This window comes from Apodemus sylvaticus, chromosome 6, assembly GCF_947179515.1.
Source record: "Apodemus sylvaticus chromosome 6, mApoSyl1.1, whole genome shotgun sequence".
NCBI classification, from domain to species: domain Eukaryota; kingdom Metazoa; phylum Chordata; class Mammalia; order Rodentia; family Muridae; genus Apodemus; species Apodemus sylvaticus.
Genome location: NC_067477.1, coordinates 136,808,763 through 136,952,941, shown reverse-complemented (window position 1 = coordinate 136,952,941; position 144,179 = coordinate 136,808,763). Strand labels below are relative to the sequence as shown.

The 144,179-nt window shown below is 42.4% G+C and overlaps 1 protein-coding gene across 3 annotated transcripts; it reads left to right on the top strand.

Annotated features, from left to right (window-relative positions):
* Positions 1 to 69,277: 69,277 nt before the first annotated feature.
* Positions 69,278 to 122,630, top strand: Lhcgr (luteinizing hormone/choriogonadotropin receptor). 3 transcript variants are annotated; one of them, XM_052186590.1, is made up of 11 exons: positions 69,278 to 69,499; positions 89,944 to 90,015; positions 92,044 to 92,118; positions 94,608 to 94,682; positions 96,921 to 96,995; positions 97,084 to 97,161; positions 103,942 to 104,010; positions 106,623 to 106,697; positions 108,579 to 108,764; positions 112,004 to 112,084; positions 117,717 to 122,630. In XM_052186590.1, the coding sequence occupies exons 1-11, from the start codon at positions 69,327 to 69,329 to the stop codon at positions 118,858 to 118,860; spliced, it is 2,103 nt and encodes a 700-aa protein (XP_052042550.1). In that variant the 5' UTR covers positions 69,278 to 69,326; the 3' UTR covers positions 118,861 to 122,630. The 3 variants fall into 3 exon arrangements, with proteins under 3 accessions (XP_052042550.1, XP_052042551.1, XP_052042552.1); XM_052186591.1 differs by having other exon boundaries at positions 118,145 to 118,512; XM_052186592.1 differs by having other exon boundaries at positions 117,983 to 118,512.
* Positions 122,631 to 144,179: the final 21,549 nt, after the last annotated feature.

Sequence of the window (144,179 nt, the reverse complement as noted above, 5' to 3'; positions counted from 1 at the left end):
AAGAACGAGGCCGTGCAGGGTCCGCTCTGCTCCCCACCCTGCACACACCCTGCTCTTTCTGATGGGAACTGCTGATGATGAGTTGCCTCCAGCTTACTTGTTTTACAATCACATATGGGCATTGCACACTTTTCTGCATTAGTCACATCACTAAACATAACTTTTGTGGCTTTTCTCACTTAACGGAATTTCTCACCGATCTGACCATGCCTGTTTTTTTAAATATTTAATTACCTTAGGGCATTCCAGTGTGGACACACTAACTGTATTTAATCTCCTTTAGAGGAACTTATAGGCAAAGTGATTTTTTTACATCTAAGAAAAATCAGGTCTCTGTGAAGATGCACACGAGTGCCTTTAGAAGTACTAGAGATTCCAGATCGGCCATGAGTGTGATTCCATTTTTAAATGAGAAGAATATTTTGAGACATCACCTTTAGATAAATATAAGCTTCTACTACCATAGGCAGTCATTCTATTAGTAACTCTTACCAGATGGTAATTACGAGGTTTTTCCAACAGAAATATCAAGATCATTTAACAGAAATTTTCATAGTATCAGTTGCCTAAAATGTTCTGTGGCCTGAAGTCAGGAAGTTTTCTGGTTAGTGTAGTTTGCTATGTAAGCCATAAAAAGGAGCAGCTTTGTGATCAAGTAACAAGGCCTGGAACACAGCTGGGAGTACAACTCAGTGTAGTTGGTTGATGAAGAACATTCTGAGCATGCGTACGGCTAAGCTTCAATGCCCAGCACTGGGAGGAGGCAGAAGCCAAGGACCTCACTTCAGAGAAAAGATACTGTGCAAGCGTTTACCCTGCAAATGGCTATAGGGATCCTTAATATGCAACCAAAGGGACCTGCAGATACTGTGTTATGACCCTCCATATACAGTACAGATCTTATCACTCTATGAGGCCCATTCACAAGATCATGGCTGCCCTTGACAATCCCTAGTCACCCAAGGAAGGTAACCACGTTAGGAAAAACCAGGCTTTCATGCCAATGAAGCCTTAAGCTTAGTTAAAACTTCAAGTTACTCTTTTAAAGTGACACATCTCTCATTTTTCTTGAAGCAAGTCTGATTTTCCTGGGGCATCTAGAACTTGTACAAATAAAGGAAGAAAAATCTGTAGTAAGATAATGTATAGATGTTAACAGCAATATAAATATAAAATTATAGTATTTTATGCACACTTGGAAGCAGTGTTATAAGTCAACCTAAACAGTGAACATCAGACCCATTTTGAAAATATCCATCACAACAAGAGCAAGTCTCCCGATGAGCTGCTACCCAGAAAACTTTGCCAGATTGCCTTCTCTCAGTCCTCTGATCCATGTCTGGGCTTCCAAATGTCTTCTTCCCAGTCATGCAAGAGTTCTCTGGCAAACAGAATGATGTGTCTCTGTGTAAAGCAGTGTTCAGAACATCACCACCTACCATGCCTGCCTCCAGACACAAGTCCAGTTATTTGCCCACTGTTTCTGCTCCCTCAAAAAAACATGAGATAAATTAGAGATCAGTAATGATGCCTGATAGTATTGGGAAAAGACCGGCTCACTCATGAAGTTTGCTTTAAGAGGGACTTTCACCCTGAATTCTGCCTTGTACCCAGTAACATTTATAAACACACACGAAATAAATAACATTCCTTAAATATTAAAGAATCAAATCTTCAAAGTTCACAATTTAGCAAGTACTACTTCACAAATGATAAATCAATGCCTGCCTTAACAAATTAGACTTTCCTAGACATCCTGACATTGAATGCATACTTTTTAATTTAAATCTCTTAACCACATAATTACAATTACAAATTTAGTGTCAGAGTCTTATAAATTCACCGAACACTTCAAGAAGTAGATGAAACCCTTATAAATTATCCCAAAGAATAAAAAACGTATCAGACTTAAATACTTCTGTGCTAGTGACACCAATTTAATACTTATGACTTTCTAAAGTTGTAGTAGCTAGACATATAAGACCCACCTACACCATCAAATCTTAAATTGTTTGCAGGGTCTGAGGCAGTGGTCCAATGGCCTTCTGCTTTAGCTGCTTGGTTGGTTGGTCAATTCATCTGGTTAAGCCATGGGGCTAAAGTTCCCTTATTATGTCAGGAGACTATAAAATCATACATTCCGCTTTGAAGTTTGATAAGTTTCCCTTTGCCAGCAGGAATCATTGTCTTACTGTTACACCTCAGTGGCCCAGCTTGTCACCATTATCAGGAAATCTCATATTCCTAATTACTACATTATGATTAGCAAATCTATCCAGGGGTTCTGTTGCCTAGGAGATGAGAGATTGAGTTGGTAAAATTGCCTCTTCTCCATAGGACACTGGGACAATTAAAAATCTTTCCTACACCCTGATATCCTCTCCTTCTACTCAGTTACAGTGATCATTGTGCCAATTAAACCTTGGCACCTCATGCAGGTCACTTTTATGGGAGACAGTGGGCACTGATCAGCTATCCTGGGTTTCATCATTTCTGCTATATTACTCACTGTTATTTGGGGACATATGTTGAATTATCACCATGTCTTTACAATGCAAGAACAGACATAATCTTCATAAAGTCAACAAAATACTCTCCTGGTGAGGAAAATGCACTTAAATTCATGTATTCCCTTTATTATCATAACTAGGTTTGGAGTGCATACTAAGTCTTTGCCTTTAGAGTACAGTTCTAGACTCAGGAGCTTTCAGAACTGACTTTCTCTAAACAAATGTCATTTGAGATTCAGACAGTTACTTCTTTTAGCCTGAGCTCTGGTTCCATGCAAAGTCACTTGATCCCTTGGAAATTTACTTTTTCCAAGAGCCACAGAGATTCTCTTGCTCGACTGTGGCAGGACATCAAACCCCATTACCTCTAGAAATCTTTGGTTCCCACTAAGGGCTGATACCATGAAGCTGGGATTGGTGCATCCAAGCCAGAAATTTCTAAGAGAACCATGCTCTGAACCACCTAAGGGGCTAATAGAGTTGAAAAAAAAATTCTTCTCAAGGTTATGAGTTCAAAATATTTTTTTCCTAAATTAACACATTATCTTAATCACTGTTCTATTTCTGTGAAGAGACACCATGATCAAAGAAATTCTTATAAAGGAAAACATTTAGTTGGGGCTGGATTACAGTTCACAGGTTTAGCCCATTATCAGCTTGGTGGGAAGCATGGCACATGCAGGCAGACACGATGCTGGAGAGGTAACTGAGAGTTCTACATCTGGATCTGTAGACAGAAGGAATAGAGAAGGAGAAACTGGGACTGGTTTGGGTTTTTGAAAGCCCAAAGTCCACACTAGAGTGACATACTTCCTCCAGAAAGGCCACACCTCCTAATCCTTCTCAAGTAGTGCCTTTCTCTGATGATCAAGCATTAAAATATATAAGCCTGTTCCTTGGCCTCCCCAAAGACTTCTACCAAGATAATATCATAATGCAAATAAAAAAAGGTATTTAGTGTTCAGTCCAACTTTCAATGTCCTTATAGTCTCTCAATGTCAAGACTGCTTCAAAACTCAAAGTTTCTTCTGAGACTCAAGGAAATCTCTTAACTATAGCCTCCTGTAAAATCAAAATCAAAAAGCAGATCACAATGGCACAGAGTGTTCATTACCACTTCAAAGGGTAAGAAAGGGAGCACAGTGAGGAAATTCTTGACCATAGCAAGATAGAAAACCAGCTGGGCAAATTCCCCAATCTGCATCTCCATGTCTAATGTCAAAAAGCTCTTCAGATCTCCAATTCCTGTCAGCTTTATTGACTGTAACACACTTTCTCTCTTGGACTGGTTCCCTACACTGTTAGATGCTCTCCTTAGCAGGTCTCTCACAGCTCTGGCATCTCTAGCGTTGTGTGGTCTCCCAGATAATCAAGGCATTGCACAATAGCCTCTCTAGGCCTCCATGCAGGGACCCCATGCCCAACCGCAGCAGCTTTCCTTTGTCCTGGAGGGAGAGTCCATGACCCCCTTCTTGCATCCTTGATAGTAAAGCCAGAGCCAGTAGCTGAAGCTGCTTAGTTTTGCTTGCTGTGGATGAAAGTTGGTCCCTTGCTGACACACTTTTTCACCTGCTTTCTGACTTAAATGGTCACTGCTTAAGCTTGTCTTTAATTCTTTTTCACAGTTGGAAGCTTAGCTGGGTGGAGTCCTTTGCTGGGGTCACCACTCCATTATTCCATTTAGCACAAGGCTTTTGACCATGGACTTAGCCACCACACTTCCTGGGGCTCCTCTCTTCAAGCATTTTGTAGTTTTCCTTACTCAACTTTTTCCTTTTCATATGGATGTGCATAAGAGTGGCCACTAAAAACCTAATGACACAGTTGACACTACGCTGTCTTACAATCTCCTCTACTAATTAATAATGCTCTTAATTTAAAACTTCAATTTAACCTCAGGCAGAAGTTTAGACAAGGGCAGAGAGCAGCCACATTCTTTGACAAAATATTACATAACAGACTTTTGGCCACCTACTAATATTCTTCTCTCCGAAAGCTCTTGAGCTGGGCCATCATAACTTACATTGCTCTCAGTACCATTGTCTTTATGCTCCTTCTAGGATGGCCCACTAAATCCTGCTTAAAGTGTTCAACTGTGTTCCTAATCAGCAGTCTCAAAGTCCACATTCTGCCAGCAGGTAGCATGATCAGGCCTGGCACAGCAATGCCTCCTTCACTGGTACCAACTTTTCTCTTGGTCACTGTTCTGTTGCTGTGAAGGGACACCATGACCAAGGCAACTCTTAGAAAGACAACATTTAGTTGGAGCTGGCTTACTTTCAAGTAGTGCTTTTCCCTGGTGACCAATCATTTGAATATGATCCTGTGGGTCCATTCTTATTCAAAGCACCACACATGTTATACTAATACCCCTTAGCATGTCTTAGGTATGATGCTTTATAGCCTTGAACATAGATCACCCTCCATTGTCTATTGAGATGTTTGTTCCACAATGTGTTCCACACATTGAATTTTAAAATGTTCTGATTCCAAGTGATTTTTTTTCTCATCATCCCATTACCATGATACAATAAGATGACTCACTTGACTGTCACTTGATTGCTGTCAACACACATCCACCAACCCAACCTCTATCACTTGTTCCTCACAGTTTACAGGCAGAGGGAAGCATTTCTTCAGATAGCGATCTTCCTCTAGGTGTGTTGTCAGCACCTACACAGACCATGCTCCTCTCCCTGCCTGGACTCATTCCTTTTTGTCTTCATATTACCTCTAAGACAGTCAAACTCAGAGAGAGGACAGGGTTGTTTAGACCCCACACCACTAGCCTTCCTCCTTTCTCATGAAAATATATTGCCTTGGTTTCGTTTTGGATTTCAGTTTGGATTTTTTGGTGTGGTGGGTCTTTTGGGTTGCTTGGGTGATTGTTGTTGCTTTGGTTGTGGTTGGGTTTTTTTTTGTCTGTGTTTGTTTGTTTGGGTTTCTTGTACTTCTATAGGTAGCAACACAAAAGAAAAGTACTTCTGAATACTTATTACTCCGGGACTGGTGGTATCAGGACCCTTTGTCTCTTCAATTTCAGCCCGAGAGAGCTAGGAGACTACCAACCTGGTGTTTGAAAGCCATGTGAATTCTCAAATGCCACAATCCTCAAACGCTTACATTGAGAACAGAAGACTGGGGGGGAAATGAGGAGAGGCCCATTTCTTTGCAGCCTGTATTTATTTCTCATTGCTGAGTCAAAATGTCTGATGAAAGCAGTTTAACGAAACTGGCTCAGTCTGCGAGTCCACTGTGGTGGGAGCATCATGGACACAGAGGCATGGGTCAGCTGCTTGCCTTGCATCTGCAGCCCAGGACCCCAGCTCAGCAAACACCATGGCCCACATTCAGAAACAGGTCTTGCTTTCTCTCCTCAGTTAGTCCTGTCTCATAGAAACACTCAGAGATGTGTTTCCATGGTGATGCTAAATCCAGCCAAGTTGACAGTGAAGATGAAGTTTCACACATTTATGGAAGAATTCTTTTGTTGCTGTTGTTTGTTATTGTTACTGTTGGGATGATTTGGTTTCGTTTGCTTTTTTTCCAAACAGGGTCTCAGGGTTTCTCTGTGTAACCAACTCTAGCTGTCCTGGGCTGGCCTTAAACTCACAGAGTTCCATCTGCCTCCGCCTTCTGAGCATTGGGATTAAAGATGTGAGCCACCACTGCCCAGATTTATGGGAGAATTCTTATGCAGTGCACAGACGTGTCAACTCCTTTCCTAAGAAGAGCATCGTATTATTAATCAGGTTGTATTTTAGAAATGTCACTTGGAGGACATTGTGAGGAGTGGGACTATATGAGTATAATCTGGACCAGACACAGTAGATGAACAAATGGTGGAAATAGGAAGAGAGAGGAGGAGTTCCAACAAGATCTAAGATGGAAGGCGAGAGCCAGGGATGGCTAGGATCCAGAGAAGCAGCAGGCGATAGGAAGGCTAAGGCATTGCTCAGCTCATATGAGAACCACTTGAGGCATGGCCCTAAAGACTACACTGAAAACACTGGAAGAGGTTTAGAAATGAAACAAATACCTGGATTTACAGTTAGTCTTCTTAGGTGATGGAACCTGCAGGCTTGTCACAGAGCAGAAACCAGGTTCTAGAATCAGGATGTGGGATCACATGCAGGGTTAGGTGTCACGAGGTGGCTGCTGGTAGCGTAGGACAGGGATGAGGTGTCCCAGGGAGGAGAGTGAATCTAGTTAATCCCAGAGGACATAGGAGGATATGAACCCCAGATAGCAAGGCCAGAAGTTACGGTGTGAGCGAGAAATAACAGCATTCTAGTCAGTAGAAAAAAAAATCACTGGGTTTCATATTTGCCATTTTTACTAGTTTCCTTACATTCTACCTCATTCTTACTAAGAAGGTTTAAAAGATTTTACAGCTTACAAGATAATTTCATAAGACCCAAATTGATAGGAGAAGAAGCACAAAGAAGAAAATAAGTCATTTCAGGTTTTGAAACTGTGAGCAAAATGAGCGTGCTAAGCATGGCCACTGGGTGTTCACATACAGAGTCCTGGGGCGGTGAGCTTTGCATACCGGCAAGCTCAGGCTTAGAACCCTAAAGACCTGGCAGGTGACTATCACCTACAAGGGACAGCAGGTATTCGGCCACGCCCCTTAGGCCCCTGGCTCCTGTCGCAGCTACAGCCTCCCACAGCCCACCCCCACCCCTGCAGAGAGATCTGTGGCCATCAGTCAAGTTGGAGCAGCACCAAGTCCTTCCACGTGTAAATAAGGTTTCCTCAAGCTCTCAGACCAAGCCAATGAGAAGTACCTGCTGTCAGACCCTGGACCACCCCAAAGCTGTATATAAGAATCCTATCCAGAAGGATTAGCTGTGTGCCTGAGAGCTTCGGTCATAAGCTCTGTAACACTTGGGAAGAGGTCTGCTCTCCGGAAGCACTGCCTGAAGCTGCCCGCACTCCTCCCTGACTAGTCGGCATCTCCTCGGCCCAGCCGCGCCTGACTCAGCACAGGGCAACAGAGAAAGCACTGCTGAGACAGAGGCGAGCCAACTGCAGTGGCTGAAGCAGCAGAAACACCTCCCCGGCCCAGCTCGCACTCGTCCGCTTTGCGTGAACTCTCGCACCAGGCCGGGACAGAGATCTCCATGGAAAGCCTCCCTCCGGTACACAGGCCCACACAGAGTGAGCACGCTAAGCACAGGCACTGGGTTTACACAGGCATGCACCGCGTCCCAAACTCTCCTCAAAGCACTGAGGCAGCCAAAGCTAAAAGGAAAATGTTAGGGATTACAGGAATCTCAATGAAAGCAGAATGTTCAAATTCCAGGCTAGGGTGTAGTTAAAGCGCTTGCTTGCCCCGCCCGCCCGCGTGTGTAAGTCCTGGTTTCCATGGCCAGCCCTCCCAGAGCAAAAGAAAAGGAGCAACCGTAGTTCAAGTGTTGGGAGAAAGGCAGATTTCCTTGTTATTTCAACCTAAATGGAATATTTCCCAAAGGCATGGCAGACTGGAGTTGGCAACACCTTGGTGCTGCTCTTTCAAAAGCACAATAAACTACTTTCAGCTTCCGCACCACTTCTCACACATCCGTGTGGCTGAACCTCTCCATTCCTCTCAGTGGGAGCAGGGAAAGGGACGAAATGGTGTGGGGCTGAGTTCGCGGTTCTATGAGGCTCTGGGTTAATCCAGGGCTGGATTTGGAGCTACTTGGAGGACCTGACATCCTTTCAGCAATCGCCTAGGAAATACCACAACAGAGCTTCCTGTAAGAACCAAAGAGCAAAGCTCAACGTCATAGCACCTGGCCACAACCCAGAGTAGGAAACCTGGGGTCATATCTATAATAAATAAATGTTGTATCTGTGTATACATATATGTGTGTATGCATACATGTGTGTGTGTGTGTGTGTGTCTGAATGTGTATATCAATCTGCTAAAAAGGAACATTCTCTTCACAGATCTTTTCTTCTGAACACTGGAGACTGAGTGCCCTGCACCTGACAGGAGGACCTTTGTGGTCCTGCCTGTGAAGCCTAGCTCCTGCCTCCGCAAGTGAGTCTGCAGATTCTGCACAAAATTAATGGCTAATAAAGCCTCCCCCTCCAGGCTCGCCACGTTTCGCTGGAGCTGGGATTCTAGGAGCCTTACCTTCAGGGTGACTACTTGCTCTGTGCCCTTGCGACCCTACATAAAGAAGGAACACAGGGAAAACTGAGTCTAATGGCAGTGAAAGGAAACTCCTACAAATAAGCCATTTATATACTGAAGTATATTTAATAGTGAAAAGATAGTTTAAACGTGTCAGGGGGCAGGGTTATCCAGATTGTCCCTGAAACCAGAGAGCAGAAAAGCCTCACCTAATTCAGCCTGATCATGCAGAATTATCTTCTCCTTACTGCTGCCAACCATATAGTCTCCTGGAGAGGAGTCCTTGCATGGTGGTCCTGCTCCTTGGGGCTGGCTCAAGCCAGATGGAGACCAAAAGGAAGCTCAGCAGGTTCTGTTAGACAAAATGCAAGATGCCAGATGCACCCATAATACTATTTTACAAATAAAACTTAATCATTCCAAAGAATCTAATGAGTCACTAGCTGGCCCCTAAATACTCCGATGTAGGATGGGGAGAGGAAGCTCTTTCCTCTTCTTCACTGAGAGTGGCAGGACATGGCTGAGGGGAAGAGGGACTAATTGAGCAGCCGCTGACTGCTGCCCTCTGGGTCAAGGAGGAGCACATGTTAGAGCATGCTATAACACGAGAGAAGGGGTGAAGGTGTCTGATGTCTCCTCTCCTCCAACTGTAGCTCCATCGACTAAGCTGTCAGTTCTGTTAGGCCTGGCAATGGTCTGCTTGCTTTCAGTGACTGTTGCCAATTTAGACAGGAAATCCTGGAGCACATCAGGAAGCTCATTTGATGCAGGGAAGAGCCAATGCTGGTGCAATAGAGTGCTTCTAGTCAGTCCCAAGTGTAACCAGGTTAGTAGGAGCCATACCGATTACAGCCAAAGCACGGGTTACATCCCATGTCACATGTGTGGCCTAGTAGACCACTGCACTCTCAGTGAGAATAGCCTTCTTCCATTCCTGCAGGTCTCAGTCTGCCAGAAACTTATCTCCATAATCACCAGAACTAACAGAGTAGCCCAAGCCAAAGGATCAAAAGCTTGTGATCCAAAGCTACTGATCTTTCAGGGGAAAAATAGTCTTGTGTTTTTTCACTTTTGTGTTTAAGAGTAGATGTGGGTGTTTGTTTGTGGTGTTGTAAGACCCCAAAAACCGAGGGTGCCCCAGCACCCCACACCCCGGAAGGTGACACCCAAATCACTAGCGAGAAACGGTCTCAATGCAATAGCATGAGGATTTCTTTATTCCAGAATTCTGGGTTCCATAGCTGTGCACCACACAGGGTCAGAGGACTATGGACCCCGAGTGCCGAATTGCGACAGCTTTTATAAGTTTACGACAAAGCCCGCAAATCACAAACCAATTATTTCTTAGCATGGAGAACCCGCGAAATGCAAGCCAATTGATTTGCACCACTCCATAGTTTTTAGGCCAATCAGTTTAAATTATCGGAGCCCGCGCTCAGTGGACCAATTAGTTTTTTATAATGTCTACAGCTGCATGAACTCCTGCTTAGGGGTAATGGCGTAAGTTTACAGAAGATAAGCTTAGCCCATTTCTAGTTACCCTATGGGGCCAGGATCACCTATTCAAGGCCTTTCTGCTAGGTCTAAACAAAGGGCGGGCTCTGGAATGTGACCTTTTACCTAGTTTCTAACAAAGCGAGATAGCATTTTAAACTCCTGATTTCTTGGGGTCATTAGAGTTAGGCTGTATTATTTTCTATCCTTTCAGTGTGTGTGTGTATGTGTGTGTGTGTGTGTTGCCTTGGGTGTAAACACATGCAAATACCCATGCAAATAGTGTGCGTGCAAATGGAAATAAGAAAGCAACATTATATATCTTCTTCAATCACCGTCCACTTTTGTTGCTTGAATCTCTGAATCTCTGGCTGAACTTGAGCCTCTAGACTGGGAGCTTCAGGGCCCACCTGTCTGCCTCTCCAGCATAGGCTCGCATGGACATGCCACTGCACGTGGTTTTTCATGAACATTCTGGGATTGGAACTTGGGTCTTCAAGCCTCTTAAGCAGATGAATGGTCACACTCATCTTAGACCAAGTATCAGCAGGGCACCTAGAGAGCTGCCTTAGTTTGGTTTCAAGCAACAGAAATCTACTTTCTGAATTTAAATGATAACTTAGGTAAAAGAAAACATTTAGAAGTCTATTAGACTTCCCATAAGTTGAAAACTGGGTCATTTTATTATTGTTTATTTAATGCATTAATGACCACTTGCCCTGATGGCTGCCCAAAAGCGAGACTGCTTGGTGACAGGAATGTCACAGCAGGGTACCATTAGCAAAACAAAAGGAATACATTCCCATCCTGTCTTAAGGGCTGTTAGTCCTCTGGGTATTTTCACACATGACCTTGTGTTCTTGTGTCTCAAGACCCAACTGCCTCACACTCACCTCCACAGCTGAACATTTGGTGATTGCACCAAGCTGCGTATAGTGAGATGGTTAACTGTTGTTCAACTGTTGCTTCCTTTATACAGTATTTCTTTCATATTCTAGTTACTTCAGCCTGCTTGGTGTTCTGACAAAGCCAACTCCACACAGAGGAAACTTACTGCATCACCAGGAGTTTCACAATAGGAGCACCTATTCCAGATTCCAATGCAGTGATGGGAGGAACTCTTGAATCCAAGACTACATAGAGACAATGTCCCCAGCTGTAAAATAAGAATCAACTCCTAGGAAGCTTGGAGATGGTTCACTGGGCCAAGAAAATACAGAGGAGCAGCGTTTGGATCATTAGCATCTAGATGAATACTAGACAGGCATGGCAGCCCACGTATAATTCCAATGTATGAGCGGTGGACATGGGGGAATCACCAAAGCAAGGTAACTAGTGACACTAACCAAAGTGGCAAGCACTGGGCTCAAGTGAGAGAACTTGCCTTACTATGCAAAGTTGTCACCAAACACAATACATGAATGCATATCACATACACAAGCAAATAGTTTTATCTTTTAAAATAAAAAATCGAATCTATAGTGATACTTTATTTTCCTATACCAAATTAATCTTGTTCTATCCAGTGAGAAGGAGTTCAAGCCTCGTCATTTTTACTTAGAATCAACGCTAGAAGGCTTATCAAGTGGCACATAAACTGTTGCTCATGGCATTGACTTTCCTTTAGCTCTCGTACTTGAGGCCAGTATCCTGACAGGACTGCAGAAGGCTGGAGAAGTCAGCTTTCCCACCTTCCTGCTGACACATTTTATACCACTGGTAAGTGGTGTCGTGCGATTTTGATGTTAAGGCTTTACTGCACACATATAACAAGATCATGGTTTCCTCTAGCAACGTTGCTCCTGCTGGGGTGAAATACATCACCATTTTATGCCAGTCCATAAAGACCATGGTGTAAGCAAAGAGCCCCAGTTTGTCCAGAGGCTCAGTCGGCCAGATTGAGGCGCACTGCTCCTGGCTGCCTGTAACGTACAGAACACCTTCGCTTGCACATCCTCTTGCAGCTGTTCTTTCTGTTTGGTCTCTTAATCTTAATCTTGACCCTACACTGTGTCACTCATAGCCATCATCATTCCTTCTTATAGTCCTCTCTACCAGAAAATGTGAGGGGAATAGAGGGAAGATTGTGGCTTAGGATATTTGGTAAACTTAATAAACTCAGGTTTCTTTAACTAATATTAAGGCTGTAGATTCATTATTCAGAAATCAGTTCCAAGTGTGTGTGTTCATATATGTGTGTGTTTCTGTGTCTGTATGTGTTTATGTGTGTGTGTGCATGTGTATGTGTGTGTGTATGTGTGTTTGTTAAGCTGAACAATCTAAATTTGAAAATGTGTCATCCTTATACATTATCAGATACTTGATTATCTTTACTAGAAAACTTATCTTTCCTGTTATAATGAGAAACAAGAATTAATTATAAATAATCTCCAAAGAAAGAAGAGGTATTACTATTTGATCTAAAGTGAGAAAAATGTAGGTTTTTTTTTGTTTTTGTTTTTTATGCAGGATGCAGTCTGGGACAGAAATGGTGATGTAGAAAAATGTAAAGAGACTTGGAAAGAGGTAAAGGAAGATGGGTGTGTCCACTGTCTTCACAGTTCTGCCAAGATCTTGTGCTTCACAGGCCTCTGCAGAATGGCTTCTCCAGGCTCTAAAGTGGATGAAGAAAGAAGGATTCACTGGGTCCCTGTTTATATTCTATTCAACTGATCAAAGCAACTCGCACTAAGTCACAGACAACCCCGAGAGGTAGAAAGTAGCTTGGACCTCTGGAAGGAGCTTAGTTGTTGGGAGGAGCACAGAATGTGCACAAAAAACAAATATTAAGCACTGATCTTCAGTAGGAGACAAGAGAACTGAGCGACCATCTGTGGAGAGGAGAACAGGGGTGGAATTTCCAGGATCAGTTAGACCAGTTCAGGAAAGTCCATGAAGATTTAAGGATTTCGGGCTTGCTCTTGAGCAACTATTCTTAATTGAAGGCGAGTGTTCTGTTATCAAGTCCATTAGTGGAGATCTAGGGATCACTGAACCCTTTGGACCTGTATTTACTGCGATGAGTTTTCATGGCCATCACCAGACATTTAGTGGATAACTGGAAAGGTGAACAGTCCCCACTTTACAAGCAATTGCATAAACAGTAAGAAAAAATTATAAAGAGGGGCCAGTAAATAGCATGTTGAGGAAATGAACAAAACTTGTTTAAACAGCAGGAGTGGCCGCATATGCATCTAGGCAGTGGTAAGTGACTGACCTGGGAAAACAGAAGGGCTGGAGAAAAGAGTTAACTACCAACATTGTCCTGTGTACTATGTTCAAGGCTCTCACTCAGCATCCTGGGCTTTAAGATGATCGAACTCCTCCTCAGTGCAAGAGATAAGGTTAGTGAGCCTGAAGTCCAAAGAAGCCCTTCAGCTCGGGATGAGGCCAAGAAAGCCAGCTGAGCCTGCGGATGTAGCCAGGGAGTAAATAGAACTGGACCGGAAGTACTTCAGGGAAAACGGCTCAAATGTACCTGTAAAAGGCAGTGTCTGGGATACAGATGGAGAGGTGGAACCAAGAACAACTGAGAGGCCCTGGTCTGCATGACTGGCAGTGTGACAAATTATTTGTAGAAATAAGGAACTATGAAAAGCCTTTTGCTCCAATGTTGGCACGCACGTGCTGTGCCCAAGCAGAGACATCCACAGTGCTCTTTGCACCCAGCATCCTCTGTCCTAGATAACCGATCTCGTCTAACGTCTCGGGGTACTCTGCACCTTCAGCTAACTGGAGGCTGTATCACTTTTGTTTGATATTAGCAATCTCTCTCTGAATGACGTTACTGAGCTGTGATAAGGAGACAAGCAAGGACATAAACATTCCAGAGAGATAAAGGCAGCCCCGCCCTCCCTCCCAGTGCCCACAGCACTTCAGCTTCCTTAGGCCACGCGGTGTTTCTTTAGAGCCAATGTCATCTACGCTTTTATGTTCACTTCAAGGCTATTTGTTTTGACAAAGGATTTTAAGAAAAGGCACTCAGAACTTTCTGGATTTTATTTTAACTTTATAAACATCTAATTTACTCCCCCAGTAAGGAGATAACTAAGCATCCCTGTTACATTGCTAGAACCTTCCTGACATAATTTTGAAATACAACATAAGATTCCACAAGGAGGAAAATTAGTGTCAATGAAATGCTGACCCAGCTGTCTAGCTTTGACGCCAGGGTTTAAGGCCTCCACACTTTCTTCTTTATCAACACACACATGTTCTCTAACAGCAAAGGATGCTTTCTATTCACATGTTGGTGCTTTTCCAAGAAAGCGTAACTGACCCTACTACATCTGGGGTAAATGAAATGAGCTCCCCAGAGCCAACAGTCAGGAGTAACCATGGCTAACAAGGTGTGGGGTGACTCAGAGGTATTGAAGAACAAGGGTGTGTTTTGAAGATTTGTCTTCAGGCTGAGCTCAGTGGTGAAGGCCTTCAATCCCTGCACTTGGTAGGCAAGAAGCAGGTAGATCTCTCTCGTAGTTTGAAGTCAGCTTGGTCTACCTAATGACTTCCAGGACAGCCAAATCTGCATAGTAAGACCCTGCCTTCAGAGAGAAAGAGAGAAACTGAGAGACAGAGAAAGTCAGAGAGAAAGAGACAGAGACAGAGACAGAGAGACAGAGAGATGTGTCTTGTTTTTTCCCAAAGATTTGATTTGACTGTATTTGATTGAGAAAGATCACTGTCTGATTTAGCACCTCATAATTCAAGCTGGTGTGAAAACTGTTCAGTCTAAAAGACTTGTTCATTATTATTCTCTGCTAGGGAGAATTTCCTCCCTATCTGTGCAAGTAGAGCAGATCACAGAGCAACTTAAACCACACCTGGCCCCCGGGCTTCCTCCCATTTATCTCAGTCTCTTGCATCCTCTCTTCTTCTCCCATCCAAGCAACAATAGCAGCCAACACCACCTCCACCCACCCCACCTGAAGACACACAAGTCGTTTTGACTTGCTCTTCATCTGCCCCTCTGACAGCCTGGCCATCTGATGCAGCATGGTGGCATGTTTTCCTCTTTCTCACAGCTTGGCCCCGGTTCTTGGGCAGGGTGTCAGTGAATGTTTCTAATGTAAAAATGTGCCCAGTGTGTTCTGAAGGAAAGGAAGAAGTGAAAGTATTCTTAGACAAATTCAGAACCATCCCACCACCACCACCACCACCACCACTGGAGCTAGAACAATGCAGGTTCGTGGTTGTTTGTTTTGGTTTAGCATTTTTAGCAGAAGGAACAGAACTGACCTGGTACCATATTGCATGTCCACAGTTTCAGCACTCCAGTACTTTGAGGCTCCACTCAGTTACATAGCAAGACCTTTTGATAAATTAGATAGATAGATAGATAGATAGATAGATAGATAGATAGATAGATAGATAGGTGAGATATGATAAAGGAAACACTTCAATGGCCATGCACTGGAAAATGTCTACAATACAACGACTGAGCAATGTGCTTGGGTGGTTTAATGAAGAGGAAAGTGGGTGGAAGTAATGTTCACTTCCATCTCAGAGGTCTTGCTCTCGTAAGGCTGTGTGCTGTGTGCAGGTTGCACTTGGACAGGAATACTGGCTCATTCATCTTATCTATGACAGAAGCTTGCCTGTGCTTCCAAAAAAGCCCTGCAATTAATATACTCTAAAATCCAGATCCAGTAATTAAACTTCTCAGGACATCCTCTGGACACAAAGCTTGAACTACTTGGGGGTGAGGGAATTTCTATCATAATCAAGTATAGATAGATGATGGATGGATAGATAGATCCAGGGTGTGTGTGTGTGTGTGTGTGTGTGTGTGTGTGTGTGTGTGTGTGTGTGTAGCTTTGAGGCAGGGGAGAAGCATGATGGAGAATCTTTGTGTTTAGTGGAGGCTTTTGTTTCTGTTTCATTTCCTGACCATGAAGTCACAGGCCCTATACTTTCTTTCCCAATACAGACTCAATAGAGTCATATTTATTGGCTTGCTTATTTATTTATTTATTATTTATTTATTTATTTATTCATTTATCATGGCTTCAAAGTAGCTCATATTGACCTCTAGAAAGCAGTAAATATCCACCTGAATTGCTAGTTTTCTCACAAGCATATGGCAAGTTTTGTGGGCCTCTTAACTATTGATTTTCCATATCAAATGCATTTTCTATTTAAATCTTTTATTTATAATACTTTTGAGAAAATCTAAAGCAACCGAATATACTCTGAAGCAGAAATTTTAACAGAGAAATGAAGCTCCTTTTCAGTTGTTATGTTCCTAGCATGGCTATTTTAATACAAGGGAGAGGGGGCAGAAAAATTAACGAAATTGTGTATGGACTCAGAGGGAAAAAAGAAGAGAAGAGAAGAGAGGAGAGGAGAGGAGAGGAGAGGAAAGGAGAGAAGAGGAGAAGAGAAGAAGGAAGGGAAGGGAAGGGAAGGGAAGGGAAGAGCAGAGCATTTAGTTAAGTAGCCACAAAAGAAAAATTTCCTCAAACATATTGTTCTCCCAGAACAGATCATGCTCTGAAATAGAAGACTCTGAAATGGTTGCTGAGAAATTTATCTTTGGTTTCAGTTCTAAGAAGCCACTGGTATTTCAGTGACAAGGTACAGACAATGAGGAAAATGTCCTCCACACACATTCCTGTGGGATCTAAAACAATACACTCTTGGAGCTGAATATCAGAGTTGTCATGCATTACGTGAAATGGACAGTATTCTAGTTTCATTTCTGTTGCTATGGTAAAAAAAAAAAACTGACAAAAATCAGTGTAAGCAGAAAGAGATATTTGCCTCACACTTTCAGGCTACAGTCCATCCTTGTCAGGAAAACAAGGTGGTGGGGACTTAAAATAGCTCATCACATTGTACCCACTGTCAAAGCAGAGAAGACATTCACACGTACCTTCTCTACACAAATCCAAGGACCCCCCCCCCCCCACACACACACACACACCTAGGAAATGGTGCTGCCTAGAGCAGGCTGGATTTTTCCACATCAGTTAACAGTAAAGACAATCCCCCTCAGACATGACCACAGGTGAGTATGTCTGATCTACATAACCTCTCATCGACACTGTCTTCCAAGATGATTCTATGTTCTGCCAAGGTAATAATTAAAACTAGACACCACAGACACATTTATTGATAACCTGACAATATAAGCAAACTATGACTTCTCTGAACTTCAGGTACAGTGAAGATATAAAAACAGCAACCTCTCAGCACTTCAGTCAGGACTAGAAAATAGAAAATACCACATGATGTTCTAGAATAGTATCTGGCTGTCTGACATACTGTGGAAGCTCAATGAATGATGATATTTTTTCTCTTTCTATCTTGAGAACAATTTATCTATTTTGTAGAACAAAACTACTAAAAAACTGAAGCAGACATTCAGATCTATCTTAAAATAATATTTTACTAGGAACATCTTTGAGACTAGTGCTTTGTCTTGGTTATTTTTCTACTGCTGTGATAAAACACCATGACCAAGGCAACTTATTTTAAAAACCATATAATTGGGTTACAGTCCCCAGGGGTTAAAGTCCATGATGACAGATGAAGGCACAGCTGAGAGCTCACATCTTAATCACAAGTGAGAGACTAGGCACTTTGAAACCTCTAAGCCCATCCCAAGGTACACACCTCAGGGAGCAGGACCACACCTGCTACTCTTTCCAAAACTGTTCACCAACTGGGAGCTAGGTGTTCAAACATGACTAAAGGAGAACAATTTTTATTTAAACCTCCACATTCTCCATATCTGTTTGCATATATGCAAAATGGGAATTATATAGCTTACCTTACCTATTTTATAAGGTGCTGTGTCATCTTAGAAAAATGACTGTACAAAGAGAAAAATGTCAGTATGACTGGAAAATCCTGACTGATGTTTAAAAGATGATTCTAGTCATGTGACTTTTGTCAAGCTCCTAGGCTTCCCAGCTCATTATTTCCCTTACAGTTAATATAATCAATGACAATCACGTTACTTCCTAAGTGTATTTAAATGTTGTTAACAGAGTATCAATTATATAGGGATGTGGTACAACCTGCACCCTCTCTCCCATTATCTCTCTTAACTCTCATATTTATAAACTATAAGGTTTTGGTTCCTCCATCTATCACATAGACCTCATTAAAGGGTGCTAGAGAAATTGACTGACATAGTGCCTTGTAATGAATAGAAGGCAGTCTATGCTTTTAGAATCCATGCAAGAAACTGTCAGCAACAGAGATCTCTGTGTAGAAGGTAAGAACACAATGAACATTTGCAATCACAGAGTTTAAAAAGCACTGACGAGGTTCAGCAAAGTTGAATCTCCCACCCTTGCCCATTGTCAATTCTGTCCCCTGTATTAATGTTGTGACATAATGAGCTAAGGGCTCAACCTAAAAAATGGAAGTTTCCACCAAAACAGAGCACTACCTCCATCCATTTCTATGTTAATGGTTGAGTCCTTGTAATGAAAGAGAAACATCATAACTTACGCCAACTTATGTAAAAGATGTTTCATATCACATGGAAGCTTCAGAAATGAAAACATGGTGAATCTCTGTACCAAGCTTGAAGAGGTCATGGAGAATTGTGGAGAGAGATAACTGAACCAGGCAGTCATGATTAACCAGTTATACCCAGAAAGGCCTTAGCCACACTTGTTTGTTCAGAGTCTTCTCTACCATAGATCAGAGATAAAGATTCCTTGAGTGTAGGATAGATGCCTCTCCTATTAGGGTCTCATGAAGTGCAGAGAAAGGCAAAAAACATCATGACCTGCCACAGAAGATGGAAGGAAAGATCAGAGATACCTGCCTGCCTCTGATCTTTCCTCAAATGCAGAGGTGTCATACTTCCAAATCACACACACACATACATTCAAATGTGCACATAATCACACACACACACACACACACACACACACACATACACACACAGACACATCCCAAAATTTATAGTAGAACCTTATGTAAGCATAGAGACATTAAAAAGGCTGAGGCAGAAGGATAACTGCAAGTTAGAGGTAAGTCCAAACTCCATCTGGAGTTCTGCATCAGTTTGGACTGGAGTATGAACTCCCATCTCACAAAAACACATAAAAGAAGCAGAGAAACAGAAGCATGGACACAAGCACATCCACCCCTTGCCTCTGGCCACCCTAGGTTCCCCAGTAGCTTATTAGTTCAGGGGACTCCCATGAGCAGTAGAAAATGATAGGAATATTACAATGAAAAATAACTGATGAGCCTTCTATTTAAACATCACAGACTAAGAAGCACATTTCTTTCCGCATCTCCTCAAGTCCTATTAAAATGGCAGACATGCTTAAATTGTGGGAAGTGAGAGGTAGATGGCCGGTGACAAATGACCAGAAAAAGCTAAACCTTAAACTGACAGGAAAGGTGAATGTGTCACTGCCTCTGGAAAACTTTGAGAAATGGAGTCATAAGCTAGGTGCATGCCTGTAGTCCAAGCACTCAGAACTGTGACAAAGTGACAAAGACCTTTTTGTGATTCTGCAAACAGGAAGTGCCATCCTAAAGCCTGGGATCCTCCTGTCTGGCTTCAGCTTGAGACTGAGGAAATCACAAATCCCTTCAAAATCCTGCTACGGAGAGTGGTTTGAGAACCACTTATTAACTTACTAACAGTCTTTTCTTTTAAAATTTACCTATCTATCTATCTATCTATCTATCTATCTATCTATCTATCTATCTATCTAAGTATCTATCTATCTATCATTCATCGATCTTTTTTCATTTATTGATTTTCTGAGACAGATTTTCTCTGTGTAGGTCTGACTGTTCTAGAATTCACTCTGTAGACCAGGCTGGCTTCACACTCAGAGATCTGCCTGCATCTGCCTATGAACGCTGGAATAAAGAGTGCCATCACTGCCCAGAACTAGCAGTCTTTTCAAAGCCAGCTCAAAGGAGCAGAGCGTCCCCTTCAACAGTATGGAGACACCACCAGATGTAGCATAAAGGTTGTCAGGCACTCAGCCTGGAAAGCAGCGTCCACACAGAAGCCTCGCAGGACTCTATATCAGCTGCTCAAACTCAAATGAGATCTGAAACTACACTTTCCACGCCTGATCTTAGGTCAAAGGAAATGACAATATCCTTGTCAAATGAATGGCCTATGGCTGCTCCTTTCTCCTTATGTGACCTTATTTAGGAAAAATAGGGTTTTTGAAACAATTATTTTGATCATCTGGATTTCATTATCTGACATAAATGTTTTTGCTTCTTTTCAGGTTTTCTTTTCTTGGCTTTTTTTCCCCAATGCTGGGATCCAGCCTAAGTCCTTGACCATGTTATGCTAGGCAAATCTTCTACATCTGAGCCACAGCCACATCTGTTAGATACACAGATTTATAGATGTGTGTGTGTGTGTGTGTGTGTGTGTGTGTGTGTGTGTGTATTCAATTCCTATGAAGAGACAGCATGACCAAGCCAAGACAATTGATAAAAGGAATCACTTAATTGGGGTTTGCTTACTGTTTCAGAATGTTAGTCCATGAGCATCACTGTAGGGAAGATGGTGGCATGCAGACAGACATAGCACTGGAACAATAGCTGAGAGTTCATATCTGGTAGGCAAGTTGCAGGTAGTGAGAAAAAGATCAAGATTGGTCTTGGTACAAGCTTTTCAAATTTCAAAGCCCACCCCCCAGTCTCCCACTTCCTCCAACAGACCACATCTGCTTTGACAAGGCCATACCTCCTAAGCTTCCCCAGACAGTCCACTAACTGGGAACTAAATATTCAAATATATGAGCCAGTTGGGCCATTTTTATTCAAACCACCACAGGGTCAAAGCTAACCTACATTTCCCAAGTTCTGAGATTAGAGATAGGTACCACCACACCAGGAATTTTTTGTTCCTTGCAGTCTATGTCTAAAGACCTATGTCACTGCAGACACCAGTTCAAGCATGAAGGTACCTAAGGCCACCCTCATGTAAAACACCAATATTCACCATCATCCTTGTGTTCCACAGAGTCTCAAACATGCCACAGAACCCTGGAAAGCTCTTATAACCACTATTATGCTAACAGGACCCTAATTAGAGTTGGCTAGAGAGCAGAAAGCATAGTCTGGCAGGGTTCTGTGTGCAAAGTTCTGATCTCCAGGGACTCAAAACCCTAGCCACCCAGCATAGATGTATCAATTCAGCAGATTTCTGTGAGCAGGGATGATGGCCCAACTTTCAGTGTCCAGAGGTTTGGAGGATTCACCATGCTAAACTGACTGCATCAGGGAATTGCATAGCTCAAAACTATCCATCCACATGCCTGTCTTTCTGAACTGACAGGCCCCCATCTTGTGTCTTCTCATTAGCATGAAGTATCAGGTCATGTGTGGACAGAGTAGACCACCAGCAACAGCAACAGCAAAGATATTCCCTCCAAGGCAGGAACAGAGACAACAACGAGATCCTTCTTTAAGTGAATGCTGATTCTCACTCTAGCGCATGCTTAAAAGACACAGGTCATTGGCAGCACGCACGCACATATTTACACAGGCATTGGGCTTCACACCATGGCGTGATGAACAGCAGATGTGTAGTCAGACAAAGTGAAGGGTTCCACTTCTTATGCAGGGACTGGGAAAGGAAAGGCAAATTGCTTAAGCAAATTATAAACTAGACTTTTAAAAACTGTGTCAAAGCTAATCTTTCAGTATCAATCTAACAGTTAGTGAGAAGGATGAGTATAGCAAAAGAAGTATTGTCTCCTTGGAACCAGCGATTGGAGGTGATATAACTAAGCATGAATTTAAAAAAATAAAAAATAAAAAGACTCTTCTAAAATAGCCAAGGACATCATCTTCCATACCTGGGGCCAGAGGGGACTCAAAAAGTATGAAGTATGAAAAATCTAATTGTTCATCCTGTGTGGAGGCTGAAAAAAGATACTGAAATGTGCAATTTCACAGCTCAACCTCTGCCCAGACAGGGGTCAGGCTCCCCGAAGGGCCATCTAAAATATCCTATGCCATACAGCCCTTCCCCATCTGATGATTCTACAGAGGGACAGTGGAAGTTCTTAGCATGACAGATCCTCAACTTAGACATAGAATTGTTTTGTAAGAAAGTGGAGCAGCTCTGAGAAGTGTTCCTCTAAAGATTTCAAAAAGCATAACTGTGTGTAGATATGTATTCAGAGTGTATATATATATATGTGTGTGTGTGTGTGTGTGTGTGTGTGTGTGCATGAGTGTGCATGTGTGTGTGCAGATGTGTTCATGAGCATGTGTGTGTATATGTGCGCACATGTGTGCACACACAAGAGAGACAGAGAGACAGAGAGACAGAGAAACAGAGAGACAGAGAGACAGAGAGGGAGAGGGAGAGGGAGAGGGAGAGAGAGAGGGAGAGAGAGAGAGAGAGAGAGAGAGCATTTGAAAAGAAAAATTATGATGCATTGCCCTGCTTCCTTTGCCTTTCTCTGATTTTTCTGAAATGTCAACTCAACTAAATCAATATGATCTATCTGGAACTTTAAGAGAAGAATGAGGAAGGACTTTCATATGACAAAAAATCCTGGACTCCTTCTCTCAGTTTACAATCCATATCGCAATATTGTTTTAAAGTTGGTAAAAGAATGAGTATCTTAAGAATCTAAGGTGAATGGAAACTGGGACTCAACTGAAACTAGAGAAAGGATGTGAAATTTAAACTGAGTTAAAGAAAAAAATTTGTAGTAACTTTAGCCCATAGAGAATGGTAGATGGAGAGACATCTTAGGGACAGAGCTCATAGTAAGGAAGGCTCACATGTAAGGAGGTTTGTGGAGTGGAAGGATAGCAGAGAGAGGAGTACTAGTCGATTTCATGTTACAATGATGAAAGGCTTGAGAGAGGCTATAAAAAAATGAAACTTGATTTCATGGTTTGGGAGGTTGAGAGACTGTGGTAAGGGTTGTCTTTCTGGCAGAGTCTCACAGCAGTGTAAAGAATAGAATGGCAATGACTGCAGCCAAGGGCCTTATGCTGGAAGTGTATCTATCTGGTCTCTCTCCCTCTAGGACAAGGAGGATTAAATTAAAAAACAAAAACAAAACAAAAACAAACAAACAAACAAACAAAACCTCTTCTATGATCCAAAGCTAAGCACTTTACAAAGTTCATATCTCCAAACACTACAGGCAGACTAAGTGACCACTGTCACAAAGAGGATTGAAGTTCAGTATATGATGCCTTGCAGACAACACAAATTATGTCCCAACCACAGTAAGTACAAAGCAAGGTCTGTGCCTCTGAGAGCATTTCCACAGCAAGTATGAACCATTGCCCCTGCATAGATGTCACAGATTTTTTTTATTTCTTTCTTTCTTTTTTTTTTTTTTTTTTATTTGAGACAGGGTTTCTCTGTGTAGCCCTTGCTGTCCTGAAACTCACTCTGTAGATCAAGCTGGCCTCAAACTCAGAAATCCACCTGCCTCTGCCTCCCTGAGTGCTGGGATTACAGCACCACCACCACCTGGCTAGATGTCACAGATTTTAAAACTGTTCAGATAGAATCTGAAGAGAATCCTTTTAACAACTGTCTGGATTCTGCAGGGAGGGAGTGAGTTGATGCACAGCTTTGGAGGTCAGGCTGCCGACAGCTTCTCTCTGGTGACCTAGCAGCAGGTACAGAAGGAGGCAGGGACCAAGAGCAGCAGAACAGCTGGGTCCATCCGGGCTCCACCTGCACCCAGGGGCTGGGTGTCTCCAAGGTCCTCTGTGCACCGATCATGCCAGGGGAGAACCATTTTGCCGGGAGTGAATGAGTTGACTTCAGGCTTTGGAGGTCAGGCTGCCTCCAGCTTCTCTCCTGCGACTGAGCAGGCAGGTACAGCCAGGAAGCAAGGACCAGGAGGGGCAGAACAGCTGGAACAGAGTCAGTCCAAGATCCACCTGCACCCAAGAGCTGGGCAGTGCCACAACACTCTGTGCCAGAGGAAATCCAGTAACCCAAGGGTGCAGAGACAGGCTTAAAGGCCCACAGGAGGGCCAAGCACCTGCCAGAGACAGCAGGACCAACTAATACCAGAGATAACCAGATGGCAAAAGGCAAACGTAGGAATGTTACCAACAGAAATCAAGGCAAAATACCAGCATCTGAATCCATTTCTTCCATAACAGCAAGTTCTGGATACCCCCAACATATGCGAAAAGCAAGATTTGGATTTAAAATCACAACTCATGATACTGATAGAGGACTTTAAGAAGGATATAAATAACTCACTTAAAGAAATACAGGAGAACACAAGTAAACAGGGAGAAGTCCTTAAAGAACTACAGGAAAATACAACAAAACAGGTGAAGGAATTGAACAAAACCATCCAGAATCTAAAAATGGAGGTAGAGACCATGAAGAAATCATAAAGGGAAACAACTCTGGACATAGAAAACCTCGGAAAGAAGTCAGGAGTCATGGATACAAGTATCAACAACAGAATACAAGAGATAGAAGAGAGAATCTCAGATGCAGAAGATATCATAGAAAGCATTGACACAACAGTCAAAGAAAATGAAAAATGTAAAAAGCACCTAACCCCGAATATCCAGGAAATCCAGGACAAGATGATAAGACCAAACCTAAGGATTATAGGTATAGAAGAGAGTGAAGATTTCCAACTTAAAGGGCCAGTAAATGTCTTCAACAAAATTATAGAAGAAAATTTCCCTAACCTAAAGAAAGAGATACACATGAACATACAAGAAGCCTACAGAACTCCAAATAGTTTGGACTAGAAAAGAAATTCTTCCCATTACATAATAATTAAAACACCAAATGTACTAAACAATGAAAGAATTTTAAAAGCAGTAACAGAAAAAGGTCAAATAACTTATAACGGAAGACCTACCAGAATTATGCCAGACTTCACACCAGAGACTTTCACAGCAGAGACTATGAAAGCCAGAAGATCATGGGTAGATGTCATATAGACCTTAAGGGAACACAAATGCCAACCCAGACTGCTATACCCAGCAAAACTCTCAATTACCATAGAAGGAGAAACCAAGGTATTCCACCAAAAAACAAATTTACACAGTATCTTTGCACAAATCCAGCCCTATGAAGGATAATGAATGGAAAACTCAAAAAAAAGTGAGGGAAACTACACACTAGAAAAACCTAGAAATTAATCGTCTTTTAACAAAACAAAAAGAAGATAGACACACAAACATAACTCCACCTCTAATAACAAAAGTAACAGGAAGCAACAATCACTTCTCCTTAATATCTCTTAATATCAATTGACTCAATTCTCCAATAAAAAGACATAAACTAACAGACTGGATACATAAGCAGGATCCAGCATTTTACTGCATACAGGAAACTCACCTCAGGCATAAAAATAAATACTACCTCAGAGTAAAAGGCTGGAAAACAACTTCCAAGAAAATAGTTGCAAGAAATAAACTGGTGTAGCCATTCCAATACCAAATAAAATTGATTTTCAACCTAAAGTAATCAAAAAAGATAAGGAAGGACACTTCATACTCATCAAAAGAAAAATCTACCAAGACGAACTTTCAATTCTGAACATATATGCTCCAAATACAAGAGCGCCCGCATTCATAAAGAAACTTTACTAAAGCTCTAAGTATACATTGCACACCACACAATAATAGTGGGAGACTACAATACCCCATTCCCATCAATAGAGAGATCAGGGAAACACAAATTAAACAGAAAAACACTGGAAATAACAGAAGTTATGAAGCAAATGTATTTGGCAGACATCTATAGAACATTTTATCCTAAAACAAAAGAATGTAGCTTCTTCTCAGTACCTCATGGTACCTTCTCCAAAACTGACCTCAGCAGATATAAGAAGACTGAAATAATTCCATGCACCCTATCAGATCACTACAGTCTAAGGCTGGTCTTCAATAGCATACACATGGAAACTAAACAATATTCTACTCAATGATAACTTCATCAAGGAAGAAACAAAGAAAGAAATTAAAGAGTTCTTAGAATTTAATGAAAACAAAGATACAACAAACCAAAACTTATGGGACACAAGGAAAGCAGTGCTAAGAGGAAAACTCATAGCTCAGAGTGCCTCCAAAAGGAAACTGGAAAGAGCATATACTAACAGCTTAACAGCACAGCTAAAGGCTCTAGAACAAAAAGAAACAAACATATCCAAGAGGAGTAGACTCAGGGCTGAAATCAACCAAGTACAAACAAAAAGAACTATACAAAGAATCAACCAAACCAGGAGCTGGTTCTTTGAAAAAACCAACAAGATGGATAAACCCTTAGCCAAACTAACCAGGGGGCAGAGAGAGCGTATCCAAGTCAGCAAAATCAGAAATGAAAAGGGAAGCATAATCATAGATACTGAGGAAATCCAAAAAATCATCAGATCCTACTACAAAAGCCTATAGTCAACAAAAATGGAAAATCTAGAGGAAATGGACAATTTTCTAGACAGATATCCAGTACCAAAGTTAAATCAGGATCAGATAAATGATCTAAACAATCCCATAACCCCTAAAGAAATAGAAGCAGTCATTAATAATCTACCAAACAAAAAATGCCCAGGACAAGATGGATTCATGCAGAGTTCTAAGACCTTCAAAGAAGACCTAATACCAATACTTTTCAAACTATTCCACAAAATAGAAACATATGGAACACTAGCCAATTCATTTTACAAAGTTACAATTACTCTGATACCCAAACCACAGGAAGACCTAACAAAGAAAGAGACCTTTAGACTAATCTTATGAATTTTGATGCAAAAATACTCAGTAAAATTCTTGCCAACCAAATCCAAGAACACATAAAAACAATCATCCACCATGATGAAGGAGGCTTCATCCCAGGGATGCAGAGATGGTTCAATATAAGGAAATCCATCAATGTAATCCACTATATAAATAAGCTCAAAGAAAAAAAATACACATGATCATTTCATTAGATGCTGAGTAAGCATTTGACAAAATCCAACATCTCTTTATGATAAGTGTTGGAAATATCAGGAATTCAAGACCCATACCTAAACATAGTAAACATAATATACATCAATCCAGTAGCCAACAGCAAACTAAATGGAGAGAAACTTGAAGCAATCCCACTGAAATCAGGGACTAGACAAGGCTGTCCACTCTCTCCCTACCTGTTCAATATAGTGCTCAAAGTCCTAGCTAGAGCAATTAGACAACAAAAGAAGTTCAAAGGGATTAAAATTGGAAAGGAAGAAGTCAAAGTATCACTATTTGCAGATGATATGATAGTATACTTAAGTGACCCCAAAAATTCCACCTGAGAACTTCTAAACCTGATAAATACCCAATAAAGTGGCTGGATATAAAATTAACTCAAACAAATCAGTAGCCTTCCTATACTCAAAGGATAAGCAGGCTGAGAAAGAAATCAGGGAAATGACACCCTTCACAATAGCCACAAATAATATAAAATACCTTGGTGTGACTTTAACCAAGCAAGTGAAAGATCTGTATGATAAGAACTTCAAGTCTCTGAAGAAAGAAGTTGAAGAAGATCTCAGAAGATGGAAAGATCTCCCATGCTCATGGATTGGCAGGGTTAATATAGTAAAAATGGCCATCTTACTGAAAGCAATCTACAGATTCAATGCAATCCCCATCAAAATTCCAATTAAATTCTTCATAGAGTTAGAAAAAGCAATTCCCAAATTTATCTGGAATAACAAAAAAACCAGGATAGTGAAAACTATTCTCAAAAATAAAAGAACTTCTGGTGTAATAACCACCCCTGACCTCAAGCTCTAGTACAGAGCAATAGGGATTAAAACTGTATGGTATTGGTACAGAGACAGGCAGGAAGATCAATGGAATCGAATCAAAGACCCAGAAATGAACCCACACACCTATGGTCACTTGATCTTTGACAAAGGAGTTAAAACTATCCTGTAGAAAAAAGACAGCATTTTCAACAAATGGTGCTGGGTCAACTGGCGGTCATCATGTAGAAGGATGCAAATTGATCCATTCTTATCTCCCTGTACAATACTTAAGTCCAAGTGGATCAAGGACCTCCACATAAAACCAGATACACTGAATCTAAGATCAAATGGGATCTCATAAAATTGCAAAGCTTCTGTAAGGCAAAGGGCACTGTCAATAGGACAAAACGGCAACCAACAGACTGGGAAAGGATCTTTACCAATCCTACATCAGATAGAGGGCTATTATCCAATATATATAAAGAACTCAAGAAATTAGACTCCAGAATACCAAATAACCCTATTAAAAATGGGGTACAGAACTAAACAAAGAATTTTCAACTGAGGAATACCCAATGACTGAGACACACCTACAGAAACGTTAACATCCTTAATCATAAGGGAAATGCAAATCAAAACAACCCTGAGACTCCACCTCACACCAGTCAGAATGGCCAGGATTGAAAATTCAGGGGACAGCAAATGTTGGATAGGATGTAAAGAAAGAGGAGCACTCCTCCATTGCTGGTGGGATTGCAAAAATTGGACATAGCACTACCTGAGGGCCCAGCTATACCACTCCTGGGAATAAACCCAGAAGATGCTCCAACATGCAATAAGGACATATGCTCCACTATGTTCATAGCAGCCTTATTTATAATAGCCAGAAGTTGGAAAGAAACCAGATGTCCCTCAACAGAGAAATGGATACAGAACATGTGGTACATTTCCACAATGGTGTACTACTCAGCTATTAAAAACAATTAATTCATGAAATTCTTAGACAAATGGATGGAGCTAGAAACTATCATGCTGAGTGAGGTAACCCAATCACAAAAGAACACAGGGTTTGCAATCGGTGATAAGTGGATATTAGCCCAAAAGCTTGTAATACCAAAGATACAACTCACAGATCACATGAAGCTCAAGATGAAGGAAGACCAAAGTATGGATACTTTGATCCTTATTGGAAAGTGGATCAAAACACCCATGGCTCACAGCCAACCAATAGAATGAAAATAGTGTTCCCAGTGGAGCAGCTAGAGAGCTGAAGAGGTTTGCAACTCCACAGGAAGAACAATAATATGGACCAACCAGTACCCCCAGAGATCCCAAGGACTAAACAACCAAACAAAGAGTACACATGGAGGGACCCACGGCTCCAGCTACATATGTAGCAGAAGATGACCATTTCAGACATCAATGAGAGGAGAGGCCATTGGTCTTATGAAGGCTCAATTCCCTTGAATAGGGAATGCAAGTCAGGAAATTAGGAGGTTGAGCAAGGGGAGGGGGGATGTAATAGGGGGTTTTCAGTGGGGGTAACATGGAAGGGGGTTAACATTTGAAATATTAATAAAGCAAACATCCAATAAAAAAAGAGTTGTCTGGTTTCTAATGACAACTTCAAATGTTTGGATTATAGAGAAACAGAGAGCAAATATAGAGTAGATATCTAAATAGGACTGTGGCCTCTATTCTAAGATGAACAAAGTATTATTTCTTAGAGAAACAATATTACTTAATTATGTGGTAGCTCAGAGGGTACTTTTCTGACCCCATTTTTTTCTGTGATCCATATTTCTGGATGAAATTCAAACACATAAGCAGACTCACAGGGAAACACTATGAGAGGCAAAACAGCCTGAAGAAAGAATTCAAGTCTATCAAATGCTAAAATTCAATTCTAACAAATGGAATTCTTCAAATTCCAGCCACACTGGGTACAGGCTGATAATTCAAACTAACTTTATTGTAATGTCACAAATCTAAGAGGACTAAAGAATTCACTGGATAGACAGAATTGGTATTCACAGCAGAATATAAGATTACATGATAGTTACAAACTAAACAGATGTATTTAAACAAGAATAAGCCCAGTGTTCCAGTGTAAGGTGTACATAAGTAGAAAGAACTAGAAATCACAAATGTCTTTCCCCCACATAGAATAAAAACAGATTTGGGCTGTGTTTAAAGAGGTCACTGTCCACAGGTAGAGTAGGAAAAGTCAGGTCTGTTCTACCCAGACAACATCCTGTGGTCTCACCATACACTCTAGATAAGAATTTAGACTTCCAAAAGTGGATAGGAGGACTCAATAGAAAAACATCAGTTTAGGGACATAATGGTTGACTTTGGGATCTGGATGTCTCACCAAACAAAGGGATTATGCTGCATGTAATTTTAAATCCATGCTAGTTCCTGTTAGGCTCCGGGACTAGCAGCAGCCCGCCAGCTAGTCAGCCCCCACACTAGGCTGGCCAAGCTGCCCCGGTCTCTGTTTGTTCCTCCTGAGGACACCTAGAGCTACTGCTTGCATTCCTCAGACTGACCGCCCAGGTTGACCACCCCTGCCAATGACCATTCTGCAGTTTGCCCTCTCTCTTATCTACCTAAATCATCACAAATGGAAAACACCAGATAATCTTTATATTTAATACCAACCACATTTGTATTGGCAAATCTCCAACCCCAGTATGTCCATAAAAAGAACACACAGCACAATTATAATATTTATAAGCTACAAGCCTAGCTTGGACATTACTCTTTTCTGAGCTGTGAGACCCCTGGCTACTTGTGGCTCCTCCAGGCCATGTGGTTCTGCTCCATCTTCCACCTCCTCTTCCTCCATCTTCTTCCCTCCCCTCTCTAAAACTTCTAGTCCCACCTTTTTCTTCTACTGCCCAATCACAGGCTCTAGTCTTTATTTAACCAGTTAAAATGGGGAGCAAGTTCACATGAAATCACCTGAGTATGTGATCTGCTCCTTGTCAGGGCAAGGAGTGGAGGGGTGGGGCTGCCGCATCAAATACAAACAACACCAAGGCAATCCACAAAAGAATTGGATTAATTTTATACTTTGTAACTCCCAAACTTTCCAAATCCCAGAACACAAGATGTGACAAGAGTTTTTATGCCATTTCCAAGTACACGAGGCAACCTATAGTACGTGGTTTGAATACGTAAAGTTTCAGGACTCTAAGAAACTTACAAGATAATGTTTGAAATCCAATATGATGTTGGAAATCTGGGTCTTAAATTAATAGAATGTAATAAAGACAAATAAGTAGAAATGTGGGGATGATAACTTCCAACTCTATGTGTGTATATATATATATATATATATATATATATATATATATATATATATATATTCAAAAAAAAAGAACAGAAGTTAGCCACAGAACAAATGCTAGTCCATGCTCTGCCTATCAATATTAAATAGACATTTTTGCAATGCTTACATGAATCTGATGTCTAACAACTACTACTCAACCATCAAGTCACTTGGAACATAAAGTAGAAGACAAGAAAGAGAACTGTATAATACCCAGGGTCAGAACGAAAATGTTTGATAGAAGTAATAAAAGTTTAAACTCAGAGTCTAGAGAGGAGATGGTACAGAGAGTGACACTTTTTGTTTTTCTCGGGATTGATTGCAGTAGAAGCAATGAGAGTCACCTGGAATAAGAAATACAAGTAGTGGAGGCACTGACAAAATAAAAGAAGGATGTTGTAGTGGTCTAAGTCAGAAAAAAAGTAATAATAATAATAAATAATAATAATAAAATAGGGTGGATTTAACAGTCATTGTTAATAATGTCAGAATAAACAAAACTTAGATTTCTGAATACCTAAGACTGTTGTTGGTGATAGTTGGATTTCCTTGACAGATGGAAGCTGTATTTATTTGGAGAAAACACAATTTTGTTAAAGATTAATTTGATCCTAGACAGGAATTTAAAGAATGTGAAGAATATCACATGGAGAAATCAAGAAGGCAGCTGGATCTGATTTACAGTTTCAGAGGTTTAGTCCATTATCAAGATGGCAGGAAGCATGTAGTCTACAGGTAGACATGATGCTGGAGAAGGGGCTGAGAGTTCTACATCTGGATTAGCAGGCATCAGAAAGAGACTGAGAGGCCATTTGCACCAAGGAGCTGGGCGACTCCACAGCCTTCTGTGTATCCTTCTGATCACCAGGAGAGAGTGATCTCCAAGCAGTGCTTTCTGAGCATGGAGGTGAGATCTCCACCTTCTCTCTGGAGGGGAACATCCAGGAGAGCATAGGGCAATCAGTGGAGCAGTTGGTATAGCAGTCTTCAGGCTGCCATTTGCACCAGGGAGCCAGGTGCACAGCCTTCTGTGCACAGACCCTGACAAAAGAGAGTTGGTCTCCCAAGAGTACAGACACAGGTTTACAAGTCCACAGAAGGGACAAGCTCCAGCCAGAGACAGCTAGACCAACTAGCACCAGAGATAACCAGATGGCAAAAGGCAAGCACAGGAATCCTACCAACAGAAACCAAGGCTATTTGGCAACATCTGAACCCAGTTCTCCTACCACAGCAAGTCCTGGAAACCCCAACACACCAGAAAAGCAAGAGTTGGATTTAAAATCGTATCTCATGGTGCTATAGAGGGCTTCCAGAAGGACTTAAATAACTCCCTTAAAGAAATACAGGAGAACATGGGTCAATAGGCAGAAGCCCTTAAAGAGGAAACACAAAAATAATCCCTTAAAAATTACAGGAAAACACAAACAATCAAGTGAAGGAACTGAACAAAACCATCCAGGATCTAAAATTAGAAGTAGAAACAATGAAGAAGTCACAAAGTGAGACATTTCTGGAGATAGAAAACCTTGTAAACAATTCAGGAGTCACAGATGCAAGCATCAACAACAGAATACAAGAGATAGAAGAAGGAATCTCAGGTGCTGAAGATACCATAAAAACATTGACTCAATAGTCAAAGAAAATGCAAAATGCATAAAGCTTGTAACCCAAAACAACCAGGAACACCAGGACACAATGAGAAGACCAAACCTAAAGATTATAGGTATAGAAGAGAACAAAGATTTCCAACTTAAAGGGCCAGTAAATATATTCAACAAAATTATAGAAGAAAACTTCCCTAATCTAAAGAAAGAGATGCCAATGAACATGCAAGAAGCCTTCAGAACTCCAAACAGACTAGAACAGACCAGAAAGTTCTCCCGGCACATAATAATCAAAACACCAAATTCACTAAACAAAGAAAGAATATTAAAAGCAGTAAGGGGAAAAGGCCAAGTAACACAAAGGCAGACCTATCAGAATTACACCAGACTTCTCACCAGAGACTATGAAAGCTAGAAGATTCTGGGCAGATCTCATACAGACCATAAGAGAACACAAATGCCAGCCCAGACTACTATACCCAGGAAAACTCTCAATCACCATAGATGGAGAAACCAAGATATTCCATGATAAAACCAAATATACATAATATCTTCCCACAAATCCAGCCCTACAAAGGATAATAGCTGGAAATGCCAACACAAGAAGGGAAACTACACCCTAGAAAAAGCAAGAAAGTAATCTTCTTCCAACAAACCCAAAAGAAGATACCCACACAAACATAAAATAACATCAAAAATAACAGAAAGCAACAACCACTATTCCTTAATATCTCTTAACATTAATGGACTCAATTTCCCAATAAAAAGACATAGACAAACAGAAATATTTGTCATGTAAATCTTCAATTTTATCAAAAATGTTTGTAATTCCTCTTTCAAGTAATTTAGTAATGTTTTATGTCTGCCATTTTATCTGCATTATTTCTCACAATAATCTTCAATTTTAACATGTTTTCCTATATATTTCTATTTTATCAGAAATGTTTTCCATGTAAATCTCTGATTTTATTGCAAAATGTTTTTAATTTTAGCTTCAATTAATTTAGAAAGTTTTTTCTATCTACCATTTTATCTGTATAATTTTCCATGAAATAGTCAATTTTAACATGTTTGTCTGTATAATTCTTGAATTTTATCAGAAATATTTCCCATGTAAATCTTCATTTTTACCTGAAAATGCTTAGAATTCCACTTTCAATCAACTTAGAATTATTTTTATGCCTACCATTTTATCTGAATAATTTCCATGATAAGCTTCAATTTTAACTATGTTAAAACTGATTAAAACACTAATGTTTTTCTATTTATTTCTTCAGTTTTTATCAGAAATATTTTCCATGTAAATTTTCAGCTTTATCAGAAAATATTTATAATTCAACTTTCAATCAACTTAAGAATACTTTTATGCCTACCATTAGTATATCTATATAAAATTTTCCATGATAATCTTCAATTTTAACAAGCTTTTCTACATTTTCTACAATTTTATCAGAAATATTTTCCACATAAATCTTCAATTCTATCAGAAAATGTTTCTATTTCATTTTTTCAATTAATTTAGCAATGTTTTTTATTATGTCTATCACTTTACTCTTTAATTTTCCATGAAAATTGTCAATTTTAATGTGTTTTTCTTTATGTCTTTTCTATTCTATCAGAAATATTTTTCATGTTAATTTTCGATTTTATCATAAAATGCTTACTTCCTTTTTTCAATAAAAGAACATGCTAAAAAAAGGAAGAAGAAGAAGAAAGATACTGAGATACAGTTCCTCCAACATTGCCACACCTATCAAACAAGGCTACACCTAATATTAGGGTCACTCCCTATGGGCCTATGGGTACCATTTTTATTCAAACCACTACAATGACCAAAAACTTAATTTGCATCATGACCTGAGTTTTAAGAATTCTGAAAATAAAGAAAAGATCCTTTAAAAGACAAATATTAAAGAATTGGAAAAATAGCAAGAAATTTTTTAACAGCAACATTGTTCACTGTAAGGCAGGCAGGTAAGACTATAGTCTCCTCTTGTGAAATTATGACCAATTTGTAATTTTATATGAAGTCAAACTATGAATGGGGAATAAAGGTAGATGTCCTGGTGAGATGGAGGACTAGGTGCTACCTACGTATAACAAACTAAAGTGTCAAAATAAGAAATAAAAAGTGGACTTCGTTACAAAGAAAAAAGAAACCCTCAGAGATCCAGGAAATGGGTGGTAGGTCAGCTGAAAATTGCAGAGAAACAGAAAAATGAAAAGCAACAAAAAGAGGAAAGGCAAACCAGGCACAACTCCACCAGGGTGCCTGGAAACAGAAGCCTCATCTAAAAGAAAACCCTGGTGACAAGAAGCTGGCTTTGCTATCCACAGGACAAGCCCATAGCCTCTCAAAGAGTTAGAGCCGTCTGCAGTCTCACTGAGCAGACTGTTGCAGCCAGTCATGCATCAGCAGTAGAGAGATGTTTCCTCAGCCCTGAGGGTAACTACCAGGCACCATCTTGAAAGAGAGCCTGCTATTTAACGAGGAGCTACCCTAGGGGTCTGAAAACCAGGAACATTGAATTGCTAGAGCCAGAATTCATCCTCCCAAAGCCCAGGTTGGGAAACTGCCTTAAGAAATAAAAGAAGCTGGAAGCTGACAAGCCAGAGTACAGGAAGCAGAAGATGTGTCCCAGACAACAATGTCTAGACAAAGTTGGGCCTACCTCTGGTGCCTGGGGACAATAGTCATCAACTGGGAGTAGTTCAACAATTCAATAGCCTTGAGCCTGAAATCAACGCCTGTATCAGCCTCTGGACTCAACTACCAGTCACAAAACTCACTGCTGTGGAGTCCATAAACTTGGAGCCTCCACAGGAGCCTCTCTCTACTGGCCTTCAGTCAGTTTAAAAGTTCATAGGCATGTCCAGATCTTAGTACTGTGGTTGTTTTCCCAACCCCTGCTAGAACACTGGCCACGTTAGAGGCTGCAACCAGGGAAAATGAGAGAGTCTGTGTACTCTACAGAGAAGAAAACTAAGTTTAGCCAGTGGTGGTTCCCATTATTAGAAAAGGGATGGGGGAGAATCTACTAAAGATAAACATCAGACACTTGTCCAGTTCAGTACAGGTTAATCGGGAGGAGCTTTAAACATTACATACAAAAGAAATCAATATTCTCCAGGTCCTTGTAAGATGGCTCCAAGGTCATAGGGACGTGTGTTGCCAACCTGGTACCCTGGGTTTGATCCCTGGGACTCATGCAGTGGTGGGAGCAGAGAACTTGCTTCCCAGTGTTATCTTCTGACCTCCACACACAGGCTATGGCATGCATGCTTACAGACAGAGAGATGAGTGTGATAATAAATTCTTAAAAATGTTTAAAACCATTGTTGATAAATGGGCTAAGGAATTAACTAGATAGGTGCTGAAGGAAAAATATGTGAACAGCTAATAATTATTTGGAAAGTTATTCAACCTCCTACCCATAAGAGAAAAGCAAATGAGATCTATTTTGGAATTCTATCAGCCTAGTCAGAATCGCTAGCAGCAAGAGAACAGAAGACCGCAAACACTGGTGGTAACATGGGGAAGAAAACTGCTCATACACCGCTGGTGGATATGGAAAGCAGGGCAGTCAGTACGGAGATCACTCAGTAATCTACACCTGGAAAAGCTCCAGGGCACAGTCACACTGCCTCTGAGTATTCACCCTCAAGGGTCTCTGTCAGCACACACAAAAGACGCTCACCTGCCCGTTGTAGTACTCTTCATAACAGCTGAGACACAGAACCAACCAACACACAATGGCATATAGGTGTGTAAAGAGAATGCGGAACATATATACAATGGACTTGATTCATCTGTAAAGAAAGTCAAATTACAACCTTTACAGGAAAGAGGCTGAAACTGGAGATCATTCTGCTAAACACAGAAAGTTGGACTCAGAAAAACAAATATTTTTTTCTCCTATATAACATATGGATGAAAATTATGTATGTTTATATATTTCATGACATCTATGACAGGAAAGTAGAAAGGATGTTTCAAGAAAAAAGAAAAATCTAAAGGGGAGGATATGGAATATATACACTAGAAGAACATACAGGGGTTAGTACTGAGGAGGAGAACAAGGGGAGGGGAGGGGAGAGGAGGGAGAGAGAGGAGAGAGGAGTGGAGGGGGGAGAAGGGGCAGGGAGTGAATATGAACAACAGAGAATGATATATGTGTGGAACTGTCACAGTGAGACCCATTCCTTTGTACACTAACAAAAAATGATGTAAAACAAAGAAAAAGACAGTTTATTATATGCAAACATTTTTTTAAATTATATTTCCCATGTTTGCTTTCTCAGGAAACTTCTGGAAGATAAGCTTCTGCAAAAAAAAAAAAAAACAAGTTACTGAAAATGAAAAGAGAGGCATAGGAGGCATTTAACAGGAGACTTGGGGCAAGAGAGTTAAAAAGGACTCAGGATACAAGAAAAGAGTGTGTCTCTGAACAATAACTGGCAGCCGTTCTATAAGGCCACCATTCGAGGTTTAAACAGGAGCAAAAGGCTCTAATACAGAGGGTTCCAGAAGAAAACAAAAGTGATAGATCGTATGACGGACTCACAGTGAGGAGGAATGGACTGTGAGACATTTTACAGAGTTATAAAGGAAGTAGAAAAACTTAGCAAGAGATTGGAAGAAAACTAAACACAATGTGTAAAGAGGCAAAAGAAACTTCTGGAAAACCAAAAGGGCACAGTAGGGGAAACATAATGTAGTTCTCAGCTCTGCATCCAACTAGTGTCAACATAGTTACTAACTATGGAAAGAATGAATATGCATACTATCAAAGGCATGACAGAGATGCAAGGGGTGAAACGTGTGTGATCGCATGTCATATCACAGATCTATTTCTGTAGCACACCTCTCCCAAACCGTGCATTGATCGACGGTAATCGGAGCTGGAGAGATGGCTCAGCGGCTAAAAGCACTGACTGCTCATCCAAAGGTCCTGAGTTCAAATCCCAGCAACCACATGGTAGCTCGCAACCATCCGTGATGGGATCAGATGCCCTCTTCTGGAGTGTCTGAAGACAGCTACAGTACAGTGTACTAACATATAAATAAATAAATCTTTAAGAAAGAAAAAAGAAAAAAGAAAGAAAGAAAGAAAGAAAGAAAGAAAGAAAGAAAGAAAGAAAGAAAGAAAGAAAGAAAGAAAGAAAGAAAGAAAGAAAGAAAGAAAGAAAGAAAGAAAGAAAGATGGTGGTCTTACCTTCACACAGCTTAGCCATTTAGACTGGCCTCAGATAGACCTTCAGTTATGGCTGCTATAACCTAGGGGACTTGATAAAGAGAAACTGGATAGAATGGTTTCACGCTCACAGTGAGGACTGACTGGCTGGTGACTGACGGGACTAAAGACCTCATCGAGGACCTTCAGCGTCTGCATTTTGTGTGGGCTACCAAACTCCCAGGGATGAGCCCGAGCTTATCTACGAGAAAGCCTCAGGACAAGGGCAAGGGCAAAGGTGAAGGTTCTCTCCATCTAGTTTTGGAAGTGTCATTGCCAGAATATCCTATTACTCATAGCAAGTCATAGGCCCTGCCAATGTCAAATGGAAGAGAAATAAATCATATCTCTTGATCAGGGCTGTTACAAGCATGGACAGGAGGGTTTATTGTAGGCTTATGTCAAGCCCTCTACTATAACGGCAGATAAGACTGTATACTCTATAGTGAGAAAGCAGTGTATTTGAAACATAAAATGAAAAATCAGTAAATAATCATTTAGAAAGCAAATAGCTAGGGAGTCTAAGGCCCTGACTTTGAAGAGAGGGTAGAGTAGAGAGAGGTGGAGGAGGACCTGCTGTCGGGTAAGTCACATACAACAGTCTGACATTTAAAACTGTGCATGTGATTACTGTAAAACACAGACACGAACATTAGGTTAGCTGAAGTAACCATTCCAAGTATGGCCTATATTCCAAACAATTGAAAATAGTGTCTTGAACAGGCAGATATATCAATTTTCATTTATCTCATTATTAGTCAAAGTAGTCAAAGGCAGAAACCAAAGTATCCCAAATGAAACAAAGTGAACTATATATGTACTGTGGAATAGGAAGTAAATCCTGACTGGTTCTACAGCACAGATGACTACTGAAGACATTCTGCTGAGATAACTCAGTCCCAGAAGACCACTACGTCATGAGTACACTTTCATCCAAACCATCGAGGGTAGTCAAATTCATATGAATGAGAAAAAGAAAGGTAGTTACCAGGTGCTGGGATGGGAGAAAGAAGGAGTTACTATTTCATAACTTTAATAAATATGGGTTTTGGGTTTGGAAAACTTTTTAGAAATTGAAAATAGCTGCTGGTAAAGGTTACATGATAATACAAAGACACATAATGCCACTGAAGCACGTGCTCAGATGTTTTTATATATTTATTACAACAGAAAATAGAGATGTGATCCTGCTCCTTTTCTCCAAAATTGGTTTGTCCATGAAAGGATGGGAACGTCTGTCTCAGTCAGGGTTTCTAGTGCTGCAATGAAACATCATGAACAAAAAGCAAGTTGGGGAGGAAAGAGTCTATTTGGGTTACACTTCCACATTGCTGTTCAACATTGAAGGAAGTCAGTACATGAACTCACTCACACAGGGCGGGAACCTGGAGGCAGGGCTGGTGCAGAGGCCATGGAGAGCGCTGCTTACTGGCTTGTTCCCATGGCTTGCTCAGCCTGCTTTCTTATAGAACACAGGAGCCCAGCCCAGACCTTCACAATGGGCTGGGCTCTCCCATCAATCACTAGTTAAGACAATTCACGACCAGCTTGCCTACAGCCTGACCTTTAGTTGAGTTTCCTTTCTCCAAATGACTTCAGCTTGTGTCTGATGACATAAAACTAGCCAGCACAGACTCTTCCAGGGAGGTGTAATTCCGAAGACTATTTGTTCCCCCTTGCTCTTTTTTCTTTTCTCCTTTTCCCTTTAGGAAGAGAAGACTTGAATATACTCAAAATCTGAGGTAACAAGTCAGGACCTGAAGGTCCTCGAGGCTGAGAGGAAAAGTATGGAGGTGAGTGTCTGCTAAAGACCTATGAAGTGTAGTGAAGGCTTCTCCCACAGGATGTGATAAAGACAGCAGGCTGAGTCCCGCTCATCATGGCATTGCCACAGATGACAGCAACATTTCCCTCCATCCCTAAAAAGTCCCTGTAAAGTCATACATGTCTCAAAAACTCCTATGAGGAAATACATCAACTGACAGGAGCATTTACCAAGCTCTATTCTATTTACCGCTCACTCTCTATGACTGGTGAACTAGTCAGGGGAAAGGGAATTTTTTACACTGAATATCAGAATCAAAATTCCTGCATATTGTCAGTTGTGTTTCTCTAAGGGCGAAATCTCTTGACATCACAGAAGAATGAGTCTCTTGGATAATGTGATTCATGGTAGTCAGGGTCATCTGAGTCTAGTAAGAATGAATAACAGGAGACCGAGACTCATTCTGTTTCTTACCTGGGTGTTAAAACAGTAGAGCAAGCTGTGGAGAGAGGAATACCCCAGAACACCCACAAGAGCGAAGATTCTGCCTGTCTTGTTTAGGGTTTCTGCTATTGTGAAGAGACACCATGACTATGGCAACTAATATGAGGGGGGAAAATAACTGGGGCCGGCTTATAGTCCAGAGGTTTAGTCCATTATCATCACAGGAAGCGTGGCAGCATGCAAGCGGATAGAGTCCTGGAGAAGGTGGTGAGAATCAGGTCAGCAGGCAGGAGAAGAGAAAGCTACACTTGAGCATCTGAGACTTCAAAGCCCACACCCTAGTAACACCTCCTCCAATAAAGCCACAGGTACTCTAACAAGGCCACACCTCCTAATTGTGCCACTCCACTTGGACCTATGGGGGCCGATTTCTTTCAAGCCACCACATTCCACTCCTGGCCCCCACAGTCTTGTAGCCACAACATAGTGCAAAATGCATTTAGTCCAACTTCAAATGTTCCCCAATGGTCTATAACAGTTGGAAACTTGTTTAAAAGTTCAAAGTCTCTTCTGAGACTCATTCAATTTCTTAACTGTAACTCCCTGAAAAATCAAAATCAGAAGCAGATCACATACTTGATATATACATTACCCTGACACAACTGGCCACAGTGGCTTTTCTTGGTCTCAGAGGGAGATTCTACAATCATATTCTTCTATCCTTACCTCTAAAACCAGAGCTATGTAGCCGAAGCTGCCAAGTTCTGCAGAGCTTGCAGGGGCTGGAACATGACCTGGTTCAATTATATCTTCACCAGCCTTTTGGCTTTGATGACTTTCTTCACTGGCTAAACTTAGCCACTGGAACTTAATCTGTTGACTAGGCCGGCCTTTAACGAGGAGATCCACCTGCCTCTGCTTCTGAAGTGCTGGGATTAAAGGCATTCACCACCATCCCTGGCTCTGAGTTTTTCCTTAATTTCTTTTCACAAGTTGGCAGCATCGCTGGTGGCATCTTGCCATGGGGTCACCATTCCCTTTATTCCGATTAGTGTCAGGATTCTCTTTAATCTATGTATCTCCTTGAACACAGACAGCATTTTCCTCCATCCCACTTCCTGGCGCCTCTTTTATCTTGGAACTGCACATTTTGTATCTTTACTTGCTCATCTTGCTCCTTCTCATCATAGATCTGCATAAGTGTGGCCACTAATAGCCACACAACAGAGTCAACGCTAGGCTGGCTCGATAGTTCCTCTGCCGATGCAACTAATCCAAACCTCTTTAGCCTCAGGTAGACTTAAGCAAAAAGCAGTATACTCTTTTCCAAAATATCACAAGAATGATCAGTAGGTCACATGTTAATCTCTTTCTTCTCAGAAAGCTTTGGCTCCTACAGTTCAAATAACCCTCAGCACCACTGTCTTACATGTTCCTACCAGGATGGCTGATTAAGCCCCAATTAAAATGTCCAATTTCTTTTCTAGTGTAAAGTCCCAAATGGTTCCATATTCCTCCCAACAAAAGTATGGTCAATCCTATTACAGCAATACTATACTCCTGGTACCAGAATCACCCTATAAAAAAGGTCAATGGTCTTATTGTATCTTGTTTACCTAATAGGCTTATACCCCAACCCCTGCAGGATGGTATACAGTCTCCAAGAAGGGTGCCTTCAAGAGGGAGAAGAAGCCCCCACAATCAGAGAGGAAAAGAGTGTCCTGGAGATGTCCTCTGAGACAGACTGGACACCCTGCCACTCAAGCTGAAATACTGGAATAATCTGTAGTGAACTCATTAAAATTTGATGAACTATACAAAAGTGCAGTATTAGTAATTTGGAAAGAAAATGAAAAGAAGGTACTGGCATCCATATAACCACCTACGGCAAGGAAAGAGCTCTGGGGCAGCACCCTTCCTTAGCCTGAGCTTTTCCTTCTTTGAAAATAACAGCTCACCACATCTAACGTGGAGGCTTGGCAACGTTTCTTCCAGCCGTGACCATTCCTCAAAGACGTGAACTTTGTCAATTTATAAGTAAAGGACAGTACTAAAACACTTCAGCTCTTCTCATTTCCCAAGCCTCTGCAGTGACAGCTACACTCATCTCTCTTTCTACAGAAGATGTGGTAAGACTGAAAGAGAAGCACCGGCTCCGTACACACAGTCCCTCCAGTCTCTCGCGTGCACACTAAGCCAAACTGCAAAACACTTTCCTTCCCCCAGAGCTCCTCACCCTGAAATTCCAGGACCAGCCTTAGCTTCTGATCCATCCAAGGTCTGATCTTACATCATTTCAGCAGAAGTTGGGTTTTGGAATTTGTGTGTTTCCATGACAACTGTGCCCCATTATAGAATCTGCCTCTTCAGGCAGCATTTTAAAGATGCTTTCTGGAGGAACTGGGAGCAGGCGAAGAGGGGGTGGGGATAGAGAAAGGGGAAAAGAGACAGGGGAGAAGATGAGGAAAATTAAGAGAAAAGGGGTGTGTGTGGGAAGGAATTGTCCCTAGAGAGTGAGCTAGTGAACCTCACAGCCTAAGGATAGAATCAGTGTTACACTGCTCAGGGTCTGAAAGACACTGGAATCTTTCTAGTGGGATTTACAACGTTTCTCTGTCTCTTCATCTTTCTTCTTCCCTTCTTCCCTCTCTCCTTCCCTCCTTCCATCTCTCCCTCCCTCCTTCCCTCTCTCCCCACTCCTTCCCTGTCTCCTTCATTCCCTCCCCCTTCCCTCTCTCCCCCTGATGCTGAAACTCCTGGTACCACCCTAGCCTCTCTCAATGTGTTTATCTGCGTGAATGCTTATTCCTTTTGGAATTTTGATCAATAGGCTCTCTGAAATTATCTCCCGTCTCTTTTGAACGTTTAATACACAAAAGTGAGTAGGAGGTCAGCTTCAGTGGTGAAGTCACTATTCATGACAACACTTAAATTGCAGTCGCCTCACATAAAGAAAATTGATTTTTTTTTTACCATGGCCAAATGACTGTATGAGGTAGACCCAGGGCCTCACTATGAAGGGGAGCACTGAAAGCTACCATACCACAAGTTTCCAACAATTTTTACAAAATTCATGAAGCTACAGTGAGTCTAAAGATGCTACAGAGATAGCATATGGGTGTGCTACACATACACACACTCACGCACATGCACACACACATGCACTGTCTAAGCAGTCTCCCCATCACTTTGTAACACCTACTCTTCCCACCTTTAATTTACTGGAAATGACACCAATTCTTTTTTTTTTTTTTACAAGCAATTACTTCGAAAACTGTTAAAAGATTACAATAAACATTGCTCGGTTTTAGAGAATCCGTTACGGTTCTTCTGAGGGAAGGTCAGAAAGTAGGGGTATGGAAAGCAGTTTCATCATTTTCTTCAGAAAACTCAGTTCTAGTGGAGATGGTTAAATAAATAAACAAGCAAACAGTGCACCCTATATTTTCTAACAATTAGTATTCTCTGCAATGAGCCTCTTTAAATGTCCAAAGAAACAGTGACACATTTTTTCAGTGTCCTTACATTTGGCATTTACAGAGAAATCTGAGTATGTGAAATTTAATAACAAAAACAAAATTTTAAGACCAGCTTTTCTGGTTGCTTTATACTTTACCCTATTGCTTTTCGTAGCCATCCCAAAATGCTGAAAGGAATGTAAAAAAGACAGAGTTTTGGTGAATCTGCCCTACAGAGCTGTACTCAACAGGAAGAGGATGCCAGATCTTGTAGGGCAACTATGAAAGGCATTGGGAGACCAGGGGTAAAGAAGAGAAAATAGGAAAATCCAAAGAGAGTTGGGAAAGTCTAGGAAATAAAGTTATAGGTGGGGCATAGCCCAATCCTCGGGAATCCGAGGTTTAATAATAAACAGGTATGAACCTAGTTTGTAGTTCTTATAAGATGGCTTTTAAGCCTAAACTGAGGCAGGCTGGTTCTTCAGCAGGATACTCTCATCCGAGATGACAGTCACCAGAGTCTTCTCTCAGATCTTAGATTGCTGGTGCCAGTGCCCTGACAATCATCTCATTAACATGTGCAGACAGGACCTCATTGCAAAGTCACAATTCTGGATTTTCTATTCACTTTTTGCCTGTGGTTGTGGATCTTTTATCTGTTTTATCTGTGGAACCAAATGAACTCCTGTAAAGTCTTGATAACAGTTGTCTTACCACTTAAATCTTTCCCCTGATCCTATTTACCAGAGTTTGCAAGTCACAGTGCTGGGTGCTAAATTATATTTTTACAACCATTACTAAATGCTGACTTTGTAAAGTGGTTATGTTGCCAAGAAGACAGTCCCTGATAAGGGATAAGTAGAGCCTAGCAAAGAGATAACATTCCCTTCTCTCTTCCACACGCTGGGTCTGCCCTTCCGAATACTAGCACACTGGGGGTTCTCCTGGGAGCTCAGGTTGCCTAACTCTTCAGTGGCTAGACAGAGAAATGGATAGACATCCAGAAGCCTGAATTATGTCCCAGTCTTGATCTGACTAGCCAGGTGAGTTCAGCAAGGTCTTCAAGCTCCTCCGCTGTGGTTTTCACAGCTGTGCATGGAGAGCAGTGTATCTGCCTCTTCTGGACCAGCGCTGGGAGAGGAACAGGATATAAATACATGTAAAAGGGTAGACAGTAGACAAAAAGACCGCTAAGTACAAAACTAGAGACAGGCAGATAGCTGGAGCCCAGAAAGACTTGTCTTGAAGCTCCCAGATTCCTCTCAGTCCACACCCGTAAAAAGGGTAGAAATTTTATACAGTGAGTCAATATTCTTCACAATCAATTAGTTCTTTGGATTAAAAGGGACTAAGGAAATCTGGGATACCTCAGTGGGTAAAAGTGCTTCCACCGAGCCTGAGGACCTGAGTTTTATCCTCAAACCTCACGTTTGAAGGCAAGAACCAACTCCCAAAGCCATCCTCCAACTACACACACACACACACACACACACACACACTTTTAAATCAAACACTAAGAAGTTAGGTAGTGGTGGGGTATGCCTTTAATCCCTGAACTTGGAAGTCAGAGGCAGATGGATCTCTATGAGTTTAAGGCCAGTCAGGGCTAAGCAGAGAAACCCTGTTCCTCTCAGAAAAAAAGAAGGGAAGGAAGGAAGGAAGGAAGGAAGGAAGGAAGGAAGGAAGGAAGGAAGGAAGGGAGGGAGGGAGGGAGGGAGGGAGGGAGGGAGGGAGGGAGGGAGGGAGGGAGGGAGGGAGGGAGGGAAGGAAGAAGGGAGAAAGGGAAGGAAAGAGGGAGGAAGGGAAGGAGGGAGGGTGAACTAAGCAATTCTGAGCGCTGTTTCTTGCAATTTTTGAGCTGATCCCATCTTGCAGCTCCAGTCCTTCATTGTGTCCAACCCCCCCCCCCCCAGCTCTGCACACGCCCCTATCTCTGTTTTGACTAAAGTCGCCTCAAGGAAATCCCAGGCGACTTGCTGTATAGTGTCACTATAATCATTTTCTCATGTGGTCCCATCCTTAGAATCATGCCAAATGGCATCTCCATCTAATTGTTTTGCTACAAAAACAGAGGCCTATTAAGGCAGAACAGTCACCGCTGGGCAGAGCTCTGCAAGCTATCCTTCCTGGGTCACTCACCCTGTCCTCATTTTCAGAGAGGGTGACATTTTTAGGCATTCCCCCAATAGTGAATTTTTCACACAGGCAATATACCCTTATGTATAAGACACTGTATACAACTCTGATACTTGAGTATTTTACCAGGTGTATGGATTTGGGTCCAAACTACTGGATAAGATTTCAGAATTATCTGACCCCAAATACTGATTCTTAATTTTTAATTATTAAAGCTGGAACATACAGAGAGCCATAAAAGTACTCATATATATGACACTGAAAGACCACACAAATTACCTAAAGCAAAATCCAAAGATCCCAATGAATCATAACTCATAAATATGTTGACTAGTTTTTAATTTTTAAATTTTATTTATGTGCATGCATGTATGAATACATGTATGTATGTGTGTGTGTGTGTGTGTGTGTGTGTGTGTGTGTACCAAAAGAGGACATCAGATCTCTCTTGAGCAGAAATTACAGGAGGTTATGAGTTGCTGAACATGGGTGCAAGAAACCAAACTCAGGATTTCTGGAATAGAGGCAAGCATTCTTAGCCACAGAGCCACCTTGCGAGCTTTAACATCCTATAAAATCAAGCCTTTAAGGGCAGTAAACAGAAAAGAAATAAATAATTACTGAAGACCTACTAGGTGCATTGGACACATTGTCACGTGGGAGTCATATCTATAACTATCACAGGGCCCCAGAGGATCAGTAATATTATGCTTATTTTGATTTGTGGGAGATTACTCAGAGAAAGTACGTGACTTGCCAAGGGTAACAAAGTTTACTAAAACGGTGAGATTTAAAAGGGTCGCAAGCATGTGGAACAAGGGGTGACAAGAAAACGCTGTGGAAGGGGACAGTGAGACCAGCAAGGGCACTGACCCATTCTCACATGACTGTGAGAAATGTAAGAAGCCCGGAGGGCTGCCCTGCAGCACAGTCTTCTACTTTCATGACGCTTACATTGTCCTTTGATACTATCAGCAATTAATGAATGTCTACTGCATATGCCCAAGGCAGTGTGTCTTCTGTTGCAAGGCAGCCATGAGTGTGGAAAACAGAATTCTGTCCTCCACAGGCACCGAGCCCAGCAGCAGCAAACAGGCATGCCCAGAATCCTGTTCCTTTAATACAAAGTGGGTAGGTATGCTTGCTGAGAAATATGCAGTCAAAGTTCTATGGCCATTTGTGGGGAAGAGAGGGCTTTAGATGGCGAGGATTTAGAAGACTTTGTAAAATAGTGTGGCTGTGTTTTAGATCTAGAGAAAAGGGAAAGGAAGTCTGAATGAAGAGATAGAACAGATAAAGTGGCAAAGCCAGAGAGTACAGAGCATGCATGTGGAGGAAAGTGATTTCATTTTAAAAGAATAAAGGAGTATGACAGCTGTGGAGTTCTGGCACACTACCTTATAATAAGGGCACTATGGTACCTTAGATGACTTAAAATAAAAAACAAACAAACCTGCAGATATGGCAAGTCTACCTATCATTTCTGAACATACCCTCCCCCTTTTTAGATTTGTTTATTTTTATTTTTGTATACAAATATTATATCTCCATGTACATATACAAACCACATGCACATATGACTGTGGAGGCCAGAAGAGGGTGTCAGATCCCCAAGAACTGGAATTACCAAAGCCTCTGAGCTGCCAAGTGGGTGCTGGAAATTGAATCCCGGTCCTCTGGAAGAGTACTGTTAACTGCTAAACCATTTTCCCAGCCCCTTTTTTCTGACTCCTTTAGCATGTCATAGACTGTCATGGGAGGCGTTCATCTGAAACCTAGAGGAAAGAAGTCCATCATCTCCAAACACACAGGACACAAAATGAATCTGAATACACAGTCCTTTCCTGTCTGCAGTTCATTACACTTTCCCTTACTGTCTCTCTACAACCGTCTGTTCTCTGTTGACAACCACGGAGCTTACCGACTTCAGGTCCTGCTTTCTTAACAAAGTCTCTGAGGCATGGAAAACTTGTGTACATGTTTTCTTTGTTAGTTTATCTTTTGTTATATAGGCCCCGCAGTGAGTGGAGGAAAAGCAGATTTTCCTTCCCTACAAAAGAAAAAGCAAAATGTGGAGTTGAAAATGTAGCATGGTCCCAGTTCCTCCCAAGATCCAAACAAACTTGCTGACAGTGGTGATAGCAAGTGATGCTCTTTTGGGATCTGAATATAAAATGAAGCTCTTAAAATCCCACTTTTCAGGCTGGTTTTAACATTCAACAGGGTAAACACACACACACACACACAACTGTTTAAACAGCAGAGTCAGCACAATGGAAATGCTCCAGGGTCATGGTGAGTTCCGACTGAGTGGTGGTGCTAAGGGTAGTTATGTGACCGGTGCTAGGCTTCAGAAACACTTGACCAACTGCTTCAGAAGAGTTGGGGAAGAAAGCAGGAAAATTGGGAGTTCTACGGATGACAGGTAAAGTGGCACTTGCTTAAGAAAGGAACAAAAAATTCAAATGAATGGGGATGGTACTGAGTCAAAAATACTCATTGGGCACTGGAAAGATGGCTTCCCAGTGAAGAAAGGCGTTCAGAGCACTGTATGCTCAGCCAGAGGACCTGGACTCCATTCCCGGCACCCACCCACATGGCAACTCACACCACCTACAACGCCAGTCCTCTTCTGGCATCTTCAGACACTACATGTATGTGGTACACATACATGCAGACAAGCACTCAGGCACATGAAATAAAAATAGATAAAATCTCAGAAAAAAAATAAAACTATATAAATAGGTCATGGGCCCTAGTATCAAGTGTCTGTCTAGAGATGTATCCTTGTACTCATAGTTTAGTACAATTCTCAGTTCTAATCAAAGAAGTTTCTGAGTAATGGCTTTGTACAGTGGACAGATATTAATACAGAGGCTCACAACTAGTCAAACTGCAGAGAACAAATGTCTATAACGTGCTCGGTCATACACAGACCTTCTGTGTCACAGCCCTTCTCACAAGCCTCAAAAAACCTGATAGGGATGCAGCACCGATGAACAGCAGTAACCGTGGTTGCCTACACAAGATCAAGCTAGTCAACATTCCAGCATGGATGGGAAGAGTTTGCCAAGCCCCAACCCAGGCTGAGGAGCCAACAGATGGCTTATGGAGAGGGGACAGTCGGTTTTCTTAAAGGATATTGTCCTTTGGTATGGTGACCATGCTCCAGCATTTACACCTGTGAACATCTGTACAGGACTAATTAATGTCAGTGAGTTATAAAAATAAACAAACAAACAGGAAAAAGGAGAGAAAATAAGGAAGAGAGGGCACACAGTAACATATGTAGTAGCAGATTCAGGAGGAGCTGGAGGTAAAGAATGGGGATGAATATAGTTGAAATATATGGTGTCTATATATGAGATTCTCAAAAATAAAAAGAAGATAAAAAGAAGATAAAGGAGAAAGAGCCAAAAGTGATAATGGGATTTTGGATTTGGAGGCTGGAAAGAAGACAGTATTGTTGGCAAACATGAGAAACACATGTCAGAAATGTTCATACCAAATTTGAGAATGTTCTGGGATCTTTAGGAAGAAGTATCTTGCATACACCTAGAAAATCAATTTGGCCCTGTACTACACATAAAGTTGCAAACTCCTCTGTTCAGAGGTCATCTCTAAGTGACACAACTGAATATAGACCAAACCAGAGTGGAGGGGTATGGGGTAGGCAGAGGACCTGACCTTGTGGAAACCCTGCATGTGGGGCTCAGGAAAGGACAAGGGAAGCAGACTCGAACAGTCAGGAAGCTAGAAGAGCCAGGAGAGGGCTGAAGGGGAAACATAAGGGTTCTTTGGAAAGTCGGTTGGATAGAGTTTTGCTGGGGCAAACACATGAAGGAACATTTCGTTAAAATGGACACGGGTATGAAAGGCTAAGGCAGATTCATGAAGGAACATTTCATTAAAGCAGACACAGGAGAGAGGATGCTCTGCTAAAGCAAAAACTTGGAAGGACACAAGATGAAGGGTTCTTTGCTAACAACACCCATGTATTGGTCCGCCTTACATTGCATAGTTGAGTTGCATTTGTCAAGACTCTATAGAGAGAAATGCACCAAAAACTTCTTGTGGTATACTGCAGTTTCTTGCTACTGATTGGATGCACGTGGTGAGGCAAGGCACGTGGTGAGCACATGATGTTTGGAGTGTATAAACAGGACTCGTGGAGTGAAGGTGACAGAGCTTGGCTTGCTGGAACAGCTAGCTGTGCAATTCTTGTGGGTCTCACATCTTCGCTGATCTTCGCTTCCCTGAGAGAAGCACAGCTGACTTCTCCTGGTGTCCCTCTGGGTCCCTTCTGCTGACTCCTACTGAGGCTGAGACCTGGCTGTGTCTGCTAGGTTGTGCCAACATTGTTGCTGACTGGACACTACCAAACTGGATTGCTGGAGTATCCATGAGGTGTTTGCGAGTGGACTGAACTGCTGCTGCTCACCTGTGAACTGAACTGACGATTTCCAGACAACACAGACAGGAGTTGCTCCAAAGAACTTTTCTAAAACAGGCCACAGCCTCCATATCCTTTCTTTTCCACAACCTCTGGTGGGTAGTGAGCTATAACGGAGGTTAAAGTGTTTAAGAACTATCATTAAAAATAAGGCTTAAAAAAATTAAAGTCACAAGGGACTGCTCCCAGATCTAAGCAAATGAAGAAGACATGTAACAAGGGAGAAAGACTGGCTTGGGTAACGAGACTCTAGCCATCAGTGATGGATAAAGGATAGGAGAGCAAGAGGAAGCCATAGGGGAGCTGATCTGCCACTTTATCAAGACAGGGATGCTAAGACGCCAGAGTTACCCAGGCATCTTCTAGGACAAAAAAGGACAAGAGAAAGGGGACAACTGAAGATCTATAGGAAGACACACTGGCAGCCCTTCACAAACTGTCCAGCAGTAATAGCAGGAAAGCCACCCTGCAACATTAAGTTAGTGCTATGCTTTAAGTCTTCGCTGTACCTCCAGACTTACGTGAAGAATTAGTTCTCCCAGCCTGTGCTTCTACCAGGGGTGGAGGCATAGCCTTGGGGAGAAAAGGTCACTGGGGACACATATTTGAAAGGGATATTAGGGTCCCAGATTCCTCCTATTTCTCCCTGTACTTCCCAGTTACCCAGAAGTAAACTGTCGTGTTCAGCCACAGGGTCTCAGGCCGTGATGCTTGGCCTTGCCGCAGACTCCAAAGTAACAGAAGCAACTACCATCTTTTTAAATAAATAAATAAATAAATAAATAAATAAATAAATAAATAAATAAATAAATAAATAACAGGATTCTTCTGTGTAGCCCTGGCTGGCCTGGAACCCACTCTATAGTGTAGACTAGACTCATCTGGAACTCACAGAAATCCACCTGCCTTTGCTTCAGGGGAGCTGGGATTAAAGGTATGTGCCACAACAGTGCAGGAAACAACCACTGTCTTAACCCTCCAAAATGATGAGCCGCAATGTATCTTTCTCCCTGAACAGTGGATCATCTCAGGTATTTTGCTATCATAATAAAAAAAAAGTGACTAACACAAGTAGTGGTTAACTTACAAATATTTAATTTTCCGAGGAATGCATATTTCCTAATACAAATATGCCAACTCAGAAAGGTTTTGATATGGCGATATGAGGGGTATCTTTGCAAACAACATCTTTCTGAGCTCTTGGTGGGCTTGTCTTGGGAACCTGGGGTCCTGAAAAACTCAACCACCAGCAAAGCTTTTCTGGCCAGAACTTCTTGTCTAGAGAATTTAAGGAATGAAATTCCTGGGAGGCAGGGTGAGTTTTAGAGAGAGGTGAGAGTGGTTTATTACAGATTCATAGGTGGATAGGTGCAGCTAAGAGAGAGAGAAAGAGAGAGAGAGAGAGAGAGAGAGAGCGCAGAGCTCATATATAGCAGGAGGAGTCCCAGGATACAGGGTAGCATTGAGATGCTATTCTGAAGGCTTTTTTAGAGACCATATGGAATAAACTGGGGTAAGGTCTGAGGAGAGGGAAGAGCTGGGGTGTTCCCATAGGGCCAGCCTCCAGGTATCCAGTTGCCTCCTCTTTAGTTCAGTCATAACGTTACCTGTACTCTCTTGGAGAGGCCATTATTTAAGGAACAGCAAAGTAAGAGGAGCCAGCGCTCTCTCCTGGCTCCCAGTCTCCACCAAGGAGAGGACATCCTCAGAGCTGCTGCGTGCTTTCCTAGCCCCAGCTGGAGAGGTTCTGTCTGTGGTCATTGGTTTGATGTCTCAGCAGCTGACTAAAGAGTCACATGTTGAGATGGTATAAGACATCTGTAGACAGAGAGAGCGAAGGAGAAAGTAGACCCAGTCGAGGCAGAATACTTCTATTCTGCAAGCAGCTGCAGTAACTGGCTAGCACCTATCCTGTGCCCTGGTGTTAACTTTTAATCATATACAAGTACAAGCAGAAGAAGGCTGACAGGCCACCAGCCAAGTCAAAGGAGCCTCTTCATTGTGGCATTTCCATAGGGTCTTGTGAGAATTTTTGAGTGTCCCATGATCATCAGAGAAGGTTTTGTTGGATGAAACTACAAGTATCGCAATGAAAAAAGGAATAAAGTCTTTACGGAGGTATCTGGAAGGTAAATCCCTATTCTTCCTTGGAGAGAGACAAAGACAAAGCACACAAACACTCCTGTTCAAATATCACCAATAAACTAATTGCTTTAATCTCATTGTGGCTCCACAAATAATCATCTTAAATGTGTGGGACTCCAGCTTTCATTAATTTAAACCCGCTGTTTTCATTTGGACATTTACTTTTAATCAACCTCGATAAAGAGCCTGATTACCTTGTGTATTAATAATAATAATCAATTTGCTAATGACTTCTTTTCCCCCTAAGTTGCAGGATTAAGCACCACCATTTAATCATCTGCATTAGCATTTCTTCAGTGGAGAAACTAACTTCCTCCCTTTGTGTGTGCATCCAAGCCGACCTGCCAACGCATTTTCCTACTCCTTCCTGGATTTTTTACTTTCATCCCCAGGCTAGAAAGCCACTTGCTGTAATCTCCAAATGACCTGGACTCAAAGTCAGATAATCACCATGAAGCCAATGGTAGTAGTACTTGCCTACAACTCCATCTCTTGAGAGGCAGAGAAAGAAGGATTCATAGGGCAAGGCCAGCTTCAGCTATGTAGCAAGTTTGTGGCCAGTATGGGCTTCATGAGACTGCATCTCCTAAAACAAAGACTAGGGCTATGGAGAAGGCTCAGTTGGTAAAGTGCTAGACGTGCGAGCGTGAGGACCTGAGTTCAATTCCTAGAACCAGCCAAAGAAGGCAGATATGATAACCATATCCCCACTCAGGGATATGGAAACAAGCAGCCTACATTCAGGTAAGCATAGAGGGAAGCACACACGTGTATTTACTGACAGGAGCAATCTGCTTAAAGGGTCTATTGTCTTATTGTTATTCCCCATGATCCCTCGAAGGTCAGGAGACATTTGGATCTTATGTCAGGAGGGTGCGTTTCATTTTGTGTGACAGCTTTATTGAGACATGATTCTATCATAGACTCCCATTTGTAGAGAGGATATAATTTGATAAAGTTTAGCATTCTCACTCCATTTCTCATGACTGTGCAATTACAAAACATTTTATCACCCCCAAAAAGAAACCCCAGGGCACACTCCCTGCGTTCCTCCCTTAGCCCCTGTCATCCACCAACCTACGTTCTCTCTATGTAGATTTGCCTGTCTTAAATGCTACTGTGAGCAGAATAACTTCCCATCCATCTTCCATGATTAGCTTAGCCCCCTAAACAATGTATTCAGGATTTATTGCCCACTGACACTACATTTCACATACCACATAGACATACCACACAGCTCATACATGCAGCAGCTAATGGGCGCATGACTTGTTTCTGGTCTTTAACGTATATGCACATTGGTGTCATAAGCAGTATGAGTCAGTCCCCTGTTCTTTAGGTATTCACATTTCTTCTGAGCTGGATGAACCTGCAATAAAACCAGGTCTTCCCGGGGGCTTTCCTCACAATGTGCTTCCGGGAGGGCTGGGTTCACACTCTTCCCCTGGCCATCCAGTCAGAGCTTTCGCAAGCCTAAACCACACATCTTGCTTTATTTTTCTTGGAACTGACCTTCATGGAAGCAATTGTGCGCGTGGGACCCCGGGGCTAGCACCCAAGCTCAGCATCTCCCTACAGCACCAGCTCCACACCATCCCTATGTTTGCCTAGCATCCAAATTGGAAGCCCTTTCTCTAACCCACTCCTTTCACTGTACTCTCTACCCCCTGGAAACCACTTGGCACATCTTTCTGCCATTTCACACTCCCCTTATCACACATTCACAAACATTGTTGAATTCCTGTGATACACCTCGGCATAGTACATGGCACTCAAGACACCAAGATGATTACAAAGTCTGTGCTCTTGAAGACCTCAGGTTGGGGTCTGAGTGCAGTGAGGAGATGAGGTTATTGGATATGTTAGCAGAGAATAAAAAGGCAGTGCGTGCAGAAATGAACTAGCTGCCCAGTCCTAGGATGACTTGGAATACCTTTTTTTTTTTTTAACTACAGATGAACTTTTTGATGAAGACTTTTTTTTAACCCAGGATTTTTGGTAATAAATGGTGAAACTCTGTTTTTTTTTTTATATACAAAGATTATAAGAAAATAAAAGGGAGCAAGGCATAAGTAAATATTACACCCCCAGCACACCACCCCCACCACACACACCCAAATACCACCATACAATTTCATCACACACATCCCAACATCACACATCCCACCTCACCCTCGTATAACCACACACCCAACACCACCATACAACCCCACCACACATACATACCACACACACCACCACCACATGCCCCATCACACACACACACACACCACACACATTCCAACACACACATATACACACACCACACACATCCTGTCACACACACACCCCACCACCACACACCCCGCCACACACACTCACCACCAATACCCCCATCACACACACACACACACACACACACACACACACACACACACTACCACCACCACCACCACCGCCACTACCACCACCACCACACATCCCACCACACACACACCTCACCACACATACACACAGCCAGCACCACCCAGCAGTTTCTGAGACTAGAGAAGGAGAAGCACTCTCTGATAACCATGGATAACCAAGCACACACACACACACACACACACACTAGCATTATCAGAATTACCATGACAATGACCCTAGGGCCCTTCCACAGATAAAGCCTAAAGCCTGCAAGCACACAGCTGACTTCAGCCAGATCCAACTTCCGTGCCCTTGAGGTTTGTGGTCTAGAAAAAAAAAAATCAGAGATAGGGAAGAAAGAAGAAGGGGAGGCAAGAAACACACAAAGAAGCCAGGGAAGTCTGTACACGCTGGAATTGCACAGCTCAAGTAAGAAGAGAGCTCCCTTGACACCTGGCTTTATCTTCCTTTTAGAAGATTGAGGTAGAGCCACAAGGCAAATTGCAGGTATCTTAAGGTCTCAGCTTTCCCCAACTTCTGACCCAGGAGAGGGAGCCCATGAAGAAGGAAGTTACCTGCTACCTGCAGTTTCATATTCTGGAATATTCCAGTTGGACAATCTAAACTAGGGAGGAACCCTGCCAAACTGAGATGTGATTGAATTTAGTATTCAGTGACAACAGACATTTCTTTCTGTGCCCTCAGAGAAACCATCTAGGCTCCTCATTCATACTGCGGATCAGTTACTCTTTCCAGTGGAACTGTACAGCGCTTCACAGATGGGCACACAGAGATCCAGAACATGGAGGGACTAGAAACTCATCAATTAGGGATATTGTTGTCAAAACACAAAAGCAAAGGAAGACACAGACTGATGACCCTTAAGTCCACCCAAGGCAAGGCATTCTGACACTTGACCGAAACAACACAGCAACAAAGAAAAAAATCTGCATCAGAACTCAAGTCTCCTCAACCCCATCCAGAACCTACTACAAACTGAACCTATTTGGGGAACCTCATCAACACTGAATTTTCACCTCAGCTCCTCAACATCTATCAAGCACCATGTGTGGCCCTCTGAAGGTCTCACAGAGAGAGACAAGATGGGTAGAGTGGCAGAGTAGGTAGGTAGGACAGTGCACGGGGCATGAATACCCTTCCACAGCTGCCGTTTTCCTTAAAAGGTGAAATTATGTACTCTACGAAACAAAGTTGCCAGTAAATGAAAGCCCAAATGAAAGCCCTGTAAAAGATGGCACAAAACTCTTATAAAGACAAGAGCTCCTTTTCTGCCAAGTCAATAACCACTTGTTAATATGTTAATGTAGGCTATTTAGATCCTTTATGTCATTCACCATGAAACAAGACAGTAAGACCAGCTCCAAAGAGCAGTATATTGTTTCCAAAAACCCTAAGACCCAGCGTCAACTCCCGACAACTCAAACTCCTTCCCTGAATGTTCACCTTCCAGACTCTCGGGACCTTCAGCCCTCTCCGTGGCAAGCTCGGAGCCTCCGACCTGGGCCTAACTTCAGATTTCTCCTTTCTTAAAGCAAAGCTTCAACATGCTCGGCACTGCCATAGCAGCAGAGGCCATGTCCCTGACACACAAAGCCACTCTTCTGTCCCCTAATCCTTAAGCAATCCCCTGCCTGCTGGGTCTTATTGCTGAAAAGCAACATAATCTCCTCTGACACTGACCTGGACAAGAAAGCACCATACACAGAGCAAAAAGGAAACGCACAGAAGGCCTTGAAGTGTTCTTGCTCTGCTCCATGTATGCGAGCCACTCCAGCTGGCCTGACCCCTCCTCTGCGAGAGGGACCTTGAGACTCCCCAGACTGGCAAAGCCCCAACCCCTGGGAAGTGACAAAGTCCAGGACAAACTTTTCTTTCCAAAACTGTCAGACCCAAAGACTCACCTTGAGAAGAACAAGACATGAAATTGTTGAAATCATTGTTTCTGCTTCCTTCCATTTCCCTGCTTATAGACCAGACTGGGTACAAGTGGTAGCTCTTAAGCTGTTGACAAACTGCTACTTCTTACATGGAAGGCCCTAACTGACTCCCAGGCTGTTTGGATCTTCTCACTAGAGCAAGGCCAAGTTCTTGAAAGACTAGAGCAGAGCCATTTGACTCCTTGCTTAATCCACAAAGGGTCTTGCTAATATTTCAGTAAATTTGCAACTGTTTATGCCTGAGCATTATCTTAAGTGCATTGTGAAGCATGCAAAAGAAAATATACTTTATTTTCATTAAATAAATTAATTTTTATTTGAGTTCTGGGCTTACAAAAAATGTTAATCTTGGTCATTCCTCAAAAAAGGAATATCTCCCCAGGATATGGAGCCTTCTTGTTCAAATATTCAAAAGTTAGGTTTAGATCTCTTTTCTCTAACATAACTCGTACTGACAGCTTCATTGTCCCATCCAATGGTCAACCCTTGACATCCAAGGTCCCTCTGCTACAAGAAAAGGAAATGTTGTCATTAGAACAGATGAACCTGAATTCCTCGCTCATCCCTCTAACCTATTGCTGCCATGCTAGGCGAGAGATGCTCATGCTGCTGTATTCAGGACGTTGCCAAGCCTTCGCACTGTCTCCTCCCAGCCCTGGTGCTCAACTACACTACTAAGGACATGGCTTTTCCTCTCCCCTTGTTGTTATCAATAGCCTCAGTGGGTCTGTTCAAAGGAATACACCAATGTGACATCAGCAGCCTACTGCTAGAGCCACAGGTGGGAAGTCTATTTGTTTGCTTAGAAATTATCCTCTCTACTTTAAGGTAATGGAGTAAAGAACCATGAGGGAAGGGTAGGTAGAAATACTCATAGCCACTGGGTCTTTCTTTGAAATTGAAAATGTCTGAAGAAATATATAGTCAAAATAATTTGTTGGGATGACAGAACTCTAGGTAATATATTATGCAAGCAAGATTTGAACAACCGGTCTTCAAAAAAGACAACAATTCTACTAATTCTCACAGATTTAGTAGAGATCTCACAGAAGAAAGATGAATGAGTCTTCTGTCACAAGTCATTCCAGCAGACACAGTCCCAGGAGAAACCTGGGGGGTCTAATTCAGGGATTGAGCACCCTACCTCCTCAGTAGAGGAGGGAGAGCCCAAGGAGCTCTTTGAATGATAAGCTAACTAATTCCATTAACAAAGCCTTCCTACCAAAAGGAAAGAACAACAACAACAACAAAAAAAAAAAAAAAAAAAAAAAAAAAAAAAAAAAAACTCTGACCAAATGAAAAGGCAACCAGTAATGGCAGGAGGGCAGGGAAGCAGCCTCAGCCCCATGAACCACACTCAGAACTCACAGCAAAGCTCGTGCAGATGCAGTGCTGCAAGCTGACTGAAAAAAAAACAAGTCGGCACTAAACATCTGGAGCCTGGCACAGAGGGAGGGGACAGGGGACCAGAGACCCCACAGGACCAGGTTAATGGGACAGATGACACACGGAGCTGTTTTCTTAGGGATACATATTTTACCAGTTACCCTAAAAGAAACAATTTGAAGTTTATTCAAGAATCTTATCCCCAAACCATTGTTCTACAAAGATGCATTTAAGCTAACTTTGTAGTAAAACATATATAAACCTCATAATAATGTGTGATTTTTAGCTCTTTACTAACTTTTTATGTCTTCAAAAAGTCCCCAGTCAAAGGAGCCATTTCACTATCAAACACTTACCCTTAGCTGGATAGCGTTCCAGAAAAATATACTGCATGTGAGCAGTGCCTCCCTTCATTTCTCAGTGGACCATACATAATGACAGGAATATAGTTTTTTTTTTTTTAAGTAACTCTGTGAAAGTAGCAGTTTCCAAAATGGCACACTAAAAATGAACTCCTAGAAGGGGTAAAAAATAGACTAGAGTTGTCTGAGTGAGCAGAAGTAGAGGCCAGGACTCTCCTAATAAGAAACCTCAGAGATGGATCATTAGGGGCATGCTGGAACACGCCTTTGATTCCAGCACTTGGGAGGCAGAGGCAGGCAGATTTCTGAGTTCAAGGCCAGCCTGGTCTACAGAGTAAGTTCCAGGACAGCCAGGACTACACAGAGAAACCCTGTCGCAAAAGAAACTGAAAAAACAAAAGAAAGAAAGAAAGAAAGAAAGAAAGAAAGAAAGAAAGAAAGAAAGAAAGAAAGAAAGAAAGAAAGAAAGAGAGAGAGAAAGAAAGAGAGAGAGAAAGAAAGAAGGAAAGAGAGAAAGAAAGAAAGAGAGAAAGAAAAGAAAAGAAAGAAAAGAAGAGAAAAGAAAGAAAAGAAAGAAAGTGACCATGGAAATAAAAGAAAATTAAAACAAAAACATGGAAGAGCTAAGTGATATATCTTGCCCAGGAAGTAACACTAACAAGAAAGTTACAGCCCAAGAACTCAAAAGGAACCTGTGTTCCTTACCATAGCTTATCTCAAGCATATTTCAAAAACTAGTTTGTCAGTGACATGGATAAACTTCAGAAGGATCATGCTGAATATAAGAAACCAAAAAAAAAAAAAAAGACAGTACATGTCCAAAATGATTCCAACCGCTCTACAGCGCACTCACTTGAACTATGGTTGGTGACAGGAGTGGGTTGAGAGACTAGGGCTGACCTAAAAAAGGACACTCTGGGAGCAATGGGCACATTGGCTTTCTTGATATGTTAGAATGACATATGCAAATGCCAAGTTTAATCAAATTATACTATTTATTATTGCATACAGCTATGCCCTTATGCCTGATAAAGGTTTTCGAATGATAAAGAGTATGCTGTTCATTCAGCTTGAGCATATAAACGCTCTCAGCCTTAATGCTGATATTTCAGTTCTGGGCGTGAAGGACAACATATTGTAAGGTCTCTACCTAATATTGCCAACAGCACTACCAATGACAACCAAAGATGATGCCAGATGCTACCAAATTTCCCCATAGTGAGGGAGAAGGCATTGGGAGAAACCTTAGTTGAGAACCTGTCTATACTGAAAGGGTCACGCCTTGTGCTCTAGGAGAGGAGAGTTAAGCAAAGCAAGACTCAGGAGAAAGGGGAGAAATATATTGCTCCTCTACTAATTTCATGTTGCCTCAGTGGGGCTTTTCAGCGTCTATGTAAGATGTCTCCTCACTGTCCAGATATGGAAACCATGACCTAAGAGAGGACCCCACAGTTGCTGCAGCCTTAGGTTGGTCTCCACGGAGGCTTAAGTTCTGGCTCTCACAGGTAGGAAGGTTTAGTCATGTTCTCTTGCTCAGCTGAAACTTCCAAATGAAAGCTCTGGAGGACAGAATGGAAGGTTCTTCATTCCTGGTGCAATCTAACAAGAAAACAGGCTGTATGCTCTGAGGAACTGAGAGCGTTCAGCTTGAGGCAGCAGATTAGCACAAGTCGTGTCAGACAAGGGACATATGAGTGAGGGTATTGAAGGATATTCTCTTTTGACACTTAAAAATGAAAGGAATTTGTTTCCCAAAATGACCTCAAGTCCCTAATATAGGACAGGGAGATAAACCAGAAGCCAGCGCCAGATCTGCGGTTCTCCTCAGCATGAGAGAGACTTCGGAGACATGATGACCATGTGAAACTCAACCCCTTTAAAAAGCAAGGTTCTGCTATAGCCAGCCTCCCTTCTCTGCTCCCACGGACCAGAGCTCTCCTATAAAAAGCGTTGCTGGGGTCTCGAAGTGTGAAGACCACAAAACCTCTCCATGAGCAATGGGAGAGACTTGGCAAAGGGGCCTTTCAGAACCTAGACAGATGACGTCACCCAGTCCAGCCCCTCCCAGCCCTAAGAAATCTAAACTGGTCTTTAATGAAGGTTGACCACCCAAAAGCACACTAACAAGAGGCTTTAATCACAACATTGTGATCTGGACCTTCTGTATCAGAATTTTATGACTGTTTGTGTGTGAAAGAGAGAAACAGACAGAGACATAGAGACAGAGAATGAAGAGACAGAGACAGAGAATTATGTGTGTGCGTGTGTGCTTACAAGGCAATACTATTTTAATGACTAAGGCTTGCATTTTTGAAGTGCCTTTCTTCTTTAGATCTCAAGAAATGTTCTGTATGGGCCTTTAAATTTTGTAATTATATATTTTAACAACTTTATAGTGAATAATAAACAGAATCATCAAAGAGGGAAAAAATTCCTTCCCATAAAACCTGAGCTAATGTCAGGACACCATGGCCTCTTCTGCCTTTTATGTTCTACAGATATAAATTTTCATAACTGCTATTAATATCCCCATATAACCTTAAAGTTTTACTTTACTTAACATTACATAATCTACATATGGCTTATAGCCTAGCTCATTTCCATATTTTAAAGTGAGTGGATATTTAAATTATTAACAGCAGATTATTCAACAAAGTTGTCAAAGGGTTTGGGCATTCACATTGCCTCTCACAGGAATATCACATTTACCTTCTGACATTTTGTTTGCCTGTCTGCCTGCCTGCCTGCTTGCTTTTGAGATAGTCCCACCCTGTGATTGTGGCTAACCAGTAGCTCACTATGGAAACCAGGGGGGACTTGGACTCACAGTGGCCTCTACCTCCACCTCCACCCTCTTTTTGCCTCACGTACTGGAATAAAGGTATGCTCCATCACACAACACTCCTGGTTCATTTGTTTATCCACGTATTCAGATGGATCAGAAGGACAGCAGCATTCTGAGGACTAGGAGGAGGACCGTTGCTTACACTGACTGACCTTAAACTGCCTCCTTCCTGGATGCTGTTCACATAAGCCACATCAGTGAAAGTCCTTCCTGCAGCCAAAAGCCACCCTAGCCACCACCCTTGGACCCTCGTGGATCTCTGAAGGAGTGGAGCCCCTGCTTTAAAGCACCAAGCTCGCCAGAGCAGGCTGGATTTCCTTTCCTCTCCTGGCTCTGTTTTACATCATTTTCCCCTTCAGACTCTCCCACACACTCCTTTTCTCCCCATTAATTTAGGTATTCATTCACTACACATCCTGATTCCAGGCCTACTCTCCCAGTTCCCCATACGGCTAGTCCCCCACTCCCCTTTTCACCTCTGAAAAGGGGGAGGTCCACTCTAGGTATCAACCTACCCTGGCACCTCAAGTCATTGCAGGACCCCCACTGAGGCCAGACAAGGCATCCCAGTTTGTGAAACAGGATCTACAGGTAGGCAACAGAGTCGGGGACAGCCCGTCCTCCAGTCGTTGATGGACTTGCATGAAGACCAAGCTGCACATCTGCTGCTTATGTGCAGGGGGCCTAGGTCCAGACCTTGTTTGCCCTTTGGTTGGTGGTTTAGTCTCTGGGAGCCCCAAAAGGTTCAGGTTAATTGTCTAGGTTGGTCTTATAGAGTGGTCACCTCCTGTACCCAGGCAGAACTCTCAGGGTAGGGATAAGGACATCAACCCACCCACAAAACCTTTCACCCAGATTTTGTTGTGCCTGCAAGAAATGCAGGACAAAGATGGAGCAAAGAATGAGGGATCCAATGACTGGCCCAACTTGAGACCCTACCCACGGCCAAGAAACAAGCCCTGACACTATTAATGATGCGCTGCTGTGCTTGTAGATAGGAGCCCAGCATAGCAGTCCTCTGCGAGGCTCCACCCAGCAGCTGACTCGGATACAGACACCTACAGCCAAACATTAGACGGTGCTCAGGAGTCTTGTGGACCACTTGGGAGAGGATTGGGGACTCCACAGGGTCTTAAACTGCGTCTCCCTTATCTGCACCCTCACTCTCTCCCTCTGTGCCTTCTTCCATCTGCTAAAGAAATTCTTAAATCTGATGACTGCACCATAGGAAGGCAGGGAGGCCAGTTCTCAGGGGCACAAAATTTCCCCAGGGCTGGGTTTGCCCCCAGGACTCCTGCCAGCCAGCTGAGCTCTCTTCAGACTGCACTGTGGGCTAGGAGGTTTCTGCCCACCGTTCCTTCCCTCTGTGCTTCCGTCTCCTTCCAGTCTGAAGCCACCTTTTCTGGCTACCTTTCCATTTTTTCCTAACAAAATCCTGAATATTTGATGTTGTGCTTCAAGGCACATGTTCCTTGAAAGACCCGGAGTAATACACAGATGTAGGTGAAAGCGTTTTTAAAAGTGTTTGTAAAGTAATAAGTAGCAGTTACTGCTATAGGAATATAACCAGAAAGGGCAACACAAAGAAATGCTAATAAGCATTGGGCTAACTTAACTAGAAGGTCCAAAGGGTCTTAGGGTTTTACAGAGGATGGGGAAAGTATGGGATCAATATATCTCTATTGCTTGAAAGCCTTTATAGATCAAATATTTTCTCTGGAAAGTCCTCTAGTCCAGAATCCCTTGGCTTTCCTGACTCAGTGGAAACCACCACCTGCTTTCCAGAAGACAATGGACCTTGTATACACACAAGCAAATGGGCTTGGCAATCCTTTCTCAATCCACGTTTTCCTTTCCATGACTTTTTCATGGCTAGTTTCAGAGTAAAGTCATAAGTAAGGTTTTCTTTGATTTTCATGCCATTCACTTACAGGGGAATGACCCCCCCTTAGGTTTTCCCTTCTGCTTTTTCTGTTCCTTAAGTGCAGGTTCTAAGACCCTGACACTGTCTGGCTCTCCGTGTGTCTCACTTCTCTTGCAGCTCCCTGGATGCTGTCTTCAGTCTGTTTCCCTTCTCCATGGGTTTCTCGACCACTCCAGTGAAGTATTTTATAGAAGGCAGCCTCTTCCCATGCCACAAAAATCACCTGAGACCTTCAAGGTACACATTTCCTAAGTGGATGTCAAAAGTCAGGCATAGATTTTCACCCAGTAGACACCCCCAACTCAAGGAACATCTCCACAGTAGTTATAAAAGACCATATGTGATCTTAAGGTCCTTGCTTCTGAGGACCAAAAGGATTCTCAAGTTCCTCTTCCTCATTTCAGCATTTCTTCGGTTCTGGCCGGGGCAGTCCACACGCCTGGTCTCTCTCTCCAGGTGCACTGCATCTTAGCTCCACATTGCCACGTGGCATCCTGGTCACTTCTGTCCCTCATGGCCACTCTCAGAACTGCTGACAAGAAGCTTCCACTGAATTCTTATTTATTTATTTATTTATTTATTTATTTATTTATTTATTTTTACTAAGGACTCAAGAGTTCTGCTTGCAGTCAGCCTTAAGTCTGCATCACCATGTGCTATTTCCAACTTATTGAAGGGACCCCCTTTTGACTTAAAAAAAAAAAGAGCCTTGCAAACCCCAGGAAATAGTGGGCCCCTTTGTCTGCATTGCACAAGATGTCCAGAAAATATAACTCAAAGTGATCCATTTTAGCAACAGCAGGCAGAGAGATGCTGGCATGAAGCGAGCAGTCCCTAAGAGGATGAGAAGAAGAGGGCGAAAGGAAGGGCCGCCACATCCTGCTCAAAGCAGAGAGAAACATTTTTTTCCACTTCCCATGAATTTTGTTCTAACATCTGAGCGCGCCATAGGTAGGGCCTTCTGGTGCCTCAGTGATGAATGAGATGAAACTTGCAGTAACGATGGCTCCCTTCCCCTGGGACTGACTCCAGTGGCCTCCCATGGCCGGCAGGTCCTCAAAAGGTAGACCATTGACAAGAAAATATTATTAGCTCCAAGTGCTCCAGTTCTGTGGTATGCTTTCATTTTCAAAGAAGGAGGCTGGAAAGGGCAAGAGAAAACATTAATAATGAAGGAATAAGTTGACCCTGAGGAATGGAAGGAAGAGGAACTCAAAGGACCTTCCTGTCAGCACCAAGTCCACACACCCGTGTGCCATACAGATTGTAATGCTGCTATTCCCAGGACAGGATATGGTTCTTTGTCATAAAATCAAGGTTTTTTAAAAAAAATCTGAATAAATCTAGTTTTCATATTCTCAAATCAGTTCTCCCAGAGTGTGGGTATAGCACAATTCCTTCTGCATAGGCTTATGCATTTAGCATCCAGTACCAAGAAATCCCCTGGTAAATAAAGTTAATTAACTTTTTAAACTAAAATTTCCCAAATGTCTTGAGTTTTGATACCTTTCCCCTAAATACTGTCAATTAGCAAGCAGAAAACTGTATCGTGGGGTCCACTCTTTGATTCCACATCCATTTTTTTTTAAAAATCAAATCCTCTTTCCCTCTTAACTTTTATCAACATTTCAGAGAGCTTCTTCTTCTCTTCTTGAGTTTATCTAATATTTTGGCTTGAAACTGAACTTCTAAATCAAGGTCGAAGTTTTGCTAGAAACCCTTATCTGAAATCAAAGGAATGTTTGTTGAATTGTTTTCTAAAATGTGGCTTCCCTAAAACAGGATAACATGATCCCAGGAGCCACATTTTTGTTCAAACACACATTCATTCACTCATCCACTCAACTTTCCCATAATGAGAAAAACTTGTAAGCCAATGAGGGGGCAATTTACAGGGAAGAAGAGTGCTACAGCAAAGATAAGAGCTAAGAAACTGTTTCCCTGCCCTCTGGTAAAAAGCGGGCAAAGCCCACAGTGAGGCTCACTGTGAAGGAGAGCAGAGGATTTGCGGCAGCAGATGATAGGAACTCAATTCCAACAAGCTGTAGCAAAAGAGTCAGTGCAGTGGTTAGTGTATGACCTGGGAAGCCCATGGATGAAGATGTGGCCTGACCACACTCGTATAGAATGATCATCCCAATGATGAAGATGAACAGTCCATCAGGCTCCACCCACCCTGTTTCTTCTCTCTGTACAGAGTGTAATAATTTCTAATGCACACATGAACCAAGGCAGGGAACATCATTGACATCCCTGCAGCATAACCAAAAGCAGGTTTCCCTTTCTAGCCTACTCTCCATCAATTGCAGAGAAGACCTTTCATGTCCCAGATGAGCCTCTACATCCCAATTTTCAACCCATCTAAGGACCAGGGCCCAGCCGCCTATGACCTAAAACTATAGGCTTCTCTTCTGCCCACAGGAGTGACCCTGTATGTAGCACAACTTGTCACATCTCTGGTATCATAGAGAGACATTGTGATGAAATTCCCAACGTTAAGGGGTCATCTTCCGTTCTGCCTGGCTTGCTTGGCATTTGCTCCAAGTGCAAGCTCAGGATTGTCGCTGTAGGTCCCTCCCCGGCCCAGGGCTGTAACTGGGTTCCCTCCTTTGCTTGCCCCTTCCCCCTCTGATCAATACTTTCCTTTTCTTCTGAGGGGGAAGTAAAGTCACTGCTCTTTGCATGGAAGAATCAGCATCCCCAGTTAACAAGAGTACATACTCAAGAATCAGAACATTTCACCTGTGCTAGTTTCTTTAGATTATTGTTACTTTGCAGCTGCCTCTAACCCTAAACACTGTCACCACATGCTACCATTCTGACTGAGTGAGGCATAAAGAAATAAATATATAGACTCCATGATCCTGTGACACTCCAAAAGCAAAAAACTAAAAAAGCAAACCCTCCAATGTAACATACTGATTGTAAACATTTAAACACACATTCACACACAACTGTTGGCTTTGTTCATTATACACACTGGTTTTCTTTGACAGCATTATCAAAGACCTTAGGCTTATTCAAAGTCCTTAGTGAAAAGTATTTATTTAGTTGGTTTTGCTTTATTTTATTGTATCCTAGGATGATCTGGAATGCTCAGAAATCCTGCCTCAGCTTCCCAGGTACCAGGTTACAGACAGATATCAGGCATCATATCCAGCTGTTAATAAACATTCTTGAGTTTGCCATGGCAAATTCAGTTATAGGTCTTTAATTTTAGTGTTTCTAAAATTGTGTTCTGGAAACTTCCAATGTATGCATCAAGTTGTGTGGGGCTGCTTGTCAAAATGCAGATTCTGGACCTCATGTCACTTCTATTGAGTTGGAATCTTGTTGTTGGTGGTGGTGGTAGTGGTGGTTTTGGTTGTTTTGTTTTATTTTGTTTTCTGAGACAGGGTTACTCTGTGTAGCCCTGGCTGCCCTGGAACTCACTCTGTAGACCAGCTGGCCTCAAACTCAGAAATCCGCCCGCCTCTGCCTCCCAAGTGCTGGGATTAAAGGAGTGCACCACCACTACCCGGCTTGAGTTGGAATCTTTGGGGGAAGTCTTGGGAATCTTTGGTTTGAAGCTTTGTAAATAACAGTTCCACAACCTGAAATGTGAGAAGTTTTGTTCAGAAACTTTGGGGAATTTTGCTGAGATGTTTCTTTCTTCCACATTATTTTGTCAGTAAAATGTAACTGGCCATCCTGTGGGTCATGCTGTCTCGAAGTTTATGACAAATGTCACCACACCTATCCGAAGAGGCCAGAAGCCCCTCAGATCTAAAATTAGCCTCTCCAAGGAGGTTACACATTAATGAATAGGAAAGGTAAATTTCACTGTAGCAAATTTTTGTGATGGTAATAATCAATTCAATCAGTTGACTATCATGGTACACAGCAAAAATTGACTATAATAAGATCCAACTGAAATTAATCATAGACAGAAAAGTTTTTCTGAAACTTTCTTCTACTTGAACAACCTTGCTTTTTGTAAACAGGACTTGATCCCCGAGACAAACTATCGGGTCATATATACAACAACACATTGTGAGTCCCTCACAAAGTTTATGCATTTGGGGAAGAAAAAAGACTTTCATGGGATATGAATTCCAACCTTTCTCCTACAAAGGAAGAAGCTAAAGGCCAAGTCACAATGCTGTACACAGAGCAGAAGAACTGCCTGGTGTCTCCATTTCCCAGTGCTTCTGCTACGCAGCGAGATAGCTCTTCTACAATAATCCACTGTTCTCAAAGGTTCAGTGGTGGCTGCAAACACACATGGGGTAATGGGAAGTAGATATATAATCTAAGATACACATACATACATACATAGATATATAGGAGATAGATAGATAGATAGATAGATAGATTGATCGATTGATATGATATAAAATAAAGGCCACACATAAAGCATGAGCCTTGAAATAAACGTCACTCAGCCACTTTTACTTCCTCATTTATTCTTTCTGCCTTCAAGGCCCCTTGGTAGAAAAGTTTGAAAACCTTTACCAGCACTACCAAGCTCTGACAAAGCTAAAAGTGGAGATACAGCATAACCCCAAGCTATATCTGAGCAGTCACCCAGTTCCTATGGCGATATATCTAGGATGGCTCAGAACGAACCAGATAATGCTGAGAGTTCTTCCCTGTGACTCAGTGCTAAGGTTAACTGAAGGGGGAAAGCAAGTGTCCTTCAGTGACATTTTCAGTCACAAGCTTTAGAGCCCAGGCCTAGTAAGCTATTCTGAATTAGAGAAGGCTCCCATGGAAGGAGCAGCAGTCTGTCTTGAAATACAGCCAGAAGCTTACCCAGAGGAATACCAGAAAGGGGAGACAGCATCATACAAGCTCTGGGAAGTGTGCACAAAGACATGAAAATGTAAATCAGCAAAGATCACATCCTGCGCAATGTGGGCAGAGCTGGCTGATTTCAAAATAAGAGCAATAAAATAATGATCATCTACCTTACATATTTGGGCAAAAGACTACAAACTGGCACCTGAGGAGCTGCCTTGAGAGTGGGTTTCAGAATAAGAACTCTGCCCTGCTTTCCATCTTGAAAGCTTTAGATGTCTTTACAGGGCTCAACATCCACCTCTTCCAGAAAAACAATTGCTAATATTTCTGCAGTCCAAAATCAATCCTTGGAAGGAACAGGGCCTAATGAACACAGTAGAGGGAAAGCTGATTCATCCCTGGGGCTGCTGTAAGGTCAGGTCTTCTTTCCACGGGGTTTAGAATCACAGATCCTAGAGCAGAGGTTTCCCATTAGTAAGAGCCAGGTGGGTAATAGACAGTACTCAACAGGACTCCTCCGTCCACAAGTTGGTGACCAGAAAAATTGTATACCTTGTTGGGCATTGAGTCCTGCTGCAAATGCCCTGCGAGTTTGGTGTGATGCTTAGACATGATGTGTGACTCGCATCTGTCACCAATGGGGCACCCATGGAGACCATTTTACCCGTTCACATAGCAAGCCTTTGTTAAGTAAAGAACGAATACAAAGTGAATCCAAACTGAATTTTGCCCCCAAGGGCCTCACAGTGCAGTGGGGATATAAGACAGACCCAAATAGCTATGCTGAGGAGAACAGTTCCAACCAAGAGAAGCAAAGAGATCAGTGGGGAAGCAGCAGGGAGAGATTACTTGTCATGTATGGAGGAGCAGAGCCTAGAGCTAAGACACAGCAGGCCTGGCACTTTGGCTCTTCTGATGTGAATATGGACAGATACATAGAACCAAGACAGGTTTCATGGGGACCATGGCAGAGCAGAGTTCAAAGCCTTATTCTAAGGGCTTACCACACACACACACACACACACACACACACGACTCTATATTCTAACCCTCAGTTCATTTGCAAGCTTAGAGTAGAGAGAAAATGGTAGGGAAACAGCGATGGGGCGGCTGGCCACAGTCCCAGGTCAAGGAGAGCAGGGGCGCGCGGTGAGAGGGGAGGGCTGGAGCGGGCGGGGGCCGGCGAGTGGGAAGGCAGGCCGAGGGGCGGGCAGAGGGTGCGGGCGGCCCTCGGGAGGTCCAGCATACTGGCCCAGCCACTGGAGCTCACACGCGGGCTGGCGGGCCATGGGGCGGCGGGTCCCTGCTCTGCGACAGCTGCTGCTGCTGGCAATGCTGGTGCTGAAGCCATCACAGCTGCAGTCCCGAGAGCTGTCAAGGTCGCGCTGCCCCGAGCCCTGCGACTGCGCGCCGGATGGTGCCCTCCGCTGCCCTGGCCCTCGAGCTGGCCTCTCCCGACTGTGAGTACAGGGCGCCCCAGGTCCCTGCCTTTTGTTACTGGATGTTGGGCCCCTTTGCTGGAAAACAGGACGATAAGACTGGACCCTGGTGAACTTCTCACCCTTCCCGGTGATGAAGACCCAGAGCTTGAGACTGTCTCTGCTACCCCTGTACAGCCCAGACCTGCACTTTCCCCATAGGGGAGACTGAGGCAGGTGGCTTAAAACTGTCCCAAAACCTCAGGAAGCCTTTCTCCGCACCTTTGGTGAACTGGGTGCTCCTCCCTCCTTCATGAGTGGTTCTGAGCCAGGTCAGCCAGGCCTGGGAAGACTGCTGTGGGCTCTGTGCCTTGCTGTGTACGAGCAAAGTGCTCAGGGCCTAACTTGTCAGCAGGACTCCCTGCAGTCCGGCCTGCAGTCACCAGGTGAGCTCTTAAGTGGAATGTGACGTAAGCAATGCCTCAGCCTGGCACTGCAAGCAGGGAAAGACCACAGCTTCCCGAAGCCGTGAGGTAAAAGCGGGAGGAAGCCATTTGTGCTGGGATGCCAACTGTCCTTCCAAGTAGAAAAGGGTCCCTCAGGTTGAGAGATCCTGATTTATGGAAATGACCATATCCAGATGGCCGGCTGGATGGATGGATGGCAGGTAGTAGTAGGTTAGTAGCTCTCTGGGCGTGAGGATGGAAAGGCAGCAGTGGGTGGCTGCTAATAGCGGGAAGGTTAGGGGTGATAGCGTTTTCTAAAATTGGATTGTAATAATGGTTTCACACAAGGAAACTAAACCCATGGCATTGTATGCTTGAAATGGTGACTTTCTTGTTACATGATTTAAATCTCAATAAAACCAAAGGAAGTGGGCGGTACCACAAATGCCCCAGGCTGGTGGAGATCTGCCCCGTACTTTATCTGATCCGACGATATTTCCCCTTGGGAGGCCAGCAGCCTATCTGTGCCAGCTTCTTGGAGGAATTTACCTTCCCTGAGTACTTGTCTGCTCCCTATGGGCAAGTTAATGGCCTTCTAGGAATAGCTGTGGGTGAGAGAAACAGTTAAGGGTTGAGGGGTTCCTATTAATTAGCTTCCATTAATTTTCTTGTCAGTTCTATTCCCTGAAGCCTATGACCATGCTGATAGAATTTGTTTCAATCAATCAGCAAATCCATGGAACAGGCCTCCCTGCCTTGCCCTTGTGGGACAAGACTTCTGCCTTGCTCTTCTGTGTGATTGTGTCGCTAGCAGCCCTCTTCATATGCCTGGAGCTTATGTTTTAACAGACTCTGAGGGCGAAGATCTAGTAGACTAGATGGAATCACTTGCCCCAGGTCCCCAGCCTATTATGTTGCCAAGGGAGATGTTATTTACTATCTTGCTGCAGTTGCTTGTCTTTCTAAGAAAATTACTTTTCCTTTAATTATAAAACTGCTCCCGACATCTTCAGTTTTGGTACTGACTGGAAAGTGTCTATAGGCGAGGAAGAAGAGAGAGATGAAATAGGTTCTAGCCCCTTTGCTACTAAGCTCTTCACATGTTGCCTCAGGAGGAGACTCCTGACAGGCCCCTTTCCTGAAGAAAGCTAAAGTGAAAATAGAAGACACTACTTTTTTGCCCTAAGCTGTGGTTTAAACAAGGCTTCAAAATGGTGGCAGTGCTCACTGTGGCTAGGTGGGAGACAGGAACGATACAGTCACAGCTAGCAACTCTGGTTCTCAGGAGTGGGCTCTGAAAGCTCAGAGGGCCTTCCCTATCCACAAGAATCCTCAACATCCCCTACAGGCAGTGCCTTAGCATCTGTCACTGAGATCTCCCTCTCCTAGACATTTAGAAAGTCCCACACCAAGCATGGCAGCTCTCACAAGCTCATGCTGCCTAAAATCAGACGACTGAGATGTGACCTTGTCCTTCAGATCAGAGCTAAGTGACGGCAGAGCCATTGTAGGACCAATACGGAGAATCCAACATCCATGTAAAAACAGAGATGCGCATGAAAATAGAGAAAGGTTGTCATTTAGAAACAGTGATTCTCCGAGTGTGAACTTCTGCCAGCAGCAGGAGCATCTCCAGGCTGGACTCGAATCTCAGGCTCCGCCCATCTCTCTGGATCAGAAATGCTGAGAAATCCCTAGGGAACACTAAACATGAGAACCACTGCTGGGGTCTAACTTCTTGAGTTCTTTGTATACTCATATTTGTAATACTAGATATTAGCCCTCTGTCAGATATAGGGTTGGTGAAGATCTTTTCCCAATCTGTTGATTGACGTTTTGTCCTTTGACAGTGTCCTTTGCTTACAGAAACTTTGTAATTTTATGAGGTCCCATTTGTCAATTCTTGATCTTAGAGCATAAGCTATTGGTGTTCTGTTCAGGAACTTTTCCCCTGTGACCATGTCCTCAAGGGTCTTCCCCAGTTTCTTTTATATTAGTTTCAGTGTGTCATGTTTTATGTGGAGGTCCTTGATCCACTTGGAGTTGAGCTTAGTACAAGGAGATAAGAATGGATCAATTTGCATTCTTCTGCATGCTCACCTCCAATTGAACCAGCACCAATTTTGAAAAGGCTATCTTTTTTCCACTGGATGTTTTCAGCTCCTTTAGCGAAGATCAAGTAACCATAGGTGTGTGGGTTCATTTCTGGGACCTATTCCATTGGTCCACTTGCCTGTCATTACCGGAAAGGCTCAGTTGCAGCAGTGTAGGGGAATACCAGAACAGGGAAGTGGGAAGGGGTGGATTGGGGAACAGGGGGAGGGAAGAGGGCTTATGGGACTTTTGGGGAGGGGTATTTAGGAAAGGGGAAATCATTTGAAATGTAAATAAAGAACATATTGAATTAAAAAACATGTTTTTCTATTTAAAAAAGAGAGAGAGAGAACCACCGCATTGCTCTTCATGGGGGTAAAACTTTCTCCAGCTACATGTGCCCTTCTCCAGCACCCTTCTATACAGATGCCTACTTACTAGAAGAAGAAAGCATAAAATTAAAAAGCCCAAACTCAGAGACAGATGGGAACCAATCAGGATAATGAACAGTTTTATTTTGTTTGTTTTTTACTTTTAAAAAAGAGTAGAGGAAGGATTTCAGAGAGAATGCTAGGCAGAGGACTCCAGGGATGAAGGGGACATATTAGATGAGCTCTGGACTGGAGTGGAAGGTAAGCAGTAGTCTAAGAACTCACAGGAGGAGCTAGTCTTAGGATGGGGTGCTCTGTGTGCTGGAGACAGCGGTGAGTAGGTAAGAGTGCAAGCCAAGGTTGAAGCAAAGGTCAGGCAAGTGGAAGGCCACAGGCTAACATCCCCATCATAAACCTATCACTTGTGATGAGAAATGAATGAATGAATGAATGAATGAATAAATAAATAAATAAATAAATAAATAAATAAATAAAGCAATGGAAAAACAATCACAAGGCAGAAAAATGGACAAGGAATTATCAGAAGTAAATAAACAAAAAAGTAGCTGAAGTTTTGTAGCAAGGCTTCCAAAAGGGAGCTGTGGTCTGGCATGAACACGCATGGCAGGGTTATGCTTTGCAGAGGGAGGGGCAGGGCACCCAGGCTGTGGAGGTTAGAGGGAGGGAGCACCTCAGAGTGCCTGAGAATTCATCAGCATCCCTCAGTGGATACAAGTGAGCTTCAAACATTTCAGATGCTGAAAATTGTGCCTTCTAAGACCTTTGTCTGAAGTTCACTGTTTGGTTTACAAAGAACAAGAAGGACATGAGTGATAATTGCTTGTCACTGACAATGCTGCGCTGCTGGCAATTTTTCAAAGCAGCATTGTTCAAATTATTCATATTTTTCCTCCCGTTCCATTTCTCATTAAAGATATACGTGTTTAAAACCTAAACTATGACACAAGAAACAGTCTCTTACATTTTCATTTGTTTTAATGGGAGGTGGGGTAAATAGAAAAAAGGATTTAAATTTCCCTTTTCCTTTCTTCTTATTAGCTCTTGGCAACTGCTAAGGGGTGGGGGAAGAAATCTCACCTTGCACATAGTTATATAAAGATCTTTGTCTCTATGACAACAGAAAGGTTCATCTGCTTGATATGGAAACAGCTTCTGAAAATCTGCAAGCAAGAAAATGTTAATAATAATTGTAGCAATTTATTTTCTGCGTGTTGTACCTACTTAACAGAGATTGGGCTTCTAGATGTTCGTTTATGGCACAACTAGAGACTCTGTAAGGAGAAACCGTGAGGACCCAGCAGCGCAGTGTGCCTGAAACTAAGCATCTGTCCCTGCTAAGACATTGTCTCTTTCTTGCCATTGCAGGGGGTAAGGTCTAGCACAGCATCAGTGCAATGACACCAGATATACTCGGAGAGTGCGGTCTGTTCTGAGTCGGCTGGGAAGGTGGTGTGGGGACTTACCCAGGAGACTCACCCAGGGTAGGAGGAGAGAGATGGCATAGGCTCTAAGGAATTTAGAGGTCCAGGGAATCACAGGGACTGAGTTCTCCAGAGGAAGACTTTGTAGGCCGAGGGGGAGGAAGCTGAGCCCCGAAATAAAGAGCAAACCTGCAGGAGCTGCAGTTCCTCCAGAGGAGCCGGGCTGAAAGCAAAGGATAGAACTGGATGAGTTCTTCTCTCGCTCAGACCCTGTAGAGAAAAAAAAATTAAGGGAACAGGGAAAGTCATTGGAAATCTTTGATTAATTACCCAGAGAATGGTACAAAAAGTTGAACAGTGGACTAATTCAAGTCATTGTTTGGTACTTGCATGCATAGAGGTAAGTACAAACCGTGATTAGGAATACCTTCTCCTTGAAGCATTTACAGTCTCACACACACACACACACACACACACACATACACACATCCTGCCCCAGCCTCTCTGCCTACTTGACTTGATAGCCTGTAATCACATCTTTTGTCCATATTTTATCACTTAAGTGTGCCTTCTCTAGCACAGCAGATGTTTGAACCTTGACATCAGCGGAAAGCGGTTGTTTGTTGTGGACTGTTGGCCAATATTCTTGACCACTTTCCTCTAAGATGCCAGTAGCACTGCTTTCCCAAATTACAATAAACCAAACTAAAGATGCCTTCTGAGGGCAAATCTTCTATCTGCTTTTGATTTCCAATCAATGTGCTGTACTGAGAACCATTTGAAGAAGTCTTATTTAACTTAGGATTCCCAGCATTCCATGGGCATTATGATGATCAATAATGATGACTGAATTGATAGACAGGCTGGGTGTAGCAGTGCATGGGTGTAGTGCTGAGTGTAGAGTGTATTCAGGAAGTCTAAGGCAGGAAGATTGTCCTATGTCCAGGAATTCAAGGTCAGCTTTGTTTACATAGTGCAAAGGAGCCTGCCAACGCAGTGCGTAGCTGAACAACAGACCAACAGGAGAAGGGAATGCCTGTGGTAACTCATTCCACCTCTAGACATCGTTTTTTTCCTAAATTTCCATCTACTCAAGAACAGGGACTGTGATGGTTCTGTGGGTAGTCAAGGGAGTTCTTTGTATCTTTGTGTTGTGTTATCATCCAGATCCTGGCATCTGCTGGTTCTCAGTTTGTCCTTTGAATGGTAAATAGCAGCTGCATCTCCAGAGAAGCAAGGCCAGGCTGGGAATGTAAGTCAGTGACAGCACTTACCTGGCAGGCGTGAGAACCTGAGAACCAGGGTGCAATCTGCAATCTGTCAATCAACCAGTCAATAAAGCAAAGGGTGAGAGGGCTACAACTTATTTGTCTGACTATACCCATCTAAATTGTTCTAATCATTTATCCCTATCTCAGGAGCCATAACAAACAAAATTAATAAAATCAAGGCAAGTGAGGTGGGACATATAGGTTCCCAAATCAGGAAACACCAGCTACCACGTCACAGGACAGTGTCCCCAGAACAGAAGAGAAAGTCTTCCAAGCTCCTTCTTAGGCAAATGGTTGGATCTGGAAAATATCCTAAGTGAGATAACCCAATCACAAAAGAACACACATGAAATACAGTCACTGATAAATGGATATTAGCTCAGAAACTCTGAATACCCAAGACACAACTCACATACCAAATGACTCCCAAGAAGAAAGGAGAGGTCCTGGATCTGAAAAGGCTTGTTCCAGCATTGTAGGGGAGCCCCAGGACAGAGAAGTAGGAGGGGGTTGATAGGAGAATGGGAGGGGAGAAGAGGGCTTAGGGAACTTATGGGGAGAGGGGAACCAGAAAAGGGAAAATCATTTGGAATGTAAACATAGAATATAGAAAATAAAAAAGGTTTTATATATATATATAAAGCACTCGGGCTTCCTGCCAAAGCCTTCCTCTTGAGCTTCTCCACTGACAGTGTGTCCAGTCAGGCTCTAAAGGCGACTCTTACATCTGATTAGCTGAGAAAGAGTCTCCTTGTCCCAAGCTATGTGAGCCCCATGCTTTGTGTTTTAACTTACCCCAGCAAGACCCTAAAACAGCTCCTAAAATAAATGCCTGGACCCAACTGGACCACATAAATAAGAATCCCTTTGGCTTTAGGAGTAAATCCTCTTGCAGCCTTAATCATGTGTACCTCTGGTTGTCCATGAGGTTTGGCAGTTGAGTCAGGACCATAGAGAGAAGCCTTCTTGTTCACTTCAGACTGAAGGGTGATAGCTCCTTGGAATGAATGCTCTGTCACTGCTTTCTCTTGGTTGGAGAAAAATGCAGATTTTAATGAAGATTAGCAAATTTTCTCCCAGATCATTTTTTTTTTTAGAAGAAAGCTAACTAAAAGAACCCCATTCACTAGGCTCTGCGTCCACACTATTGGGAGCTGAGACCCCTCCCAGGCAGCAAACTGCTCACTGCTGCTCTACATGGCCCTGAACCACAGCCTTTAATACCAACCTGAGCCAGATTCAGAAAAGCCCAGTTCACAAACAAAACAACGTGCACAAGGACGGGCTTACCCTTTGCCAGTGTTACAGCTGCCCTTGACTCTGATGCCCTGAGTTTACGCCCGGGGCCCCAGCTCTCATCACTACCAGCAGTAGCATCTGCACCCTGGGGCAGGGGTGCTCTGGTGTGATACAGCAGAATCTGCCCACAGCCCCGACATGGTCTGAATCGATGATCAAGATGATAGTCCTGGGCAGTCTAGATTCTAAAAGAAGCCCTCTTTAATTTTCACTCTGGTTTGGCCTAACAATAAAACCATGTGCCTTGTATGAAAAGAATGTGATGGTTCCTGCCTCTGCATGGGGCTCTGCGCAAAAGGGGTCATCATGGCAGCAGAGCCAAGAAGACCAGGAAATCAAGATTTCACATCATGACAAAGTGTTACCATAACACAGTACACAGTACTACAAGCTGACTGTGTGGGAAGACTGAACAACCCACACCCCAGATACAAAGCTGCACAGCAAAGGTCTACCATCTAATAGCCAAGCCGGCTGGAACAGTTGTGTGCCTATGAGGTGTTCATTAAAGAAAATGAGCTACTGCTTCTACTCAGCCTGGGAGGTGAATGAGTTAAAACCTCAAAAGACAGAGCTCATCATTGACTGGAGTCTAATATTCAGACAGCCCAGCCTGAGCTGCTGATCTGGGAATGATCCCTCCCCAGAACTAAGCTGGACTTCATGCTCAGCTGCCTCACGGGACAGCCAGGCCCCTTTTGAAAATTTTCCCTCCCTCATTCCCCATCCCAAGCCTTCAGCCACAGAAATTGTTCAGGTCAGACATGCTAACCCCTCAGGATCTGTACAGTGAACTGTAGGAGCCACAGGCCCCCACGCCCTGTCCTGCAGGAACCCTCAGTCTTCCAATCAGATGAGAGAAAGGCCAATGCTCAGATGATTAAAGGAAATGTAGGTAGTCACAAACCACACGAAGATCATAAACACGGTGGAGTTCAAAAGTAGGAGCCATCTTTCTTAGCCAAAGGGACAAAAAAAGCTTTGGCAAATGGCTAGTTTGTTCAGTTGAGTTTCACAATTTCAGGTACTTCAATTCCAGCCTCAGATTAATTAACAGTATTTGCTATATGAACTGCAGCAGGTAAGTACATGTTCAGTTCCAGAGAAAATGAAGGGGAAAGACATTTTGAAGGGTTGGGACCAAGAAGCTTGTAATAAATGGGGCTTCCTGAAGCATATCTACAGGGTCGCTGCCCTGACAACATAATATTCTCTACCTCTGAGAAATATTTTTGAGAAGCCATTACACATGACACAGACATTCCCTGGGGAGAATTCAACATGTTGTTTCATTTGCCAGAGTTATTTTTGTCATGTTATATTATTGCTGGAAGAATTCTAGTTTAGAGGGCACATTGAATTATTTTGCTGTGTGTCTTTAGAAAACTTTAAATGGATTTTGAGTGAGGGCTTAGATGTGTTTACCATTTTCCTCTGAGGCTTTATATTTTTAATTTAGTTGTTGTACAAATGATTTGAAAAAGCCATTATCTACAGAATCTTCTTAACATCTTCATTCACAGGATATTTCATAAACTCCTTAAAGGAGCTTCTTGGGTGCTCTAGAAATGGCCCTCTTAGAGGCAAGTCACTCAAACTACATTTCCCACTGGGGGAGTTCCAACTGGCTGGAATTTTTTAAATCAATGAGCAAATGTGAACTCTCAAAGTGGCTCCCTAGAGTCAAAACATTTCATGGAAAGTTGTTCTATGTCATCTCCCTGAAAGGCTGTCAAGTGGGGTTTGTGAGAGTTGATTCTAAGAGAAAAGTACCAAGTGGGGATGCCCACCCTCCCACTCAGTCATCCTATCCCTAACCAGTAGAGAGGCAAACAAAAGAATAAGGCACATAAAGTTTACAGAACTTTATTGACCCAGGACAAATAGAAGACAACTCCTTATCATTGAATTTGTCCATTCTAGCCCCTGCAAGAAGTTGCCAGCTAGCTTCATTCTTTCACTGTAAAAAGCTGTGAATAAAAGCGCATGTGAATTCTTGTTTTGTGCTAAGTGTTGGATTAGTATTAGATACGGATTTTTAATATAATGTTATTAATTATTTAAGAATTATATATACTATATTCATCCCAACTCCTCTCTTATCCACCTCCCCATACTTCTTCACAATCTCCTTTAAAAAAGAAAATAACGTACCAAGTTAAATTTGAACTGCCCACATACTCATCCACTAGAAATTGATAATCCCAGTAAGGACACACCCCTAAAGAAAACTGACTCCCCCTCCTTCAGAAGCCATCAATTGACAATAACCCCTCAGGAGTGAGATATAATGACCCTCCCTCTTCTATCCTACAACGTTGTCTGATTAGACTGTGTATAGTTTTTGTGCAGACTATCACAGCTGGTATGAGTTCATGAATATAGCAATCTTGTCATGTCCAGATGACATTGTTTCACTGTGATCCTCCCCAACCTTTGGTACTTAGAGTATTTTTGCTCCCTTTTCTGCTTTGGTCCCTTAGCCTTGATTGGGGGGGGAGGCATATATAGATGTCCCATTTCTATCTGAGTACACTATGACACTTATTCTTTGCCCTTTGGTAAGTTATGAATTTGTATTAACTACCATCCATTAGACAAAGAAACCTCACCAATAAGATCTAAGAGCTGTATTAATCTATGGGCATAGAAATAGGAGTTTGTGAGGGCATTTGATACTATGCCAATTTAGGAAACTATCTCCAACCTTGTGTCCTCAGCCAAACTAAACATGCATTTTCTCCTGTGGAGTGGACCTTAAATACAGCCAGAAAGCAGTTGGTTATCCCCTAATACTCATGCAATTATTGTGTCTGTGTCATACCTTGCCACACTGGTCATTATTGTAATTCATAAATTTTACAGCTAAGGAGGAATGTTACTGCTAGCTGCCTATGTAACACCTTCCAGTACTATGAAATCTAGCCAACAGGAAGAAAATCAACACAGCACCAACTTGATTTCCCCATGTTCTATAACCAAATTATATGGTATCTTCAGCAATAGAGTCTTTTGTGGGCAACTAAGAGCAGTGACAATAGCCTGTATTGGTTTGGGTCTTCATAACACCCCTGACCAACAACTTGAGGGTTGTATGATTTTTCATTTAACAAACTATAGCTTCTGAGAAAGACATTGTATTAGTCTCTGTTCTATTGCCATGAAGCGACACCATGATCAAGGCAACTCTTAGAAAAGAAAGCATTTAGTCAGGGGTTTGCTTACAGTTTCAGAGGGTCAGTACATTGGGATCATGGCAGAAAGCATGGCAGCATATAAGCAGGCACTGGAACTGGAGCTCAGAGTGCTACTGATCTTCAAATGACGACACAAAGAAAGAGACTGACATGCAGAGGTTTTTGAAAGCTCAAAGCTTACCCCCAGTGGTGTAACTCCTCCAAAAAGACCCATCTACTTCAACAAGACTGCACCTACTAATCCTTCTAATCCTTTCAAATAACTACACTCCATGATGACTAAACCTATGGGAGAATCATTCTTCTTCAAACCACCACAGACATTATTTCTCCTATGTAGGATAATTTGAATTAAACTCTTTTATATGAATACGAATACTCCTTTATATATTTACAAATCTTATAAAGTACTAGATTTCCAGAAGGTACGTTCAAACATCCTTGATGCTGATTATCTCTTCCCCCACCTTCAATATTAATATTTTTAAATTTTGTATCAAAACTATGGATTTTGCAGATGATATGCATTCTATTGATCTGAAACGAAGCTATAATTTGAAGCTGAGTTCTTTGGTTCCAGTACAAATCCCATGCACCTCACACTGCTCACAAGAGAAAGCATATACAGTTACATAGAGAATATACATTCCTTCCAGTGCACAGCCTGAGAAAGACCTGTAAGTAAGGGTAGAATTTAACTGGTGAAGCAGAACGTAGCTGGGGCAGGTGGTAGAAGCAATGTGAATGATATCAGGGGCGCATGAGGAAGCTCAAGAAGGACAAACAATCAGATCTGTCTAGGGAGACACTATCCAGAGAAGAGAGGTAAGTCACAGGCATCATTTAAAATTTTCTAGTAGCCACATATAAGACGTTTCCTGGGACTGAACGAATTTTAATAAACTGTTTAATTTAGTATATGTAAAAGGTTACCATTACAATTAGCAAGCAATTTAAAACTTACTGAGATATTTTACAGTTTTTTTCTTCCAAGTCTTCAGTGATTATTATGTTTCTAAGACTTGCAAGCCATTACAATTCACATGGTTCCAGGCAATTGAAGACCAGCCGCATGTGGGCTACTGGCTGTCATATTGGACAGTGGTACACATCTATGTATAAAAAGAATAGAAAGTACAGAGACATGAGTACAATCAGTCTAAGGCATTTGTGGATAGTTAAGTTGGCCAAGGGCCATCACAGAAGACTCTTGAGCACTAGAGTGGTCTAATGGGAGTTGTCAGAGAAATAGGGCATATCTGAGTGCAATGGAGAAGCAGCCTTTTAGGACACACCAAAATGTTCAATGTAGAGTAAAAAACAACCAGGAGTAGTGATTAGAGAACAAAAAGGCTGGAATAAGAGACTAGGCAGAGCAGACACCAGCAGAAACTCGGTGTTCAGTGATGGAAGGGAGAATGTGTTTGTAAAAGCAATGAAGTCACGTGGCCCAGAACTGGACAGAGAAAGGAGAGAAATCCACTCCCACGGGTTCTAAGGTTTCAAGGAAGAATAGGCATTCAGCTGCACCTTCAAATTAAAGACTGCGAGTGTGCCCTCAAAAACACCAAGGGCTATGATTCAGATGGTGAGATTTTTCATAAGAAAAGCAAAAAGACAGTATAGTTGTGAGATTTGATTCTTGTAGAGCACTGCATTGAGCCACAGATGTGGTGTCCAGAATTGAGATCTGTTCTTGAATTACCATGTGCTTCAGGAGGTTACTGAGCTTTTGTTTAGACTGAGTCTGCCTCTGTGTAGTAAGAACTTGAGACAAATAACCTGTAAGGAGGCCCTCACTCTGGCTCCAAGACCTAACACAGCAGAAGTTCCCGGCAAGCGTCAGATCACTAACATAATCATGTGGCCATCATTCCCAGGGGCACTCGAAGATTTCCTGATGTAACGCTTAACTAGCAGATGCTCCACTGATACCTCACGCTGAGTTAGCATGCAAGTCAGCTAGCTCCGGGTAAAATCTAAAGCCTAGAGACCACAGTGAAGCTACCCCCCAGTGATGACGTCACTCTAATAGTGCCATTCCTTAGAAAGATTAAAGATATAAATCATTTAAATGGAGAAAAACTATTTGCACATCATTCTAAATGAAAGCAAGCTTTGTTGTAATTACTAAGACAGTCTAAAAAGAGCAGGGAGATCTGAGTCTGTTAAATGTAGAATAAAACCCTATTTAATAAACACAAGAGCATTACTGTTCCTTGAATTTAAATACACCCACTTTCAACACGTTTATGTACAAAACGTTTTTTTAAAAAAATCAAAAGCTCTGACCTCTGAGTTCTCCCTTTTAAAATTCACGTTGCAGGTCTAGTCACAGCTAATGGTCTGTAGAAAATATATGTGTGTTTATAGCTATCTTGACTGAATAATGTGCGTAGCATTCTCACACAGTTAGAAGGTGGGTAATAAAAGTATTTCACTCCTGCTCCACACTGGACAGAGGAGTGGTTGGAACTCCCAAAAGATGACCAAAAGCTGTCCCCAGGCTTTGGGGGCTTCAGATGGATGCTGGGTTTCTCCTCAGCCTGCTGCCTCTCTGGCATGGCTCTGCCTAGCACTCTCAGGGGTGGGGCAGCCTGGGGAAACAGCTTGCACTCTGAGAAACCTCGGGAAGGTGAGAACCCTACAGCTATCATTTTCTTTATACAACCAGAACCTGTCTTTTTAAAAACTGTCAACTGAAGTCTATTTTTTTATTCACCTAGAGAGTTTGCTACTTAAAGGCAGCATGCAGTGAATCCTTCTGTAGAACAAAGACCTTTTGATAATTCAAATGTATCTCAATTGATAGCTTTTCTTACCCAAGAATTTCTAAATCTATCTCCTTTCCTAAAGGCAGGGCACTGGAGCCCCACTGAAGCTCTCCAAACTAACCTTACTCTGGGAGCTAACTAACAGGCTGGTAAACTGGACAAACCAGCTCCTCCCAAGGCTGGTAAACTGGACAAACCAAACCAGCTCCTTCCAAGGCTGGCTATGCTGCTAAACGCAAAACAAAAAAGAGAGGGCCCAAGAGACATCAGTGTGACTAGCGAAGGCACAATAAACTGCCTTGTTTTCTTCAAGGGAATCAAATTTATCTGACAAGAATTTTCAGTTGCTTAATTCTGCCACATGGTGCACTCATTGCTAAGAAATTGAGGCTAGGTGAAAACAGGGTGCAGGTAGTAGGCCAGGTTTTTAAAAAAATGTGTATCTTGAGCTCTGGGTGAAGGACGGTCCTTCTGGAATGCCCACCATAAGAAAGGCGTAGTGTGCACCGTCCTCCACAGCTCACGAGGACGAGGTACAATCTGAGGGTGAGGATATATGCCTGGAGCGCCATTCCATGGACGTGGCAGATACGGAATACGCCTGTGTCACGCAGGATGATTTTGGCAGCCCGCCAGAACATTAATTGAAAGAACCAACTCCACGGCAGAATACAGCCCAATTAGGACCCTCCATCTGTGCCTGGCGGCCTACTTTGACAACCAGAACTCAACAGCACGAACTACTGAATTCATCCTACACAGAGCTAGGAACTGTCCTGGGGCAGCAGTGTTCCCTCAGGAATGGGGATAACAGGAGTAGATGGGGTCTGAGGTTACCATGCAGACTCTAGGAGAAGGCAATTGGGTAAAACCAGCACCAAAGAGGCATGGAAGTGGGCACTAGGGGGCAACCCTGCATCCAGAGATGGCTGTGTCCCACCTCAAACATGCCCATTGCTTTACTGGAATCCTAATTTTCTAGTTTCATTCTCAAAAAACAATTTGAGGTAGGAAAGTTTTATTTCAGATGGCACTTTCAGGTAACAGTCCCTCACTGAAGGAAGCACAGACAGGAACCTGGAGCAGAAACCGTGAAGGAACACTATTCGGTTGCTCCCTCTCTGACTCCTTTACACAGTGCAGGAGCCCCTTCCTAGGGTTGGTGCAGCCCACAGTAGGCTGGGCCCTCGCACACCAACTATTCACCGAGATGATCTCTCACAGACAAGGCTACAGGCCCGTATGATAGAGGCAGCTCTTCAGCTGTGTTTCTTAGTCTCCAGATGACTCAAGTTGACAGTAAAACTAACCAGGACACGTGGCCATTTATAGGATCCTTGGACTATGAACGACTTCATTTCCAACCCTCAGGAGTTGAGACCACTTCTTCAGCTTTAGCTGTAGGCCACTTGTGACTTGGGACCCACAGACTGCATTAATGAGTAGAAAAGTCCCCAGAGCTGATAAACTGAGGCAGGCCTTGTCACCCCAGCTGAGTATTTGTCATAACCTGTATGGCACAGGCAAGTGGGGTTCCTTCACAATTCAGGTGTCACCTGCGCTGCATTGTTGATTCATTTAAAAACTCCAAAAGTCACAATGTATAAGACTGAAATGTGAAGTCTGAGCAAGATCTCGTGGTGCCTCCGCCATCCACTCAGAGAAAACTTCATGTTGCAAGGAGAATTCTCATGGGCCCGGTATTCCTGTGTCATGAGCAAGAAGGTAGTTAGCATACTCTTTTATGCTGAGCGGTCATCACATAAGGTTCACACTTAGAATTCCTAACTACAGCCCTAAGCCTGTCTCCCCAAGGATGTATCTTAGCTGAAGGTCTGTAGTGGGAATTTTACAAAAGCAGTCCACGCTACACCGGCAGGTCCTGGCCGGTTGGCTAGCCAGGCACTGGGGGATGTGGCCGACCTGGTCTCATCTAGTGACCCGGAGCTCTGAAATCTCGCCACCCAACTCTCTAAGTTCCCACTAGCGGGTCACTACCACACCAGCCCCACTCTTCCAAATTTTCACGGCCTTTTGGAGTATACTTCTTGCAAGGCCACGCTTTGCAGCCATACCTTTCTCTCTGGAACCCAGTTGAGTAGCTGCGTGAAGAAAAACACCACACAACCTTAGTTCAGGATCAACAAGTAATTCAATCACTGGGTGCAACAACTGAATCCTAATCTTGTAAACCATATTAAATAAAAACCCTCCAGTGGTGCTTCCTGGCAGATTCACCATCTAAACCAGGGCCACTTGTAGCTATGTCTCGTCCTCCCACTGTCCCCGTCCAAAAGCCCGTCTCTCCGTAGGACAGGTCAAGCTGATGTCTCTGCAGATGTGCAGAGCTCATCTACTTAGTCTTTGCTCTTAGTCTCTGCTTATATACTGTACAGTGGGCATCTTGGAGTTGTAGGACTGAGTCTGGTTGAGCAAGTGAGTCATGTCACTGGGTTCTGATTATCGGGGAGTAGTGGGGATCTGGCTACGCTATTTTCACATATCTAAAAGGTCTGTTTTCACCATGCGCATTACACCCTGATAGTTCCTGCTTTGCTTCTTTATCTTAGCAGCTGCCTGGTAGCCCCTGAAGCCATCTAGGAATGAGACCCCATCTGCTCCTGGCATTCCTTGTCCCCACCCATGAGTCCCTCTCCTCTAGGAATAGTATGTAGTTAGGGGTGTCATCCACTTGCTTTTGACAGAACAAGAAGGGCTCTTCCTTTGCCTTCTCTGCTATGGGCATGGCATCCGTTCCTTTGGGGATGCTTCCCTTAGGAGCCGCCATCTTCCTCACACTGGACTCTTGCCCCCTTTGTCCCAGACATCTTCTTTATATTAACTTGTCTACAGGGATTCTTTTGGAATGAAAGTGTGTCTAACTTCAAAATACAAATGAATGGAAAGGAAAAGAATGGAAACAAATTTTTCATCTTTTACTTCTCAGGTACAAGGACTTAATTGAGCATAGTTCTTCATTGTGATAGCATGATCATTGACAACACAAGTCTTTGAGTTTACTTAATTTTTTAAGTCCCCTTCCCTGGTTTCAGCTCTCTTTACTCAGCATTGATAATAATACTAAGGTATGCTCACGTGTTTTATTTTTATTTTTAAGTGTTTAGTCTTTAGTGTTTATGAGAGAAGGCTTATTTGGAAAATTGTTTCCATTGCTAAAAATTCTTGGCACCATGGAATGAATAATTGAGGCTTCCATCAAAAAGGGAGGCTTTCAAATGGCTCTTAACACATCCCAGCCAGGAGGGAGGAAGAAGGGAGGAAGAAGTCCAACAACATCCATCAGGAAGGGAGCACCAGCACAGGACGGCTGCAAACAGGTGCCAACAAACCACACCTGGATAAGAAGAAGGATTCCACCCTCCTACAGCACCGTAGGTTAACTATGGTAGCAATTAATTGACTGCTTCAAAATAGCAAGGAGAGAGGATTTTGAATGTTTGCCAACTTCCAACAAAAGAAATGGCGCCTGCCTGAGGTGGTAGATGTACCAATTACTCCATCTGCCCATTATGCATTGTATACCTAGAGGAAAATGTCACAATGCCCCTAAAACTATGAGTCACTATATTTTTTTTTAAATTGTTGGTCACTCATGAAAGGGTGCTTTCCGGGGTGAGAAACGGACACTTGAGCGCACAGAAACTGCTCTCACTTGAAGACAAATCAGAAAAGAAGACATGGCATCTTGGAATGAACTATGTGGCATGTGGCAGTGGGAAACCATTTTGAATCTGTTTTGGAGCCATGGGACCATGTTCTTCATGCTGTTGCACAGGGACACAGCAGTTGTGAAAGTACCAGGCACCTCCCTGCTTCATGTCTCTCCTTATCCTCTGGCCCTAGGCCTCTCTGTTGACCTAGTCACAGGCACAAAGCCACCTGCTAGTCACTCGGATGTCCTTCTGTCCTGATGCTGGGGACTCTTTATCCTCCTCACAGCTGCTTCTCCGTCTCTACAGACTCCACATCAACTGGGACATGTCATCTCGCACTGGGGACAGCCAGGGCATGATTCACAGCTCCTTTCCCTTCAGCCCAACCTTTGCTCTTCAGCCCTCAGCCCTACATCAATCAAGAGCTCAGGCAACCTCCCTGGTCAAATCTAAACCAAACTGCTCCTGTGGGAACCACAGCATGCTCCCATTTGGAAGAGAAGGCTGTCTGCCCAGAGGCTTTGGCTGTGAGCTCCATTTGCATGAATAAACAGCTCTGAAGGGTTCAGCTGAAGCTTTTACAGAAGCACTCTCCAAAACATGTTCTGTGCTGCATTATCCGCAGCAATAAAGATTCTGGAATCCGAATTTGGCTGTCAGTTTTATTGATGTTGCATGGGGTACAGTAGAATACGGCTTCCTCTTTCGGAAATTTATTGGCATGGCAGCACAGAGAGCAATAAAACTGTGTTTTTAATCAGTAAGCCAAGCCGACATGATTCCAGGAGAAATATAGGAAGCAAACACACCACAGTGAGAAGCTTGCTTCCTCCACTGTCCCCTGTGTATCTGAGAGCTCTGACTAAATAATGGTGGGAAGAGGTGCTTGGCGGGACTGTCCTCAAGAGAAGAGCCAAAGACCCTTGGTTGCATTGCTCCTTCCGGTCTTGTGGTCTCTAAGAAACTTGGGTGAAAGCATTTTTCCGCAGTGAAGCTTCTGAAATTCCTCTGCATTGTCTACAAGAAAGGAATTGCTGATGGGTGGCTTCATGAGAAGACCAGAGAAGATAGAACATTCTTCCAAGAGAAGCAAGGTGTGCTGTTTGTTTGCTAACAGAGAAGGGCCTAATATTCAAATGGACACTTCTGTGCCATATTGCCCAGAGGAAAGGGCCTTCTGGGTCAGTCGGCTTGGTTGCTGCCCTGGTCCACTTAGTCCATCTCTTTGTGACCCAGTGTCTTTTGTCACCAAAAGGAAGCACTCATTTCACTCCACTGTCCTTCTGTCATGTGGAATAAAGTCATAGGAGGTTGTATGTAACTCTCACAGCTAATTAGGAAGGCAGTAAGTCCCCTCTGTCACCTGCTGACTGAACTCTGCTCCCAGAGAGAAAGTGTGCTTTCCTGGAGGCTAAGGCAACCAATCCTCTCTGTACAGACCTGTGAGCAACCAGGCTATCTCTCACAGGAGTGCGTTCACTGGATGTGATGGTCTGTATATGCTCAGCCATACGAATGGCACTATGTGGAGGTATGGCCTTGTTGGAGTAGGTGTGTCACTGTGGGCATGGGGTTTAAGACCCTCATTCTAGCTGCCTAGAAGTCAGTCTTCTACTAGCAGCCTTTGGATGAAGATGTAGAACTCTCAGCTCCTCCTCCACCATGCCTGCCTGGATGCTGCCATGTTTCCACCTTGATGATTATGGACTGAACCTCTGAACCTGTAAGCCAGCTTCAATTAAATGTTGTCCTTTTAAGAGTTGCCTTGGTCATGATGTCTGTTCACAGCAGTAAAACCTTAACTAAGACACGGGAAATGTCTTGATTCACTTCCTTCAGGGCCTTGGGCCCAGAAGTCTTGAGCCCTTATGAGTACTCAACAAATGTTGAGTATTGATCCTTTCCTTGAAGAAGCATGTCCTAGTTATCTTGATGCTCACACACCACTTAGCACTGGCTTTGCTATGCCTGACTGTTACTCTTTTCTCAATTCTCAAGTAGTACACAGCTTTTGGGACAACTGAAAGGATACTTAGGCAGTGGCTTTGAGTGTCTGAAGGAAAAACCTTTCAAAAAACCTCCCTCCAATGGCCTTCGATGCCCGTGAATTAACCACAGGAGGATTCAGCTTTCTTTCTCCTACTCACATGCTTTCTGATTGTCATTGGACAACTTATTTCCTCATAATTTCAAAAAGCTTCTTGCCCATTTTCAAAACCAAACTAAAACTTCAGAACTGTTGGTAACTATTTACTTGGTGTCCTGCCCTATCTCAAAGAAATCTCTCAACAAAATACGAATTGCTAGTCCAGTTGTATTAAGGAAGAACTGAAACAGAGTTGGGGAAGGAATTGAAGGTCCTGAATGGCATAGGAACTCCACTAGAAGACCAACAGAGTCAACTCACCTGGATCCCTGGGGATCTCAGAGACTGAGCCACCAACCCAAGAGCATACCCAGGCTGGACCTAGACCCCCTGCACGTATGTAGCAGGTGTGCAGCTCAGTCTTCATGTGAGCTCCCAACAAATGGACCAGGGCCTATCCCTAAAATTGTTGCCTATCTTTAGAATATGGCCACCTAACTGGTCTGCCTTATTTGGCCTCAGTGGGAGAAGATGTCCCTAGCCCTGCAAAGATTTGATGTGCTATGGTGGGGGCATATCCAGAGAGGGGCCTCCAGCCTCTCAGAGGAGAAGAGGGAGGTGAGGTTAGGGGCTGTGTGAGGGGGAAGACTGGGGGCAGCAATCAGGACGTAAAGTGAATAAATAAGTTAATTAATTCAAAAAAGAATGACACCTGGCATGATCTATTGATATACTATTAAACCAAAATCCAGTTATTAATCTTATAGTAGCAAGGGAACACAAACACACACTGTACACACACATACACACTACACATACACACTACACATACACTACACACACAAACTACACACACAATACATACTACATGCACAAACTGCACACCCATACTACACTCATACACCACACATACACTGCACACATAATACACACACATACACACTACACACAAATTTGTACTATACATACATACTATGCACACATACCAAACATATTATAAAACACACATATTACACACATATACATTACAATATACTACATATATGCTACACACACATACCACACACATACACACTACAAACACATACATACTACATGTACATACTGCACACCCATGCTATATACACACCATATACATACTACATACATATACACACCTACTATACACATATACACTACACACACATGCATAATACACACATGATACACACTATATGCATATACTATACATACATATACTACACATACACTATTCACACACTTCACATACATACATACTATACACACTACATACACATACTCTATACATGCACATGCTGTATGCCCATGCTACATACATACACATACCACACACACTATACACACATATACACATAGACTTATACACCATACACACATAGACTTATATACCATACACACATACTATACACATATACACTAACACACACATGCATAATACACACTATATGCATATACTATACATACAGATACTATACATACACTATTCACGCATTACACACATACTGCATACATGCACTATATACACACCATACACATACCACACATAATACATACACATATACACATACACACACATACCACACACAATACACACTATACACACATAGACATACCACACATATACCACACAATATATACTACACACACATACACATACTATATATACTATTTACTATACACATACTATACACATTACACACCACACACACACACATATACATACCACACACACACACACACACACACTACTCTTCATGAACCTGAAAACCAGCCAGTCCCAACCCTCAAGCTTTTACCTTTTTCTTTTCCAGATCTCTCACCTATCTCCCTGTCAAAGTAATCCCATCACAAGCTTTCAGGGGACTTAATGAGGTCGTAAAAATGTAAGTAAGATACTGCATATCAAAAGCCATTTATAATTGAAACAATGAATTTTTTTCTAAGAGAAAATGTAGTTGCAAGAGGATAATTTTTCTAGGAGAGAAACTGTGTTTAGGAAATCCAATTATTTTTATCTTTATAATACAAATAATATCTAGCAGCCTTTGAAGAAATGGTATGATTTTCAAGAGTCATTAAAATCCAGATAATTAACCTTGCTTCAAAGAATTGAATGCATTTTGATAAGTGATGATATTCTTTTAAGTAGAAAGGAGATAGATTTCAATCATAAAAGTCCCTCTCTGCTACAGCAGCTATTCCCTAATGTCAATCTTTTTTGATAATTCCCACATTGATGAAAACATGTTAGAAGTTTATTGTGCATCATAAGATAATCATTATATCTAAAATAGAATAAGTGCAGGACAAAAGCATAGAATTTCTAGCTGTGCTGATAAAAAGCGTGAACCAAAAGCATGAAGCGACCCAGTGGTACTGTATGATCTGTTCCTCTGAGGGCCTCTTGTTCCTGGGTCTCAGCATCTAGAGCCTTGTAGACCTCATACTCAGACAGAAGCCTCTTTAGGAAAGAGAATGCTGTAGCATCCCCATTAACATTAGCCTGAGCTAAACTGGCTCAGTGACTGGTCTGTTCCTCCCCACCAGCCATCACTAAACAATCCAAGTGACTGTAAAAGCAGATTCCCATGTCCTGGAAAGACTGTGGTGACCATCTTGGCTCTCTGGGAAATCTCTGCTGTTCCTGAAGGTATTAGCAAGCAATGATAACATTAAAAATATTATCATTATCAAGAGTACTTCCTGCTCTGGCTGTAGAGTTCAGTTCCCAGCATCCCCATTCTGTGGCTACCTGTGACTCCAGCTCCAGGGGGTCTAATGCCATCTTCTGGCCTCTGAGGATATCTTCACACACATTCACATGCACAGAGAGAAATACATACAACACATAAAATAAATCTTAAAAAAAAAAAACAGTTACAGGAAACTCGCTGTGGGTTTGTGTGTGAGTTCTTCTGCTTTGATGTTTAGATGTTGAGTGTTCATGATTTTTAATGCACTGAGACCTCCTACTAAAAGCAGGCACAGTTAAATAAGCAAAATATCAGATAAGGACGAGATGAAACAGCCCAGGAGGCATCCAGCACAATGCTGTTGCCTTAGGCGCTGCCGTTCTGTGAGCTGAAGTGCTCTTGGAGTCTGAGGCCTTCTGTGAGCTTTAACCGTAGGAATGCACAAACCCACACTTGGAGACTCTTCTCACCTGCCAGCAAATGGCGGCTTTTGTGGGGATTTTGACATTACCATCATGCCTGGGTTTGATCTATGCCAAACCAATTCATTTACTTTTGTGCCTTTCTTAAGAAATAAATTTAACCAGTAGTCTACTTGTCCCCTTATTCATTCAATCTATAGCCATGTACCAGGCAATATGAAGTCACCAGGGACTCGGATGAGAATAGAAGGGATTCCTAGTCGTGAATTTGTTTACAGACTGAGACACTAGATGAAAAGGATGCTCAGAATCCATAACCTGAGTCTACCCTCTATAATAACTACCTTGAAAGAGCCTCAGAAATGGGTTTTGAGAAATCAAGAGTTAAGTTATGAAACAGCTAATTCAATCCAAATTAAAGCCTCGCTGAAGTGATGCATGGGTACCTCAGAGATCTCAGTTGTAGCCTAGCACCATCATGTAATTAGCATATTGCTTTCCAGACATTTTTTAAAGGTCCTATGCACTTCTAACTATGTATGATTCAGACAAACAAGAGAACAGACTTTTGTATAAATGGGGGTGACCGAAACCGATATTTTAATTGGGCTGGAGTTGTAGATATCAAGTGATACTCCTGTAGGGAAATGTTAGCCTTTAATGATGTATGGACAATTTCTACATTCCCGTTCCTTCTCAAAGGACACAGAGGACACACACACACACACACAGATCATTATCAATCACAAGGACACATACCTGTCTCTCATGTGTATTTTTTTTCCCTCTCCCCTAGTGAAATCTCCCAGAGTGACTCCCTGGAAAGGATAGAAGCTAACGCCTTTGACAACCTCCTCAATTTGTCTGAAATGTAAGCATCAGCTAACAGATAGCTTATTGCTGTACACTATTATCCTGGCTGCTGGGAACCCACTTGGTATTTGTGTTCAAGCATCTAATGCTAGGAATCCAAGAGGCAAAGACTGCAACAATTACTAGGTCTGGGCAGGCACTAATCTCTCTCACTGCAGTGGCCTGAAAGTTGCCATGGTGACAACTGCTTCTCCCTAGGAACTGTGTAAACTCTGAAACATCAACAACACAATGCTGGAAATTAAAATTGACGTTATGAAGTTCTGGCAAGTCGCTCTTGCCTCACGGGGTTGGGGGAGGGGTACAGAATACTTGGAGTAGGTGGGAGGTGGGAGAGAAGCTTAAAGACCCTGAGCTGCCTCATCAGGGGCTTCAGGCCCAGTCCTTCTTTCAGGTGGTGAGGGCTATGTTAATAGTAACCATGACAAGCTGGTGTTAAGCCTGTGAACACTCGGCTCATTGGGCTTTATTAGTATTATTATTGTTAGATTTAGTCTTAAAATTACATGTTTGAGATGAGAGATGAGTTGCTCAATCAGCTTCCAAGTGATGACCCTACGTTAATAACTCACTTGCCTGATAGCATACAGCAGGTTAGTATCAGAGCTGGACTAGACACTAGGTCACATGACTTACAAACCAGGCTTCTTATGCCACCACAGAGGGCTCCCACCAGGAGCTTCCTACAGGACCCTTCAATTCCGCTGTAGGCAAGTCAAAAGGAAGGGAAGGGATATCCATCGAATCCTTGTACTCTGTCATGCTTGGCGTTTCCTATAGGTTGTATCACTGCTCTTACAGCTGCCCAGCACAGTTAGACAATTACCATTCTGTCCAGAGAGCAGAATGGAAGCTGAGAGAGTATGTGGATGCTTTAGACACTGGCTGGGCTGGCATTGAACTCCAACCCCATCTTTCTCTAAAGCTTGTGTGCTTTCCATTACAGCAGAAGGACCCCGTCAATGGTCCAGTGAGTAACTGTCTAAGCGGATTGATTAATAGGCACAGGAGCAGCTGCTCTATTGCATGTCTTGGCCCAAGAGCTGCTGGAACAGAGAGGAGCTGAAATTCAAATATCTACAAGGACATGACAGAATAGCCGTAGAACTGAGAGTAATTCACCAAACAATTACAGAAAAAGCCAAACCATGGGTACTGAAACTTCAAAGAAATTGTCTGGACTTACTGTGCATTGTACATAGGGTTCATTCTTTGGTAGATGACTGTGCAATTCCAGACCTAAAATTCTGCAACATTAACAGGCTTCCCAGATAATGCTAAAGCATCATCAGGACAGCAAGTGGTAAACAAAGCAAGACATCAACTGAAAGAAAACTGAAGCCCTCTCCTGGGGATGTCTGTGGGCTTATCAAGGAGGCCCTGAGACTGGCACAGAAGCCTCGTGCAGTCTGTGTGCTTTGCCCACGGTGGTATCTTGCATAACTAGGGCAGTGCTTGATACAAATAGACAATAAATGTTCATAGGATGTGTGACTGTATGAGTAAAAGTCCTCAAAGGATCTTTACAAGGGAACAGTCTCTACCTCTTGCTTGTCTGATTGATGATTGCTTGACTCAGTTATTAGAAGATCACTACCACAGAATAACTCACATCTAAAGATGCCAACCTTATGACCATGCTCCAAGTGTCAATAGTCACTATAGTATGAGTGTTATACTTGGAATCAGAAAAACTAGATCCCATTCAAGTCCTGTTACTCTTCAACTGAATGATAAGTTATTCAACTTTAACCATCAACATTGGCAGAGACTTTAGTGTAAACCAGTCACATTGATTCCCTAGAACCTACTCCTATTATAAAGGAGACCAGATGGGAAAGAAAATAAACCAGTAGAGAGTTGTTAAGAGCAATGGGAAAGGGTATCATCATCATCATCATCATCATCATCATGAGAGGCACACTAGCTCAGGGAAACTAGGGAATGGGAATCGTCCATAGAAAATTATCTATAAAATGAACATAAGATTCCAGAAATCTGAATCCCAAGGCATCTGTCCTGTGCTACTCTGGACGTGCGCCTGTCTGGATAACTTCTTAGTGTACTTACCAATTTAGTATGAGCAGACCTGATTTGCCTCCAAGAGTCATATTTATTTGTTCATTCTCCTGGGAACATCACCTGCTATCATGACTAGTGTGCAGGCTCCACAATGGGCAAGCTCTACTTGGCCAGGAGCCCTAGACCTTGGTGTTATCTGGTGTGGAGGAGCAGAAGTAGAGATATGCACAGATAAAGTCCCAGCTAAGATGCCTACACCTGTCATTTTGGAAGGGAAGGCACAGCTTCTTGGAAATAGCTGGCAGGAGCCTCAGGATATCCCAGCATTCCAGGAACTTGTGTTAGGCATTAAAAGTAGTTGATATCATTGGTGGGATTTTAGTCAAGAATGCCTGGTAAGCAGTGCCGTGTATCTGCACATCTAAACCACTAAACCACTGCCCATTCCCCCTTCTCTCTCCACAGACTGATCCAGAACACCAAAAACCTGCTATACATTGAACCTGGTGCTTTTATAAACCTCCCTCGATTAAAATACCTGTGAGAAAATGTTCCTGTATAAACATCTGTGGAGGGGAAGATGGGTATCTGTGAACATGGTCAAAATGTTTAGAGATGTTTTAGGGGGGTTGTTTTCAAGATTTTGTTTCAACGTTTTTATTATGTGTGTATATGCAGGTCTGAGTGTGGGTTTGTACACGAGTGGGGTACCCACAATGGACAGCCGAAGGCATAGGATGCACTGGAGTTTGAGTTACAGGCAGTTGTGAGCTGCTGTGTGGTGCTGGGAACTGAATTCTGGTCACCTTGAAGAACAGCAAAGACTCCTAATTACTCACCACTGAGCCATCTCTGCAGCACTCTGAAGAAGGTTTTGACCAACAGTCAACACTGTGTTTGCTTGTCTTTCCTTGTTAGCATTCTGCTCTAAATTTAATCAGTATTTCTTGTTTTTACTATTCTGGGAGCTTTTATACACATATAAGGGGCTTCCCACACTCCCTCTGCCCCACACACCAGAGGAGAACATTGCCCCTTTGCAGTGGGTTTCAGAATTGGAAATGGAAATGGGAGATTCACACATAAAGGGAAACACATAAAGGACCAAGGAGAACGTCTAAGGTGAGCGGTAGCAAGCAAAGTTGAGGGGAGAGATTCCGATGGCACAAGAGTCTCCTCTCTTTTATCTCATTAGTTCCATCATTCATCAAGGGAAAACTTTCTAAGTAGTGTCTGAGGTAGGCACTGTACTACGTAAACTCAAACTTTATTTTCTGTTTCCCATTAAATCCTACCAAGGATACTGGCTAGCATGACAAATCAAGTCCCACCATAGTCCAACAGCAACCAGCCCCACCAGCAATGCAAGATTCCTAAAATTTACTACAGTCTTAGCTGTGCTGGCAATGGATCTTCCCCCATAACAAGTCGTCCCTACCACACAGAAAAGTTTACACCCTCCTAACAGAGATGTCCTTCTCTCGACTTCACGATAAACGAAGTTTCAGGACCCAGGGGGGTACCACTTTCACCACCATCCAAACAAAAAGAAAAAAGAAAGCAGAGGATGAGGAAGGGGCCTGTCTGTGGTGACATACACAGGTGATCTTGCTTGGAGGAACCATGCAGAGGGAAGGGACCTGTCTGTTATGACTTACACAGTCAGTCTTGCTCCAAGGAGCCATGCTGAAGCTGTAGTTAGCTGTGGTGTAATTCTCTATGGATAACTGTAAGCCCAAGATGTTTCCCGACCTCCAAGGTACCTTGGGCACATAAACATCCACCACTTCAGAAGGCATTAAGGATAACCCAGGCCCAGATTTGACCAGCACAGACTCTTGTTAGCCAATTGACTTTCTTAAATAGCATTTTATCCAAATTTATTCCCCAATTCAAGTCCAGACTATAGTCTGAAGCTCCTGCTAACCCTAGTGTAGACAAGGCATGAATTGACTCTGAACACCTTCGTCCCTGTAGCATATTCAGTCATATGAATTACATGTAACACGAAGACAAATAAGCATGGAGAGAAACCCACTGGGTGTCATTGTCATCATAGGGCCAGGCAGCTCCTATCTGTTGTCTGGAGCCCATGTCTACTGGGCTTAAAACTCCACTGGTGGAAGTCCAGAGCCTGCATGCCTCTGATGGAGTCTCATTCTTACAATGAAGTGCTCTTCGATTTCATCTGTCACATGAACCGTTCTCAAGGTTAAATAAAAAGCAGGAGCCTTGAGCCTCTCCATCCACAAAAGGAGTGTTCAATGGTTTAAATGAAATACTAGGAAGAACTTCCTGTACCACAAAGTAGTAAAGTTTCTAATAATGAAGGGTATAGGTTTCTCAAAACATTAATCGTCCTGCAAAGTTTGAGTTGAAACCTGCTCCAAAGGAAAGGGTTCCTTCCTGGAACTATCAGTAGTATGGAGCAGAGCAATTATCAGGAGGAAATGGGCTGCTATCCAACAGGAAAATGCAAATATTTTCCTTGAAAGGAAATATGGGCTAGAAATGCAAAACCAAAGACCCAGAAGTGTGGTCTCAGCCCTAAACCTCTAAACAGGAGCCCTTATAGGACCTTCTCCTAGCAATGGAACCTTTTCAATTCTGATAGTCTTCATCAGCTAAAAGTGTAACTCATAAAGCCAAACTCAATATTTTAAAGTTTAATGTGAAAGCAGTGTCTGCAGAGTGCCTTCCTCCTCGCCTCCATATTTATAACTTAACGATAATCGCTTATACTCTCTGCCCACATCACCACCCTGCCCTGAATCACAGGAGCATCTGTAACACAGGCATCCGAACCCTTCCAGATGTTACAAAGATCTCCTCCTCTGAATTTAATTTCATTCTGTAAGTATCAAGCTGATTGCTATGCATAACCATTTCCTATTTGCAGCTAAAAATTGGGAAGTAAATATTTCTCATTTCTTTCCCCAAGGGAAATCTGCGATAACTTATACATAACCACCATTCCAGGGAATGCTTTCCAAGGGATGAGTAAGGAGTCCATCACACTGTGAGTACACCCTCCAGATTCTCGCCCACCACACAAGTCTGCTGCGTCACTTCTAGTCTGAGGTCAGCGTGGGGTTCAGTGTTTCACGGCATCCCTTAGGCTCTTAATCTACACTGCCAACTGTGGAAGTGTGTGGGACAGCTGCAGGGCCATATGCTAGCATCACAACAAACTGCTGGGTCCTGAGGATGGGCAGCATTGACTTCTTCTGTGTGGGCGAAGTTCTTCCTGCTCAAGGGTAACTCTTAAGGCTGGACCTTTATTCAAAGATCAAATTATAAAACTATCAGCAATTTAGACCTAACTTTAATCAGGAACCAAGAGTAACCCCTCATAGGTATGGGAATATAATGGACATGGAGTCACATAGGAGTGGGAGGGTGGAGACCTTCCAGATATGTTGGGAAGATTCGTGGGGACTGTGAGCTCCCAGAGAGCTTTCTCCGTAGAGAGAATTCTGCATGTATGCATAAGAGTTGAATAGTATTGTTCTCGCAGAGCTATTACCTGATGTTGGTTGTGATTTCAAGAGGAGCAGTGCACACCAGTAGTGTGTAATTGCCCCTCCTCTGAAGCTAATGGGGATCCGGGGTCCACTCCTCCCAGAGTGCCCTTGGGCCATTGTGCTCCGTGTCCCTCCCCGTTGGCAGCCCTTCATCTCAAAGGGGTGTGATTAGTCATTTGCTCAGCACTTGTTCTCAGCTGAATGGGCCCTTGTGCAAGCGAAGGGTCATGTGGAGCACCCGGCTGGATAAAGGGAATTACACTTGCTGAGGAAAGCCTTATTTTCCCAGCTATGAAGTTCAACTCCTTAATTAGAAAATAATGAAAGCAAGCCCTCTCTTTTCAGTATTAGCTGGATTTGTAATTTTGCTCTTGATGGAACTGGTCTGGCCCACCCCCGCCCAGATCTTTACCACCTGTGAGCTCATTTAATGAAAACAAAACACTTCCTGTGGTACAGGAAAGGCTCTGAGGGGATAAGGTTAAAACGATGCACTATCCTTGTGTGTCCCTTCACAGCCACTGTGGCTTTTCGTTAAGTCTCAAGAGGCCCCCTTGACAAGCCCCAACCCACCCAACCTGCCCCCGCCCCAGAGAGCAGCACTTGGCTGAGCAACTTTGAAAATATTCTGAGTAATGATGGTTCCAGCCAACCACACAGAACAAACAGCTTTGCTCTTCACTTGAACTCCTCAGGTTAGGAAAAGATCATGCCAATTGGTTTTCCTAAAACCCTGTAAAATATGACAAGATTTATGGCTGAACCCATGACACCCCACAACACAGCAGTAACTGGGGATGGCACCTCAGTGTTAGTCCCAGCTCCAAACATAGCCAACCAATCATTGTCAGTCTGGTTGGGCCTGCAAAGCCTGGAGCCCATCTCCATTCAGTGGGATCACTAATGCCTCCTTTCACAGATCTAAGCACGCTCACAGTGTCAACCACATAGTTATCACAACTGCCACAATTTGCCACAATTAACAGCTCAAACTAACAACTCAGAGCAAGTCAGTTGGTGAGAACATCTCCAACAGTTCACCGTATTTTAAACGTCTGGGTCTTGTTAATGCTGTTCTAGTTTGGTTTTCTGTTGCTGTGACAAAACACTATGAGCAAAACCAATTTGTGGGGAGGAAGGGTCTATTTTCTTACACTCTGGGTCTCAGTCTATTATTAAGGGAACTCAGAGCAACAGAAATGGAGGACTGCAGTGTGCTGACTTGCTCTCTGCCTCATTCCCAGGCCTGTGCCCCACAGCCCAGGCCTAGGGATGGTGTTGCCAATGATGGGCTTTGCCCTCTCAGATCAATCATCAGTCAAGACAGTGCCCCATAAACATGACCACAGATGGATCTAATGTAGGCAATTCCTCATTTGAGCTTTTCCCTTCCTGGGTATTCTACTTTGCTTTCTATTGCTGTGAAACACCATAACTTGGGAAGGAAGAAGTTTATTTGGCTTACACATCCCAATCACAGGCAATCTATGAGAGAAGTCAGGGCAGAAACTCGAGCAGGAATAGAGGCAGTAACCATGAAGAACTAGATTAGGCAGAATGGCGAGTATGCACTCCCTTTCTGTGCCCTCCGCCCGGGGACGTCCCTCTACTTCGTTCTGCTCCGCTCAGCAATGGCTCCCTCAAGGAGCTCAGGCAAGTGTCTGAATGCATCTGCCTGCATTGCTGGGACTAAATTCAGCCCAAATATTGCCACAGGAGCATCATGAAGGCCATGTTATAAACCAAGCAGTACATCTTGTCACACTGTCTCGGCACTTGGCTACTGCTTACAATGTCACACGTGCTTTCCTTTTGTCAAGTGTGTTGGGATTATTTGAGTTGTGACATGCCATTGTCCAAACCTTTCACTACCTGTTGTTTCTTAAGAATTACGAAGAGAATTGTACAATGACTATTTGTACATCCCATCATTTTCTATACATACTAACCAACATTTCTATTTTTAAAGGGAGCTTCCACTGCTGCCGTCGTTTCTCCTGCATGTTCTCTCTGTCTGCTTTTAAGTATGACTTGTAATGTGGATTTCTCAAAACTGTATCTGCCACATTAGAATCCATTACTGTCATCTCTCTTTATGAAACCTGCCATCTTCTTTAACGTGGCATATGGTGAAGTCATGTAATTTGACATGCACTTGACTGAGGTAGGGGAACTCACAAAGAGATCAGGCCTGCTGAAAGACAGGCAGCTCAGGCAGCTCAAGAGCCATAGAAACTGAGGACCCAGATTATTCAAATCAGGTTCATAGCAGTACATCTGAGGCAGACAGCATCAGGTATCCACACATCCCCTGCCAGGACGTGTGCTGAAAGATGGATTTTGTTCACAGTGACTTACTCAGCTAAAAGAACTCCGGCCACGTAGGAGACAAAGCGTGAGTGTGGTGTCCCTCTCCTTTGGGATGTTTTTCCTATGCTCATTTGGTTTAATAGAAAGGAAAACAGTAGGAAAGGAAGGAGGAGAGTTGTCTTCTACCAGTAAGCAAAGACCTAAATTGCCAGGCATTGTCTTTCCACAAACAATCTCTCTTCTTTGAAATCAACGAAAAGCTAGGTGGCCACATGATCCAAGAGAATATCTAACATTGTTAGTGTAAGCTCAGAAGCACTATGCAACATCCCGGAATTATTCAAAGTGGAAGGCAACATTCAGAAGTACAGCACCATCTGTAATTAATTTCTAACTTCCGAATCTTACTCGGAATGAAAAGGTGCCATTTTCTCTGTTTGATTTGCAACCACTGATATCTAAACAGAGAACCTAGACAATGCCTGCAAATGTGGGGCTGCTGCTGTGACAGAGAAGCAAGGAGACCTTTGTCTCATCTCTGTGCCAAGGAAGCCCCCCTCCTTTCATTCTGGCACTATAGGGAAAACAGTATCTGAAGTGACTCTCCAGATGTTTTCAAAGACAGTAAAGGCGCTGTGCAGGCCTGACAGCACAAGGCCTCCCACTCAGGTCCACAAGTTCTCCAAACCAACAAAGCTGCTCTTTTAATCAAGGCGAGACAGCACTCTCCACTGTGTACTGCTGAACACAGAACACTGAGAACAGAAAGCACGCGCTGCTGAAAGGAAAACAGGGAGTCTCAGTCCAGAAAATTTCACCAAGCATGACCCAGGCTACTCAAAAATAAAAACAAGACATTCATGACAGTAGCCCTGACAGAAGGAGACTAAGGTCAACCCAGTGAGTGCACGAGAGAAGAAGCCCAGGTCAGTGACCTAGCCTGCTCTGCAGAATCAGAAAGGCCCCACTACAATGGACGGAAGTATCAACTCATTTAAACATGAGCCTAGAGCCCATAAAAATCCTGTCCAAATCTTATAAAGAGAGCCCTTTCTCTCTGCTCCACTCAGGGGGCTGGAGGCCACCGCATCGGTTGGATTCCAGAATCGACTTCTAAGTGACTGATATATGTTTACTCACAACCACTTTAAAAGGATGAAGCTACTATTATCATCCCTATTGGGGGTGAAGACATTGAGGCATGAAAGGTTAAGTCACTTACCCAAAGTAATTCAGCTTTGAAACAGAATGGGATGGGAGCCCAGGCAGCTGGGTTCAGTGTCTGCACACTTGACCACAAAGCCACGTGTCCTGCACTGGCTTTATGAGGCCAGAAAGAAGGGACACTCTCCTAACATGTGTCAAAGCCCAGGCTGCACAGGTGGCCCAGCAGGCAAGGCTGCCCTTCCAGAAGACCAGGTGCCATTTCTTAGCACTTATGTGGCAGCTCACAACTGTCCATAACTCTAGTTCCAGGGTATCCGATGCCCTCTTCTGGAATTTGTGGGTACCAGGCACACAACGTGGCGCACAGACACACAACGTGGTGCACAGACACACATGCAGGCAAAATAACCATATACACTAAATAAAACAATAGTAAAAAAAAAAAATTTAAGCTAAGATCAGGATAGCAAACCACAGCAAAAAAAGAAAGGGTTTCCAAGCAACTACAAACAGCTTTGCTTAGCTAAAACCCTAGGAAAGAAGGCTTTGTCCTAACCCATGAGAGGTGTAACCCTACCACCTTGAGTAGAGGAAACTGTGGGAGGACTAGACTGTGGACCACACTATTGGCACCATGGGAAAGACCCATCACATTTCAATACACCCTAGGGCAGGGGGTTCCCAGTCGGGCAAAATTCGGTTGGGTCACATGTGCAGTGGGCCTGAGTCTGAAGCCCGTGTGCCGCACTGGCCCATGTCAATCCAGCTCACGTGACTCTGTTTGGGTGGATGGTGGCACATGCTTCGACAATGCTGGTCTAGACTCTGAAAACTTACATTTCAGAGGAAGCAGAGTTGTGCCTCTTTTGTTGAACATCGATATCTATAAGAACCCCTGCCGTGACAGGAGGTTGACAAAGAGCAATATTCTAAGTATAACACTTTTTAAAAGGTCTTGTGCGATTCAGCTGCCAACAAAGTGAGAACGTTGTATGTAATTACCCAAAATGACAGGTCTGAAAAAGACCTATCCCTTTATGTTTTACACTAGAAAATAATAGGGGAAACTATTGGAAAATAGCACAATGATCTAATACGGGTCACAAGAGTTCCTCTGTGTGACTGTACACAAAAAAGAATCCCAGAAGTTAGGGAGGGCTCTCTTCACCATGGACGCCAAAGCTGAGGGTTTACATCCTTGAAGCAGTCAAGGCTCCTAATTTGGTGGGGGTTGGAGTAGGAGTTAGTTAACTACTGTATATTTATTGTACAGGTTATGGAGCATGTGCAATATCACAATAAGATACACAATATATACCAGTCAGACAGTGTGATTAACGTTTCCATTTCTTCATTGTTTCTCTGTGTCTGGAACCTTTGTGCCTTCTTCCTAATTCTTCATAAAAAGTGTAACAAGGCTTTCACTCTTTCACTCCTCAGCTCTCTCCCGATCTAATAAGCAGGCTGCAGGGACTATTTGCATCTCTAGTTTAGATTGCCTCAGTTTCCCATTTGGAATATCATGCGTAGGCAGGAGTGCCACCTCTCTCATTATCAAAGGTTTGCTGTGGCTGCTGGTAAGAAATAACACATCCACATGCTACATACATATACATGCAGCAGAAAGGTAGATAGCTATGTTGACCTGAATCAACAAAGACTAGAAAAACCTTAGGGACATACGAGCAGGTGTCCGGACCATCTTTCCCTGGGCTCCTTTCTGGCTCTGGCACTTCAGCCCTAGTGGGGGATGGGTCCTCTTATATCTCAGCCTGAGAGGGGTGTGTGTGTGTGTGTGTGTATTCATGTATATTTGTATGTGAGTTTATATATAAGTGTGTGTTTATGTGTGTATGAGTGTATATGTATATATATATATGTATATGATGTATATGTATGTCTATGTCTATGTGTATATGTATATGTAAAAATATGTGACTTTGAGTGTGTATATGTATGTGTGTGTGTGTATGAGAGGTGTGTGTATGAGAGAGATAGAGTGTGTGTGTGTTTGTGTGTTTCATGTATGGGGGTTGTTTTATAGATACCATATATTTTTATATAAAATAAGAGAATAGAGTTTAATAACCATACCTTAACTGATAGCAATATCCTCCAACACATCTCGCTCGCTCCACGCCATTTCACTTTTTTAAATGCTTGTTCTTCTCAGCTACATTGCGTTCTCTACTTGCTAATGAAGCTTAAAGAACTGATGGCAGACTGTTAGATTTTTGGGACTATGGAGCTAGTTTGGCATCAACAAAACCATGAGCGCATGTATAGAAAAAGAGAGTGAGCCAGTGACCCAGTGCTGCAGCTTTGTAATCCCTAGACCAGGGGTCTACAGGGTGCCTCTGAGCCACCCTGGAAGCTCAGCCTGTGGCCTGCCAGTCCCCCACCCCGCCCTATCACTCCCCACTCCCACCCCCCACTCCCACCCCGACTCCCTGCCCTCACCCGGCTCCCAGGAACAAAAGCCACACCAGCACCAATGCCTGCCTTTCTTATTGTAATTGGAAGCGTCAGAAGCATCAGAAGTAAATCAGGACCTGGGCGTGTCAGGGCCGATCGCCCGGCGCCTAGTAAACATCTTAGAAACTGGTGGTGCTAGAGGGGCAGTAGGAACAGCTTCACCCCACGCGCCTCCAGAGTCCAGAATGTTGGAGAGACAGCTAGCTGTTGTGAATGCCAGTGGTTATCTTAGCAATAAATGTCACAGGAGGAGAGTGTCTGCTTCTAAAGTGTGTTTCTGTCAGCTCCTTCCCATCCCTAAGCCTCTCTCCTCCCTCCTCCAGCAAACTGTATGGAAATGGATTTGAAGAAGTACAAAGCCATGCATTCAATGGGACGACGCTAATCTCGCTGTAAGTATATGCTTATTTCCCTGGCTCATGAATAAAAATGAAGTATCACTCTGGCTACCAGATCACATTCAATCTTCAGCGACTAACTCTGGGCAAAAATAAACTTTCAAGTGGCTAGTCCTCCAAGTTGCATGCGTGTTACTAGGCAACCGGCTGGCTGGAAACCCCAGAGAACCCTGATTTCAAAGACAGAAGCAGCCTCCTCGCATTGAAGTTGACAGTTTGCTGAAATATTCAACACCCTACCTTGCGCCTCCTCCACCTCACAGCTTCCATCTCTAGCCCCCTTGCGTAGGTTGATGGTGTGTTAGAGGCAGAATATTTCAGAAAGAGACTCTTCCCCAGACCCCACTGAAGGAAAACGGGGCGACACCATTTACCAGCCTAATCAGTCACAGTTCATGGCATTGCATCTTCCTCCTGCTGACAGGAAAGAAGCAGTTCTGCAGAGAGGGAGATCTGGCTAGTCCCCCACTTCAGTCCAGGCTCCTGCTGCCCACCCCACACACACCCAGGGACTAAGGATGGCTCCCTTCATCACCCTCAACCTCCCCTCCCCACAGCCATCCTCAGGGAGAGTGGCAAGTTCACACATTTATGGGGATGCGTGTGGTCCGTTACAGCACAGAATGAGGTTCTGAATGCTCAAGTCATAACTAGCAACACCGAAAAGCACCTGAAAAGCTAAACTGAAGATAAAGATAATGAATACAAACAGAAAGGCCTTTAAAAAATAAATGAGTTAGTAGCCAGTGAGATAGCAGAGTTTGAAGAAGCTTACCCCCCAAGCAAACAGCCTTGGAGAAAGAACTGACTTCTAAAGAGTTGTCCTGTGACCCACACAAACATACACACACACACACACACACATACATGCATGGACATGTTTTCTCTCACACACAAATGAAATAAATAATGCTTTTTAATAAAATTGTCTGAAGCATGATGCACTCAGGGGTCCTCAGGCTTTAAGGAAGTCCTGTAAGAATCACCCCTGCTTGCTAATGCAGATTCCTGAGCTGACTTTCTTTGCCATGGTGGATCTCAAAGGGGCTAAGAATTTGCACTTTTAAGAGGCTCCCAGAAGACCTTCATATATCAAGGTCTAAGACTAAGTATCTCAGGTCTAAATAATACACTAATGATTTTTAACTATAGATCTTAAACCAAAGAGCCCACTGTGCTGACACCATGCTGTGCAGTTCAGCCGATGAGAGCCAGGTCGTAAGGTTCACTATCTATCAACTTGGATCACCTTGAACAAGTTAATCTGCCCAAGCCACGGTATCCCCATTCATAATCAAGGCTGCAAAGAGAGGATTCTTTATTCTGAGGATTGGCCCAGCAAGTGAAAAGGTCGGATTTGTACCCTTAGTGCTTAGCACGGTGCATCACTAAGTGCCCATTGATGAAGTTCATCCCATGAGTCTTGTAAATGAGTGGATGAACGTTTGTATGCACTCCGCCTAGGGCCTAGATCCTACCATGTACTGAAGAAAACTGTCTTGTTCACTTGACAGTTGCATGAAGAGTTCATTAATAAGAACCCCAAGATTAGGGGAGGAGCATCACAGCCACTCTGGTCCACTCTCAGATGCCCTCTTCTATATTATTCATGCAACAAACCACAGCTGTACTGAAGGGGGCCCGCTATATTCCAGCAGAGATGGAAAGGAGTGAGCTGTACGGTTTACCCACAGGGATTCACAGCACAGCTGAAGGCAACTCCAAGTGGTATGTGAGCTGTACCTGAAGGGCAACTCAAACAGAAGGCCATGTGTGCGTGCGTGCGTGCGCTGTGCTTGGCCAGAGAGCAAGCAGGTCCTCCGGGATTTCAGAGGCTGGGACAGTGTTAAGTAACAGTGGGGAGTGGGGGTGCAGGCTTTGAGCTAGTCTGATGTGGATAGACAAAAGGAGAAGGAAAATGTGTCCCAGGCAGAAGCCAGCAAGACGGACCGGCCACTGAGGAGACGTGCTCACACGGGCTGCAAATGGAGTTTTCCAGAACTTTGAGAATGTGAGGGTCAAAGAAAGAAGGCTTAGACAACACTGGAGGAAATTTGGAGTGTTCTTCTGTTAAGAGAAAGGACGCAAATTGGAGGAGCGGAACAAGGATTCTGGGATCTTCCCACCGAGACAGGGCCGGAAGTCCTTGTGAAGTCAGCCACCTAGGCAGGGGCTGTGACTGCTCCCTGTCTGTGCCCCTGAGAACACACATTGCAAAGGAACCCGATTACACTGTGGGAAGAACCACTTAGAAGCCTTACTCTGCTTGGTTTGTGGCTTTTGACAAATTCTGAGGCCTCCAAGGTCACAAAAACTCAGAACGATGATAAGGAGCTCACTGCACTTTAACCCAGTGGCCTTGGGCGTTCTGAGGAGCATTGAATCCTCCCCAAGCTGCTTGGTAGCAAGTTCTCACACATCTGACAGGAGAGACCGAATGCATCAAATCGTGGGAGGAAGGGTTTCGCCAAGTGACAGGAAAGGACAAACACCAGGTGAAGCCAAATGCATGCACTAGCAATTCCACAGTTTAGGTCTATGCACACATGACTGTGAAGGTTGGTGTGGGGTGCAGGCGTGACTAAGGAACCTGTTTTTCCTCACAGGGAGCTAAAAGAAAACATCCACCTGGAGAAGATGCACAGCAGAGCCTTCCAGGGGGCCACGGGGCCCAGCATTCTGTGAGTACAGAGGTGCAGCCTCCTCTCCCCACAGAGTGCACCCCAACAGCCCTGCTGTCGGCTTATATCACTGCCAGCCTGGCTTGCAACATCTAGAGCTGAAGGGTCAAATGCGTCAGGGCTGTCCTACCGACATGAAGCACTGTCTGTGGCACGGCCCACATTTCCAGGGGCTGCAGTTTGGGTGCCTCTGAGGGACGACTACTCAACCTTTCTCTTATCTGTTGACGTCCCTCTGGTTGTGTAGCGTAATCTCAGTCTCCATGTGCAGTTACTATTGTTGAGTGTTTGTGTATGCATGTCTATATTTTCTGGTAATTCACCTTCCCCTCTGTTTTACTAGGAGACAGGCAGAGTAGATTATGGCTTAGCATAATGGTCTCATTTGGTCTCAGCTTGTGTCCAAATAAAATATTCTGAGCTCCTAGCAAAAAAGATTTTAAGATGTGACTTTGAGGGGCCCTAAGTCAACCAGTAATGCCAAAGGGTGTGGCCTCATGTGCTAGTGGATGGGAGCGCCCCACCTGGAACTCGCTCAGAGACTCCATTCTGACCTGAACTGCCCCTAGCATTTGGATGACCATGGCTGAGATGTTGCAGGTGGGTTCACCCTACAATCCTGTGAGGAGTCGGTCTTGAACCCTCCATGAGTGGGGCTTCGATACAAGCGCTTGTACAAATAGAAGCTTCTCCAGCCAAGGCTGAGAGACTCTCAGGCCTTTAAGGAAAGGCACAAACATTTAGAAGGCAGTGTGGTAATATGGCCAGTTAGCAGAATCCCAGTAGTGGGTTCCATTCCAGGGCTGACGACTTCCCAGACATATGAGGCCGCCCGGAAAACAAGCCACAACCTCCTCCATGTCTGGAAAAAGTCTGCAGCCTGATCTAACAATCCGTACAAAGACTGAAGCAGAGCAGAGCCCTGGCTTCCTGATCAGCAAACACCAGAAGCAGGAGGGGCCTCAGCCCTTGGGACAGTCTCGTGTTTCCACTGTTCTCCCAGGAAGTCGGACCCTGGTACATTCCAGTTCCTGCTCCTGTCCTCCCCTGCCTCCCACTGCTCTCCCTGCCTCCCTGTGTCAGGCCCTGAGCCTCCCATGGGGACAGACGATCAAGGAGGTTGTGCTGATGGGAAAGGGTTGGTCATTAACCACTTAGAATACAAGCAGGATTTAAAAACTAAAACTCCTACCAAACCCCCTCTTCCTGAAATGTTGTACATTTGGGGTGTCCTTAGAGTTCGCCTTGAGTCTAATCAAACCAAGGAGCTTTGTTTAAAGACCTGAGCCTTCTGCACAGCTGTGCTAGCTGGGCCTGGTGTTTGCTTGCTTTGGATGGACACATCTAACTAGTTATTAGAGCTCATGTGCTCTGCTTCCCGGGTAGACGATAGCTAATGCCACGTGGAGCTCTTAATAGGGTGATCCTCTGTACTTTATGAAAACCTCCCCTGCAGAGCTTGATCAATTAGACACAGAGGCATCAAAGCCCTGAATAGTTCCCCTTAGGCCAGAACACAAACGCTGATGTCATCTATGTGCACACTGAGTTAGGGAGAGGGCAGGAGGGAGGACGGAGTGGAGGGTAGAAATAAGGAGGTGAGGCAGAGGGAAGGAGATACCGAGGAATCAAGAGACAGCAGAGAAAAATGCTAGAGGCCATATGGAAGGTGCAGGAAACCACAGGCAGCCTTGAAGAGTAGTGGGTGCCTGAGACATGAAAATCCCACAACAGTTCTTTGGAATTCAGGTCATGATGAAAGAAATGACCAATTATAGGAAAACAAAATGGAGGAAAGATGTCTAGGACCCTAGGGGAGGGCTTTGGAGTAAAATGTGTAAAATCGGTCAATAAAGGGCCTCTCTCTCCTTTGGGGTTCAGGGATATTTCTTCCACCAAATTGCAGGCCCTGCCGAGTCACGGGCTGGAGTCCATTCAGACGCTCATCGCCAAGTCATCCTACTCACTGAAAACACTGCCCTCCAGAGAGAAGTTCAGCAGCCTCCTGGTTGCCACACTGACCTACCCCAGCCACTGCTGCGCTTTCAGGAATTTGCCGAAGAAAGAGTGAGTGAGGAGGAGAGGGGAGGGGACCGTGCTGGTGCGAGAAACTCAGATCTGGGTCTCATCCGGTGGCCCACGGTGCCCCGGCCTTTAGCGGCTGCTTTCCCAGCCAGCTCTGCAGGCGTGGAGATGTTTTCAGACAGACAAAAACAAAATGAGCTGTTTCTCATCCTGATGTCTCCATGTGCCGGGGCCCTGCGCCTCACCAACCTGCCAACCGCTTAAAGCACCTTTGCCAAACTGGTGTCAAAGCCTGGTCTCTTAACAGATAATGGTTTACCCAATTGATCTTGAGTTTAAAATTGTCAGAGTACTACGTGGTTTGGTTTTGGCTTTGTTTTGTTGTTTGTTTTGTTTTGTTTTTAAGCTATTTGTCTTCCACGGAAAGCAACTTCCATTTCTGAACAGAAACTTACCTACTCCAGATCGGGGAGGGAGCAGAATGAAACGGGCCAGCTCGCCTAGTGCTCTGCGTCCAGCAGAGGGCGTCTGAGCGCTTCCCTGCACTCCAGGCTGTGGGTGGGGTGGGTGAAGGTGAGGGTGGCAGCAGTTAGGGGGCAGAACTGCTTTCCTTACAGCATTCTTCCTCCGGAGTTTTCTAGCTGTGAGGCACCCTTCTGCATCCAGACCCAGCCCGTGTAAATAAAAGACAAAGCCACAGCTTTGTCTGCAAAGGTGTGGTGCAGTCACAGAACACTCCCTGCTCTCCCACACGGCTCACGCTTGTTTGTTTTCACTGCAAGCCTTGATGCTTTGTTGTTCCCATTGCCCACTACACCACTCCCAGTGGGAAAAGGCTATGCTCTGAAGAGTCATTACTGCGGCCTGCAGAGATGTGCTCAATCAATTCATTCTGCCTGCCGCTGCCTTGTCTGGAATTAACATATTTATAGCTGATCAACCAGGCTGGAAAGCGGAGGGGGAGGGAGAGGGAGAGGAAGATAGAGAGGGAGAGGGAGGGAGAGGAAGGAGAGGAGGGAGAGGAAGGAGAGGGAGAGGAAGAAAGAGAGGGAGAGGGAGGGAGAGGAGGGAGAGGAGGGAGAGGGAGGGTGGGAGAGAAGGAGGGAGGGAGAGGTACGCATGCATTTTGAGAAGACTTGGTTCTACCTAAATATTTGGGACAGTTGAGAAGACAGAAGCACTTGCTGTGTTTCAAGCTCTACCCCCACCCCTTTTTTGGGAGGATGGTGAGATAGGATCTCACTAGATAGCCCTGGCTGTCCTGGAACTCACTCTGCAGACCAGACTGGCCTTGAACACAGAGATGCACTTGACTCTGCCTTCCGAGTGCTGGGATTACAGGCCTTGGCCACCAAATCCAGCTCAAGTTCTACACCATTAACTGAGCTTCAGATGACTTGAATTGAGTGCTAGCCATGTTCCAGTGCACCAGGTTTGAAAACAGAAAAGATGGGCAGTCATGTCAGCCCTCACAGAGTGGACAGGCAACATAAAGGGGTGTGTCAGTGGATGTTGTGACAGAACAGAGAGGGACAGAATGCTCCAGGCTGTAGGCGGGTGTCTAGGGCTGGTGGGAGACTTCCTTGGGGGAGATGACATTAACTGAGCTTTGTACAGAAGGCTTGGGGGAAATCCTGCCAAGATGGAGTGGCTCGTGTGAAGGCACGGGACAAGAGACACTAGATGGATGTTATCCGCAAGCAAGCAAGACTGTGGGTAGTGAAGGAAGATGAGTCAGAAGCAGTAGCCCAAGGCACCGGTTGGCCAAGGTGGGCTCTGAGGCCAGCCCAAGGGAGCTTGCGGAGGAAGAACTTCAAAGACTTTAAAGTGAGATTATGCAAATTTGCTTTTATAAAATCTCAGTAGGGCAGCAGAATGAGGGTGGTTTGAAGGTGGCAAAGCTGGTAAAAGACAGACAGACAGACATGGTGGTGTTCTGGTCACCTACTTACACTTCTGTGGTAAAGAGGTCACACTGCTCCTGAAATCACAAACATGTGAGTGTTGACTTCAAAGCCATTTATTCTAGAAGGTAAAAGAGACTGCCTGTAGGTGGAAGGGGGTTGTGGACTGTGACTGTGTGAGCTACATGTAGAGGTCGTCACACACACTGTCCTGAGTAAGCTTGGATATGTCACTCAGTCACAGGTACTTCTGTGACTATAAAGACCAAGGAAGCCTTCGAGGCCAGTGAGGATGAAGGGTTGAAGTTCAGTCTATAGGATTTGGGTGCAGACCAAGGCACCCTACAGATGACACACTTGGCTGCCTGGGCCCAGCTTTCTAAGATGCTCTTGGTAACTGTGGAGATAGAATGTGTGTCATCCAGTATTATCATTTGGAGGCCAATTTCCTGCTAACGGTAGACTTGTCTGCATACAGTATCTCTGTCAAATACTGAGCCAGAACTACCCTCCCCCAACTACACATGAGGCGGGTGGGGACTGGGATGGGGACAGAGACTCAGTCCAAGTTTATAAAGATAATAGTACCTAGAATAACAGGAAGATTAATCGTTGAAAAATCATGTGGTCAAATTCCCATCTTTCTGCCTTTGCACTCGACCATTCCTCCAAGGCCCTCTTCCACTGATGCTGGAGAGCAGAGCAATGTCCACTGGGGTGCCTCACCTCTCTGTCCTCCGCAAGGAGCGCTGCGGCATGCCCAGCCACGCCCTCACCCTCATTCCTTATTTCTGAGCCTCCTGTAGGTTTGGTTGCAGTGCACCAGCCTTCTATCTCCTTGTCACATCCCATTTTTCTAAGCCAAACTTCCCAGAGGGGAAGACAGAAGAGAAGGGAACACCAATGTTCGGTTTCGCACAGAGGCTGTAGGCCTAAGCACACACGGTAGCACACCCAGCCCCACAGAATCCTGACAGAAAGACTTCCACACACAAGTTAAAACCGAGTAGTTAAGCAAGGAGGGAGGAGGGAGAGGAGTTGGTGAGGAGCACACCTGAGCACACCACAACAGCAGCTTTTGATAAGCATCGAAAAACTCATGATTCAATACAACAAATTCACGTGGTCCTCCCCCCAAACCCACACAAAACACTTAGCATTCAGAAGCATTTTCTCTAAGCTGGAGACACTAAGAACAATGCAGGCGGGTATAGACTCTCTCCCTGGGAAGCATTTCAGTCAGGACAATGGTGCAGAACTCACCCAGGGTAGGAGGGCTAAGGAATGTGGATGCGTACTGCATAAATAGGCACGATCAGGTCAAAGGATCAAAAGCTCAGTGCCTTGTTTTTCTCTTTTCTACCTCTTCTCTTTCAGACAGAACTTTTCATTTTCCATTTTTGAAAACTTTTCCAAACAATGTGAAAGCACAGTTAGAAAAGCGAATAACGAGACACTGTAAGTATTCATACGCGGCCTGTTCTGCGGGCACCTTATTGTTATTTGCTGCGACGATTTTCTTTTGATAAAAGTCTTGGTGAGAGGATGTTTGCAAGGTAGGTTTTTTTCTTTTATAGTTTCAAATGAGAATATTTTTCCTTTGCAAGTGCCAGCTGGTTGTACGTGTTATCGTAGCTGTTTAAAAGAAAAGCAAATGAAATGAAAAAATCTAAGAATATAAGGAAGTTGCTACCACAAACATGAGTATATATAAAATGGCAGTTTCATTTTTCAGGTATTTGGGTGTCACTAAGGGCTACTCATCTGATGTAACTGTCATACTCCACAAAGACAAACTGATTGCAGACATGGTTTCTAAAGGCAATTACTTCCTGTCAAAGACCGTGCTCCCATCCCAGTGTGTTCTTACTCTTGTGTGTGTGTGTGTGTGTGTGTGTGTGTGTGTGTGTGTGTGTGTGTGTTCCAGTATGCGTGGATGCACATGTGTATGCCTGTATGGGAGGCCAGAGGTCACCTTGGATATCCTTTTTTAGGAGCCTCTACTTTGTGGTTTTGAGACAGGGTCTCTCCTTGAGACCAGGAGCTCACCAGTTAGGTTAATCTGACTGGCCCCTAAGCTGAGGGATCCTCTCAGCTCCACTCTCCCAGTACTGGGGTCCTAGGTGTGCACAACAAGCACTTCACCCAGAACACCATCTCTCCAGCTCCGTTACATTAATCTTAATGTCATCATTACCATACACTAAATGGCAGCTACGTGTCCTCTCTGCTGACTGATGCCTAACATTCTTCTTGCTTTAAATGCTGGCTGCCCTGGCATTTTGCTTCCCTTCAATTGTAAATGAGTGAGCCTCAAAGGACAACCCCATGTCCCTAAGCCGCTCTTACTATGTTCCTCCCATGTGCCCCGAAGGGCTACAAAACCAGATGTCCTTCTCAGATATTCTGCAAATCTCTTCTATTTTTTCTTCTCCTCCCAATCTCAGAGTGCTATGGAGACGATGTGGGGTGTGATGGGAAGACCTTGGGACCTGGAGGTATCTCACAGTTGCATGTGCCCCTTGGTAGTGATATTCTTGCAGCACAGAGCTGGACATGAACCTTCTGGGAAGAGAAGTTCTGGGCAGTGCTTATGCTTTCTGAGACATCTTTCCTCTCAATAGGGAGTGACAGAAATGAAACTTGACTTCCAGACGCAGACTGAAGGCCATCATCACAGCAGCGCCTAGGATGATGTCAGCCTGTCTCCTTCCGTCTTTGACTCGCCACTATCTACCCTGCAATATTCCTTTCCTGGGCATCCCTCTTTGTGCCTCTCGGTCTCCTTCCAAATGATTCCTTTGTAGTCACATGGCTCTATACTTATACATAGAAAACCACCTCTAAGTAGAGTTAGTTGTAGTGCCAAGGGCTGGTTATTGGGAGAGACTTTAACCCACCCTCAGTTAGTCATTAGCCCAGCCCCAGCCTTTCCAAAAGAACATCCTTTGAGCTCACTGTGGTAAGAGGCTTCAAGCTACTTGAAACAAATAGATAATCTAACTAAGTTACATTGCTCCTGGTGGAGCTACAGTTTTTTAAATAGAGGAATTTGCATAGCTTAGGTTGGCCTCAAAATGACATTAAAACTCTGATCCTACTGCTTCTGGTTCCTGAATTCTGGGAGTAATAGCATACACTCTCATATCATTTGGTGCTGCATCCTGAGTCCAGGGCCCCATGCACACTATACGGAGCACTCTACCAACTGAGCTACGTCACCAGCCCCTGAAAGCACTTTTTCAATAGCCACTCTCCAGCCATCCCAAGTCTCACTTGTTCTTTTCAAGAAAACTCAATGTTCTCACAACTGTAGCTGACCCCACTGTCTTTCCTGGGACATCACACACACACACACAAACACACACACACACACAGGTCCTCTTTCTATCAGCTCTCACTGGAGCAATTGTGTAACTGCCTCTGTCTCCTACACTAATTATTTCTAAGTCCCTGAGTTCATTTATACTCCCTAACAGAGCCACAAGAATGTGCCTTTGTCAGTAGGCATGCTGCTGCCCTTCCTTGGGAGCTAGCCTGAGAGAAAAGAGGCCTGGCAAGTCTAACAGACCAAGAAGGGATCCAGGAAGGAGCACTTGGGATCAATTCCTTATATCTGTTAAGACATCTAGGCAGCATTTTTAAACATCCTAAATTAGGATATCTCTCAAACAGGTGAGAAAATTTGATAGGGCAAAGAGAATAAAAGAAATCGAGGCCACAGTGGTTGGAATATTTTTATCCAGTTTTGTGTTACTGTTTTGTATAAAGCATCTACAGAATCTGCTTGAAGTGCAGACTTCTGGGCTCTGTGCCTCTAGATTTTGATATGCATTTTTAACAAACGCCCTGGTGGTTCTCGTAGACATTGATCCAAGGACCACACTTTGGAGACCACTGACTGAATGATGATAACAATCTCTGAGCTAAAGATGTGAAGGTGAAATCCTGACACTGTTCTCATAAGGGACCTTGGGCAAATCTGTGCCTTCTTTAATCTTGGTTCCCTTTCTAACCGTCCAAGGGATTCAACCAGATGATCAGTGAGCACCAATATTAAGAAGGATTCCTTTCCTTCTTCATTCTTTATAACCACCATCTCCTGGGAAACTAACAGGATGAAATTATGTTGATGTAAATAAACTAATAAGTACGTTGCTTTCAAGTTGTTTGATAATGGAACCAATGATGTTCCTCTTCCGTCCTATGTGTGGACATAGCTCTTCCCCAGATCTGAATCCTGCTCCGGGATTTTCACATTGTTTTCCCTCTAGTACTGAAGCCTCAGATATTTTCTCTCATCACTTCAGAGAATAGGTACAACTTCCAAATATAGAACATGAAAGGTTTTGAGAGTAAGGAAAGATAATTTTTAAAATACATTTGAATTCATTCTTTGGGAATTTCATACATCATATTCACTCACACACACACACACACACACACACACACACACACCAAAATCTTCCTACATTTACCTCCCATCCCCCACCCCTCCTAACTTCACATCTTCTTTTATTTCTTAATAACTTACTGAGTACAATTGTTCTGCTCGCAAACTCATGAGTGTGAGGCTACATACTGGAAGCATGATTGACTTACCAGGAGCCACACCCTTAAAGAAAGTGGACTCTCCCTTCCTGAGAAGCCTCTAATTGTCAATAGATTATCAGCAGTCTGGGCTTGTGAGCCTCTTCCCACTTCATACTGGAATATTGACTGGCTTTATCTTGTGAAGGTCTTAAGGAGAGACAGCTTCTGTGAATTCATGAGTGCAACACCCAGCCTAGTCTTGGAGAGAGGGGTAGATAGATGAACTTTTGGTGGCTAAGCCTGCCACTAATACTTATTCTCTGACCTTTGATCACTTGTAAACTTCTTAATTAATTGTCATTCACTGCACAAAGCAACTTCTTTAATGAAGAATGAGAGCTGTACTAATCTACAGGCACAGAGATTGATTTACAGGGCAGTTGGATACTATGTCTACGTAGAAAAATAATAGTAGTAGTTTACCCATATAGCACCACAATCATATGTTCTATAGTAGTTTACCCATATAGCACCACACTCATATGTTCTAGCCATATTTACAATACCAGGCATGCATTTCCTTGTAGAATATATCTAAATTCCATCAGAAGTTGGTTACCTCTATAAGAGTTGAACCACTATTGCATCTGTGGATGTATCTTTCCACATAGGTTATTATTACAGTTGGCAGGGTTTACAGATGAATAAGACTATTAAAGACTTGTTTTTCCCCATCAGCCTACAAACCACCTTATAGTAAGTACTATGAAAGCTGGGCAGTATTAAGGAAGCTACCCTCATCATTCCTGGAATGCAAAGATACTTTTAATGAGAGAAACTCTATGGTAAAATACATATTTGCAATAGGCTTTCCAGAAAATTATCTCATTCATCCAACTTACAAAGTTATCAGATAAAGGACAAGCTCAAAACTCACTGAGCCCATATCTATCACCAAATATATGCTCAGTATTCCCATGCACTATTAATGCCTTCCAGATCCAAGGCTTCTCTAGTCTGGATTTGCTCACTCCACAAAGATTTATTGAATAGAGCTAAAACTCTGCTAGATACCAAGACTTCAGAAATAAGATCTTGATCTTGGTAGAGTTTTTGTCTTGCAAATATGAATATCTGAGTTTGATTTTGAGAACCCACATTTAAAAAAAAAAAAAAGAAAGAAGAAAAACAGCCAGATATGGTCACTAATCTTGCAGTCCCAGTGATAGTCAGAGTCAGACCAGCTAGCCTAGCCAACTTGATAACCTCCAGGACAATGGAAGATCCAATATCAAATAGCAAAGGTAGAAAGTTGCCTAAGGAATGCTATGCATAGTTCCCCACTGTCCAACACACACACACACACACACACACACACACACACACACAGCAAAATAGTCTAACACTTGGGAAAGATCAAGAGTTAAAGTCAAGCCCAGCTGTGATCCTGGCACTTTGGGAGGCAGAGGCAGGTAGATTTTTGAGTTCAAGACCAGTCTGGTCTGCAGAGTGAGTTCCAGGACAGCCAGGGCTACACAGGGAAACCCTGTCTCAAAAAAAAAAAAAAATCAAACAAACAAACAAAAAAAGAGTTAAGGCCAACCTTGGCTGTATAGAAAGTTCAAGGTCATCCTGGGCTACATGGGATTCTGTCTGAAAACTAAGATAATAGAAGAAAATGTCTTTCAGGATGAGAGAGAATTTACCAAAGAGACCAAGAGAGAAAGTAAATTTCCAGAGGTAGGCAGAACCCAGATCAAACAAAGCCATGAGGATCATCAAAAGGAATGTGAATTTTATCACATAGGCATGAAGAAGGGTTAAGTTGGATAAATAGAACTCAGAATTCTGTTTTGGAAAATTCATTTCCAGGAAGTTGGAATGGAGAGAACTAAAACTGGATAAGGCTGTCAATAAAAAAGTCAATAGATGTGCCCCTAAGAGAGCATGTGAATGCAGGCCCACAGTCAGATGTGCAGCCTACGGAGTTCTAGAGTTCATCCTTTTGTCTGCTGTCCCTCTTCTCCCTCTACTCCTAGACTCAGTCATCTGCTGTTGTTTCCACTTGGAACACTGGATTAGCCATGGACTTCAGTTCAAACAAGTCCCCACTAGCTGACGATTCTTAATGCTGCAAACTATCCAATCCCACTGTGTGCCACCACAAACAGCTTGTTAGCAATTTAGTTAGCAACTAAATAAGATGAATAGCTAAGAAAATGCCAAGAAAGGATTTTTTTTATTTAACGTGTATATATTATGTCTCTAAACTTGTTTTGCAAAGAAAATAATTCCTTGTAAAGAGCTTCATTAAGTCTTTGCATCAGGGTGTTAAGTAGATATATTTTATAGTGTCTAGATAGCTTTTCATTTTCTTTTGAAAGAATTCCATCAAATGAGATAATTTAACAAATAGATGTAAGGCTAAAGCCATGATGGCTTTGTTTTGTTTTGTTTCTTAGGCTTTAAAAGCCCACTAAAGATTCTTGAATTTCTTTTAATACTCAGAATCATGGGAACCTCTTATGTTTCCCTCAAGCCAATGTTTGTCTTGCAGTTATTCTGCCATCTTTGAGGAGAATGAACTCAGCGGCTGGGATTATGATTATGGCTTCTGTTCACCCAAGACACTCCAGTGTGCTCCAGAGCCAGATGCTTTCAATCCCTGTGAAGATATAATGGGCTATGCCTTCCTTAGGGTCTTGATTTGGCTAATTAACACACTAGCCATCTTTGGCAACTTGACAGTGCTCTGTGTTCTCCTGAGCAGTCGTTACAAGCTGACGGTGCCGCGCTTCCTCATGTGCAATCTCTCCTTTGCGGACTTCTGCATGGGACTCTACCTGCTGCTCATCGCTTCAGTGGACTCCCAGACAAAAGGCCAGTACTACAACCATGCCATAGACTGGCAGACGGGGAGCGGCTGCAGTGCGGCTGGCTTCTTTACTGTGTTTGCCAGCGAACTTTCTGTCTATACGCTTACGGTCATCACTCTGGAAAGGTGGCATACCATCACCTATGCTGTCCAGCTGGACCAAAAGCTGAGACTGAGACACGCCGTCCCGATTATGCTCGGAGGGTGGCTTTTTTCTACTCTGATCGCCACGTTGCCCCTTGTGGGTATCAGCAATTACATGAAGGTCAGCATCTGCCTCCCCATGGATGTGGAATCCACTCTGTCACAAGTCTACATATTATCCATCTTGATCCTCAACGTGGTTGCCTTTGTCATCATCTGTGCTTGCTACATTAGGATCTACTTCGCAGTTCAAAACCCAGAGCTGACAGCTCCTAACAAGGATACAAAACTTGCTAAGAAGATGGCCGTCCTCATCTTCACAGACTTCACATGCATGGCGCCCATCTCTTTTTTCGCCATCTCGGCTGCCTTCAAAGTGCCCCTCATCACTGTCACCAACTCAAAAGTTCTGCTGGTCCTTTTTTATCCTGTCAATTCTTGTGCCAATCCATTTCTGTATGCAATCTTCACAAAGGCATTTCAGAGAGATTTCTTTCTGTTGCTGAGCAGATTTGGCTGCTGTAAACACCGGGCTGAACTTTACAGAAGGAAGGAATTTTCTGCTTATACCTTCAACTGCAAAAATGGCTTCCCAGGATCAAGTAAGCCTTCCCAGGCTGCCCTGAAGTTGTCCATAGTGCACTGTCCACAACCTACACCTCCAAGAGTGTTAAGTCAGTAACTGCATACTAAGCATGTTCAAAACAAGTCCACCCAAATTAGTCACCTTAAAATAATGTGTTTAGGAAAAATATTTATCCTTAGGCACGTTAGGACAATTGAAAATTGCTTCAGATGGTGGCCCATGACACTTGATAACATAAATTTCAGAAGGGTTTAGAAATTTATATAATAATTTAGACGGAATAATTTTGTTTGTTGAACCTAATATTAAGAAAATCTAAGTTGCCATTTCCATGTCTCTTGATCTTTTTCACTTCAACATTGTGATTTACACTGTAATCTCCAAATATATTAGTTCATAACAGATTGGAAATTTAAAGTGGTCTTTGTCCTCAGATAGTTTAATAAATACATTCAAGAGATGCACTGTGCAGTGTGGTAGCTGTTAGCCTTGCACGGTAAGTAAAAGTTTCTTAGCCATATTTCAAGGGCTTCATGGATCTCACTAGGGATAGGAAGCACAGATGCAAACTGTTTTGTCAGTGTAAGGAATTCTATTAGACAGCTCAATTCTAGAGACTTCCATTTCCCATTTACACTCTGCTTACTTGGCTTCCCATCTGAAGGACATTTCTGCACACTTCTTTGGCTTACAGATCAGGACCATCTCGTAGGCAGGAGCCTATCTCAGCCCGTTTGGCTTCCTCATCTCCTATCTCAGGATCTTGGAAATGGTACACAGTAAACATGCCTAACCAGTTAAACTTCCTAAATCTACACGGGAAAATGTTTCTACCACCTTAGTATAGATTTTGATCATTACATGCTTTATGCTTTCTGCCCCCTACCAGTATCCCTTCTCAGAGTTCTTCACCCTATGCCCCCTCCCTTTCACTTCTGAGAGGGTGCCCCTCCCAGAGAATTCCCCTTCCTTGGGGCATCAAGTTTCTACAAAATTAGGCACATCCTCTCTCACTGAGTCCAGACAGGGCAATCCTCTGCTACATATGAGCCAGGGGCATATGTACAGACCAGCCCATGCATGCTCTTTGGCTGATGGCTTAGTCTCTGGGAACTCCCAGGTATCAAGGTTAGTTAGCCCTGTTGGTCTTTCTTCAGGGTCACCATCCCCTTAAGTTCCTTCAGACCTTCCCCTAACTCTTCCATAGAGTACCTTTGCATCTTTAAGCAAAACAAAATATTTAAATTTTAAAAAATATTAACTTACATTATTTCTATGCTTTTCAGTTTATTGGGAAATACATCTAGTATCGTCAGAAGCACTTGTTACTACAGTTGACTCTTGAGGGACAACCAACCGACAGGTCTAACTGTGAAGCTTTTGTTTGCTACTTTGCCTTTTTGATTGAAAGTTCATTACACACAAAGCATCTTGGTGAGTGTATCACATAATCTCACCAACTGAATCTTGAGAAAACTCTACAGTGCAGAAAAAAAACCCTGATCACCATTTTTGAAAGTACTGAGAACTAGTAAAAGAGTCAAGTAAAAAGATTCAATCTCAAAGCTCACTCACCAAGCCTAGCCTCCTTAATAATTCCCATACTGAAAAATCATTGTTTTCCAAGAGTTACTTTGGGTTGAAATACATCAAAAAATAGAATACACTGACTGATGGACAGACAAATATTTATTGGCTAGCTAGATTTTGCTACTTAAAAGCTTATATACATTCAAAGTTCCGTATGTTTTTCCAATATTTTATTATGAACATTTTCAAATGTACGGAAATGTTAAAGAAACTATGTAATGAACAGCCATACATCACCACCATTTACAGCAAGCAATATATTACTAAATTGACTTTCATACATTACTGTACAATTATCTGTTATTTATCTGGTGATAAATGTCTTATATTTTGATATTTTAAAGTAATTTTCAGGTATCAGTCATACACGAGAGCATATATTGTACTCCCCCATGTATTCACCAAGGGTAATATGTATTTCTTTGCATTGTAGATATAATTTACATGAAGACAAATCTTAAATATGCCTCTTGAGTTTTGAGAACAGCATGCACCTATGTCAGCCACACTGTGTCAGGATTTAGTCCAGTTACAGAGAGTCCCTCATTGTGGAAGATGGCTGATATTCTCCACAGACTAGTGTTTCCTGTCCGAGGTGGCATGTAAGTGCAGGTCTACAGTACATATGTTTTTTCACATGGCTTTGGACTCAGGTTATTATTCTTCCCATTTATCCACTTAATGCTTGAATCCATTCATTCCTTCTCATTGCTGATTAACATTCTACCATATTCATATTAAAAAATCTCTTCTCCTACTGATAGCTATCTTATCTATTTCCGGCTTTCAACTTCCTGAGAGCATTTTATTAAATAAATGTCTAACCATAACTAGATGCTATACATTTAGTTTGGTTTCAGTTCTTAAGTCATTATGTAATATGATTCAAAGAAGATTGTAAGATTTATAAAAAGAAGTCTCTTCTATGTTTACATTTATGATCTTTCTGCTCAGTTTGGTTCAGGCTTTCTTGGTCATCTTAGACTCTGTCTTAGCAACACAGCTGAATGCTAACTCATAATGCTGCCTGTGCAACTACATGTTATTCTTTCTGATTCATAAATCCCAGGTGAAAAAAACAACCTAGTAAGAAAAAGTAAACTAAGGAGGTGACTTAAACCCATCCTTGTAAATAAGTTCTTACGCTAGCACACATTCCAATAGATTAAGCCTGACAAACACATAGCGTACTCTGAAAGCAACTCATGGCCTCTTACACAAATAATGGTCCTTATTTTCTACATTATAACTGAAGCTTTAATAAATGAAGTCATAGTTTCCTGTCTCCCTCATTTGCATACCCTCCCTCCCACAAGCTCTATGTGAGAACTCTGCTCTAACCCAGTTTTTTACTTTGTGTCCTAGTGCCGCACATGCGTCCCAGGACATTTCTCCACTTACTCCTGGACTTTGATATAACTACATAATTTGTATTCCATACCCAGTCATTTCTGGTTCCTCATCACCATACAAACCTCTGCGGAACCTTCCTAAAGTCCTATTTCATTTCAATACGTGCCTGCACAGAATCCCCAGGCAACCTCTCAGCACCTGGATAGCTGCCTACTCCTAGGCTAGCTCTGAGAGAACTACAGAATCGGTCCTCAGATACGGTCATCCATTCTTCTGCTCTTTTCTTCATGAAGCAAATGGACTCGGTGACCCTTCCCCAAACCATTCCCTTTCGTCGCCATGTGGGAGTCTTTTTCTAATGTATTACACTTCTTAAGACATCTCCTCGGTGTAAAATAAAGGACATGATAAATGCGTAACCCACCACAGTCTTTCTCTAAAGACTTCTTCAGCCTGCACGTCTGTGTGCTGCATGTGGACTGTATGCATGATGCCTGGTGCCCACAGATGCCCTGGAATTGAAGCTACAAAAGGTTGTGAGCACTGTGTGAGTGCTAGAAATCCAACCGTGATCCTCTGGAAGAATAATAAGTGCCTTAACCACTGAGCCATCTCTCCATCTCCTTTAGACTTCTTGAGAATTCTTTTGTATCACTTTTTCCCTTCTCTCTATACTAGGATATTAATTATACACACAAATTCATCCTTACTTCACCTATGTTAACAAGATAAACTAATTTCTTTTGACACATCTGTTTTTCAACCTGGTTCATTTTTAAAACTGAAATATAAAGCTGCCTTTGTTAAGAAGTAGTTCCTGTTTGAAATGTCTAGAATGTGTGTTACTATCCTGTATAATCCCTTATGGCTAAATCATAAGCACTCGTTGAATTCATATCTCTTTCTTGTATTTTCTCACCATATTAGATATTGTTATAAGTCAACTGCAAAATGTCTTAAAGAGATTAATCAACCTGGAATAAATCATCTAAACTTATAAAAAATAACTTTAAAAAACATTGGTATTTGGTTCTCGGCTCTCTACATTTGTCATAAAGGGCTTTTAGGTTTTTTAAATGTACTAAGTTTAAATATAAATTAACCTTTCTCATAAAGTATTTCAATAACTAGGCTCACATAAGAAATGCACTTCTCTGGGCTGGGAGGGTGACTCGGTTGATAAAATGCTTGCCACACAAGCATGAGAGCCTGGGCTCCGAACTCCAGGACCCACAGAAAAACAGGGAGCAGAAATGAGCATCCGTAATCCCAGCATTGAATAAGAGAAGTGAACAGAAACAAATTTCTATAGCTCATTGATCCGCAAGCCTAGCAGAATTGATGAGCTCCAGTTTCAGTGAGAGACCTTGTCTCAAAAACTAAGGTGAGCGTGATCAAGACAGATACTCAGTGCTGACATGACCTCAATTCAGGCACTAGCATATACACACACCTGTTCTCTCTCTCTCTCTCTCTCTCTCTCTCTCTCTCTCTCTCTCTCTCTCTCTCTCTTTCTTTCTCTCTCTCTCTCTCTCTCACACACACACACACACACATAATATATATATATATATATATATATATATATATATATATATATATACAACACATGAATAAAAATGATTTTCCTCATAATGGGTGATCAATTACCTACAGTCAACCAGCCTGAAAATATTAGATGGAAAAACTCTAAAAAGAAGAAGCAATTGTCACAGTTTTGGTTGGACCCCTTTCCTGTATGGGACAATGAAATCATATCATCACACTCAGTCACACAAGGACTGAATCGTGGTTTCTGTCCAGCATATCTACACTGTACAGTCATTTAGCAGCCACCTTGGTTATCTCTGTCACAATATCACATCCAAATGATCTTTCTTTTACTTAATGGCAGGACAGAGTGCAACTGTGATGATTCAAAGGCAGTGCTAACACAACAATGAACTTTTCTGCTATGTAGCATTGAACACACGTAGAGAAAGGCACTGATGTGGCTTCAAGCACACACTGGTGTCTTGAGATACATTATCCCTGAATAAAGATGGGTTACTGCATTTTCAACTAATATTTTTCCCTGTGAGTGATACTATAGGCTTCCTGCTTGCAGTTTTGATTTCTAGTTATAAATCACAGTGTTCCCAGTTGACCTAGAAAATCATGGAAAACATTATAACACTAACTGAGTTAAAATAAAGTCCTGCTAAATCCTCTGCCCATTTACTATAGCTAGTTGTTGCTCTTCTCTCCAACTCCCTAGTTCCTCCACAGAACTTACATGACAAACACTGAGATGTCAGTTAGAATTCAAAATGCTGTGCTCTGCGAAGTCTGGGCTGTGCAAAGGACTGTTTGCACATCTTCAGTCCTGGCACAGGTCCTCTGTACACTGAATAAAACAAGGAAAAGAAGACCAGGCAATGTCAATTACTTGGTCCCTGTGAGACTAATTCTGTGCAATTTCAACAAGATCTTGGCTTGCAGGGAAGTAAAAAGTGTATTTGATAGCACTATCAGACATGAGCAGAAGAAAGGTTTGCAAAGTTTTCCAAGAATACTGGCAGCAAATTAGGATGTATGATACTCTCACAGACATCCAGCACAGCAAACTCTACCCTCACAAAAGACACTTTCTCCATTATAAAAGGGTATATGACAACATCTATTAAGGCATTAATAGACTTAAAAACTCACATTATGGTACTTTGCTAAAAAATATAGTAAAAAAAAATATATATGGCTATATGGCATAAAGAGTTAAAAGGGAATGCCTGAACAGGGAGGATCAGAGCTGGAGATGGAAGGACAGGGAAAGGAGGGAAGACCAAAGGAGGGGACAACAACAGGAACAAACTTTTGTAAAAGTCACATAGAACTTAACTGCTGTAGAAGCTTCCTAAAATAGATGCATACACATATATCAAAAAGAGGCTAAGTGGATTTACCCCATAATGGGCTAACTATTGCGCCTACTAGACACCACACACTAACAAGTAAAAAGCCCAGGGTCAGGAATGAAATACTACTTCTAGAGTCATTGGCCAGTAAGGATCCATAATCTCCCAATAATCACAGACTATTGTCAAAATTTTGGTTACCCTTCAGAGCAGGACAGTAAGAGCCTTTTACAAAGGAGAGCACACACTTGAGAGATAGGATACTTCCATCAAGCTGATACTGGTCTGGAAAGTTCAACTACTGGCTAACCTTCAGACTGATGGAAGCTGTTTTTCTCACTACTAGACGAGAAAGGTAACCATCAACCTTACCCAGATTTGAATCCTGAGAACTACACCACCACCCAACCTGCCAAAACATGACCAATGGCAGTATAGTGGTACCAATATCACGGGAGTAACAGCTGACTCTCTGGTTGAATTTGAGGCCTACTCAATGAGTTGAAACCCATACCTGGTACCATTACTAGAGCCAAGAACCTAGAGGTAGACAGGGAATTGTGGGAGTTTGGTACAGTTCTACCTCCCAGTCCCATACTCCCAGAAATAATACTCAGACTTGAAATATATTTACAAATATCTTGGCCATATGTCTAGGCTCTTCTCTGACTAGATCATAACTTTTTATACCCTAACTCTAATCTACCTTCTGCCATGTGACTGGTTACCTGTGCTCAGGTATCCATCTCTTCACATGTTCTCTGAGTGAATCTCCCACCCAGCTCTCTCACAGAACTCTTTCTTCCTCCCAAATGTTGCACTTCCTGTTTCCTGCTTAAGTCATAGGACATCACAGGTGCCACATCCATACAGATGTAAGATAGTCTCTCTACAATTCTGCTTTTTAATCCAATAAAAGTTTCATTTTCTTTCAAATATAAGTTGAATACAGTAATAACAATTTTGAGTCAATTACAAAAGCTCTTAGGTAAGATTTACACTTATAATGCCCATTCCATAATACATGGCGACTTAGATAAAGTATTCTATCATCTATCCCATCTTGGTGAGCTTAGAGTTCTGTGTGTAAATCATTTTCTATCCTAACTTGTATTATCAACCTAAAAACATCTTCTTAAACCTAGAACATCTTCTTTTTTATTAGATATTTTTCCAATATCTAATTAGAAAGGGTATTACCTTTCAAATGTTATACCTTTCCTGGTTTCCCCTCTGAAAACATCCTACCCAATCCCCCTCCCCCTGTTCACCAACCCACCCACTCCCACTTCCCTGTCCTGAAATTCCCCTATATTGGGGCATCTAGCCTTCTTAGGACCAAGGGCCTCTCTTCCCTTTGATGTCCAACAAGGCCAACCTCTGCTACATATGCAGCTGGAGGCATGGATCTCTCCACTTGTACTCGTTGGTTGGTGGTTTAGTCCCTTGGAGCTCTGGGGGTACTGGTTGGTTCATATTGTTGTTCTTCCTATGGGGTTGCAAGCTCCTTCAGCTCCTTGGGTCCTTTCTCTAGTTTCTTCATTGGGGACCCTGTGCTCAGTCCAATGGTTGACTGAGAGCATCCAAGTCTGTATTTGTCAGGCACTGGCAGAGCCTCTCAGGAGACAGCTATACCAGGCTCCTGTCAGCAAGCGCTTTTTGGCATCCACAATAGTGTCTAGGTTTGGTGACGGTATATGGGATGGATCCCCAGGTGGGGCAGTCTCTATATGGTCTTTCCTTCAGTTTCTGCTCCATACTTTGTCTCTGTATCTCCTCCCATGGGTATTTTGTTCCCCCTTCTAAGGACTAACTTCTAAACAACTTAAGCTTATAGTAAGACTATGGCTATCTAGTCTTCAATGTCATCAGAGACCTGAGAAGGAATAAACATTACCTGAGTATGCAGGAAGTGCAGAGACAGAGCTTCCACAAATTATTGAAATAAAAGAGACAGCTGATGGCCTGGACAGTTCCCAATATTCTCTATAACATTAGAGCAGTTATCTTCAGCCTTCAGCACAGACTATCCGAAAGACCATTTGTGAAGCAGAAATTATGAAGGACTGACTTGCTTACCCTGTCTAGGCAGAGCTTAACAATCACCTTCCCTGCATCCATTTGTCCTTCTGGACAGCATTCTGTCTGCAGAAGTTAGGGCATATTTTTTTGCCTGGTGGCTAACTGGCCACAAAGAAAACCTTCTCCAAATGGAGGTCTGTTCAGGCTCATCATTTTCTTCCAATTTAAATGGGGTGCCAGCAGGAATTAACATGTTTCAATATCAAAAAACCCTTAAATTAATAAAAAAAATCTTTAAATGTCATATTCTATGAATCTCGGAAGTTTTTTTTTTTTAAGACTTGCATATCTGAACAAGAATATACTCAGGATATATATTTCTGTGATAATCTGTCTAACAAGAACATGACTTTGATTGACTACTAACTTGAATTATTTAATTATCCTAAAGAGTTTGCAATAACAGTTATTAAAAGGATTGAGACAAAACATTGTGAATTCTTTTTTTAAACTGGAAATTTTCTTTATTTACATTTCAACTGTTATCCCTTTTCCTGCCCGAAACACCCAATCCCATTCCCTCTGCTCATGCTTCTATGAGGGTGCTCCCCCACCAACACACCCACTCCTGCCTCCCTGCCCCAGCAGTCCCCTACACTGGATAAATGAGCCTTCACAGGACCGAGGCTCTCTCCTCTCATTGATGCCTGACAAGGCCATCCTCTACTACATGTGTGGGTGGAGACATGAGTCCCTCCTTGTGTACTCTTTGGTTGGTGGTTTAGGCCCTGAGAGCTCTGGGGTGTCTGGTTGGTTGATATTGTTCTTCTTCCTATGGGGTTGCTAAACCCTTCAGCTCCTTCAGTCCTATCTCTAGCTCCTCCTTTGAGGACCCCGTGCTCAGTCCAATGGTTGGCTGCAAGCATCTGCCTTTGTATTTGTCAGGCTCTGCAAGAACTTCTTGGCATCCAAAATAGTGTCTGGGTTTGGTGACTGTATATGGGATAGATCCCCAGGTGAGGCAGTCTCTGAATGGCCTTTGCTTCAGCCTCTGCACCACACTTTGTCTCCATAATTCCTCCCGTGATTATTTTGTTCCTCTTTATAAGAAGGACAGAAGCATCCACATTTGGTCTTCCTTCTTCTTGAGCTTCATGTGGTCAGTGAATTGTATCTTGGGTATTCTGAGCTTTTGGGTTCATTTCTGGGTCAATTCTTTTCCATTGATCTACCTGCCTGTCTCTGTACCAATATCATAAAATTTTTATCACTATAACTCTATAGTACAGTTTGAGGTCAGGGGTGGTGATTCTCCCAGAAGTTCTTTTATTGTTGAGAATAGTTTTTTGTTATTCCATATGAATTTGCAAATTGCTCTTTTAAATACTATCAAGAATTGAGTTGGAATTTTGATGGAGACTGTATTGAATCTGTAGATTGCTTTCAGCAAGATGCTCATTTTTACTATAAATCCCAAATCCATGACCATGGGAGATCTTTCCATCTTCTGAGATCTTCTTCAATTTCTTTCTTCAGAAACTTGAAGTTCTTGTCATACAGATCTTTTACTAGTTGCTTAGAAACACACCAAGGTATTTTATATTAATTGTGACTATTGTGAAGGGTGTCATTTCCCTACTTTCTTTCTCAGCCTGTTTATCCTTTGAATAGAGCAAGGCTACTGATTTGTTTGAATTAATTTTTTATCTAACCACTTGGTTGAACTTGTTTATCAGCTATAGAATTTCTCTGGTGGAATTTTGGGGTCAGTTAAGTATACTATATTAACATCTGCAAATAATATTTTTACTTCTTCCTTTCTAATTTGTATTCCTTTGACATCCTTTTGTTGTCTAATTGCTAGGACTTCAAGTACTATCTTGAATAGGTAGGGTGAGAGTGGGCAACCTTGTCTAGTCCCTGATTTTGGTGGGATTGCTTCAACTTTCTCTCCCATTTAGTTTGATGTTGGCTACTGGTTTGTTGTTGATTGCTTTTACTATGTTTAGGTATGGGCCTTGAATTCCTGATCTTTCCAAGACTTATCATGAAGGGGTGTTGAATTTTGTCAAATGCTATTTCAGCATCTAATGAGATGATCATGTGTTTTTTTTTCCTTTGAGTTTGTTTATGTAGTAGATTACATTGATGGATTTCCATATATTGAACCATCCCTGCATCCCTGGGATGAAGCCCACTTGATCATGATGGATGATCGTTTTGATGTGTTCTTGGATTGGTTGAGTATTTTTGCATTGATATTCATAAGGGAAATTGGTCTGAAGTTCTCTTTCTTTGTTGGGTCTCTGCCCCTGAGATTCTCTCTTCTCTTTCTTGTACTCTGTTGATGATGCTTGCCTCTATGGTTCCTGATCTCTTTCCTAGGTTTTCTATCTCCAGGGTTGTCTCACTTTGTGATTTCTTTATTGTTTCTATTTCCAATTTTAGATCCTGGATGGTTTTGTTCATTTCTTTCACCTGTTTGGTTGTGTTTTCCTGTAATTCTTTAAGGGATTTTTATGTTTCCTCTTTAAGGACTTCTACCTGTTTACCTGTGTTCTGAATTTTTTTAAGGGAGTTATTTATGTCATTCTTAAAGTCTTCTATCATCATCATGGGATGTGATGTTAAATCCGGATCTTGCTTTTCTGATGTGTTGGGTTTTCCAGAACTTGCTGTAATGGGACAACTGGTTTCTGATGTAGCCTTGGTTTCTGTTGCTTATTTTCTTGTGCTTGCCTCTTACCATCTGGTTCTCTCTAGTGCTATCTGCCCTTGCTATATCTGACTGGAGCCTGTCCTTCCTGTGATCCTGGTTGTGTCAGAACTCCTCAGAGTCCAGCTGTCTCTATGATCCTGTGATTCTGGGATCCTGTGATCCTGAGATCCTGGGTGTGTCAGAGCTCCTGGGAGTCAAACTCCCTCTGGGATCCTGAAATCCTAGTGTGACCAAACTCCTGAATTCCTCTTGTGTCTGAGCTCCTAGGAGTCAAGCTTTCTCTGGGTGTTGCAGCCTCAGGTGGGGACCCAGAGCCCTGGGTTTGCTCTGGGCATAGGTATAAGCTAGAAAGAACCTATGCCTCTGGCTGGGTAGGGGTTTGTGGGAGGGAGTCCCAGTTTTGCTGGGTGTTGGGAAAGATGCTGTGGCCTCAGCTGTAATCTTGAGTGTGTCAGAACTCCTTTGTTCCTGGGTGTGTTCAAACTCCTGGGAGTCAAGCTTCCTCTGTGATCCTGTGATCCTGGGCATTTCAGAGCACCTGGTAAGTAGGGCTCCCTCTGGGTGTTTTAAGAGTGGGTGCAGCCAGGTGGTGGTGGCAGTGGCTGCACACACCTGTAATTCCAGCACTCTGGGAGGCAGAGACAGGCAGATTTCTGATTTCGAGGCCAGCCTGGTCTACAGAGTGAGTTCCAGGACAGCCAGGGCTATACAGAGAAACCCTGTCTCGACAAAAACAAAAAAAAAAAAAAAGAAAGAAAAAAAAAAGAAAAAGAAAAAGAAAAAAGAGTGGGTGTGGAGCCAGCACCCCAGGTCTGTTCCAAGTACGGTTCAGACCAGAAGGAACCATGCCACTGGCTGGGACGTGGTTCCTGTGTCCCTGGATCCTGGGGGACCCAGTTACTCCAGGTGTTGGGTCAGATGTTGTGGCCTCTTCACCTCTGATCCTGGGCATGTTAGAGCACCTGGGAGTTGAGCTTCCTCTGGGTGTTGTGGGACTGGGTACAGAGCCAGTGCCCAATGTCTGCCCAGGACACAGGCTCAGACTAGAAGGAACCAACCTTGTGAATTGTAAATGAGTTGCATAGGCATAATACATATCTAAAAGTGGAGGCATGCATATAGTATGTTTAAACAAAATTAACCTTAAATTTTGTATCAATATATAAAGATTTATGCCAATGCAAATCTTAAGTTTGTATTAATATGCAATAATCCATAGCAATGTAGACAAAATTAACCTTATTTGGGACTGGCAATAGCTCTAAGTTAAAGAGTAGATTCAATAATCTATCCTTTTATTCTGTGAAAGGAGGATTGAGAAAAGCAAAGGAAGGCTAGAAATCCCTGAGTCTAAGCTATTTTGTCTCCCTGTACAAGAAAATAATTATTTGTAAATCATCCCCTAAATTAACAACATATCTTTAATTCATAAAATAACCAAAACCATTGACCCTAACATAAGGGCTGAGACAATGGGCTTCTTATAATTGCTTCCTGATGACTTGGGGCCCACAGGAAACTGGGGAAATGGTTAAGTCCAGAGGAAGTAGCTGTATCATTTTCTGCCCAGTCTCTGTATACTGAGAAAGTTCAGGCTTAAGTGAAGTTCTGACTGGATCAGTCTGTAAGACTGGATGAATTGAGATCATCTGGGGTCAAACACCTTTCTGAAGCTGTTCTGGGAGCAAATCTTTTGAGAAATGGCATCAAAGCAGTCTGACACAGGATCAGGCATCCGAACATCCTCCAGGGAGGATCTTATTAGAAATGCTGCTATTGTGACCATTTTCTGAAAACAATTTATTACAAGTTATCCCGTCCCGTGGGACCTAGTTATTCAGGGAGCCAAGGGGAACTCAAGCCTGAAAGAGAAATGGGCGGGGAAAAAAGAGTGAGGCCAAACAAAAAGGGGTGTCTTTGGTGACTCCACAGCTTATGGCCCTCAGCCACTATTAGGAGCCAGAGGTCACCCACCCTCCCCGTCATTGACGTCTCCACAGCCTACAGAACCAGAAAAGCTCTGTGTCTGCAGCAAGAGTGGAGAACTGAAGGCCAACGGTTGCTGTCTACGTGTCGGCAGAAGAGAGGTCTTCGGCTGAGCCTCAGATGTCTAGCCAATGGTAGTGGACTGCAGCTGGTTTGTTTAAGGCAGAATCAATCTGTGATTTAACGAAACTGGCTAATCTGTTAAAAGCCCAGAGGTCAAATGACAAAAGCAACAAAAGACCCACAAGGGGCCTCAAAAGGCTGGGGACCAAGGTGGAGAGCCAGGGAGAAGTCTCAGCATCAGCATACTCTGGGAGCTAGCATGTTCCTTCAGCATCCTGCAAAAAAAAAACCACAAACATGCCCTCTTCTCTACACTCAGAGAGATTCCTAGCATTAAAATTTTAAATTTTTTGTGGTATATAGAGATGTTATTCTCCCCTCTTTTATTATAAAAATATTGTTGTAAAGTTCTATGGGCCTGTTCCATAATGTCATGTCTTTGCGAATTATGAGGAATCTCAGTAATATGACTAATATCAAATTGTTAATAAAACATCTCAAATAGCTGACTATAATAATCAGTTATAATATTTGTCCTAATCTGATTTGAAACATTCAGTATAAAAAAATAACATATGTAAAAACAGTTATAACTAGAAAGCTTGAAAAGCTGTCAATAGTCATATGTATATTTTTTGATTAATTTTTGAATTGTATTTGTATAAATAATTGTAGTAGCATTAAAGAAAGAATTTCAAGCAATTGTAAGCCATGAGCTATATATATTAATATATATAATAGTTCTATATAATATTAATATTAATATAATTAATAATTATATATTAATATAAATATATTAATATATAAATCCAAAGTTTGATTTTTAGCATTTTAAAAAGAACAGCTATAGCACCCAATTCAATTATCTGTGCTGAAGCAAGGGGACACTCAAAAGAATAAACATGTGATCTACTTATATGAGCTTTACTCCCATAGTTGATGCATTTTTATAGGATGCATGTATAAATCTATAACAATATAAAAACAAATTTTTAACAATTTATCTTTTAGATAACAATTATCAATTTTGCCTAAAAAGGCTTGCCATGTAATAGATCAACTATCAATGTTTTGTAATAACCAATTTCATTGCTGTTTGAAACAAGGAACAAACGCTTTTCTACCTTGAAAATGTTAGGTCCTCCCAGGGCAAGCTTAAGATGGGTTAATATAAGATAAAGCCAATTAATATATCCTAACAACCTTTAAAAATCATTTACGTAAAAATTCTAAAAGTCCATAGTTAGGAGCAAGGCCTGTAATGAACATTCCATGAATATCATACAATGAAAAATTTAAGATCCTAGCTTCTTGTATTGAAACAGAGACAAATCATTCTTTCTCACATAAGGTAAGGCTATTAGCCATTCCTTGAGGAAAAAAGCTTCTAATGAAATTGCTTTATTGCTTCTTTAAAGTTAGAAGCAAATGTTTATATAATTATCAGAATGTAAAGCAAAAAACAACCCTTTAAATCTATAATAATTTTGTATGGAGTAGACAGGCCAAATTTCAATGCCTTTATAAGTTTTAATAGCCTTATTGACCTTTCATAGATTTGAACTGCATTTTAAACCACACCTGGGTAAGTCTGTCAAGAATGTTCTTTTAGCCAAACACTCCCTAGGTGGGGCCTGTAAGGCAGAAACAATTTCTCACAAGCTTCCTCACTAGCTTCCTCTGAGGCAGCTCTAAGCTTTTCATTAATTCAAATGTAATTTTTTTTGTTTTGCCCAAGGACCCACCTTGAGTCTTTGGCAAGGATGTTACATGTGGTTCCTCAAACGTAACCACCTTCTAAGCTGAGCCTTTTATCTAAGACCAGACCCAAACCCAAACCCACCTGTCCTGCAAGGACATTTTGAGGATTGAATAACAAAAAGAACCTATAATTTCAGGATTCCCAGAAAAATTCTACTCATAGTTTCAGAGTAGTCAAGGGAGCCTGTTTGATATCAAATAAATTTCCACTGAGATCTCCTTTTTAATCTTGGAGAGTTAAAACTTGTTTCTACCATTGTAGCCAATGAACTTGTGGAAAAGAGGCAGTAGGCCTATATTGGCCACAACTGTATCACTCTTAAAATTATCTTAATTACAAAATATGTTAAGAATTGTGAGCCTTTAACCAGACTGCAAACTGAAAACTGCAGCCAATGACACACTGGCAATTTTTATTGTAATTAAATTTTTTCTTGCAATATTAGAACACAACTACAACTTTGGAAGCAAATCCCAATTTTGAACAATCTATTTTTTTTAAATCAATGGCAAACGCATTATTTTTACAGAACAAGGTTCTTATGTTCAAGTGTATGACAGTGTAACTTATTAAAGAGACATTATTTTAAATCATATTTCTTATAAGTCCAATCTCCAGGCCAAGATTCACACAAAACACCATGCCAATTTAGAAGGATCTTAGAGGCCTGTATTTCCTGGGTTGCGTCATGCCACGTGTAGCTAGTTAAGACAGCTCTGACACTGAATCACCAGTTTTAAACAAACCTTTTCTTAATAACACTATACCTTTAAAATCATAGCCAATTAATTTATAACTCTATAGTCAAGATATGTAAAACCTTGTACCATTAAGACCTATTAAAAACAAGAATAAAGCGATTACACGAATTTCATAAGTTAAACCAAAGTTTTCCCAAACCTTGAGGCTGGTGGCATTTTAAAAAGAGCCTTTTTTTCCAGCTGTGTTTGACTCCTACTTAAGAATGTGAGGCACCTTAAATTAACTTCCTCTGTGTAAATTGCAGACTGGCAGGACTGCCAGCAGATAAAGCTTTTTTACCATTTTTTTCTTTTTAATATAAAACAAAAACAACAATCATTCTGCCAATCAAAACAATAGACAACACAAATTGACACACATATGGACAAGTTTTGGGCACCAAAGACAGACAACAGATGGAGAGGGAACTTGATGTCCCAAAGAGATCCAAATATCTTAACCAGAACTAAGGAGATCTCCAGTATGTTTCAAAGAGGAAACAAGATGTCTCTCATTTTCCTCTCCTCCCCAGGAGAGTTTTGAATTAGCTTTTAACCAATTTTTTTCTTTTTTTGATACCACGTCCTACACATGGAAAACTGCTTTTCTGAAACCTTTTTTTTTTCTCTTGTTTAAGATTTAACAAGGGGGAAGGGGGGGTGCCTAGGCGAACACACAGACAGACATGGTATAGGATAAAGTTTATTCAGAACAGAGAATGAAAGTTAATGAGGTAGTGGAGACAGAGAAAGACAGAGAGAGAGTATAGATAAGTAGAGACTGGTCAGGACCATCTGAAGAGAGGTGGGACAGCATTGGGGCCCTGCCTGGTCAATATTTCATTTAATTCTCAACCTACTTTTTGCCATATTTTTCTTTTTAACTCTAACTCCCCTTTCCCTGAGAGAAGCTTTCAGGTCTCTAATGAAGACTGCTTCTTTAAACAATTAATGGCCCATTTCTTATGGGACAGAAATGTAAACTTACTGAAGAAAAATTTTCTTTCATGATTGGTGAAAGTGCTTCCTCCAAATGACTTCTTTGCCACAACGGCCTTGTCCTGAATGGTTTCTGTCCAGCGAAGGTCTGTACCTCAAGCACCATGTTGGGGCGCCACTTATCCCATCCCATGGGACCTAGTTATTCAAGGAGCCGAGGGGAACCCAAGCCTGAAAGAGAAATGGGTGGAAAAAGAGAGCGAGGCCAAGCAAAAAGGTGTGTCTTGTCAAGGCTTCTTTAATGAAAGGCAAAGCACCTAGTTTTGAATACACCATGAGAGGAAGTAGGGAGGGGCTGAGGGGAATGCTAAAAGCACAGAAAAGGTCATCAGGGCGGATGCTGGCTGTGGCATCCAGCAGCTTTTCTGGAATGCTGGTTCTGCCTAGACAACCCCAGGTGTTTAGCCAGGATAAGAACCAGTTCCAGTCCTGACTTCCTTTGGTGATCAACAGCAATGTGCAAGTGTAAGCTGAATAAACCCTTTCCTCCCCAACTTGATTTTTGGTCATGATGTTTTGTGCAAAAATAAAAACCTGACTAAGTCAGACTGTAACATCACTTTTTATCTATTAAAAGAGTGGTATGAAAAAGTCTTGAGGATTTTATTGTCAACAAGAGCATGTGGCTATGCATAAAGCTTTTTGTAATGTCTCAGACAATCTCATAGCTATTCTCTAGTAGCAGAGTCAGCTCACACATTACCTGTCTTTTTGATCTTGACAATCTCTCTTTGTCTGTAGCTAAGATCTTCAGGGAGTCTTTCCCTGGTGAAATCTTATTTTCAACAATGTAGATTAGCTTTTCTTTTCCTGATGGAAAAACATACAATCTGCTCCCCAATATAACATATTCCTTTTCTTTCATTTTGGAATTAGGACTTCGATAAGCTAATGTAATTCAACAGTCCTTTCTAAAATCCATCATATATATTATTTGTTGCATTGACTTTTTAAAAATTTAAATTCAAAATAGCAAATTTTAAACCATCTTTCCAAGATATCACAAGTAAACAAGTAGGAAACCTTAAAGAGGAAACGGATAATCTCTTAAAGAAACGCAGGAAAACACAACCAAACAGGTGAAGAAATTGAACAACATGGTCAAGGATCTAAAAATGGAAATTGAAACATTAAATAAAAAAGGGAGACAACCCTGGAGATGAAAAACCTAGGAAAGAGGTCAGGAGTCACACATGCAAATATCACCAACAGAATATAAGAGACAGAAGAGAGAATCTCAAGTATAGAAGATACCACAGAAGACATCTAGATAACTGTCAAAGAAAATACAAAGACCAAGAAACTCCTAACTCAAAGCATTCAAGAAGTCCAGGACATAATGAGAAGACCAAACCTAAAAATACTAAGTATAGAAGAGCAGGAAGCTTCCCAACTCAAAGGATCAGGAAACATCTTCAACAAAATTGTAGATGAAAATTTCCCTGACCTAAAGAAAGAGATGCCCATAAACACAACAAGAACACCAAACAGATTGGACCAAAAGGAAAATTCTTACCATTCCATAATAATCAAAACACCAAATGCACAAAACAAAGAAATAATATTAAAAGCAGTAAGGGGAAAAGGTCAAGTAACATATAAAGGCAGATTGATCAGAATTACACCATACTTTTCAACAAAGATCATAAAAGCCAGAAGATCTAGAGCAGATGTCATAAAGACTCTATGAGAAAAATGCCAACCCAGGCTACTATACTCAGCAAAACTCTCAATTACCATAGATGGAGAAACCAAGATATTCCATGACAAAAACAAATTTAAACAATATATTTCCACTAATCCAGAGAATAATAGAAGGAAAACTCCAACACAAGAAAGGAAATTACACCCCCAAAAAAGCAAGAAACTAATTTTCTCATAACAAACCCAGAAGAAGAGAACCACACAAACATAATTCCACCTCTAACAACAAAAATAACAGGACACAATAATCACCGGTCCTTAATATCTCTCAACATCAATGAACTCAATTCCTCAATAAAAAGATACAGGCTAACAGACTGGATGTGTAAACAGGAGCTAACATTTTGCCTCATACAGGAAACACACCTTAGTGACAAAGACTGACACTTCCTCAAAGTAAAAGGCTGGAAAATATTTTCCAAGCAAATGGTCCCAAGAAATAAACTGGAGTTGCAATGCTAATATCGAATGAAATCTACTTTCAACCAAAACTTTTCAAAAAAGATGGGGAAGGACACTACATACTCATCAGTGGAAAAATCCACCAAGATGACATCTCGATTCTGAACATCTGTGCCCCAAATGCAAGGGCACCCATTTGTAAAAGAAACATTACTAAAGCTCAAGGAACACATTGAACCTCTCACAATAACACCAATGAACAGATCATGGAAACAGAAATTAAACAGAGATACAGTGAAACTAACAAGTTACGAATCAAATGGATTTAACAGATATCTACAGAACATTTCACCCTAAAACAAAAGAATATATCTTCTTCTCAGCATCTCATGGTACCTTCTCCAAAACTGACCATGTAATCAGACAAAAAGAACAGAAAGTCCACATACATATGAAATCTGACAACTCTCTACTAAATGATAACTTGGTCAGGAAAGAAATAAATTAAAAACTTTCTAGAATTTAATGAAAATGAAGGTACAACATATCCAAAATTATGGGACCCATTGAAAGCAGTGCTAAGAGGAAAACTCACAGCTCTGTGTGCCTCCAGAAAGAAACTGAAGAAAACATACACTGACAGCCTAACAGCACATCTGAAAGCTCTAGAACAAAAAACAAATATACCCAAGAGGAGTAGATGGCATGAAATAATCAGACTCAGGGCTGAAATCAACCAAATAGAAACAATGAGAACTATACAAAGAATCAACAAAAACAGGAGCTGGTTCTTTGAGAAAATCAACAAGATAGATAAACCCTTAGCCAGACTAACCAGAGGGCACAAAGACAGTATCCAAATTAACAAAATCAGAAATGAAAAGGGAGATATAACAACTGAAACTGAAGAAATTTTTAAAAAAAATCATCAAATCCTACTACAAAATCCTATACTCAACAAAACTGGAAAATATAGATGAAATGGACAATTTTCTAGACAGATACCAGATACCAAAGCTAAATAAGGATCAGATCAACCATCTAAATAGTCACATAACCCCTAAAGAAATATAAGCAGTCATTAAAAGTCTCCCAACCAAAAGTCCATGACCAGATGTTTTTAGTGCAGAATTCTATCATATCTTCAAAGAAGACCTAATACCAATACTTCTCTCAAATTATTTCACAAAATATAAACAGAAGGAACTCTTCCAAATTCATTCTCTGAAACCACACTTACACAGATACCTGAACCACACAACAAACCAACAAAGAAAGAGAACTTCAGACCAATTTTCCTTCTCAATACTGAAGTAAAAATACACAATAAAATTCTTGCAAATCGAATCCAAGAACACATCAAAACCATCATTCACCATGATCAAATAGGCTTCATCCCAGGGATGCAAGGACGGTTTAATATATGGAAATCTGTCCATGTAATCCACTATATAAACAAACTCAAAGAAAAAGTCACATACTTATCTCATTAGATGCTCATTAAGCCTTTTGACAAAATACAACACTCTTTCATATATCCAACATCAAACTAAATGGAGAGAAACTTGAAGCAGTCCCACTAAAATAAGGGAAAAGACAAGGTTGCCTACTCTCCCCCATCCATTAAATATAGTACTCAAAGTTCTAACTAGAGCAATTAGACAACAAAAGGAGGTCAATGGGATTCAAATTGGAAAGGACGAAGTCAAAATATCACTATTTGCAGATCATATGATAGCATACTTAAGTGACAAAAAAAAAAAAAACCCACCAGAGAACTCCTACAGCTGATAAGCGATTTCAGCAAAGTAGCCAGATATAAAATTAACTCAAATCAGTGCCCTTCCTCTGCTCAAAAGATAAACGAGCTGAAAAAGAAATTAGGAAACGACAGCCTTCACAATAGTCACAAATAATATAAAATATCTTGGTGTGACTCTAACCAAGCAAATGAAAGACCTGTATGACAATAACTTCAAGTCTCTGAAGAAGGAAATCAAAGAAGATCTCAGAAGATGGAAAGATGCCCCAGGCTTATGGATTAGCAGGGTTGATATAGTAAAAATGGCCATCTTACCAAAAGCAATCTACAGATTCAATGCAATCTCCATCAAAATTCCAACTCAATTCTTCTCAGAGATAGAAAGAGCACTTCTCCAATCCATCTGGAATAACAAAAAACCCAGGATATCAAAAACCATTCTCAACAATAAAAGAACTCCTGGGTGGAATCACCATCCCTGACCTCAAGCTGTACTTCAGAGCAATAGTGATAAGAAACTAATGGGCGGTGGTGGTGCATGCCTTTAATGCCAGCATTTGGGAGGCAGACGCAGGCAGATTTCTGAGTTTGAGGCCACCCTGGTCTACAGAGTGAGTTCCAGGACAGCCAGATCTACACAGAGAAACCCTGTCTTGAAAAACCAAAAAAAAAAAAAAAAAAAAAAAAAAAAAAAAAAAAGATAAGAAACCACATGGTACAGTAACAGGCAGGTACAATGGAATAGAATTGAAGACCCAGAAATGAACCCACACACCATGGTCACTCAACCTTTTACACAGAAGCCAAAACCATCCAGTGTAAAAAAAAAAAAAAAAAAGACAGCAAGTTCAGCAAATGATGCTGATTCAACTGGCAGACAGCATGCAGAAGAATGCAAATTGATTCATTCTTACCTCCTTGTACAAAGCTCAAGTCCAAGTGGATCAAGGACTCCACATAAAACCAGAAAAGCTGAATCTAACAGAAGAGAAAGTGGGAAAGAACTGCAAACACTTCCGCACAGGGGAAATTTTCCTGAAAAGAACACCAATGGCTCTCATGCTCTAAGATCAACAATTGACAAATGGGACCTCATAAAATTACAAAGCTTAAGTAAGGACACTGTCAATAGGGAAAAAATGGCAACCCACAGATTGAGAAAAGATCTTTACCAACCCTACATCCAATAGAGGGCTAATATCCAAAATATACAAGAAACTCAAGAAGTTAGACTCCAGAGAGTCAAATAACCCTATTAAAAACTGGGGTACAGAGCTAAACAATTCTCAGCAAGGAATCTTGGATAGCTGAGAAGCACTTAAAGAAATGCTCAACATCCTTAGTCAAAGAAATGTTCAACATCCATCAGGGAAATGCACATCAAAATGACCCTGAGATTCCATCTTACACAAATCAGAATGGCTAAGAGTAAAAACTCAGGTGACAGCAGATGCTGGTGAAGATGTGGAGAAAAAGGAACACTCCTCCATTACTGGTGGGATTGCAAGCTGGTAAAACCACTTTGAAAATCAATCTGGCAGTCCTCAGAAAACTGGAAATAGTTCTACCTGAAGACCCAACTATAACACTACTGGGCATATATCCAAAAGATGCTCCAATATACTACAAGGACACATGTACCACTATGTTTATAGCACCCTTATCTATAGTAGCCAGAGGCTAGAAACAACTCCGATGTCTCTCAATAGAAGAATAGATACAGAAAGTGTGGTACATTTACACAATGGAGTACTACTACTCAGCTATTAAAAACAATGACTTCATGAAATTCACAGGAAAACTGATGGAACTAGAAAATATCATCTTGAGTGAGGTAACACAGACACAAAAGGACACACATAGTATTTACTCACTAATAAGTGGATTTTAGCCCAAAAGCTCAGAATACCCACAATATAACCCATAAATGATATGCAGATTTAGAAAAAGGAAAACCAAAGTATCCTACATAGAATGGGGAACAAAATAATAACAGGAGGTAGAGGGATGGAGGGGCCTAGGAGGAGAGATGGGGGAGGGGAGAGCAAGGGGGCAGGATCAGGTTTTGGAAAGGACAGGAGTTCAGAGGGTCAGAATATTGAATATCAGAACCCAATTCTTCCACCATAGCAAGTTCTGGATACAGCCTCACGCCAGAAAAGCAAGATTTGAATCTAAAATCACTTCTCATGATGATGATAGAGGACTTTAAGAATGACATAAATAACTCCCTTAAAGAAATACAGGAGAACACAGGTAAACAGCTAAAAGCCCTTAAAGAGGAAACACAAAAATCCCAACACAAGGAGGGAAACTACACTCTAGAAAAAGCAAGAAAATAATCATTCAACAAACCCACACAAACATAATTCCACCTCTAACAACAAAATAACAGGAAGTAACAATCATTTTCCTTAATATCTCTTAATATGAAAATTAATATTGCCAACATATCTCAATCAATTGAAATTCAAAAATATGAGAAATTAGAAATTTGTTAGCTGACACCCAGGGGTCTTTCTAATTTGGTAATTGGAAAGATATGTCCAATATTGTACAATCCATATACACTTTCTGCTTGTTCATACATGACAGTGTCTTGCTATGCACCACCACACAATGGTCTTGAAATCTTGATCCTCCTATCTCAGCCTCTCTATTAGTAGGATTGTTTATTTGATGTTTTTGCACTATACTGTAGTTTTCAGAACAGCTTACCTATTTCAAAATTATTTATACAGCCAAAAGAAATATAGACAATTAATTTAGGAGGTGGCTCATAAGAGAACAACAAAGAGTGAGACTAAATATTTTGCTTGATATAATTATTGTATCAATTTTGAAGAAGATGAACTTATAAGTTACTCTTTTCCTGAGATGAATGCTTTTCAAAATCATCACAGCCAATGAACCAGAATCTTACCCTCACCTAATGTCTGTGCCATCCTCCAAGAGGAAACATTGTTCATTGAAACAGTTGATGAATGACTGTTATCATGGATAGACCATCTTAATACACACACCATTTCTTAAATGAATGTAACCTGTTCCCTGAGGGCTGAGAATGATGACAATCACTCAGGTCAAATAGCTTTGACCATAGCAGGAAATCCGTATCCAAATAATTGTGCCTACAATTCATTCCTTGACACAGCAGAACTGTCAACTCTTAACTTACCTACTATAGAGGTAAAATCCTTTGGTGATGTGACGGACATTGAAGTACAGTCTTATCACAATAAACTCCAATGTCTAAAAATTGTTCTTATTTTGGGTTTGTGCCACAGTAAGAGCCAAGATTTTAAGCTCTACTAAAACAAAACAAACAAACACACAAAAAGACTTTATCTTTTTATGTTCATTTAATAACATGTCCATCATTTTTATGATTGCTATAAAAATATATATTGTGCCAAATATAATAACAAATAAAAATTAGGAAAAAAAGAGTATACATGGAGGGACTTATGGCTCCAGGCCTCATCTGACATCAATGGGAGAGGAGGGAGGCTTGACACCCCAGTGTAGGGTGATGCTAGAGGGGTGAGGCATGAGTGGGTGAGTGGGTGGAGAAGCACCCTCATAGAGGCAAAGGGGAGGGGTGAAAGGGGTATGTGATGGGGGGCATTGTAGAGGAGTAACAGGGAAAGGGGCTATCATTTGATATATAAATGAATAAAATGATTAATTTAAAAAAGCCATCAGAGGACTCTTACCCTTTACCATGTGTGAGACTACAAAAGGACATACATGTTGTATTACGTGGGAGACCAAACTGTGGGAAACCAGACTTTCAACAGCTCCCCTCCTGAGAATCCACTGACCCTTTGTCGGGAGCTGAACCACCCCCTCCTTCACACAAGACTGATCGTGAGAATCAACTGGTCCTTATCTTGACACCTGGGGTTGTCTAGGCAGAACCAGCATTCCAGAAAAACTGCTAAATGTTTCAAGCCTGCAGTCAGCATCCGCCCCAGATGTCCTTCCCTCTTTCTATGCCTTTAGCATTCTCCCTCAGCCCCTCCCTACGTCCTCACTGTGTGTTCATAACCAGGCCTTCAGCCTTTCATTAAACAGACCTTGACAAGACAACCCTTTGCTTGGTCTCCCTCCCTTTTCTCGCCCGTTTCTCTTTTAGGCTTGGTCCTCCTAGACCCCCACCACCCCCCACCCCCGAGTAACTAGGTCCAGTGGGACGGGATAGTATTATTTTTCTGAAATGTTTCTTTTTCAGTTTTCAGAGTACCATCCTAGGGAACTTGTCTCATTTATGTCATAGTTCTCCGATTTGTTTACAATAAACTACAGTTTATGATTGTAGAATTTTTAAAAAGTTAGCATCAATGAACAGAATCAATTCTTAACACAGTGCATTGTATCTCTGTGGGCTGCCATCCTAATTCCTCAAGTCCCTGTGGAACCCTCCCATCTGTAACTACTTATTTTGATATTAATGTATGTTCTAGATTGGATTCCTCTAAGAGTTTTCTGTTTTGATTTAAAGATTCTTTCAACCTCTGTTTTATGGTCTCTAATCTAGTATCAAATCTCTCAGTCTCTTCTTTTTCCAAGACTGTCTTATTCTGATCTCTCTCAAAGAGGACATACAAAACTGTAATCACTGAAGAAAAAAAAAAGCCCATTTGCATGCTGATACATGAAGCAAGATCATATATAATATATAATATGCACTGTCATTTGTGCTTCCCTCCATCCCAAATATAGAAAACATTTTTTTTCTTTCTAACCTCAAAACTTCTCCCTAAGGACTTTATTTTTACCAATTTTAAGTTTAATACCTTACCAGTTCAGCCGCCTTGGGCTGTTTTCTGTTTTGTACCTTGTGTTGTTGTTAGCCTAGCCTAGCTGTTCAGATAGCTCAGGGCCCCTGGGTTCCACTGCATGCAGGGCCTGACCAGGATTTCCAACCTTCACACTTCTGTGCCGTTCCAGGCTGAGTGTACCTCTCTCTAGGTACCTGTCAACTGGGGTGAGCTTGGGAGAAGTCGCAGCTTTTGTGCCCTCAGGCTTTGGTCTGCTCAGGGACCAGGCTTCAGTCTCCTCAGATCTTCCCCTGGCAAATCTCACACCTAACTGTCTCCCAGAATTCTTTCTGCCTCCCAGATGCCCCCACCTCCTGTTTCCTGCCTAAGCCATAGGCCATCAGATTTATTTTTGACAGGTACCACATCCATACAAGCATCAGACACTCTCTTCAGGTGACAGATCTAGGAAAGAACCTCCTCCTCCTATTTTGATAAGTGGACATGGTGTTAAACCAACTTATTATGCTCATAGAATAACTCATCTCTGAACCCTCATCTGAGAAGCTTTTATTTACAATAGGTAGCAATTAAAACAGAGACCCACAATGAGTCAAAGTTCAGAGAATCAGAGACTACAGAATGCTTAACCCTAA

Excerpts from the sequence above, each read along its gene's own strand:
- Lhcgr (XM_052186590.1), top strand. The coding sequence starts at position 69,327 with ATGGGGCGGCGGGTCCCTGCTCTGCGACAGCTGCTGCTGCTGGCAATG. Across the intron at positions 106,698-108,578 it reads GCCACGGGGCCCAGCATTCT|GGATATTTCTTCCACCAAAT; the intron begins GTGAGTACAGAG and ends TTTGGGGTTCAG. Across the intron at positions 112,085-117,716 it reads AAAGCGAATAACGAGACACT|TTATTCTGCCATCTTTGAGG; the intron begins GTAAGTATTCAT and ends TTTGTCTTGCAG.